The sequence below is a fragment of the Medicago sativa genome, chromosome 8, assembly GCF_051527215.1.
Source record: "Medicago sativa cultivar Bolivia chromosome 8, Bolivia_mono, whole genome shotgun sequence".
NCBI lineage: Eukaryota > Viridiplantae > Streptophyta > Magnoliopsida > Fabales > Fabaceae > Medicago > Medicago sativa.
In genome coordinates this window covers 56,485,007-56,629,185 of record NC_140756.1, presented here as the reverse complement: position 1 = coordinate 56,629,185, position 144,179 = coordinate 56,485,007, and the positions used below count along the sequence as shown (strand labels likewise).

At 33.6% G+C, this 144,179-nt stretch overlaps 5 protein-coding genes and 5 pseudogenes across 7 annotated transcripts; 5 read left to right on the top strand and 5 right to left on the bottom strand.

Annotated features, from left to right (window-relative positions):
• The first annotated feature begins 487 nt into the window (after window positions 1-487).
• On the top strand, window positions 488-2,033 carry LOC146899763 (uncharacterized; annotated as a pseudogene).
• Window positions 2,034-2,558: 525 nt separating this feature from the next.
• On the top strand, window positions 2,559-5,997 carry LOC146899762 (uncharacterized; annotated as a pseudogene).
• Window positions 5,998-12,909: 6,912 nt separating this feature from the next.
• LOC146899761 (cytochrome P450 714C2-like) lies at window positions 12,910-15,092 on the top strand. The gene is made up of 3 exons (XM_085736848.1): window positions 12,910-13,060; window positions 14,223-14,449; window positions 14,841-15,092. Exons 1-3 carry the CDS (start codon window positions 12,910-12,912, stop codon window positions 15,090-15,092), a joined length of 630 nt encoding a protein of 209 aa, XP_085592974.1.
• On the top strand, window positions 14,855-16,548 carry LOC146899760 (cytochrome P450 714C2-like). The gene is made up of 3 exons (XM_085734843.1): window positions 14,855-15,082; window positions 15,286-15,658; window positions 15,904-16,548. Exons 2-3 carry the CDS (start codon window positions 15,500-15,502, stop codon window positions 16,327-16,329), a joined length of 585 nt encoding a protein of 194 aa, XP_085590969.1. The 5' UTR covers window positions 14,855-15,082; window positions 15,286-15,499; the 3' UTR covers window positions 16,330-16,548.
• A 24,763-nt stretch (window positions 16,549-41,311) lies between these two features.
• On the bottom strand, window positions 41,312-42,115 carry LOC146899759 (uncharacterized; annotated as a pseudogene).
• A 6,087-nt stretch (window positions 42,116-48,202) lies between these two features.
• On the bottom strand, window positions 48,203-50,153 carry LOC146899758 (cinnamoyl-CoA reductase CAD2-like). Its single transcript, XM_085732624.1, has 6 exons — window positions 49,999-50,153; window positions 49,727-49,896; window positions 49,457-49,648; window positions 49,206-49,371; window positions 48,922-49,105; window positions 48,203-48,401 (listed from the first exon to the last, which is right to left on the bottom strand). Exons 1-6 carry the CDS (start codon window positions 50,114-50,116, stop codon window positions 48,263-48,265), a joined length of 969 nt encoding a protein of 322 aa, XP_085588750.1. The 5' UTR covers window positions 50,117-50,153; the 3' UTR covers window positions 48,203-48,262.
• A 12,552-nt stretch (window positions 50,154-62,705) lies between these two features.
• LOC146899757 (protein FAR1-RELATED SEQUENCE 5-like) lies at window positions 62,706-64,856 on the top strand (annotated as a pseudogene).
• Window positions 64,857-67,168: 2,312 nt separating this feature from the next.
• LOC146899756 (uncharacterized) lies at window positions 67,169-75,323 on the bottom strand (annotated as a pseudogene). Its single transcript, XR_015021476.1, has 6 exons — window positions 74,613-75,323; window positions 74,096-74,188; window positions 71,932-72,961; window positions 70,734-71,063; window positions 68,282-69,860; window positions 67,169-67,879 (listed from the first exon to the last, which is right to left on the bottom strand). The product of XR_015021476.1 is annotated as an uncharacterized LOC146899756 (transcript).
• Window positions 75,324-77,130: 1,807 nt separating this feature from the next.
• On the bottom strand, window positions 77,131-104,530 carry LOC146899755 (phospholipid-transporting ATPase 3-like). 2 transcript variants are annotated; one of them, XM_085732622.1, is made up of 27 exons: window positions 104,214-104,530; window positions 101,691-101,756; window positions 101,477-101,538; window positions 100,064-100,145; window positions 99,538-99,648; window positions 97,766-97,843; window positions 97,560-97,656; window positions 95,084-95,190; window positions 94,780-94,845; window positions 93,412-93,533; window positions 92,758-92,848; window positions 92,592-92,669; window positions 92,385-92,501; window positions 88,602-88,748; window positions 88,416-88,520; window positions 86,608-86,753; window positions 83,811-83,912; window positions 83,665-83,728; window positions 83,362-83,574; window positions 80,442-80,607; window positions 80,246-80,325; window positions 79,919-80,158; window positions 79,478-79,699; window positions 79,217-79,384; window positions 78,741-79,103; window positions 78,542-78,648; window positions 77,131-77,712 (listed from the first exon to the last, which is right to left on the bottom strand). In XM_085732622.1, the coding sequence occupies exons 1-27, from the start codon at window positions 104,391-104,393 to the stop codon at window positions 77,406-77,408; spliced, it is 3,687 nt and encodes a 1,228-aa protein (XP_085588748.1). In that variant the 5' UTR covers window positions 104,394-104,530; the 3' UTR covers window positions 77,131-77,405. The 2 variants fall into 2 exon arrangements, with proteins under 2 accessions (XP_085588748.1, XP_085588749.1); XM_085732623.1 differs by having other exon boundaries at window positions 101,477-101,533.
• A 3,915-nt stretch (window positions 104,531-108,445) lies between these two features.
• On the bottom strand, window positions 108,446-111,865 carry LOC146899754 (transcription factor BHLH089-like). The gene is made up of 6 exons (XM_085732621.1): window positions 111,356-111,865; window positions 110,431-110,631; window positions 110,042-110,107; window positions 109,740-109,808; window positions 109,560-109,631; window positions 108,446-109,005 (listed from the first exon to the last, which is right to left on the bottom strand). Exons 1-6 carry the CDS (start codon window positions 111,674-111,676, stop codon window positions 108,877-108,879), a joined length of 858 nt encoding a protein of 285 aa, XP_085588747.1. The 5' UTR covers window positions 111,677-111,865; the 3' UTR covers window positions 108,446-108,876.
• Between the last annotated feature and the right edge of the window lie 32,314 nt (window positions 111,866-144,179).

Sequence of the window (144,179 nt, the reverse complement as noted above, 5' to 3'; positions counted from 1 at the left end):
TGTTACGTGAGGGGTGAGAAAAATAAAAGTCCTACTCCCGGACTTGAGTGAAACATAAGATAGGATGGAGTACGATCATAGTGCCATACCAAGAGCGGTCCTGCCTATGTGTGCATGTGATATAACTCCACTCAACGTGGGTTCAAGAGTAAATATACATCACCATGAGCAGTCGTGATTGGCGATATTATTTTTGAAACCCATCAAGCGATGAAAACCTTTAGATTACCTTTAACCCATCTTGGCCTTTCTAGGACGTAGTGCGGTGGCTAAACCAAGAGCGGTCTTGACTTTAGTCGTCATGCGATACTACACTCAAACTAGACTTCCTTATGAATACTGTTGGTCTAGGAGCAGTCCTACACACCGATAAGTCCATGAGGGTAGTTGTAATTTGGGAACTTGGTAGAACCTTTGTTACATGTGCAAGTTAAAAAACCATAGTCCTTACCAAATGGCGTTACCTTTCACCCAACATTTTGAATCTAACCCCTCATGTATTCAATGTTCTTAGCATCATGCATTCATGCATTCATCCATAAATATTTTTTTCCATTCATAAAACTATCGAACGATTTAGACAAGTTTTTTTGTAAACATTGTAGATGAATCCCGAAACAAGGAGCATTAAGAAGTATAGTTTCAAGAGACCGGATTTGACAAGACTAAAGGAGCTAGGGAATCAAGTTGCTAATCCTAATAAGTTCCAGGATCGGTATGGGAGGTTACTTGATCTCATCAGGGTGAGGGTGGATGACGGCATTTTGGAAACTTTGGTGCAATTCTATGATCCGGTTTATCATTGCTTTACTTTCCCAGATTATTAGTTGGTCCCCACACTGGAGGAGTATTCCTATTGGGTTGGCTTACCGGTGTCAAAAGAAGTACCCTTCAATGGTCTTGAGCCCGCACCTAAAGAGACAACTATTGCAAAAGAACTCCATCTAAAGCCTTCCGACCTAGTTCAACCCCACTTTACCATCAAAAACAATTTCCTCGGCCTAACCGCTAAATTCCTCTACCGAAAAGCCTCTGACTTTCTCAAAGCCAAAAAAACCAATGCATTTGAATCCGTTCTCGCCTTACTTATATACGGCCTCTTCTTGTTTCCCAACATGGACAACTTTGTTGACATCAATGCCATCAAAATCTTCCTCGCTAATAACGCAGTCCCTACCCTCCTTGCAGATACTTACCACTCCATCCAGCATAGACAGCGCCAAGAGGGGGGAACCATTGTTTGTTGCGCACCACTATTGTACAAATGGTTTGCTTCACACTTGCCCAAAGCCGTCCTCTCCAAGACTGACATCGGGACAACTTCTTGGTCTGAAAGGCTTATGCCCCTCACCCCGGCTGACATTGTTTGGGCTCACCCTGCTGCTAACACTGAAGGGATCATCGGTGCCTGTGGAGAATTTGAGAATGTGCCCCTCATTGGTACATGTGGAGGAATCATTTATAATCCGACCCTTGCTATGCGCCAGTATGGATATCCTATGAGAGGGAAGCCTGACAGTATTTCTTTATCCGGTGAGTTCTATCTCAATGGTGAGGTTCACACAGATTTAAGGATGCGGTTTGTCCAAGCTTGGTATACCGTTCGTAAGTTTGATGGGATCCAGCTAGGGAAAAAACAAGACATCGCACACGAATCTTACACTCAGTGGGTGATCGAGAGGGCTGTGGCTTTCGGTATGCCCTACACCATACCAAGGCACATGTCTGCAACTGATCCAGAAATACCATGGCCTTTACCCCCAGAGACCAAGAAAGAGTACCAAGAGCGTTTGCATGCGTCCAACTGCGAGAAAGCCGCTTTGGAGAGAATGCTCTGCAAGAAAGAACGGGATTATGAGATAGTAATGGGTATGTTAGAGACAAAGACTTGGGAAAGTGAACAGAGAAGACTTGAGATTGCCCGATTAGAAGCCATCATCAAAGAAAAAGATGTTGCACTTGACAGGGTCCCGGGACAAAAGAAGAAACGGAGTGCTTTCTTTACCAGCACATGTTCTTATCCATCTCCCTAGAGTGTCCGAAGCTTCTTCCAGAGTTGTTTACTGTCTTATGTTTTATATTTAAGTCTATCATTTGGCTTGGTTGTTAGAAAGGGAATTATATTGTAGTTTTCTTTATGTTTGTAAGTTTACCCCTTGGCTTGGTTGTTAGAAAGGGAATTACCTTGTAGTATTTTATATTTGGAGTCTACCCCTTGGCTCAGTCTGTTAGAAAGGGATTTATCTTCTAGTGTTTTATATTTGTAAGTTTATCCCTTGGCTTGGTTGTTAGAAAGGGAATTACCTTGTAGTACTCTCTTATCATTAATGTAATGTTTAAAGTTGTTATGTTTACAAAAATACTTTTATAAGTCCTTCGATAAAAATGAAAATTGCACATTTTTGCATTTAGCATATCATGCATCATATCGCATTCATAAGCTGTCAAAATCAAGTCTCACACTTCACTCCTCTCTGCCGCAGTAATTGAAAGTGGCCCGACGAATTCAATACAAGCCTACTCGTATTCACCACACTAGAGCATATATCAAGAAGAAGATGGCAACTGCGGAACAAGAAAACGTTCAGCTCAGGGCGGATGTTAGTAATCTCAATGCAGAGTTAGAGAAGATGACACTTATGATGGAGACTTTGATGGTCGAGAGAGAGCAAGCAGTGGTCTCTGAGCCAATTCCTATTGTGGTCGTTTCTGCTGCACCTAATGGTATTCCACAGCCAATACCTACTGCCGTGACATCTGTCGGGCCTACGCAGCCTCTCGTGGTGGGTTTCTCAGCCGGTGATGTGTATAATTAGAGTTTCCGTCCACCTGGTCCCCCGGGATTTACTCCTCAGTATGATATGCCGAAAGGTTACCCATGGGGTATGCCAAACATGACTAATGAGGGTTTTCGTCCTGGAGCTAATGAGGTACCATTTCCTTATGGACAGTCGACACCGTTCTTTCAAACTGGCCAGCCGATTCCTCAGGCTGCTGTAACTCAGGCAGGGCCTACTGTTCATGCAACCCAGCAGGAGGAAGAACAAATTTATCACTCTGGTAGTGTAGTGGGAGATGATCAAGTGGGAAACTTGGAAGAGAAATTTGATGTGGTGCCGAAGGAATTGAGGAACATTCGTGGCAAGGAGGTGTTCAATCAGAATGTGCATGATCTTTGTTTGGTTCCAGATGTGGAAATACCGCCTAAGTTTAAAACGTCAGTTTTTGAGAAGTATACAGGGGAAACTTTCCCTCAAATGCACTTGGTCATGTATGTGATAAAGATGACAGCTTACAAGAAAAATAAACCTCTGCTTATCCACTGTTTCCAAGATAGCTTGGCTGGTCCCGCACACACCTGGTACATGAATTTGAAGGGTATTACTACTTTTGAGGAACTGGCTGATGCTTTTCTCCAACAGTACAGGTACAACTCCTATCTGGCGCTTAATCGGAAAGAACTACAATCTATGACTCAGGGGGATAAGGAATCTTTCAAGGAATATGCTCAGCGCTTTATCCAGAAGTCCTCTCAGATCCGCCCGCCTTTGGATGAGAAGAAATATCTGATTTGTTTTATGAGACTCTGAGCCCTTTTTATTCAGAGAAGATGCTTGGTTGTGCTTCACAAAAGTTTATTGATATGGTAGATATGGGAGTACGTATTGAAGATTGGGTCCAAAAGGGACATGTGTCTAAGGAAAGTGGTTCGTCAGGTGGTTTGTCGGGTGGCTCATCAGGTAGTTCATCCAATGGCAATAAGAAGTTTGGAAATGGATATCCAAGAAAGAATACTCAAGAGGTCGGCATGGTGGCCCATGGTGGATCTCAACCATTGTACCCGAATTGCCCTTATGTGGCTAACATTGCACCACAAATGCCCCCTCCACAGAATCCAAACTATCAAAGGCCTCAGGCACCTCCACCATATTACCCGCCACTATACCAACCAAATTATCAACCATACAATCCTCAACCGTTCTACCAACACCCATACTATCCTCCACCACCTCAACCACAACAACATCGTCCTCAAGCCCAACAACAGCCCCGCCCTCCTAGAAACCAATTTCCTCCCATACCAATGCCATATAAAATCTTGCTACCTTCTCTCCTTCAAGAAATCTGGTACAAACTAGGCCTCAGCCCCGCATGCAAAACCCTTTACCCGCATGGTACCGTGCTGACCGCACCTGTGAGTTCCATCAAGGAGCACTGGGGCATGACGTTGAACATTGTCTCACCCTTAAAGAAGAGGTCCTAAAGCTAATCCAAAATAAAGAGCTAACCTTTACAGACCATGACCCGGTTGTCCCAAACAACCCTCTGCCACCTCATGGGCCTGCTATTAATATGATCCAAGAAGATAGCTTTGTTCTTTATGCATGTGAGATCAGAACTCCTTTGGTTCTAATACATATGAAGATGTGTGAAGCAACTCTCTTTAGCCACGATCATGAGGCTTGTGGTATATGTTCGGTGGATCCTCGTGGTTGCGAGCAAGTCCAGAATGATGTTCAAGGGTTGCTAGACAGGAAAGAATTTGTTGTCACTAGAAAAGAGAAAGATAGGAATGTGTGTGTTGTTACTCCGGTATTCAAAATGCGGGAAGCACTCGTGATAATGGTCAATCGTGTTAAACCAGCCGGCACTCCTCTGTTGATCTGCCCGCCAGAACAATTACCTTATTCTTCTCAAAAAGTCGTGCCATATAATTATGAGTATACAATTCTGGAAGATGGGAAAAAGGTACCTCTTGACTCACCAGTCCCTGTGGACAATATTGCGGAAAGTGGCAAGTTTTTGAGAAGTGGACGGGTGCTCCCTGTTGTTGTCGAGAAAGAAGTTAGTGCTCCAGCCGAAAAACCGGTGAAAGAGCGAAATCCGGATAAGGGTAAAGCTATCAGACAACCCAACGAGATTGTCTACGAGGATAGTGATGAGATCCTGAAGTTAATCAAGAGGAGCGAGTACAAAGTAGTGGATCAGTTGCTACAAACGCCCGCCAAAATCTCTATAATGTCTCTTTTATCCAGCTCTGATGCCCATAGAGATGCTTTGACGAAGGTGCTAGATCAAGCCTATGTGGAATATGATGTGACTCTGGGACAATTCGAAAGTATTGTGGGGAATGTAACTGCTTGTAACAATTTGAGTTTCAGCGATAAAGATCTCCCGGTGGAAGGAAAGAATCACAACCTAGCATTGCTTATTTCGGTCCTCTGCAAATCAGACTCTCTTTCTAATGTCTTGATAGATACTGGGTCATCTCTAAATGTGATGCCGAAGTCCACTCTAGATCAGCTTTCATATTCAAAGGCTCTCTTGTAGTCCAGCGATGTGACAGTGAGAGCATTTGATGGAACCAGAAGGTCAGTATGTGGAGAAATAGAGTTACCCATCTCAGTTGGCCCACACGAATTCAAGGTTAAATTCCAAGTTATGAAGATTCAGGCCTCTTTCAGCTGCCTCCTTGGCCGGACTTGGATCCACGATGCTGGGGCAGTGACATCCACTCTCCATCAGAAGCTGAAGTTCATAAGCCAGGGGAAACTGATAACCGTAAGTGGTGAGTCGGCCCTGTTGGTCAGTAATTTGTCTGCTTTCTCTTACATTGGTGGTAATAGCTCGGATGGGTCGTCATTCCAAAGTCTCTCTGCTGAAGGAAGTGCGAGGAAAGTCGAGACTAGTATGGCTTCTTTGAAGGACGCTCGGAGGGTGATTCATGAAGGCAAGACTGAAGGTTGGGGTCAGTTAGTGGAGCTACCCGAGAACAAGCGCAAAGAGGGAATTGGTTTTCCGAATAGCAAGCCTGGGGCATTCAACCCTACTGGAGGTACTTTTTACAGTGCTGGTTTTATCTATGGTCCACCAGAGACTAATGCAATCATTGAGGATCAATCTGAGGAAGTGGCACCCATCTTCGTGACACTTGGAGGAGCCTGCTGCAACTGGATCGTTGTGGATATTCCTTTTGTGATACCTCGCTCTAAGTAATATGTTTGTCTTTGTTTTTGTTTTTTCTTTAAGAAAACTCCTTTTGTCCTGCACCAGACGAAAGTGAAACTTTGTAGGGCTTTGTCTTTGTTTCAAGTACTTTTGTTCAGAAAGTTCCTTAATGAAAGAATGACATCTATTAGTTAAGAAGTTTGAGTCATATAAGAGACTATCCATTTTATTCTCAAGATCTTCTTAACATCATTTTTTGATTTCTTCTTCACTGGTTTGTCTCCTTGAAGTACAACTTCATGGGCTAGTTAAGAAGTTTCAGTTCTAGTGTTGTTGTTGGTGTTTAGAAACTTCTTTCTGATCTGATTTCTTCTTAACATCATTTTTTGAATTCTTTTAGAGACTAGTGCGAGTTCATCTTCAGCTTCTTCTTCATGAACTTCTTCTAACTCTTGTGGTTCTTGCACATCATCATCAGCTACTGATGAAGTTTGCTGAGATGCTTTCAAGGCAAGTGATTTTACCTTCTTCACTGGTTTGTCTCCTTGAAGTACAACTTCATGGGCTCTCAGTGAACCAATGAGATCTTCCAGGTTCATAGTTTTTAAATCCTTGGCCTGAGCGATTGCTGTGACCATAGGTCTCCACACACTTGGAAGACATCTTAATATTTTTCTGATTCTATCAAGAGTAGAATATGCCTTTCCAAGAGATCTCATTTCATTTACTACTGTAGTAAATCTAGCATACATCTCATCAATGGTTTCATTTTCACTCATTTCAAAGACTTCAAACTTTATGACACCAATGTCAATTCCAGTTTCTTTGACATGAGATGTACCTTCATGTTGTATTCTCAAAGTATCCCATACTTCTTTAACATTCTTACATTCATCAACTCTTTCACTTTCTTCCATGGTTAATGCACATGATAAAAAGAGTCTAGCTTTAGAGTTTAACAATACCTGAGCTTTTTCATCTGTTGACCATGCACTCTTTTCTTTGACAGCTCCTTCTTTGGTTTTTGGGACAAAGTCTCCATCTGTGATGACTGTCCACATATCATTGTCTTGAGATCTGAGAAAGAGTTCCATCTTGCCTTTCTAGAAGTAGTAGTTTGAACCATCAAAGAGTGGTGGTCTGTTTGATGATCCTCCTTCAGCTATGTATTTGACTTTAGACATACTTCCTGAATCTTTTCTCTCTAACACTTGTTTAAGTGTTCAAACCCTTAGACCCGGGCTCTGATGCCAATTGAAGTAGATAAAATAGTCATAAGGAAGGGGGTTTGAATTGTGACCCTTTAAAAATTATCCTAAAACTTAAAAGTGATTCTCAAGTTGAAACTTGGAATGGTTAAGTTAATAACAGACTTCAGAACGTTCTGATGTCTGAGTGCAGAAACAGTTTAACAAGTAAATGTGTTTGTGTGTGTTTGTGTTTACAGTAAGTAAAGAGTAAAGGGAAGAGAGAATCAACACACAGAAATTATAGTGGTTCCCCCAATGTGGGTTAGTCCCCTCCTCACAATCTTGTGAGAGTTTCCACTATGATGCTTGAGATAACCTCTCAAATCCTGCACCTTACAATCTTTATTCACTTGAACAATTACACAATCTGTATTCTCTAAGCCTCAGCAAGGGTTGTAAAAGTGCTGCACAAAGTCTAAGTGGTTAGAGAATACAGATTGTATTCTCTAACCACTTCAAAAGTTGCTGGATGAAGTGGGATAAAGTTACCAAATCTGTCTTGGACTTTGTGCATGAGAGAGGATAGTGGATCTGCATCTTCAGGCCCATGCTTCAAGGAAATATGCTTGATTACAGTTCAGAGGACAGGTTAACTCTGATGCAAGATCTCCTTTTTCTTTGCTTGCTAACTTTTCACCAACTACACTGTTCATGGTTGGAAGCATGTGCAGAAATGAACATTCTGACCATCAGAATGTTCCATTTGTTCTTACTTTAGGATGATTTGTAAGACTAGCTTTTAATGTAATCAATGTTAATAGTAAGGACATAAATGAAGTGCAGTGAATGCAACATCTAGGACTATATTCTTATTGGAATATTCCTAGTACTTTAATGTTCATAGTCTTAGATGAACATTAAATATCCTTTTGACATAAATCATTGTTCATGCCTTTATTTGTTGATAGATCCATGCAGATGTACTTTTCTGGACCTTTTATTCGTGTCAAGTGTACTTGCATGTTCTTCACGTTCTTGATGAATCTGGGTTTGCTTATGAACATCCTTCTGAGCTTCCATCAGAAAGTTCTAATCAACTCACTGATCAACATTCTGAACTAACTTTCTGAACATTAAAATTAGTTCATTTATTCAATGTCCTTTGATTTCATGTTTCTTGGTATGAATTAAACTTTGTTCCTGTCTTAGTAAAACACTCAAGAGCACAAGTTAAATACCAATGAATTAATCAAAGTCCATATAATCCTTAATTATTAAAGTTTATTATCTTTAAAATTAATTAGGGATTTTGCCTCAACAGGAACTCGTAAAGTCCATCACGACCTACATTGCCATAGAGAAGGACTTCAATGTTTGCCTAAGATTTGACAAGGCAAAAGTTAGGATGGAACTTAAAGAAAACATGATTATCCCTAGCAAACTTACTAACACTAATTAAGTTTTTGGTGATAGAAGGAACATGAAGAAGATTGTAGCACTAGAGAAGAATTAGGGTTAGTAGGTGAGCAAAATTGAGAAGAACCAGAGGATAAAATTTTCAAACCTTGGCCATTCCCTATGAAGATCTGGTCAGGACCTTCAAAGGGAACCTGTTGTTGAATGTTCTGAGAACTATTGGTCACGTGAAGGAAGGCTCCAGAGTCTGGAAACCAAGCATTGTTGAATGAGGGAAAGGAATTAGCAAGCATAACGTTGGGTTGCAGATTGGCTTGAGGGCGAATAGGTGAGGGAAATTGGGGACGAATCAGAGGATTGGTATAACCATAAAGAGGAGCTCCACCTTGAGAAGATATACCATAGGGACCCCGTGCATAACCCTGAAAATCATGGGGAATTGGTACTTGATATTGTTGATCAAACCTATGATAACACATGGAAGCAAGATGTCAAAACCTGAAGCATACTTGGCATTGAACGTTACCAAGGCGTCCTCGCTCACGTCCACGACCATTTCGACCGCCGCGTCCACGAAAACCACTACCATAGCTAGGGAAATGGGAACGGGAGGTTGAATCAATGGAATCAGTGTGAACAACAAGATTAGCTTGAGAAGACAAACCGGGAGGCGAAGGTGAAGGAATGGACCTAAGGATAGATTTCGCTTGAGTAAGATTAATTGAAGCAGAATCAAACTTAATTAGTTTATCAAACTTGGACATACGCATCTCATGTGCGATGAGAAGAGCTTCCACCTCTTCCAACTGAATATCCTCAAACTTACTCTCAATAACAGAGATAACATGACCATAATCACACGGAAACCCTTCAAGAATAACATCAATGTGTTGTTGCGAGGGAATTGAATCTCCAACAGAGGCTAATAAATCAACCAGATGCTTGATACGTTGAAGATAATCATCAACAGACGGATCATCAAGCGTCGTTGCACGTAGTTCAAATCGTAACTGACGAACTCTCGCACGCGTGAGCTTCTGAAAGTGATCTTGAATTCGTTGCCACAATTGTGAAGCATGTGTGCATCCAAGAATACGTGTCATAACAGAACTTGAGATCGTAGACTGAAGCCACGATAACAGCCACTGATCTTGCTGAATCCATGTGCGATATGCAGGATTTTCAGAAAAAGAGTTCGTGATAGAATCCTTGATGAATTCATCAGGAATCTCAGCATAGTACAAAAAACTTTGAAGATTGTGAGCGTTTACCACTGGTTCGATTTGTTGACGCCACACGAGAAAATTTTTCTCATCTAATTTCTTGGAAATCTTCAATTGAAAAGTAATAAGAGGTGGTGGCACCGTACTAAGAGGAACAAAGTTGTGAACCAAGGGTGCAAACGGTGGAGGAGGTGGTGGTGGTGGTGGAGGAGAATTTTCCAATGAATCCCCCATAACCGAAACCTAGCTCTGTGATACCATATTGAAAACAGAAAAGGAAAATTGAAAGAGAAGAAATATTGTTTCTGATGTTGTATTAAATATTCTTCACTTGGTTACAATAGAGAGGCTCTTGCTTATATATAGGCAAGAGGCTTATAGCAGAGCAGTTGATGTATAACAATTAAGAACTGTGAAAAGCTAACCAAGAGCTGTAACATACAACTGTGAAAAGCTAACAAAGGGTTGTAACATAACAGCTGTGAAAAGGTAATTAAGAGCTGGAAAATTAACTATTGTTACTAAAACTCTAATACTCTCTTACTCACTTTCCAAGAAAATTCCATTTTCAAAGCAAAACAAGTTAAAACTCAATGAAACCAATTACAACCATTTTTAGAAATCACATAATCAGTATACAACCTTAACCCTACTCCATTTCCTTGAGAAAAACAAGTTTCGGAAAAATCGGTGATCTTGGACATTTTCCAAAAGTCAAGTTCAATTCACAAAATCAAGTCAAACGATGTTCCAATAGGTTTAAGTGTATAATCAGTAGTTAAACAAGTTGAAAGAAGTGTTTTACAAAGCTCAGATTGGTCCTCGAAAGCCCGGAACGAAAATCAAAAGGGTGCTGAAACTGGGCTTGTTCGCTTAAACGACCACCCGTTCGCTTAAGTGACCAAGTTCCAGAAACTTATTGGGGTTGTTCGCTTGCATCTCACTTAGAGCTCGCTTGAGTGAACAAGCTCCAGTAACTTTCTGTAGCTGTTCACTTATCGTTCGCTTAGCGTTCGCTTAAGCGAACAGTCATCAGTTCTGCAGAAAAACTCTCGGGTTCCAACCCTTTTTCACCCAAAATCCCCAATTTCGATCTCCCAACACCCAAATACGTTTCCAAAGATTGTTTACAGGTTCATAAACTCAAAAGGACTTTCAAAATCACATGAAACATGAAAACAAATACCATTTTAACATAATTCACCAAATCAAACCATTTCCTCAAAACAACCACAACTTCTTAAATCTCCTCACCAATCCATGATTATGAACACCCAAGTCATGAATCATCAACAATAATATCTCATAACAACAACAACAACAACATCATATAAAGATGAATTCCACCACAAATCAACAACAACATAACATAATTTCAACAATTAGAGCACAATTCACAACATACCCATTTTCACATATTATGAACATGCAATTTCATCAACAATAATTCAATTATCATCAATTTCATATACTAAAACACATCATCATAACAAGAGCACGAATTTCAACAACTAAGTCCACAATAATCACTTATCCAAAATAACCACTTATGCAAAGAATTAGGGAAGAAATTAAACTAAGAGATTATGATTGAAATCTAACCCCCCTTACCTTAATTCTTCACAAACCCAAGCTAAGGCTTCACTTTAGCTCCAAATCCTTGAGATTCTACTATCTTCTTGCTTCCCAAAGTCTTCTCTCTTCAAACCCTCTCTCAAGCTCCTTCTCTCTCTACCTCTCCAAATGTTTTTATGAAATGAGCAAAATGACACTATGTGACCTAATTCCTCAAAGGCTAAAGGTTAAATAGTTCTCTTCTAATTGGGCTCAACCTATAATGCCTTAATGGGCTTAACCCATTTACTAAACCAATTCAAAATGTTTCAACTCACTTAACGGCAAAATAATAATAACGGTCACCTACCGATTATAAAATAAATTACTACAACCCCCTATTAACTTAGTAAAATAATAATAGTTCTCACTAAGCACTAAAAATAATCCTCATCAAAATTATTAAATTACTCCTAATCACAAAATCACCAAAATACCCCTGAGTCCAAAATGACTAAAATACCCTTCTAACACCGAATTCTAATAATCCCAACCAAAAATACACACAGAGGCAGTTAATCACATATAAACACACATTAAACCAATTAAATTAAATCTAGCGAAAATCGGGCTGCTACAGAAGCCGCCATATATCACCCGCTCTAGGGGACCCTCTCCAACTCCCCAATGAATTTTTTCTACTAGAATATTCAAGCTTCAGAGGTGATTTATAAGCAGCCTACTTATTTTATTGTGGCAATTTAGAAGGAAATTGTTGTGCTGAAAAGTTGGTTGCAATGGGACATGCAGCTCACAACACAGTTTGGTTAATTGTTGTACCCCAACTTTGAGTACAAAATTTTTTAGGGACAGAGTTGGTCTGCCTGATTACAGATTCCCTTAGTCTGCTGTTTTTAATTTTTTGTGATTTCATTGTTTTTCTTTCTTGTTTTGAGGGTCTTGGCCTAGTTCCCCCTCATGTACATATTTTTCCCCTTTTTCTAATAATATTTTGAGTTTGGCGACATAAGATAGAGGTTCTCCGGGGTGCCAACCTAGTTGGGATGTCGGTGCTTCCTCTTGATGTTTGTCCCCTCTCCTGGCTTATCCAATTTTTTTTAATAAAAATCAAATTTCATAGAAAATATTATTCATAATTTACACGTATTAATGTGATAAAAAAAAGCAGAAAGACAGACACGTAAGTGCCCGTTTTTTTATAATAATAATAATAATAATAATAATAATAATAATAATAATAATAATAATAATAATAATAATAATAATAAAACAATAGTTTTATGGAATACAATTTTGTTATTGGAAATGATTAAATCAAATTCATAGAATGAGTCAAAAAGTTGACTTCCAATTAATATTAGAAGGTCAACGAAGAAAGTGTTGGAAAACAAAACTGAGTATTTACTATTATATTAAAAGTCATTTAATATTGGGTTTTTTTTAATAATTAAAATTATAAGACTTTTCATTATTGTTAGAGTTTGAAACGTTTTCTGATACAAAACAAAGAAAAACCCAAGGTAACAAGAGGTAGTGGAAGAAGCAAGAGTTGGAGAATGAATATAAATGTTGAAGTTGTGATGGCTCTCGGAGCAGTTTTGGTTGCATTGATCCATTTTTTGCATGTTTTAGTTTTGAGACCAAAATCACTAAGAGGAAAGCTTCATACGCAGGGTATTCGTGGCCCGTCTCCTGACATTTACTTTGGTAATATCAAAGAAATGAATACCCTTTTGCTCCAACAACAAAACAAATTATGTGTCAGACACAAAGAAGAACAAGATGAAGACGTTTGTGTTTCTATATCTCATAACTGGACTTCAACTTTGTTCCCTCATATTCAGAAGTGGAGAAGTCAATATGGTCATCTACTCTCTCCTTTCTTACCACCACTTTTTATTTTATTTTTATTTTTTTATGTTTAGTTATGGTTAAGGTTAAAGAAGCTAAAAACACTTCATGCCCTTTAAATCACTTTGATAAGAATTTTATTAAAAATGAAAAGGCTTAATCTTGACTTGGACATTTTGGTTAATTTTGTAAGTTGTAAATTTGTAGAAAATGTTCAGTAATTTAAAACTTCATTAAGTTATACTTTTAAGTTATACTAAAATCTGAAATTGTTAGATTAAAATTGTTATGAATGCATTGTTTGTCATGAATTAGGATTAGACCTACTAATTATACCACACATTATTGTGTCTTGTCAACCTGATCTGAATGGAAGGTTGTGATCAGTTAACCAGGTGAAACTTACTTTTCAATTTGAACCGCCTGATCTCAAATCATGTCAGAGATCGCTTACAACATCAAACTACGTGTTGTAATAACACAAGCAAATCTTGATCCGTTTTCCTTAACATGATTTTGGTTCTGTAAGTTAACCAGTGATTCTTTCAATTTCAATCAAGTTCACAATTCTCAAAAAAAAAATGAAAAGATTTTTCCGAACTAACATTATTTTTTGGATTGGATGGAATCGTGTGTTCTAGTGAAAAGTATATTATTTTTTGTTCTAACCCTGTACTTTCCAAAGGACACTAATAATATGGGTTTTAATTAGTAGATAAGTAAAATCTTACTAATCATTGTTCCAACCAGGATTCAAACTCGAGTTCTCCCCCAATGGTTTTTAACTAGATCTTATAAACCACTTGTGGTCAAACATTTGGTTAAACAACAAATTTACAATTTCAATAATAAAGTATATATGAAAGAAATACTAAGGAACCAAAAGAAAACGCAAGAAAAACTAATATGTTGTAGAAATAGTTATTCTTGGTTAGTTTCTTAGAATTAAATGTTAAAAGGTTATTGTGTTTTTAATTATAACATATTGAAGTTCATAAATTTCATTTTACTCATGCAGGACCGGTATACTTGTTTTCAACTGGGACAGAACAGTCTTTAATGGTGACAAATATAGTGATGGTGAAGGAAATCCTCCTAAACACCTCTTTGAATCTTGCAAAGCCTTCTTATCTTTCCAAAGATATGGGTCCACTTTTGGGTCAAGGTATAATATCATCAAGTGGGTCAATTTGGGCTCATCAGAGGAAGATAATCACCCCTGAATTGTACCAAGACAAGGTAAAGGTAAGTCTACCATACCCCCCACAATACTATTCTCAATAGAATTTGAATATTGCATAGAAGGTAAACAAATATGATTCAGAAGGAGCTATGGATAAGCATGTTTGCAAGAGTAATGGCATTCAGTGTTGTCAAATAGATGATATAACAATACTATAACGCAGAGGAATTCGAAAAACTTATCATTTTATTTTTGTGATTCCGTATTCAGTACAAAGTATTGTCAAGTAGTGGCTATAACATTGTATCATATTGGAATTTGCACGAAATATTATTTTATGCTACCGAAAATTGACAATACTGGTGGCTTTTCTGTCATATACAACTAACTGCTTTTAAATATTGATGAAAATAACATTGTAATATTTTTATTTTTTTGTAAATAACGTTGAAGGCAATGGTTGGGAAAATAGTTGACTCCACGAATATAATGCTAAGATCTTGGGAGGCTATGACAGAAAGATATGGGGTAATTTCAGAGATTAAAGTAAATGAAGATTTGCGAAGCTTGTCAGCTGACATAATTGCTAGAGTGTGTTTTGGGAGCAATTATGTCAAAGGAAAAGAAATATTCACAAAGCTTAGAGATCTTATAAAACTCCTCTCCAAAATATATGTTGGAGTTCCTGGCTTTAGGTATGCATGATCATTGAAAGATTTTTGTGCTCATGGATTGTGAGCGATATATAGTCTTGTTTTTCCATTTTAATCTTTTCTTTTTGGTTTTATCTTTGTGATGTATTTATAAATTACATTGTTGATCTTTTTTTGTTTTATAATTTTCTTGTTCATGCTAGTGATGATACTAATGTAGGAAATGGTAACATAATCTGTTTTAGATACTTTCCAAACAAAAGCAATAGACAGATATGGAGATTAGAGAAAGAGATAAACTCAAATATATCAAATCTTGTAAACCAATGCCAAGAGGAATGTCGTAAACAAGATCTATTGCAAATGATACTCGAGGGTGCAAAAAATTACGAGGGAAGTAATGGCCTCTTATCAAGTTCACTCTCACAAGAAAGGTTCATTATAGATAACTGAAAATCTATGTTCTTTGCTGGACATGATACTACTGCAATTACAGCATCTTGGTGCCTAATGTTGTTAGCTAAATACCAAAATTGGCAAGACCATGCTCGTGCAGAGGTGCTCGAAGTTTGCGGAAATGGTAATCTAGATGCAGATATACTTAGAACAATGAAAACGGTATGTTTTCATTAAAACTACATTTTTCCATACAATATTTTCAATCCATTGCCTTTCATGTGTAAGCTAAAAACATGCGTGTAATCAAAGAAATTTCAATACAATATTTTTCCACGTCAATTATAAATATTTTCAATATTCGTGAGTCTCAGTTATTATTATAATTGTACTACATCTTTTCAAAGATTCATTAACATTCTTATGCATCCAGTAAACATCCATAAAAATGGTTTGATATTTTGCAGTTAACCATGGTGATTCAAGAGACTTTGAGGCTTTATCCACCAGTATTGTTTGTCAACAGAACATCCTTTCAAGATATTAAGTTAAAAGATATCAAAGTTCCAAAAGGAATGAATATCCAGATTCCAATCCCGATACTACAGCAAGACATTGATATCTGGGGGCCCGATGCACACGAGTTCAAACCTGAAAGATTTGCAAATGGTGTGCTTGGAGCCTGCAAGTTCCCACAAGCTTATATGCCATTTGGAATCGGTTCCCATCTTTGTCCCGGACAACATTTAGCAATGATGGAATTGAAGGTGATTTTGTCTCTCGTTTTGTCAAAGTTTCACTTATCCCTTTCATCAAGTTACTATCATTCACCGGCCTTTCGTATACTTATAGAACCTGGTCATGGAGTTGTTCTCAAAGTGAAAAAAGTTTAATTAAGCAACTATTTATCTAAAATGCTTATTCCATTGTTCATTAGTGTTCCTTTTTCATTGTTTTGTTGAAGGTTTTGTAATAAGTCTAGTTTTCTTTCAAATGAATAATGAGAACATGTGTAATGGTATTTCTACCAATGACTTGTGAACCATTTGAACTCTCGTTTGATTTCTCACTTTTATAAGTGTTCTCATCATATTAATTATGCTTGTAACTCATTCAAAACATTCGCTGCATATTATCTTTCTTGTGGGCTTAATAATATCAATGGTGTAGCTTTGTATACACAAAAATCCAAGTGCGCTTTGTGGTTATTATCAAACATGGTGGTACTAATGGTAAATTTACAATTGTCTCTTACGAAATTTGATACCTCGTATGCTTTCTTAAATTACCGAATTGTAAAATGGGAGACGAAGGAGAAATATGATTCTTAAGATCTCGCTATATACATATCAATAGTTATTGTCGACCAATATTCTTTATATAATAATAATAATAATAATAATAATAATAATAATAATAATAATAATAATAATAATAATAATAATAATAATAATAATAACAATGTCCCCGTGCACTTAGCTCAATTGGTAGGGACAATGCATAATATATGCAGGGGCCGGGGTTTGAACCTTGGATACCCCACTTCTCCACATTTAAAATGTGTGAGCTCCAGCCACTAGGCTATTTGCAAAAAAAAAAAAAAAAATAATAATAATAATAATAATAATACTAATAATAATAATAATAATAATTCCTTAAAATTTATTATAAATTTAATAATTATGACTCGTATTGAATGACTCGTATAATTAAAAATGGTGAGCTAAAATGAAAATGAAATATTTAGTTTTAAATATAATTAAAAGGATGCTCTAAAAACATATAATTAGTAAAAAGGATAATTTGTTCATTACACCTTGAAAATAAATTTTGATTCAAACTATCCAAACAACATCAATTCATAAGAATCACTTTTAATTGAGTGTATCCAAACATAAATCATTTCACATGCTTTTAACTAAAATCAATTCTCTCAAACTCAATTTTTTTTTTTATAAGCAAAGAGAGAGGACATGAATCAAGAGGCAACATCGACATCCCAACTAGGTTGGCATCCCGAGAAACCTCCATCCTATGCCGCTAAACTCTAGAAATTTTATTAAAAAAAGGGGAAAAGAAATTACAAAGGAAGGGGTGTAACACCCCGTTTTCCCAACGTAAAAAAATTTCATAATTAAAAATCAGAGTATTTCACTTTAAACGGAATGCTACACTTCTTAAAAATTCATAAACTGAATGAATAACAATTTATTCTTCAAAATCATTTAACATAAGTAATTCAAAACTTCGCAGCGGAAATTAGTTCAACAATAAAAATAATCTTTGGCACGCATGCCTCAACATAAAAATCTCATAAGTCTTGTTCAACATTTATTCATAAAAATCCATAAGTAATACGTAAGGAATAGAAATAGAAGACATAATCTCATCTCGTTACGTATCAGAGCACCTAAGACACACTTGTGAGGAGTTTACTCATAACCGCAACTAATCCTGGTTACCTGCAAGTTACCCATACGAAGAGCAACATTTCCAAGCAGAGGGGTGAGATTTCTCAAACAATAATATTTAGCATATAAATCATATAAACTACATTCAACTTAAACATCTTATAATTCATTAATCATATCTAACAACTTAAACTTCCTTAACTAGTGTCATTATCTTCTTATATTGGTCGTAAAACTATCTTAATACTAATCATAAACATCTTCATATATTATCAATTACTAATCTTAACATCATCATATAACATCAAATAATAGTCTCCAACGATCATCACATAGCATCAAAATTAATCACAAATGTCACCACATTTCATCAAACATTATTTATAAGCATCAACACCTAATATCAAATATAATCATAAGAATCATCGTGTAATTTCACATAAGTATTATTATCAAAACATAGCATTACCGAAAACAACTTCATAATCAAATTTGTAATCAACTTCATATATCAACATAATTATAACTCACGTAACATCTTATCATGAATTATTCGTCTTCATTCATCATAGCACTTCATTAATAACTTATCAAGTTGACATCTTAACAACTTGACATCTCAACATCTTAACAACTTCGACTCGACTATGCAACTTTTACTTCTCAAATCATCTTAAATAATCTTAGACATCTTCATTATGCATGTGGTACCACCAGGGCATTAAGCCCTCTTCTCTAAGGTCATAAAATACCTGTCGGGCATTAAGCCCCCATCTCTAAGGTCATAAAGGACCTGTCGGGCATTGAGCCCCCATCTCTGACTATGCAACGACACAACTCTAATGCAACGACATAACTTTCGTACAACTTAGACAACTTCGTGAACATCTATGACATCCTAACATCTTCACATCTTGACAACATAACGTCTTAACAACTTGATGACTTCATAACGACTCGACGACTTATCAACTCTTATCATCTTAACGTCTTAACATCTTGACAACATATGGATCACATAAATAATTCATGTCATATCATAATATAACAATATCAAATGATAATAAACAACATCTTAAAACATCATATTCATCAATCATAAACAACTTCATATAACATCGTATTTAAACATCGACAATAATTCACTATGTATCTTTGTAAAAACATAATAGATTATCCACAACATATTTTCATGTCAAACCAAAGCTACTGGAAATATATCACAAATATCAACAACTTTCATGTTTACAACAAAGATCAATTCAAAACATAAACATATGAACAAAACGCAAAAACATGAAACAGAGAATGTTGTCACCGTACAATTTTGCTAAGACCTCCCTGTAGTGTTTTCGTCAAAACTCAAAGACCAAACATCATTTTCACGTCAAACAAAAATCACTAGAAAGCTAAAAAAAATTATCTAAAACTTTCATGTTTACGCCTAAGACCAATTCCGTACCAATCAATACCAGTTTTCATTTTAAATTCGGAAAAGTTGTGCTGAAAGTCCATAAAAATTCAATGTGACCTACGTGCAATAATTTGACCATAACTCAAGTTCTATAAATGTTTTTGACGTGAGACCAACGGCATTAGAAATCTAACATCCATACCTACAACTTTCGTGTTTACACCTAAGACCAATTCCGCACCGATCGATACCAGTTTTAATATCAAAATTCGGGCAGAATGCAGATTTTCTTCAAGTTTCACCTAATCTCATGGTGCTAACCTCAAAACTACTTCCAATAATCATCCTATGGATTATCTAAGGTCTGTACACAATTTCTACATCAATTCAACAAGTTTTCATCATCTAATCATCAAATCTCTCTCAAAACCCTAATTCTCAAATTCTCACAAACTCTCCCCAACTTGTTAGATGTAATCTAATGATTTAACAACTTAATATTAATGCAAGATAGTCTCACCCTCACTTTAGATTAATTCCTGAATCAACAGCAGCGTTCTTCTTTCCTAAGGTATTCTCCTCTTCTCTTGACTTTTCTCTTCTCTTCTCTTCTTTCTTGTTCTTCTCTTTTCTAAAAAGCGGTTTAAGGTAAACTCTTTCCAACCTAAGCTTCTCTATTTATAATACTAAAATATTCTTCCCAAATCTATTTAGGCCCGACAACTTATTCTTCTTTCTATTCTAACCCCCAAATCCACTCACACTAATAATCCTCATATTCTAATAAATAATATTTCTCTACTAAATATATAATAATACACCAAATAACAAATATATATCTATAACAATTAACAAATATATTATGTCAGTAAATACCAACATATAACATAACAAATTATCGCTCAACAAAATATATTAACTAAATTATAAAAAGACATCTAATCTCAACAAATCATATATCCCTCATATACATCATATAAATATATAAATATATTCTAAAACTAATTAAAATAATTAAATAAAAAGGAGGGCGTTACAACTCTCCCCAACTTAAAAGAATTTCGTCCTCGAAATTCAAGCACAATAGAAAATAAATTTAGTCATTACTTCTTCAAACAAAACACAAAAATCACATCAAGTTAGTCAGTTAAACATGATCACATAAAAACATAACTACTAACTAGAAAACATGACGACACGACACAACGACTCATCTACTTGGCCTGACGGACCGACCTGCTCTGATACCAATTGTAACACCCCGTTTTCCCAACGTAAAAAAAATTCATAATTAAAAATCAGAGTATTTCACTTTAAACGGAATGCTACACTTCTTAAAAATTCATAAACTGAATGAATAACAATTTATTCTTCAAAATCATTTAACATAAGTAATTCAAAACTTCGCAGCGGAAATTAGTTCAACAATAAAAATAATCTTTGGCACGAAGGCCTCAACATAAAAATCTCATAAGTCTTGTTCAACATTTATTCATAAAAATCCATAAGTAATACGTAATGAATAGAAATAGAAGACATAATCCCATCCCGTTACGTATCAGAGCACCTAAGACACACTTGTGAGGAGTCCACTCACAACCGCAACTAATTCTGGTTACCTGCATGTTACTCATACGAAGAGCAACATTTCCAAGCAGAGGGGTGAGATTTCTCAAACAATAATATTAAGCATATAAATCATATAAAGTACATTCAACAACTTAAACATCTTATAATTCATTAATCATATCTAACAACTTAAACTTCCTTAACTAGTGTCATTATCTTCTTATATTGGTCATAAAACTATCTTAATACTAATCATAAACATCTTCATATATTATCAATTACTAATCTTAACATCATCATATAACATCAAATAATAGTCTCCAACGATCATCACATATCATCAAAATTAATCACAAACGTCACCACATTTCATCAAACATTATTTATAAGCATCAACACCTAATATCAAATATAATCATAAGAATCATCATGTAATTTCACATAAGTATTATTATCAAAACATAGCATTATCGAAAACAACTTCATAATCAAATTCGTAATCAACTTCATATATCAACATAGTTATAACTCACGTAACATCTTATCATAAATCATTCGTCTTCATTCATCATAGCACTTCATTAATAACTTATCAAGTTGATATCTTAACAACTTGACATCTCAACATCTTAACAACTTCGACTCGACTATGCAACTTTTACTTCTCAAATCATCTTAAATCATCTTAGACATCTTCATTATGCATGTGGTACCACCAGGGCATTAAGCCCTCTTCTCTAAGGTCATAAAGGACCTGTCGGGCATTAAGCCCCCATCTCTGACTATGCAACGACACAACTCTAATGCAACGACATAACATTCGTACAACTTAGACAACTTCATGAACATCTATGACATCCTAACATCTTGACATCTTGACAACATAACATCTTAACAACTTGATGACTTCATAACGACTCGACGACTTAACAACTTTTATCATCTTAACGTCTTAACATCTGAACATCTTAGCATCTTGACAACATATGGATCACATAATAATTCATGTCATATCATAATATAACAATATCAACTGATAATAAACAACATCTTAAAACATCATATTCATCAATCCTAAACAACTTCATATAACATCGTATTTAAACATCGATCATAAACAAGTTCTATAAATCTTTTTGACGTGAGACCAACGGCATTAGAAAGCTAACATCCATACCTACAACTTTCGTGTTTACACCTAAGACCAATTCTGCACCGATCGATACCAGTTTTAATATCAAAATTCGGGCAGAATGCAGATTTTCTTCAAGTTTCACCTAATCTCATGGTGCTAACCTCAAAACTACTTCCAATAATCATCCTATGGATTATCTAAGGTATGTACACAATTTCTACATCAATTCAACAAGTTTTCATCATCTAATCATCAAATATCTCTCAAAACCCTAATTCTCAAATTCTCACAAACTCTTCCCAACTTGTTAGATGTAATCTAATGATTTAACAACTTAATATTAATGCAAGATAGTCTCACCCTCACCTTAGATTAATTCCTGAATCAGCAGCAGCGTTCTTCTTTCCTAAGGTATTCTCCTCTTCTCTTGACTTTTCTCTTCTCTTCTCTTCTTTCTTGATCTCCTCTTTTCCAAAAAGCGGTTTATGGTAAACTCTTTCCAACCTAAGCTTCTCTATTTATAATACTAAAATATTCTTCCCAAATCTATTTAGGCCCAACAACTTATTCTTCTTTCTATTCTAACCCCCAAATCCACTCACACTAATAATCCTCATATTCTAATAAATAATATTTCTCTACTAAATATATAATAATACACCAAATAACAAATATATATCTATAACAATTAACAAATATATTATGCTAGTAAATACCAACATATAACATAACAAAATATCACTCAACAAAATATATTAACTAAATTATAAAAAGACATCTAATCTCAACAAATCATATATCCCTCATATACATCATATAAATATATAAATATATTCTAAAACTAATTAAAATAATTAAATAAAAAGGAGGGCGTTACAACTCTCCCCAACTTAAAAGAATTTCGTCCTCGAAATTCAAGCACAATAGAAAATAAATTTAGTCATTACTTCTTCAAACAAAACACAAAAATCACATCAAGTTAGTCAGTTAAACATGATCACATAAAAACATAACTACTAACTAGAAAACATGACGACACGACACAACGACTCATCTACTTGGCCTGACGGACCGACCTGCTCTGATACCAATTGTAACACCCCGTTTTCCCAACGTAAAAAAAATTCATAATTAAAAATCAGAGTATTTCACTTTAAACGGAATGCTACACTTCTTAAAAATTCATAAACTGAATGAATAACAATTTATTCTTCAAAATCATTTAACATAAGTAATTCAAAAATTCGCAGCGGAAATTAGTTCAACAATAAAAATAATCTTTGGCACGAAGGCCTCAACATAAAAATCTCATAAGTCTTGTTCAACATTTATTCATAAAAATCCATAAGTAATACGTAATGAATAGAAATAGAAGACATAATCCCATCCCGTTACGTATCAGAGCACCTAAGACACACTTGTGAGGAGTCCACTCACAACCGCAACTAATTCTGGTTACCTGCATGTTACTCATACGAAGAGCAACATTTCCAAGCAGAGGGGTGAGATTTCTCAAACAATAATATTAAGCATATAAATCATATAAAGTACATTCAACAACTTAAACATCTTATAATTCATTAATCATATCTAACAACTTAAACTTCCTTAACTAGTGTCATTATCTTCTTATATTGGTCATAAAACTATCTTAATACTAATCATAAACATCTTCATATATTATCAATTACTAATCTTAACATCATCATATAACATCAAATAATAGTCTCCAACGATCATCACATATCATCAAAATTAATCACAAACGTCACCACATTTCATCAAACATTATTTATAAGCATCAACACCTAATATCAAATATAATCATAAGAATCATCATGTAATTTCACATAAGTATTATTATCAAAACATAGCATTATCGAAAACAACTTCATAATCAAATTCGTAATCAACTTCATATATCAACATAGTTATAACTCACGTAACATCTTATCATAAATCATTCGTCTTCATTCATCATAGCACTTCATTAATAACTTATCAAGTTGATATCTTAACAACTTGACATCTCAACATCTTAACAACTTCGACTCGACTATGCAACTTTTACTTCTCAAATCATCTTAAATCATCTTAGACATCTTCATTATGCATGTGGTACCACCAGGGCATTAAGCCCTCTTCTCTAAGGTCATAAAGGACCTGTCGGGCATTAAGCCCCTATCTCTGACTATGCAACGACACAACTCTAATGCAACGACATAACATTCGTACAACTTAGACAACTTCATGAACATCTATGACATCCTAACATCTTGACATCTTGACAACATAACATCTTAACAACTTGATGACTTCATAACGACTCGACGACTTAACAACTTTTATCATCTTAACGTCTTAACATCTGAACATCTTAGCATCTTGACAACATATGGATCACATAATAATTCATGTCATATCATAATATAACAATATCAACTGATAATAAACAACATCTTAAAACATCATATTCATCAATCCTAAACAACTTCATATAACATCGTATTTAAACATCGATCATAAACAAGTTCTATAAATCTTTTTGACGTGAGACCAACGGCATTAGAAAGCTAACATCCATACCTACAACTTTCGTGTTTACATCTAAGACCAATTCTGCACCGATCGATACCAGTTTTAATATCAAAATTCGGGCAGAATGCAGATTTTCTTCAAGTTTCACCTAATCTCATGGTGCTAACCTCAAAACTACTTCCAATAATCATCCTATGGATTATCTAAGGTATGTACACAATTTCTACATCAATTCAACAAGTTTTCATCATCTAATCATCAAATATCTCTCAAAACCCTAATTCTCAAATTCTCACAAACTCTTCCCAACTTGTTAGATGTAATCTAATGATTTAACAACTTAATATTAATGCAAGATAGTCTCACCCTCACCTTAGATTAATTCCTGAATCAGCAGCAGCGTTCTTCTTTCCTAAGGTATTCTCCTCTTCTCTTGACTTTTCTCTTCTCTTCTCTTCTTTCTTGATCTCCTCTTTTCCAAAAAGCGGTTTATGGTAAACTCTTTCCAACCTAAGCTTCTCTATTTATAATACTAAAATATTCTTCCCAAATCTATTTAGGCCCAACAACTTATTCTTCTTTCTATTCTAACCCCCAAATCCACTCACACTAATAATCCTCATATTCTAATAAATAATATTTCTCTACTAAATATATAATAATACACCAAATAACAAATATATATCTATAACAATTAACAAATATATTATGCTAGTAAATACCAACATATAACATAACAAAATATCACTCAACAAAATATATTAACTAAATTATAAAAAGACATCTAATCTCAACAAATCATATATCCCTCATATACATCATATAAATATATAAATATATTCTAAAACTAATTAAAATAATTAAATAAAAAGGAGGGCGTTACAACTCTCCCCAACTTAAAAGAATTTCGTCCTCGAAATTCAAGCACAATAGAAAATAAATTTAGTCATTACTTCTTCAAACAAAACACAAAAATCACATCAAGTTAGTCAGTTAAACATGATCACATAAAAACATAACTACTAACTAGAAAACATGACGACACGACACAACGACTCATCTACTTGGCCTGACGGACCGACCTGCTCTGATACCAATTGTAACACCCCGTTTTCCCAACGTAAAAAAAATTCATAATTAAAAATCAGAGTATTTCACTTTAAACGGAATGCTACACTTCTTAAAAATTCATAAACTGAATGAATAACAATTTATTCTTCAAAATCATTTAAAATAAGTAATTCAAAACTTCGCAGCGGAAATTAGTTCAACAATAAAAATAATCTTTGGCACGAAGGCCTCAACATAAAAATCTCATAAGTCTTGTTCAACATTTATTCATAAAAATCCATAAGTAATACGTAATGAATAGAAATAGAAGACATAATCTCATCCGGTTACGTATCAGAGCACCTAAGACACACTTGTGAGGAGTCCACTCACGACCGCAACTAATTCTGGTTACCTGCACGTTACTCATACGAAGAGCAACATTTCCAAACAGAGGGGTGAGATTTCTCAAACAATAATATTAAGCATATAAATCATATAAAGTACATTCAACAACTTAAACATCTTATAATTCATTAATCATATCTAACAACTTAAACTTCCTTAACTAGTGTCATTATCTTCTTATATTGGTCATAAAACTATCTTAATACTAATCATAAACATCTTCATATATTATCAATTACTAATCTTAACATCATCATATAACATCAAATAATAGTCTCCAACGATCATCACATATCATCAAAATTAATCACAAACGTCACCACATTTCATCAAACATTATTTATAAGCATCAACACCTAATATCAAATATAATCATAAGAATCATCATGTAATTTCACATAAGTATTATTATCAAAACATAGCATTATCGAAAACAACTTCATAATCAAATTCGTAATCAACTTCATATATCAACATAGTTATAACTCACGTAACATCTTATCATAAATCATTCGTCTTCATTCATCATAACACTTCATTAATAACTTATCAAGTTGATATCTTAACAACTTGACATCTCAACATCTTAACAACTTCGACTCGACTATGCAACTTTTACTTCTCAAATCATCTTAAATCATCTTAGACATCTTCATTATGCATGTGGTACCACCAGGGCATTAAGCCCTCTTCTCTAAGGTCATAAAGGACCTGTCGGGCATTAAGCCCCCATCTCTGACTATGCAACGACACAACTCTAATGCAACGACATAACATTCGTACAACTTAGACAACTTCATGAACATCTATGACATCCTAACATCTTGACATCTTGACAACATAACATCTTAACAACATAACATCTTAACAACTTGATGACTTCATAACGACTCGACGACTTAACAACTTTTATCATCTTAACGTCTTAACATCTGAACATCTTAGCATCTTGACAACATATGGATCACATAATAATTCATGTCATATCATAATATAACAATATCAACTGATAATAAACAACATCTTAAAACATCATATTCATCAATCCTAAACAACTTCATATAACATCGTATTTAAACATCGATCATAAACAAGTTCTATAAATCTTTTTGACGTGAGACCAACGGCATTAGAAAGCTAACATCCATACCTACAACTTTCGTGTTTACATCTAAGACCAATTCTGCACCGATCGATACCAGTTTTAATATCAAAATTCGGGCAGAATGCAGATTTTCTTCAAGTTTCACCTAATCTCATGGTGCTAACCTCAAAACTACTTCCAATAATCATCCTATGGATTATCTAAGGTATGTACACAATTTCTACATCAATTCAACAAGTTTTCATCATCTAATCATCAAATATCTCTCAAAACCCTAATTCTCAAATTCTCACAAACTCTTCCCAACTTGTTAGATGTAATCTAATGATTTAACAACTTAATATTAATGCAAGATAGTCTCACCCTCACCTTAGATTAATTCCTGAATCAGCAGCAGCGTTCTTCTTTCCTAAGGTATTCTCCTCTTCTCTTGACTTTTCTCTTCTCTTCTCTTCTTTCTTGATCTCCTCTTTTCCAAAAAGCGGTTTATGGTAAACTCTTTCCAACCTAAGCTTCTCTATTTATAATACTAAAATATTCTTCCCAAATCTATTTAGGCCCAACAACTTATTCTTCTTTCTATTCTAACCCCCAAATCCACTCACACTAATAATCCTCATATTCTAATAAATAATATTTCTCTACTAAATATATAATAATACACCAAATAACAAATATATATCTATAACAATTAACAAATATATTATGCTAGTAAATACCAACATATAACATAACAAAATATCACTCAACAAAATATATTAACTAAATTATAAAAAGACATCTAATCTCAACAAATCATATATCCCTCATATACATCATATAAATATATAAATATATTCTAAAACTAATTAAAATAATTAAATAAAAAGGAGGGCGTTACAACTCTCCCCAACTTAAAAGAATTTCGTCCTCGAAATTCAAGCACAATAGAAAATAAATTTAGTCATTACTTCTTCAAACAAAACACAAAAATCACATCAAGTTAGTCAGTTAAACATGATCACATAAAAACATAACTACTAACTAGAAAACATGACGACACGACACAACGACTCATCTACTTGGCCTGACGGACCGACCTGCTCTGATACCAATTGTAACACCCCGTTTTCCCAACGTAAAAAAAATTCATAATTAAAAATCAGAGTATTTCACTTTAAACGGAATGCTACACTTCTTAAAAATTCATAAACTGAATGAATAACAATTTATTCTTCAAAATCATTTAAAATAAGTAATTCAAAACTTCGCAGCGGAAATTAGTTCAACAATAAAAATAATCTTTGGCACGAAGGCCTCAACATAAAAATCTCATAAGTCTTGTTCAACATTTATTCATAAAAATCCATAAGTAATACGTAATGAATAGAAATAGAAGACATAATCTCATCCGGTTACGTATCAGAGCACCTAAGACACACTTGTGAGGAGTCCACTCACGACCGCAACTAATTCTGGTTACCTGCACGTTACTCATACGAAGAGCAACATTTCCAAACAGAGGGGTGAGATTTCTCAAACAATAATATTAAGCATATAAATCATATAAAGTACATTCAACAACTTAAACATCTTATAATTCATTAATCATATCTAACAACTTAAACTTCCTTAACTAGTGTCATTATCTTCTTATATTGGTCATAAAACTATCTTAATACTAATCATAAACATCTTCATATATTATCAATTACTAATCTTAACATCATCATATAACATCAAATAATAGTCTCCAACGATCATCACATATCATCAAAATTAATCACAAACGTCACCACATTTCATCAAACATTATTTATAAGCATCAACACCTAATATCAAATATAATCATAAGAATCATCATGTAATTTCACATAAGTATTATTATCAAAACATAGCATTATCGAAAACAACTTCATAATCAAATTCGTAATCAACTTCATATATCAACATAGTTATAACTCACGTAACATCTTATCATAAATCATTCGTCTTCATTCATCATAACACTTCATTAATAACTTATCAAGTTGATATCTTAACAACTTGACATCTCAACATCTTAACAACTTCGACTCGACTATGCAACTTTTACTTCTCAAATCATCTTAAATCATCTTAGACATCTTCATTATGCATGTGGTACCACCAGGGCATTAAGCCCTCTTCTCTAAGGTCATAAAGGACCTGTCGGGCATTAAGCCCCCATCTCTGACTATGCAACGACACAACTCTAATGCAACGACATAACATTCGTACAACTTAGACAACTTTATGAACATCTATGACATCCTAACATCTTGACATCTTGACAACATAACATCTTAACAACTTGATGACTTCATAACGACTCGACGACTTAACAACTTTTATCATCTTAACGTCTTAACATCTGAACATCTTAGCATCTTGACAACATATGGATCACATAATAATTCATGTCATATCATAATATAACAATATCAACTGATAATAAACAACATCTTAAAACATCATATTCATCAATCCTAAACAACTTCATATAACATCGTATTTAAACATCGATCATAAACAAGTTCTATAAATCTTTTTGACGTGAGACCAACGGCATTAGAAAGCTAACATCCATACCTACAACTTTCGTGTTTACACCTAAGACCAATTCTGCACCGATCGATACCAGTTTTAATATCAAAATTCGGGCAGAATGCAGATTTTCTTCAAGTTTCACCTAATCTCATGGTGCTAACCTCAAAACTACTTCCAATAATCATCCTATGGATTATCTAAGGTATGTACACAATTTCTACATCAATTCAACAAGTTTTCATCATCTAATCATCAAATATCTCTCAAAACCCTAATTCTCAAATTCTCACAAACTCTTCCCAACTTGTTAGATGTAATCTAATGATTTAACAACTTAATATTAATGCAAGATAGTCTCACCCTCACCTTAGATTAATTCCTGAATCAGCAGCAGCGTTCTTCTTTCCTAAGGTATTCTCCTCTTCTCTTGACTTTTCTCTTCTCTTCTCTTCTTTCTTGATCTCCTCTTTTCCAAAAAGCGGTTTATGGTAAACTCTTTCCAACCTAAGCTTCTCTATTTATAATACTAAAATATTCTTCCCAAATCTATTTAGGCCCAACAACTTATTCTTCTTTCTATTCTAACCCCCAAATCCACTCACACTAATAATCCTCATATTCTAATAAATAATATTTCTCTACTAAATATATAATAATACACCAAATAACAAATATATATCTATAACAATTAACAAATATATTATGCTAGTAAATACCAACATATAACATAACAAAATATCACTCAACAAAATATATTAACTAAATTATAAAAAGACATCTAATCTCAACAAATCATATATCCCTCATATACATCATATAAATATATAAATATATTCTAAAACTAATTAAAATAATTAAATAAAAAGGAGGGCGTTACAACTCTCCCCAACTTAAAAGAATTTCGTCCTCGAAATTCAAGCACAATAGAAAATAAATTTAGTCATTACTTCTTCAAACAAAACACAAAAATCACATCAAGTTAGTCAGTTAAACATGATCACATAAAAACATAACTACTAACTAGAAAACATGACGACACGACACAACGACTCATCTACTTGGCCTGACGGACCGACCTGCTCTGATACCAATTGTAACACCCCGTTTTCCCAACGTAAAAAAAATTCATAATTAAAAATCAGAGTATTTCACTTTAAACGGAATGCTACACTTCTTAAAAATTCATAAACTGAATGAATAACAATTTATTCTTCAAAATCATTTAAAATAAGTAATTCAAAACTTCGCAGCGGAAATTAGTTCAACAATAAAAATAATCTTTGGCACGAAGGCCTCAACATAAAAATCTCATAAGTCTTGTTCAACATTTATTCATAAAAATCCATAAGTAATACGTAATGAATAGAAATAGAAGACATAATCCCATCCGGTTACGTATCAGAGCACCTAAGACACACTTGTGGGGAGTCCACTCACGACCGCAACTAATTCTGGTTACCTGCACGTTACTCATACGAAGAGCAACATTTCCAAACAGAGGGGTGAGATTTCTCAAACAATAATATTAAGCATATAAATCATATAAAGTACATTCAACAACTTAAACATCTTATAATTCATTAATCATATCTAACAACTTAAACTTCCTTAACTAGTGTCATTATCTTCTTATATTGGTCATAAAACTATCTTAATACTAATCATAAACATCTTCATATATTATCAATTACTAATCTTAACATCATCATATAACATCAAATAATAGTCTCCAACGATCATCACATATCATCAAAATTAATCACAAACGTCACCACATTTCATCAAACATTATTTATAAGCATCAACACCTAATATCAAATATAATCATAAGAATCATCATGTAATTTCACATAAGTATTATTATCAAAACATAGCATTATCGAAAACAACTTCATAATCATATTCGTAATCAACTTCATATATCAACATAGTTATAACTCACGTAACATCTTATCATAAATCATTCGTCTTCATTCATCATAGCACTTCGTTAATAACTTATCAACTTGACATCTCAATATCTTAACAACTTCGACTCGACTATGCAACTTTTACTTCTCAAATCATCTTAAATCATCTTAGACATCTTCATTATGCATGTGGTACCACCAGGGCATTAAGCCCTCTTCTCTAAGGTCATAAAGGACCTGTTGGGCATTAAGCCCCCATCTCTAAGGTCATAAAAGATCTGTTGGGCGTTGAGCCCCCATCTCTGACTATGCAACGACACAACTCTAATGCAACGACATAACATTCGTACAACTCAGACAACTTCATGAACATCTATGACATCCTAACCTCTTGACATCTTGACAACATAACTTCTTAACAACTTGATGACTTCATAATGACTCGACGACTTAACAACTCTTATCATCTTAACGTCTTAACATCTTAGCATCTTGACAACATATGGATCACATAAATAATTCATGTCATATCATAATATAACAATATCAACTGATAATAAACAACATCTTAAAACATCATATTCATCAATCATAAACAACTTCATATAACATCGTATTTAAACATCGATCATAAACAAGTTCTATAAATCTTTTTGACGTGAGACCAACGGCATTAGAAAGCTAACAGCCATACCTACAACTTTCGTGTTTACACCTAAGACCAATTCCGCACCAATCGATACCAGTTTTAATATCAAAATTCGGGCAGAATGCAGATTTTCTTCAAGTTTCACCTAATCTCATGGTGCTAACCTCAAAACTACTTCCAATAATCATCCTATGGATTATCTAAGGTATGTACACAATTTCTACATCAATTCAACAAGTTTTCATCATCTAATCATCAAATATCTCTCAAAACCCTAATTCTCAAATTCTCACAAACTCTTCCCAACTTGTTAGATGTAATCTAATGATTTAACAACTTAATATTAATGCAAGATAGTCTCACCCTCACCTTAGATTAATTCCTGAATCAGCAGCAGCGTTCTTCTTTCCTAAGGTATTCTCCTCTTCTCTTGACTTTTCTCTTCTCTTCTCTTCTTTCTTGATCTCCTCTTTTCCAAAAAGCGGTTTATGGTAAACTCTTTCCAACCTAAGCTTCTCTATTTATAATACTAAAATATTCTTCCCAAATCTATTTAGGCCCAACAACTTATTCTTCTTTCTATTCTAACCCCCAAATCCACTCACACTAATAATCCTCATATTCTAATAAATAATATTTCTCTACTAAATATATAATAATACACCAAATAACAAATATATATCTATAACAATTAACAAATATATTATGCTAGTAAATACCAACATATAACATAACAAAATATCACTCAACAAAATATATTAACTAAATTATAAAAAGACATCTAATCTCAACAAATCATATATCCCTCATATACATCATATAAATATATAAATATATTCTAAAACTAATTAAAATAATTAAATAAAAAGGAGGGCGTTACAACTCTCCCCAACTTAAAAGAATTTCGTCCTCGAAATTCAAGCACAATAGAAAATAAATTTAGTCATTACTTCTTCAAACAAAACACAAAAATCACATCAAGTTAGTCAGTTAAACATGATCACATAAAAACATAACTACTAACTAGAAAACATGACGACACGACACAACGACTCATCTACTTGGCCTGACGGACCGACCTGCTCTGATACCAATTGTAACACCCCGTTTTCCCAACGTAAAAAAAATTCATAATTAAAAATCAGAGTATTTCACTTTAAACGGAATGCTACACTTCTTAAAAATTCATAAACTGAATGAATAACAATTTATTCTTCAAAATCATTTAAAATAAGTAATTCAAAACTTCGCAGCGGAAATTAGTTCAACAATAAAAATAATCTTTGGCACGAAGGCCTCAACATAAAAATCTCATAAGTCTTGTTCAACATTTATTCATAAAAATCCATAAGTAATACGTAATGAATAGAAATAGAAGACATAATCCCATCCGGTTACGTATCAGAGCACCTAAGACACACTTGTGGGGAGTCCACTCACGACCGCAACTAATTCTGGTTACCTGCACGTTACTCATACGAAGAGCAACATTTCCAAACAGAGGGGTGAGATTTCTCAAACAATAATATTAAGCATATAAATCATATAAAGTACATTCAACAACTTAAACATCTTATAATTCATTAATCATATCTAACAACTTAAACTTCCTTAACTAGTGTCATTATCTTCTTATATTGGTCATAAAACTATCTTAATACTAATCATAAACATCTTCATATATTATCAATTACTAATCTTAACATCATCATATAACATCAAATAATAGTCTCCAACGATCATCACATATCATCAAAATTAATCACAAACGTCACCACATTTCATCAAACATTATTTATAAGCATCAACACCTAATATCAAATATAATCATAAGAATCATCATGTAATTTCACATAAGTATTATTATCAAAACATAGCATTATCGAAAACAACTTCATAATCATATTCGTAATCAACTTCATATATCAACATAGTTATAACTCACGTAACATCTTATCATAAATCATTCGTCTTCATTCATCATAGCACTTCGTTAATAACTTATCAACTTGACATCTCAATATCTTAACAACTTCGACTCGACTATGCAACTTTTACTTCTCAAATCATCTTAAATCATCTTAGACATCTTCATTATGCATGTGGTACCACCAGGGCATTAAGCCCTCTTCTCTAAGGTCATAAAGGACCTGTTGGGCATTAAGCCCCCATCTCTAAGGTCATAAAAGATCTGTTGGGCGTTGAGCCCCCATCTCTGACTATGCAACGACACAACTCTAATGCAACGACATAACATTCGTACAACTCAGACAACTTCATGAACATCTATGACATCCTAACCTCTTGACATCTTGACAACATAACTTCTTAACAACTTGATGACTTCATAATGACTCGACGACTTAACAACTCTTATCATCTTAACGTCTTAACATCTTAGCATCTTGACAACATATGGATCACATAAATAATTCATGTCATATCATAATATAACAATATCAACTGATAATAAACAACATCTTAAAACATCATATTCATCAATCATAAACAACTTCATATAACATCGTATTTAAACATCGATCATAAACAAGTTCTATAAATCTTTTTGACGTGAGACCAACGGCATTAGAAAGCTAACAGCCATACCTACAACTTTCGTGTTTACACCTAAGACCAATTCCGCACCAATCGATACCAGTTTTAATATCAAAATTCGGGCAGAATGCAGATTTTCTTCAAGTTTCACCTAATCTCATGGTGCTAACCTCAAAACTACTTCCAATAATCATCCTATGGAATATCTAAGGTATGTACACAATTTCTACATCAATTCAACAAGTTTTCATCATCTAATCATCAAATCTCTCTCAAAACCCTAATTCTCAAATTCTCACAAACTCTTCCCAACTTGTTAGATGTAATCTAATGATTTAACAACTTAATATTAATGCAAGATAGTCTCACCCTCACCTTAGATTAATTCCTGAATCAACAGCAGCGTTCTTCTTTCCTAAGGTATTCTCCTCTTCTCTTGACTTTTCTCTTCTCTTCTCTTCTTTCTTGTTCTCCTCTTTTCCAAGAAGCGGTTTATGGTAAACTCTTTCCAACCTAAGCTTCTCTATTTATAATACTAAAATATTCTTCCCAAATCTATTTAGGCCCAACAACTTATTCTTCTTTCTATTCTAACCCCCAAATCCACTCACACGAATAATCCTCATATTCTAATAAATAATATTTCTCTACTAAATATATAATAATACACCAAATAACAAATATATATCTATAACAATTAACAAATATATTATGCTAGTAAATACCAACATATAACATAACAAAATATCACTCAACAAAATATATTAACTAAATTATAAAAAGACATCTAATCTCAACAAATCATATATCCCTCATATACATCATATAAATATATAAATATATTCTAAAACTAATTAAAATAATTAAATAAAAAGGAGGGCGTTACAACTCTCCCCAACTTAAAAGAATTTCGTCCTCGAAATTCAAGCACAATAGAAAATAAATTTAGTCATTACTTCTTCAAACAAAACACAAAAATCACATCAAGTTAGTCAGTTAAACATGATCACATAAAAACATAACTACTAACTAGAAAACATGACGACACGACACAACGACTCATCTACTTGGCCTGACGGACCGACCTGCTCTGATACCAATTGTAACACCCCGTTTTCCCAACGTAAAAAAAATTCATAATTAAAAATCAGAGTATTTCACTTTAAACGGAATGCTACACTTCTTAAAAATTCATAAACTGAATGAATAACAATTTATTCTTCAAAATCATTTAACATAAGTAATTCAAAACTTCGCAGCGGAAATTAGTTCAACAATAAAAATAATCTTTGGCACGAAGGCCTCAACATAAAAATCTCATAAGTCTTGTTCAACATTTATTCATAAAAATCCATAAGTAATATGTAATGAATAGAAATAGAAGACATAATCTCATCCCGTTACGTATCAGAGCACCTAAGACACACTTGTGAGGAGTCCACTCACGACCGCAACTAATTCTGGTTACCTGCACGTTACTCATACGAAGAGCAACATTTCCAAACAGAGGGGTGAGATTTCTCAAACAATAATATTAAGCATATAAATCATATAAAGTACATTCAACAACTTAAACATCTTATAATTCATTAATCATATCTAACAACTTAAACTTTCTTAACTAGTGTCATTATCTTCTTATATTGGTCATAAAACTATCTTAACACTAATCATAAACATCTTCATATATTATCAATTACTAATCTTAACATCATCATATAACATCAAATAATAGTCTCCAACGATCATCCCATATCATCAAAATTAATCACAAACGTCACCACATTTCTTCAAACATTATTTATAAGCATCAACACCTAATATCAAATATAATCATAAGAATCATCATGTAATTTCACATAAGTATTATTATCAAAACATAGCATTATCGAAAACAACTTCATAATCAAATTCGTAATCAACTTCATATATCAACATAGTTATAACTCACGTAACATCTTATCATAAATCATTCGTCTTCATTCATCATAACACTTCATTAATAACTTATCAAGTTGATATCTTAACAACTTGACATCTCAACATCTTAACAACTTCGACTCGACTATGCAACTTTTACTTCTCAAATCATCTTAAATCATCTTAGACATCTTCATTATGCTTGTGGTACCACCAGGGCATTAAGCCCTCTTCTCTAAGGTCATAAAGGACCTGTCGGGCATTAAGCCCCCATCTCTGACTATGCAACGACACAACTCTAATGCAACGACATAACATTCGTACAACTTAGACAACTTCATGAACATCTATGACATCCTAACATCTTGACATCTTGACAACATAACATCTTAACAACTTGATGACTTCATAACGACTCGACGACTTAACAACTTTTATCATCTTAACGTCTTAACATCTTAACATCTTAGCATCTTGACAACATATGGATCACATAATAATTCATGTCATATCATAATATAACAATATCAACTGATAATAAACAACATCTTAAAACATCATATTCATCAATCCTAAACAACTTCATATAACATCGTATTTAAACATCGATCATAAACAAGTTCTATAAATCTTTTTGACGTGAGACCAACGGCATTAGAAAGCTAACATCCATACCTACAACTTTCGTGTTTACACCTAAGACCAATTCTGCACCGATCGATACCAGTTTTAATATCAAAATTCGGGCAGAATGCAGATTTTCTTCAAGTTTCACCTAATCTCATGGTGCTAACCTCAAAACTACTTCCAATAATCATCCTATGGATTATCTAAGGTATGTACACAATTTCTACATCAATTCAACAAGTTTTCATCATCTAATCATCAAATCTCTCTCAAAACCCTAATTCTCAAATTCTCACAAACTCTTCCCAACTTGTTAGATGTAATCTAATGATTTAACAACTTAATATTAATGCAAGATAGTCTCACCCTCACCTTAGATTAATTCCTGAATCAGCAGCAGCGTTCTTCTTTCCTAAGGTATTCTCCTCTTCTCTTGACTTTTCTCTTCTCTTCTCTTCTTTCTTGATCTCCTCTTTTCCAAAAAGCGGTTTATGGTAAACTCTTTCCAACCTAAGCTTCTCTATTTATAATACTAAAATATTCTTCCCAAATCTATTTAGGCCCAACAACTTATTCTTCTTTCTATTCTAACCCCCAAATCCACTCACACTAATAATCCTCATATTCTAATAAATAATATTTCTCTACTAAATATATAATAATACACCAAATAACAAATATATATCTATAACAATTAACAAATATATTATGCTAGTAAATACCAACATATAACATAACAAAATATCACTCAACAAAATATATTAACTAAATTATAAAAAGACATATAATCTCAACAAATCATATATCCCTCATATACATCATATAAATATATAAATATATTCTAAAACTAATTAAAATAATTAAATAAAAAGGAGGGCGTTACAACTCTCCCCAACTTAAAAGAATTTCGTCCTCGAAATTCAAGCACAATAGAAAATAAATTTAGTCATTACTTCTTCAAACAAAACACAAAAATCACATCAAGTTAGTCAGTTAAACATGATCACATAAAAACATAACTACTAACTAGAAAACATGACGACACGACACAACGACTCATCTACTTGGCCTGACGGACCGACCTGCTCTGATACCAATTGTAACACCCCGTTTTCCCAACGTAAAAAAAATTCATAATTAAAAATCAGAGTATTTCACTTTAAACGGAATGCTACACTTCTTAAAAATTCATAAACTGAATGAATAACAATTTATTCTTCAAAATCATTTAAAATAAGTAATTCAAAACTTCGCAGCGGAAATTAGTTCAACAATAAAAATAATCTTTGGCACGAAGGCCTCAACATAAAAATCTCATAAGTCTTGTTCAACATTTATTCATAAAAATCCATAAGTAATACGTAATGAATAGAAATAGAAGACATAATCCCATCCGGTTACGTATCAGAGCACCTAAGACACACTTGTGAGGAGTCCACTCACGACCGCAACTAATTCTGGTTACCTGCACGTTACTCATACGAAGAGCAACATTTCCAAACAGAGGGGTGAGATTTCTCAAACAATAATATTAAGCATATAAATCATATAAAGTACATTCAACAACTTAAACATCTTATAATTCATTAATCATATCTAACAACTTAAACTTCCTTAACTAGTGTCATTATCTTCTTATATTGGTCATAAAACTATCTTAATACTAATCATAAACATCTTCATATATTATCAATTACTAATCTTAACATCATCATATAACATCAAATAATAGTCTCCAACGATCATCACATATCATCAAAATTAATCACAAACGTCACCACATTTCATCAAACATTATTTATAAGCATCAACACCTAATATCAAATATAATCATAAGAATCATCATGTAATTTCACATAAGTATTATTATCAAAACATAGCATTATCGAAAACAACTTCATAATCATATTCGTAATCAACTTCATATATCAACATAGTTATAACTCACGTAACATCTTATCATAAATCATTCGTCTTCATTCATCATAGCACTTCGTTAATAACTTATCAACTTGACATCTCAATATCTTAACAACTTCGACTCGACTATGCAACTTTTACTTCTCAAATCATCTTAAATCATCTTAGACATCTTCATTATGCATGTGGTACCACCAGGGCATTATGCCCTCTTCTCTAAGGTCATAAAGGACCTGTCGGGCATTAAGCCCCCATCTCTAAGGTCATAAAAGACCTGTTGGGCGTTGAGCCCCCATATCTGACTATGCAACGACACAACTCTAATGCAACGACATAACATTCGTACAAGTTAGACAACTTCATGAACATCTATGACATCCTAACATCTTGACATCTTGACAACATAACATCTTAACAACTTGATGACTTCATAACGACTCGACGACTTAACAACTCTTATCATCTTAACGTCTTAACATCTTAACATCTTAGCATCTTGACAACATATGGATCACATAATAATTCATGTCATATCATAATATAACAATATCAAATGATAATAAACAACATCTTAAAACATCATATTCATCAATCGTAAACAACTTCATATAACATCGTATTTAAACATCGACAATAATTCACTATGTATCTTTGTAAAAACATAATAAATTATCCACAACATATTTTCATGTCAAACCAAAGCTACTGGAAAGATATCACAAATATCAACAACTTTCATGTTTACAACAAAGATCAATTCAAAACAGAAACATATGAACAAAACGCAAAAACATGAAACAGAGAATGCTGTCACCGTACAATTTTGCTATGACCTCCCTGTAGTATTTTCATCATAACTCAAAGACCAAACATCATTTTCACGTCAAACCAAAGCCACTAGAAAGGTAACAAAATGATCTAAAACTTTAATGTTTACGCCTAAGATAAATTCTATACCGATCAATACCAGTTTTCATTTTAAATTTGGAAAAGTTGTGCTGAAAGTCCATAAAAATTCACTGTGACATACGTGCAGTAGTTTGACCATAACTCAAGTTCTATAACTCGTTTTGACATGAGACCAACGGCATTAAAAAGCTAACATCCATACCTACAACTTTCGTGTTTACACCTAAGGCCAATTCCGCACCGATCGATACCAGTTTTAATATCAATATTCGGGCAGAATGCAGATTTTCTTCAAGTTTCACCTAATCTCATGGTGCTAACCTCAAAACTACTTCCAATAATCATCCTATGGATTGTCTAAGGTCTGTACACAATTTCTACATCTATTCAACATGTTTTCATCATCTAATCATCAAATCTCTCTCAAAACCCTAATTCTCAAATTCTCACAAACTCTCCCCAACTTGTTAGATGTAATCTAATGATTTAACAACTTAATATTAATGCAAGATAGTCTCACCCTCACCTTAGATTAATTCCTGAATCAGCAGCAGCATTCTTCTTTCCTAAGGTATTCTCCTCTTCTCTTGACTTTTCTCTTCTCTTCTCTTCTTTCCTGTTCTCCTCTTTTCCAAAAAGCGGTTTAAGGTAAACTCTTTCCAACCTAAGCTTCTCTATTTATAATACTAAAATATTCTTCCCAAATCTATTTAGGCCCAACAACTTATTCTTCTTTCTATTTTAACCCCAAAATCCACTCACACTAATAATCCTCATATTCTAATAAATAATATTTCTCTACTAAATATATAATAATACACCAAATAACAAATATATATCTATAACAATTAACAAATATATTATGCTAGTAAATACCAACATATAACATAACAAAATATCCCTCAACAAAATATATTAACTAAATTATAAAAAGACATCTAATCTCAACAAATCATATATCCCTCATATACATCATATAAATATATAAATATATTCTAAAACTAATTAAAATAATTAAATAAAAAGGAGGGCGTTACAAGGGGGACTAGACCAAAACCCTCAAAAGAAAATAGAAAGGAAAAATAAGCAGAAATAAAAAAAAAACCAAAGAACAGATTACGTAAATTTGTAGTTAGGTAAACCACATCTGATCCCAAAGAAATCAATCTTCAATTCATCCGGAAGAGATGGAAGCCAAACTGTAATCATCGGTTCCGCAATAAAAATAAGCATAAGATTATGAGAATTCTTTAAAGCAATCCGAGTATCAGAATTACCGATACCTCTAACATTCCAATAGAGAAAATTCATTGATCAGTCGAATGAGGATCTCCCCGAGCACGGGTTTTAGTAGGCTGCTTCGGCAAGACTTGTTGTAATTTATGTTTCTGTCTCTGCTTCCTAGTTAGGACCGGCGTGAAATCTTCAGCAGCTAATCTTTTGTCATATTCACGAACTCTTTCCCAAAAGTCTAAACCGTGCTGAATATTCTTGCTGGGATGAACTTCTTGTTGTTGTAAGCCGGCAACCACTTGCTCCTCTTGAATTGTCGTGGGCATGCTAACATTTTCAGCAAGGGGCTGCTCAATAACCACAGGTGAAACCAGAGAATTGCGTGAACCCGAATGCACGTCAACGTGCTCAACAACTGTATTCATCTGAACCTGAACCGATTCTATAAACACCTCATGCACCTCAATGTGCTCAACAGGGGATGAATGTGATACACGCTCGGGAACCCTTGGGACTCTCCACCAGCTCCCGCGGGATCAAATGATTGTGTTCCACATCATCAGAAAGCATAACAGCAACATCGTCCACTGTGGGGGTTCTCCAACTCCTCCTGCGATGTCTGATGCAACTGCTCCTCTCTCTCAGAATGCACGTCATCGTGCACAACATGGGAAACAACCTCTAACACTGGCGTAACATGTGGCAGCTCCTCAGTAGAAATTCTGTCAAACACATTGTGTAATGGAAAGCTGAAAGAGTTTGACGACAAAGACGACATGGACACATCTGTCTGAGAAGTAGCCAGTGATGATGTAACAATAAAAATCGGGCCTAACTGTGAATTAGCATTCTAGGCAGGGGAAGGAGCCGGAATGTCCAGTGTAGTCAAAGCCAATGATGTAGGAGTAGTAGATACTGGTACCCTCTGGGTTGTAGCAACTGTTGAAGCAACTACAACCGGAACCCACGTCCAAGTCCTTCCATTGGCCAAAGTGGAATCTCCCACATCATTGTTATGCCGAGATGGTTTAGGGGGAGTTGTATCAGCAATAATAATTTGTTTCCCTTGATCATTCTTATCCTTTGGTGGTTGCGGATGTAACCAACGACTAGTGGAGACATTGTGCCCAATAGAGTAATAGTGATGGCAAAATAACGGTCTCCTCTCATATTGGACCTCCACTTTGAAAGAAAAGCCTTCTCTCTCACCAAGAATTTCATCATATGCTCTCTTTGAAAGATCGATATCAACTAATATTCTTGCATAGTGCCCAAAAGTAGGGTTTCGTGTCGGTCCATCAATGTCAATCGGGGTGCCAACTGTAACATCCCAGACTGCTTTCAGGATTGCCAACTGACCCCACAAACCAACACGAGTCTTTTCAGCGTATTTTATCCTCACTTGCACGCTTACAGGGAAACTTCCCGGTAGGTCACCCATCCCAAAATTGCTCCAAGTCAAGCACGCTTAACTGTGGAGTTCTTATGGAATGACTCAAAGTGAAAGTCATAGTAACCTTTGCTAAGAGACACCATTTTTCAGGCCGCCGATGTTTTCCAATGCTTTACTATTTTGGTACTTAAATCACGTGTAGAATACGGCTTATCCCCATTGTTAAGAGTCAAGCGAACCCTTAACGCATTCTTACATTCTTCTACTCGCCTATGGTACTCGTCCTGGCAAATTCTGATGCTCAAAGTATCCCCTTTAATGCATGGAGTAGGAAGAGGTCTGTCATCAATCACATTTTGACCCGCTAAGGCTGCTGCAAATGACTTAGCTGATACTGAAATTGCCTGCAAAGTTGTTGAAGGCACTGATTGCGCAACTGCTGAAGGTACGGTGTCGAACACACACGGCCAAGGGCACTTGTATGCCATCAGTTGTATGACTGCAATTCACCAGACCGTTTCTAGGTATGATTAACGCGAGAATAGAGAAACAATGTGAAGCAGGATGGTGCAACAGGCTGTTCTCAATGATGCTGGAGGTGAAATCAGAAACGCTTGCACACAGGATCTGGCACCAATTCACGTAACAGTTAACATAGGCACGTGAATGAATTGCCAATCCAAGTGACAAATATGGTAATTTACGTGAATGAATTAATGCTACGAGTTGTAAAAGGTGTATTGGAATGAAATTGATATATCACAATCACATACAACAATGATCACGAAAAGCCAATTGCAAAAGCAGCGCTGATGTAAATGTTTGCAAACCCTAGCAGAGCCATCACATGATTTGGTCAAATAATCATGCATTCAAACTCAATTCTTATAAGCCGCCAAACCAAATTAAACCAAACACTTACTTAAAAGAGTTATACTTTTGTCCCTTATATTTACTAAGGACAACGTAGATGACTTATAATTTCGTGAATTGTCATTCTTACTTGATGGAGTATAGTATTCTTTTACTTCTGCTTCCGGAATAATAACTTCACTTTGATCTCATTTTATCAACAGTACATTTGTGCTTTCATTGCACCAATAGACCAATAGCTTTTTAATTATAGTCATATATCTCATTCAACGTCATAGTTTATTATTTTGTGCAAGTTAACTTTTGTCCATAAGTTGTGCAGGTGAAGTGGGGATGGAAGAAATTGAGAAGTTATTTTGAAAGCTTGCAAGACGAAATGGTGTTTAGTGTGAGGACTCTTTGTTGGGGTCACTAGTAGTGGTAACTCAAAGTTGGAGTTCTCGACCGATGAATAATTATTACTTTCAAAAACCGAAGTTGGGTTGTATTTGTAGGCTTGGCATTGGTGCAAATTTACATTTTGAACAGGGCAAGGATGCAAACCTATGTATGTAATGTGATGATTTTGTATTTTGTTCATTAGTGTAAATGAAAAATACATCTGGTCCTCTAATATGCTTTAATAGTCATATTTTGAAGTCACGATAAAACTACAAAGATCATAACTTTGACTTTTATGATTTCAATTTCTTCCTTTTTGCATGAGGTACGTGAATGAAGCATACATAATGAACGAAACTTATGATTTCCTTTCTTTCTTTTTGCATGAGGCAAATGAATGAAGTGTAGTGAACGAAACACCTTCAAATGCTTCACACTCGATGTTCTTCTTCTTCGCCTAGTACCTTTTCTTGCCAAACGAAAACTGCAAGAAAAATAAAATAGAAGAGGACAAAAATAGGAATAGAAGATAACCATAGTAATAGAAAAATGGGAGGTTGTGGGTCCAAAATGGAAGGAAACATTGCAAGAGATGATACCAAAAGTAAAATCATAAGAAATGTGGCCAAAGCTCTATTATCATTGAATCGACTATATTTCTTCCTCATTGCAAATACATTTTACAAGCTTGGTTTTGTTGGTCTGAACCACTTGAAGCTTGGAGATGATCCTGATTGATCAAAATGTATTTGTTTAGATTGAAAATGATGTTGATTGAATTGATTAAAGGTAGCTTGGTTTCATTAATTTTTTTGTATTGGGCATGGTTATGTTTGGTTGACAATATTTTTCTCATGGTTGGGTGCCAAGATCCATGCGACTATTAGGAAACAACTGTTGTATTGTATGTTTTCAAGAAGAAGCTGGTTAAAGGGGAGGTCTATAGGAAGTCATTCTTCTCTGTTGCCCCAAAGGTTTGGTGCATATCATACCACACCTCATCCCTACAAGTTAATATTTCAAATGAAGACAAAGGTTGAGGGTTTCCTTATCCCACAGTATGGTTTGTCTTTGACCAAGATCGGTGATGTATGTTCTCACATTGCTGAATGTGATTATTTAGTCGATGAGTTTCCTTTTTTCGTTGTTGAAGTATATTTTATTTGTTTTTTTTTTGTCATCCTTCTGTTGTGAACTTCTTATTTTATGTAGAAATAATTGGGTTGATAACTGGGATATCTGTTGAGCAAGAGTACGTTAGGGATGGTAAGGTGACAAAAATGATCGTGTTCGAGTTAACAGACGATAGGTTTTTTTTATAATCTATTTTGCAGTTGGATGTGTTTTGCTTTGCTGTTAATCATAATTTTGTTGAAGGGGTGTTTAGGTCAAATTGGTTTTCTTTTGGTTTATGTTTTGTTGTTGTGTGTGCAGTGGTAACGTTGAGTGTGCTTTGTTTGGTAGTTACATTGATTCTCTCCCGAAGATGATGGGAAAATATGTGGATGGTTTGCATGTTGTAGTGGTCCAGTTTGCAAAGATCAAGATGTTTCGAGGTTTTGGTTATTGAAGATTATTCATGTTAGCATTTGTTTTAGTGTGTATTTTCCATACTCAGTTAGTTTGCATTGATATTTTTTCTTCAAAAAAGGTGTCTATTCAAAATGTGATGAATACCACAAAGTTTTGGCTTAACCCTACTAAGGAAGAGGTTGTGAAATTTAAAGAAGGGTGAGCTCAGGGACGGACTCATAAGTCTTAAGTAGTGAGGGCAACGCACGCACCCACCCATCCATTCACATACACGCACATTCGTGCGCCCGCGCACATTCGCACTACTTTATTTTGAAAATATAAATATACATCATAATTCTTTTTAAAAAAATTATACTTCATAATAGTTCTCTTGGAGTTACGTTCAATTCTTAATAATATTCATTTTGGAGAAAACTCTTTCAACAATTATAGTTGTCACATATATATAGAGAAAACTCTAAAAACAAATATATCAATGACTACAAAACATATTTTCTTTTCTCCACCAACGTTATAGAAAGATTGTTATGAATATATAAAATAAGAAAATACTAACAGACGTCTTTAAGATATTTTTTAAGCAATCAAAAGTGGTAACTTTTGCAGAAAAAATCGTGCAATTATTACTAAGTATTTTCAAGACAAAATTTATTTTTATGAAATCCTTTTTTTGACACCCTTAAAACACTTGTTTACGTGACCATATATAATATTAATCACAATATCTATATTATTATTATTATTATTATTATTATTATTATTATTATTATTATTATTATTATTATTATTATGTATATATCATATTACAAATATCATTATTTTAGTTAAAAATAATACAATACTATTCAATTTTTTCCACTAAAGATAGTGAGGGCCAAGGCCCCCGTTCTTTATAACTTGGGCCGTCCCTGACAAATATAATAAAATCTTAGTGACCTTAGTATTTTTGCAGTAGTCTTTGTCAGACCAACAAGACTCAGCAATCACTTTATCTTTCGGTAAATTAGGGTTGATAACAACAACAGCAGCAGATGATACAAAGACGATACGTTCCACATTAGCTTTGAGACATGCTTAAAGTACATTAGCAGTTCCCTTCACTGCAGGCTCAATCACTTCGACCTGCGAATTAAGCTTCAAGTATTCAGAATTTTTCATTGATGTCGTGTTTACTAACTTGAAGGAAAAACTAGAACCACGCGGTGACATATCAAATTAGTCTGCATATAAGAGAACATTAGAAATGTTACCTCAGGATTAGGTACAACTGTTGAAGGTACAGGGCTAGGAACATGGAAAACTGCACTGCATCCAGCAATTGCAGAGTAAACCGATTCATAATCCAAGATATCTGCTTTGAAGAGTGTAAAGTTCTCAGAAGCTTTCTCTAGTTTTAACAAGTGTTCATATTTCGGACTACCTGCAGTTTTCAGACATACACTTCAAATGAATCGCAACACTCGTACCTCGAAAGAATGAGAGAAAAGATGCATAACAACATCCTCTTCAACAATTCTATTTAAAATAGTATACTAAGTAATTTGAAATTTTAACTGTTGAGCAGATATTTCAAAGGTCATATATAGGTCACGGCAGGGCCGTCCCTAAGAATTCGGAGGCTCGGTTCTGGGAATGAAAAGAGGCCAGTGATAAAATCAAAACGTATTTTTTTTTAAAAGAGCAATGTTCTATTTATATTTTTTAAAAGATAAATATAATGTGTCGTATATATGCGGTACACCCAAAGGTGAAAATAACTACTGTATACATGAGGAACCCCACCTAACACCAAAAGCAAGAGGACCTAATTCTAATAGGTCTAAAAGGATAAAACAAAAGGACATAAAATAGCTGGGGGTATTAAAAAAAATTGGAGGGCAGTAGTACTAGTGGATATTAAAAAATAAATTGAGGCCCATGGCTGAGGGAGGCCCAGCTCTGTTGAGCTGTTTGCACCCCCTCAGGACCGGGCCTGGGTCACGGAGTTGGTTGAAAACAAAGCATAAAGGGTTCTCACTTCTCATATGATATATGAAGCATAGACACCTTGGGATTTCGCGTCTCTGTGTTGACATTCTGACACTCGTACGAAAAGTGTCCCAAAACAAAACTTTTTATTCTTTGTATCGACACACGTTTGACACTTCTTGGACACATCTCAAATATATACATACAGGGATTAAATATATTTTGTCAAATTTATCAATGATTTGTTCAATTTAAATCTAAGTATTTGACCACTTTGTTCTTTGTTTTGCGTTGCAATCCATGGTGTTGAGCCTTCTTTTACTGTCCCTGCAATTGCTCCACGTGTAAGACCATCCTTTCAAGATGATTTCTTGCAATTGCACCCAAAGAAAACTATATTTGAGCTGAATGATGCTGAAGATGTTTTGTACTTTTTATATCAAATGTTATTATTTGATCATATTGAAAAGATTAAGCTACATGATTTAGCATCTTAATCATATGTAACAATGGTGGCAAGGTTGGATTTTGAAATTAATGAGTTGTGTTCAACTAAATCATATCTAAGAATAGTTACTACTAGGAATAAAAACCCAAAAATTCTCATTGCTAATTGATTGAAGACAATATCACTTCCAGATCAGTAGGTCTAATAAATAATTATCGGATCAAAATTTCTTCTGTTTTATTTTTTTTTTCTAAAAATTACTTATAAAAAATTACTTATATTTATGTTAACGTCTGTATTACTTGAGGAATATGTATCACGACAGATTAAAAGTTGACAATCCCTTTCTCCTTGAAGCTTTCCACAGTCTCCTTGAGGCTAACTTCCAAAGGAGTGAACTCGGTTCCTAAGCTCATAGCCTTTTCCTTAGAAATCTCTGACAAATATGGCCCATCGCCATCACACCTGATAAAGTTGTAGAGAGTGTCTATGTTAGGTAAAAGATAAAAAAGAAAAATAATTAACCAATTAAATCGAGAGCACAAAAGCATTTATTATAAATCTTCTTAGGGTTAGAGTAACCCAAAGAGAAGCATCACTGAGAGCAAAATCAAAACTTAAAGGATGATGTAAGTTAAAAATGGATAGTCCCAAGAGTTTAGAACTACTTTTTAAGCGCAAGGCAGTGAATAAAAGATGAAACTAAACATTAATAGTTTAGGGAATATTAATTCATATACACCATAATAATTATTTTGCACAATCAATCAATTATAATAATCAGAGCATTACCATTATTTGAATTACTCACAACTACCTTTAAAGTCACAAATATAGTTGGTTGTGATTTGTTGACATTGCATCAAAATTAAACTTAGCTTTTAAAAAGTTTGTTTAAGTCTTAACTATGCTCTACCTAGTTTGTTTCAAGGGCTTGGAGAGGTGTGTTAAATTGCATTCTTGGAGGTATAGAAATTGAACTTACTTGTCTGATATTTTTAAAGATGGGTACATATCATGCAAAATACTAGCGAGTTCTGAATAGTGCGCCACTCTCTCTGCCAACAAATATCTTCCACTAGCTGAAGCATTCTCATATGCATTTATATGAGCTTCAGCAACATCTTTCACATTGCACCATCCAACAGCTTTATTTGGAAAAGGTTGACCTGCATCACACAATTCCAAGACTTAATCTATTATGCAACACTATTGGCACTCAGTTAGGCATGACAACAAGTGTAATTATTTTCAAGTAAGAAAACTTACCATTTATAATATTCAAAACTAGCTGAACACTTCCATTAACTTGGTCTGGATGTAAGAGAGGTCCTAACACCGTACCTGGGTGAATGGCAACCATGTCAATGTTGTTTTCTCTTACAAATTCCCAGGCAGCAGCCTCAGCCAAAGTCTTTGAAAGTGCGTACCATAGCTGAAAACACAAATAAAAATAGGTAAGAATGTTGCTGTTAGTGTTAATTTATAAGAAATATCTCACTTAGGAAAAAATTACTAACCTTTGATTCCTTACAGAAATCAGGATTTGAGAACCATGTCTCATCAAGTATTGTTCCGGGAGCTTTTGGTGTTGTATCAAATGCAAGTGCAACAATAGAAGAAGTAAATACAACTCTTTTGACAGAAGGTGATTTTGCACATGATTTAAGAACGTTAAGAGTTCCCTTCACTGCTGGATCAATCATCTCAGCCTAAAATCAAGAAATCATAAGTTATTAGTGCATATATACACACATTCAACTATTTATAAATAGTAAAATGGAATGAACCTGTGGATCGTTTATGACAAAACGAACAGGTGAGGCAGTGTGGAAAACACCGTCACAACCCTCAACAATAGAGTCAAAGGAACCTTCTTCCAAGAGATCTGCCTTAAAGAGTTGCAACCTCTCCTTTGCACCATCAAGTTTAAGCAAGTGGTCAACCTTATTAGGATTACCTGCTTGCACACCAATCATTCATAAGTGAAACCAAATAGCTGAAACATAAAGGACAAGAGTGTTGTGCTGATGAATTTATATAAGGAGAAAGAAGCACATACTTGGGTCACGGACCGTGGCTCGGACAGTGTAACCACGTTGGAGGAGAAACTTAACAATCCATGAAGCAATAAAACCATTAGCACCTGTCACACACACCACCTTTCCTTCTCCACTCATTATCTTCTTTCTCCTATTCCTTCACAAGTTTTGGATTGTCCTTGACTCTCTTGTATTAAGAAATTAATACTCACAATTTATATTAAATAATAACTAGTATATGCTGCCTCTTAAAAAAAAGGCTAGTCTATGGATATGTCTCAAGTACATATATGGTTAAATTTTGATTATTTGGTTAATAAAATAATTTTTTACCTAAAGTATAGATTCAAAATAAATATATATAAATTAAATTTATTTGGTTAATAAAATAATAGAAAAATTGTGATTTTAGAAATATTGCAAAATATATAAATTAAATTTATTTGGTTAATAAAATATTTTTTTTACCTAAAGTATAGATTCAAAATAAAGATATAACCAAAAAAAGATTCAAAATAAAGAATCATACTTGTAACAAAGACATTCTTTGTTATTTAAGCACGACATCCTTTCAACAAAAAAACAACGACCATTTTCACTTTTTGAAAATATAGATATGATAATTTATGTGTGAGTTTTCAATGACTATCAACATTTCATTTATCTAAAAAACAAACTAAAAATCAAGATGAAAATTAGTTAAGACAATTTCCTCCTAACAAAAAAAATCAAAAAAATAATGAACAATATATATATATATATATATATATAAAAAAACTCTACAGCTACATAACGAGGATAAATGAAACTTATCTAAGCAAATTTTTTTTTTTAAGGAATCTAAGCAATCTTCTTGATCAGCCTCTTTTTACACATGAGTCAAACATAAATGACTTGATTGCTCGATAAAATCTTAAATTCTCATAACATGAGGAGGATAAATATATGAGATGAAGCACAACCATTCTAAAATCACATAAAAATAACCCATAATTCAGCTTTCGCAAAATCAATAACTCAGGTCAGATGGTGATGTAAAGTGGTTATTGACGATGTAAACACATACAAGCTAAATTGCTTAGAGTGCGTGTGATATTGCAAGATTGCAAAACACTTCTCATGAGCCACAACAATTACAAAGTTGTGTCCATTAGGTGTTAAGCAAATGGTAGCGCCCATGTTATTGCATAGGAAACTTTATCATACGCTTTTTGCAAGGTCTTTGATGTAATTCCAAGTTGAATTGCTACTATTATTACTAATGAAATGCCTTCAGTTTGCTTGGGTCGCCAAAAATCACAATTTCCCTTGTCATTCGTCGAAAAATATTAACCCATTTCGATTAAATACAAAGTTTATACACGTTATTTTACGATAATAATTTCTTCTCAACAAGGAATAATAATCAAAAAGTGAAAATGATTGAAGTTGTCAACATTTTTATTCACAACAATAATCTAAAATGGGTTCACTTCCACATATTCATGAGTCAAATGACATTAATATATTGTCACAAAGTTATTGATTAAGTAGATGATAACACGTAAAATACACTACTATTTTAGCTTGACTTATACATGTTTTGATCTCGATTTTTTATAGATTTTTGCAATGTTATGCTGGTATTGTGTGTCTATTTCAGGTATTTATCGGTTAAAGGTCGTCGTGCGTCAAAATGATGAAATACTGTGAAAAAAAGGAAAAAAAAGGGTAAAAAAGGAAAAAGAGGTTAAAAAGTCAGAAGTCATGTGGGAAGTAAAAGCCAGACCAATTCTTTCCCCACGTTTCAGAAGCAGTCTGCCGACTTCCTGCATTTTCTCCACTACCTTAGACATGATCAGAAGCACTCCTTGATGAACATTTGGCTATAAATAGACCTGAAGAACTCAGTTGTAGGCACCAAGCATTTTTAGAGAGAAATTTAGTGATTAAGTTTTCATTCGTGTTTTCTGCTATCGTATTGTAGAACTTCTATATTATTATTATTATTGAGTCAATTGCGATTCATATTTTTCCCTTTGTTTGCTGTTGTTAGGTGTTATTCAATTTCCAATTCCCAATCCATTTAAATTCCATCGTTACTTTTACTTTTGCAATTCCCTTGACACAATGGCACTGCTACGGAAACCAATTAGTGTGTAGTTTATATTCCCTTATTTTATATTGATGCACCTTCTTCTTTAAATTCCAATTCTGAATCAAATACCGTTGCTGCTGGTTCCGTGAGTGCTGCGTGGCTAGTTAATGTATTTCATCACAATTGCTGATTGTTGCTGCTATTCCCCAGTGTTCACTTGCTGCGGCTGTTCTGTTTCAATTACATTGGCATAGTTTTCAATTGTGGCAGTGGAAATTGTACTCAATTAAAGATTCCAACTATTGCCAGGTTCTTATTTACTTAGTTTCAATTCATTTATTTTGTTCTTTTGCTTCTCTATTTCAATTATAATGATTAGCGTGCATAATTGTTTATTTATTATATATACCATGTCTGAGTAGATTTCTATAGAGTCCGGAATACGATGAACGTCGCATCAATGATGCTCTGTTAATTTGTATGATTATAGATTGTAACAGGAATTGTTTTTAAGTCTGAAAATTCTGATTTTTAAGGATAAATATTCACAGCGAAAGCTGAAATAAAGTGATATTGGTTTCATATCGAAAGAGTGAAACCTGTATCTGACTGTAGAATATTCAGAAATTGGTTTTGAAATACAGCGAAAGCGTTTTCTTTAATTAATTTTGAAATACTAATTTTCAAAAATGCTATTTTAAACTTGTACCCGTACATGTGAAAGCTGGCGTCTATGAGTTTAAAATACGGTTCCGGATGTGCGAAAGCCAACGGAACCTTTAAATTACATTTCTACTAAAAATAACTTTTCAAGCAAAAATTGATTATTTTTCAAATGGTGTTTTGACGTTGTAAGGCGTACACGCGAAAGCGGTCTAATAGATTACAAAGTCAAAATTTGGGTCGTACACGCGAAAGCTGACGACCCCTTTAATTTAATTCTTTTTACGCGCGAAAATATTGTCCTGTTACAATACTAAAATACAATTTAGAAAGCATCAACGGTCGACACGAATTATATTCTGGTCTCTTGTCTTTAAAAGTAATTAAAAACAAGTTATTTTCCCAATTTTGCAACCAAATTAATTAGCATCGCCTTAGATAAACAACGTGACAATAGATAACGGTACTTGACATTGGTCTCTGTAGGATTCGACATCTTTTATACTAAAACCGATATTTCCGTGCACTTGCGGACCTATCAGTAGGACATTGGGGCGGATTAAAAGTCGATAATCTTTTTCTCTCTGAAGCTTTCCACAGTCTCCTTGAGGCTGATTTCCAAAGAAGTAAACTCAATTCCCAAGCTCTTGGCCTTTTCCTTGGAAAACTGATATGTCGGCACGCATATACGGTCCATCATCCTCACACCTTATAAAATTGTATTTGTAGAGTACAATGTTAGTAAAAAAATCCAACAGTCACCAAGTCACTCAGTTCGATCGAGATAGGTATACCTTCTCCGTCCGTGAAACTATCGACCATAGAGAAGGATTGCCGATGGGAGAATACAAGGTCGACCTGCAAAGTAAATGGTGTGACTGTGGAAAATTCAGGGCGTTACACCTACCTTGCTCACATGTAATTGCCGCATGTTCTAGTTTTAGCTACGACTATTCAACATTTGTCGATAAAAAAGTTTACGAATGAGTGTGTATACTCTGTATACAATATCCCTTTCGACGTGGTTCACCACCAACAGTATTGGCCAACTTATGTAGGCTCAAAGGTGGTTCCCGATTCAACCATGCGTAGAGCAAAGAAAGTTCGTCCCGAAATTACTCGCATTAGGACTGAGATGGATGTTGTGGAAAATGAGGGGAGAAAATGCGGCATTTGAAGGAAGAGACCGGTCATTCCCAAAAAATTGCATTAATACTGAATATCAGTAGTAATCTAGGCATTTTTTTATTGCATTTGGTTTGTATTTTATTAAATATTAAATATTTATTCTTCGTTTAAATGTATTGTACCTTTAAATGTGTCATCTTAAATAATAAATATTTATTTCAATTATTTTTAAAATTTAAAAACTAATTTTCTTAAAATATTTAAATTAAAAACGAAAAAATAAAATAAATATGTCACAAGTCCAACTTGTGACATATAATAAAGACAAAAAAAATGCAAACTTTGAGAGAGGAGGTATGTCGTAAGTTGGACTTGAGACATAGGGGGTAGAGAAAGTCTTCCTTGGTTACAGCTACAACACATCAATTTTGGGCACAACAAATCAAACTCTGACACGTTTCATTTTAATTAAAAATATATAAAAATTGAATTAAGCCCCTTTCTCTTTCTCTCCTTCAGCCGCACAGTAACGTCATCTTCACAGTTTTCCTTCAACATCAATTCATGACCAGCACCACCCTCTTCCATTACCACCACCACCAAGCATCTGAATCCACTCTCTCCCCCCCTTGCTGACACCGAACTCTATGTTCTCCCCCTCCGACTACTCTGCGCTCTCCTCCTCCCTCTCTGGTAATTCCCACGACAAATCCAATCAGCTCTGTCATTGGCTCACCTCCACTGTCGTTCTCGTTTCTCTCTTTCATTTCGTTCTCTTCTCTCTCTTTCATCTTTCATTGAGGCACTGTTTTCTCAACCGACGCCACAATCTCCGCCGCCTCCGACGGCGCTGCAACAGTTGGACAACTGCGTGTCCTTGAGGACAACTGCATGATGTTCTGTTGTGGAGCGAGTTTTGCGGAGGATGAAGCAGTGAGTTGGGGGCAGCGATGCAGCTGAGGGAGAAGGTTGCAGGAAGTCAGTTGGTGTTGAAATGGAAGGTTGGGTTGCAGACTCTGCAGAGTAACAAAGAAGACAAACGAGGGGGAGAGAGAGAAGAACAATTTTCCTTTTTATTTTTTTTAAGATTTTACAATTTAACTTTGATGATGTGTAACAAGTTAATTGGATGTGCCCAAAACTGATGTGTTGTAGCTGTAACCAAGGAAGACTTTCTCTAGGGGGTATGCCTCAAGTTGGACTTCAGACATAGTGGTCAACTTTTCAAAAGTAGGGTAGTTTTGGAATTTTTGTTTCAAGTAAGGTAGTTTTTGATTTTTGGTTTCATTTTAGGGCATAAATTTTTTTTTCCCAAGGATGTACCTTGAAGCCCAGGTATGATCATCAGCTTCAGTACCAACATTAACACTAAATTGAAGTAGTCGACACAATTTTCAGAAGCCATAGACCTAACCCTATTTTCGATGATTACATAATATAAAAGTGAATCCATTTTAGTCAGAAAAATTGTCTAGAATTGCAACTCATTGCTTTTGGCAGAAATATATCACTCTAACTACATAGATCAAAGAAACTTCGCATTGCTTCAGGCATCCCAACAACAATGCGATTTCGCAGCACACTAATGAAATTTTTGGAGAAATCGACATAAATTTTAACAAGCATACAAGTGATTGGGCATACATCTAATTTCAATCTGGAAAACCAAAGCAATAAATATATATAGAAATACATGATGAAAGAACAACATTGACACACCACTTTCTAATGCTGCGATTTTCCTCGAACGATATTTTACAACAATCCATAAAGTAACCAGTAAGCATAAAATACATATTAGAAAAGAAACCTCGTGATAAACCTCATGCACATGTGGCATAACTTAACATCTACCTTACTACATGAAATCTACTTTCAAGAACAGAACATGGTGACATCAAGAATAGTGTCATGCTTAAATTGAAATCTAACCAATTTTCAGGTAAGGAATCCGAAGATTGCAATGCCCATTTAACACACTTTCTGGATGCCTGCAGCAGAATCAATCCAGCTGGGGTGTCGGAATCTAAAAAGTAACTTAGGTTGTTTGAATATTCTCTAACCGGACGGGCAAATGATTGGCTGGACACGTTACCAAGTGGTACAATCACAACTTGTGATCAGCTCAAGAGAGAATTCTTGGACAGGTATTTCTCCACTGCAAAATACTGGGTGCGGAAGAAGGAGATTTTCAGCTTCAAGCAACAAGATGGTGAAATATTTTATGATGCATGAGAAAGGTTCAAGCTACTATTGAAGAGGTATCCAGGTCACAAGTTTTCAGAAATGAATATCATGCAAGCCTTCACCATGGGACTAAAGTCAGACACTCGGATGTTACCGGATACTTCTATTGGAAGAACCACAAAAATCAAACAATTGATGAGGTAAAAGAGCTAATTGACAACATGTCTTTGAATGAATATCGAACACAAACTAAGATTTATGGTGAATCATGTGTGTTCACCATAAATTGGCTTTTTGAGAGATAATACGAGACAAAGAGATTTGGTTGAAAAACTTACAATCATGTTATTATTATGTACGAACACGAAACACACGATGAATATATTTATAATTGAGAAAGGCTAAAGCTGGGTTTTCATAGAATACATGAATTATAGTTAGTGTTATTCTTGATTTTCATCGCTTCTAGCTTCGTTACAAATATTAATATCTAAAAACTTGTTGAAATTGACTCTGTAATATATGCGAAGTCCGAAGAATGACCTTGTAAAATAAAAATCACATATTCTAATCTTATAATTTGAAATTCTTATTATTTTTTACCCTTTAATGTACGCGAAGTCCAAAAAAGAGTTGTAGATGTTAAAAAATTTCATGATTTTTTCAGACATATTTAGGATTTTAAAATATGGCTTTATACAAAAAATTAAAATTCCTCTTAAAAAAATACAAAAAACTAGAATTTTTCGACTATGGACGAATTAATTATGAATTTTTAAGTTAAAAAACTCATAAAATAAAACAACGGAAATCTCAACCTAGAAATCGAATTTTGAACGGATTGTTTGCAGAGACATCTAAACAAATACATAAAAAGGGTATGAAAAATTTCATAGCATTTTGAAGACATTTTGCTTTATTTTCAATTTTCAACCAAATCGTGCAAAATGTAATTTTGTTCAGAGTAAGCGTATACTCACGAGTGAAATTTCGTTCCTTAGTTTTGTAGGCATGTTTAGAACATCATAAAAACTTTCACCATGAAATTTTGGAGTTTTAAAACGAGAGACGAATTAATTATGAATTGATTAAGAAATTCATGATTATGTGGCATAAAAAAAAAAAAAACTTCATCTTCCAGGGTTTAAAAAACTTTGACTAAGTAATCAATCTTCGCCACCGATTCGTCACTTACAAAAACAGAACAAGAAATGTGCACAAATTGATAAAAAAAAAAAAAGTATCGTTAACCAATACAGACAAACTGGTTCGAGGTTTTCATGGGGAATAGCGAATTCTGTAACTATGTCATAAATTATAAGAAACAGAAATATTTATTAATCCAATTTCAGAAACTAGTATATTAACATTAATCCTCACCAAATCCACTAAATAAAAATCATTTAGTTGCCCATTTCATTTGAATTGTTGAGGCCGGGTAAAGATCCTCTCCATTTGGTATAATAAATGGAGTATGCAATTTGGAGAGAGATAGACACATAAAATAAATAGTGGGTTTTACTATCAAGTGGGTCCTATCATCATTAATTACTTTTTAGTTTTTCGAAATTTTTTTGTGTATACATCTCTCCAAATGGATGAAATGGAGAGAATAATAAATGGAGAGGGTCTTATCTCATTGAAGCCAAACTTAAGATCAAAATTACCAATCTTAAATTCTTCACACGTGTCAGTTTTATGTCATAAATCATAAAGAAACAATCAAAGTTTTGTTCTTTTATCTAAGGAGACATGCAGGAACTTCAGCACTATTTAGTACTTACTACTTAGGTTGTGTTATTAGACTAGGTAGGTTCCTTAGCATGACATGACATGGACTCCAACATATAAATGAAACTTTTTTATTTCATTGTTGAAATGATCAGTATTAAATAAATGTACCAAACATGCCAATAATGTAAATAACTTTGCTTCAAAATGAATGTTCACAAGTACCTAAAGTCTCTAATTCCATATGCCACAATATTAATACAGAATAAGGGGAAATCACCTAGAAATCTAAAATGAATATGTAAATAACTTTGCTTCTATTTCCAATCAATGATAGATACCAAGCTAACAATATGCACTAACACTGTATAGAACTAAATGCCCATGTCAAATCTCATATTCAACTGTGTCAAAAACAAAACAAAAAATCTCATATTCAATTTTCTAATAATCTAATATTTCATCTAGTTTCTTTCTAGTGTTCTAAATTAGTATTTGCTTGATCACTCTAAAATTTCATTAGCTTGATTGACACATCAATCAAATATCTATAACAGACACAATTAATTGACTTGGGACGTACTAAAAAATAAGTACTAATACACAAAGCAAATATATATGGAGCATGCATATATATCTCACAAGCAGAATATACTCCCTCCGTTTCAAAATGAGTGTCGTTTTAGGTGTTTACACACATATTAAGAAATGCAATGATTAAAAGAAAGAGAATGGTTATTTTACCAAATTATCCTTATTAACTATTGGTTAGTTTTAAAAGTAATACTTGGAAGTAGTGTGCAGAGTATTAATTGGAGGATACAATTGAAAAGAAAAAGTTAGGGTAGTGTTAACTTGTGCCCTTAGGCACATGTTAAGAAACTCAAAAGAAGAAATGTTTTCTAAAATTTTGTGTAATCAATTCATTAAAAAGTTAAATATTAAATATAATTCACACATTTCAATAAAAAATTTCTATATTTGAATCATTAACTTGTGCCATAAGGGCACAAGTTAACATTTCCCAAAAAGTTATTATTGCATTGGAAACTGAAAGCGACATTCATTTTGAAACAATTTTTTTTTGGCTAAAGCGACACTCATTTTGAAACGGAGGGAGTATTAAAGTTGAAACTTTTACTTTTTTCATTAAAAGTTCAAACATACATTATATGGAAGATCTCATCCAAACACCTTGGTAGTTAAATTAAATCAAACCAAGCAGGTTTAGCATTTACTTCCCTCATGACTACTGGACCCCCATGCTCTATCAAGTTGTTTAACAAAGTCATTAAACCATTTGAAATGAATGAGAGGTGACTAATATTATAACAGAGGGGTTAATTAATTAGACCTTTTCCATCATCACTTACTCGCAACTTTCACATAGATCATATAACATTACACAACCACTCAAACCACAATTGATTCATCCAATCATATATAACCCTTTCCTAACCTACCAATTTAAACTCAAAGCCAACAAAAATTCCCCTCTTATTCAATAAATTAAACCTTTCCTAACCTAAATGTAACCTCTCAGCTCAAGTAACTGCTAATAATACGTAAAAAGTGATCATATGCCTAAGTGTTAAAGTCATGATGAGTGATACAAAACTAGGTTAATATAGTAACTTTTCTCTCATGTATAGGTACATATAAATGGTGTCATTTACCAGAGTTGATATTACGTTTGACATCACAAAGTTTTGTAGTAGTAAACTCTAAGCAAGTGAATTCAAAAGGCCAGTATTTAGAGCTGAAAATAAGGTTTTCTAATGAGATTCTTCTAACAAAGAAAAAAAAAACAAACTAACCGAAATGCAAAATATCTTTTTAATGTTCTTTATGTGAGTCTATGTAACATAGGCATGCATGTAGTTAACGACATCAATTAAGCGTCCAGGTCAGAGAAATAGAGCAAATCTTCTCGGTTCACAACCACTGAGCCGAGAAGATTTGCTCTATATCTAAGGCCATGGAGGTTTAATTGTTACACACATGACATGAGGTTGTGTGTCAAGATGTTTGAGGAGTTTGAAAATGTGAGAAAAGAAACAATTAGTTTGATTGCTTTTAAAGGGAAGCTGGCTGGTGATAAGTTCAAAGAGTAATAATATGTTCCGTTCAAGTTTCTTTTCCTTTTCCTTTTCCTTTTCTTTTTTCTTTTTCTTTTTCTTTTTCTTTTTCTTTTTCTTTTTCTTTTTTGAAAGTAAAGAGATGGCAAGGTATTATTTTCAAGTGTTTTCACTTATATTCTCCCACACACTTACTCCATTTATATTCAATTTCACTCATATTTTTTATCACATTGTCCATCACAAATTTATTTACCTACTTTCTCGACAATACACTTGTCTAAAAAAAGTGAAAGTTGTATATGTCCTATTCTTTACACTTTGTTTTCATGTTACTTTTTTTTCCTTTTAGGTTTTTGTTTTTGCATTTTGTGCTAACCTATAGAATTGTGATGCTTTTTACGTAATGTGATGATTTTTACAAAGAAAAAGCTGATGGAATTGTAATGTGAGAAACAATGAATATATAGGAGAAAATTGAATTACGATGCAAAATGTCATTTTCTTAGTATATTAAGGCAACTCTTAATTGTTGAATCACTTACTATACTACTTCCATAGCTTATAGGCCTCACTCCAGATGCAAGTTACTCGTAGAATTGATATTAATAAAAAATAAGTAAAGGTAAATTGATTTATTTTTTTTGAGGTAAGGTAAATTGATTTATGTTAATATGTTTAGGTAAAATTGATTTTTATCAATTCATGATGGAGCCCATTTGTTACCTTTTTAATAATTAAAAAATCATATGGGCTTTAAAAATATTTATTCTTAAGAGTAATGCAGTTGTTTGTTATAACTGTTTTAAAAAGTCAAAATCTAAAACAAAACAAAAAGCAACTTCAAATGATAAGTTGATATGAGTAGTCTCTTTAAAAATATTTTTTTTTATAGAAGATAGAAAATAAGTATTAAAAGACGAATAATTTTTTCGGACAAAAATATCCTTACATCAATTTCAATATGTCAAAACTATATCCATGTCTTGCCCTGCCACCGCATAAGACTAGTGAGAACCCTCATTTGATTCTTTTTTTTTTTTGAAGGAACCCTCATTTGATTCTTGTTGCACTTTGTTCCATTAAACTATGAAGCTATGAGACTCGAATATTATGATAATTATTAGTTTATTTTGTTTTTTATTTTAAGTTTTTGATTGGACGTACATTATTTAAATGTTTATGATTTTGTAATATATTTATGGAGTTTTTTTTACCATTATTTATTGTTTAATTAATTTTTGTTTTATAAAATTTAAAATTATTATATTTTTTTAATATTTAATTTGTTATTTAATTTTATTTCTTTTATTGTAGAAAAAAAAAGAAGGGAATAAGCATGGAAATTTCCCCTAGTAATACCGGTATGTGCCAATAATGTAGAGATTTCAAATGTTGCCCATGCATATTACACTCCATTGTCCATATTAATTTTAGGTTTTAACAAACAAGTAACATTTTTTTTTTTAATAATGAAATTGTGAGCTTATTCAAGTCAAAGCGGATCTCAATGCTCAAAAAGAATTTATAAAGGTATTTATATACTCCCTCAAATGGTTCTTATACTTTTAAGAAGAATTGAACTCATGTTCTTGTAGATATGAGTCAACTTTTTACTGATTAAATGAACCTCCATTGACATTGAGTAGCAAATTAGAAAGATTAATTCAATTGGGACCATTTCTCATTTAAAGATTAGGATGAGATCATTTGTCCTGTACATGATGAAATGAGAGAACCACTTCTCTTGACTGATAATAGACGAAAAGCATGAAGAGTAAGTAATAATTTTAAGGCTTAATTGCATGTTTGATCCCTTATGTTTATTTTAGTTTTTAAGTTGGTCCCTTACGTTTTAAAAGTTTCAAGTTGGTCCAAAACGTTACTCACGTTGGAATAAGTTAGTCCCTCCAGTCACTTAACGTTTAAAGATTCGGGTTGACAATATGGGTGATGGAACTTAACTTATTTAGATAATCAGTTTTAAAACTTTTTTTTTAATTTTTTTGTTTTATTAAACTCAATATCATGTTGCGGAAGGGACTAACTTATTCCAACGTGAGTAACGTTTTGGACCAACTTGAAACTTTTAAAACGTAAGGGACAAACTTGAAACTTTTAAAACATAAGGGACCAACTTGAAAACTAAAATAAACATAAGGGATCAAACATGCAATTAAGCCTAATTTTAACATTTGACACACTTAACAGTTAATATAGAAAATATATATTTCGATCTATATAATTTCAACATTTGACACTCTTAACCGTTAATATTGAAAATATATGTTTCGATCTATCCTTATATTATTGGTTGGTGATGTATTAAACAATTTTATAAAAGTTCTGTCAAAAATATAAGTCCTTTTAAGAGTTCTCTTAGTACATATTACAATTTTCATGCATCTAGATAGTGGTGTGGGAGAGGGGGCTAATAACTAAGGCAGCTGGATTATTAATTAATTAATTAATGGGCTTAATTAAACACTCACTACAAACAATAACGCACTTATTCACATGTTTAAAGTTGACTTTAAAAAGAGAAAGAAAAAAGAGATTTTCATGTTTAAAGTTGACTTTAAAAAGGCGTATGATTCAGTCGATTGAAAATATCTCAATTATGTGCCGGAGAAAATGAGGTTCCATGTGAAATGGATAGGGTGGATATTAGAATGCTTGCATATTGCATCTATGTCAATATTAGTCAATGGGAGTCCAACAAAATAGTTTAATGCAGGAAGGGGTCTTACACAAGGAGATCCTCTATCACCAATCCTTTTCTTGGTGGTGGTGGCTGAAGGACTACACTTGTTAGCAAAAGCGGTTAAACATAATCATTTTGATGGATATCAACTAGGCAATGATGGCTTTGGTAGTATCACACCTTCAATACACTGATGATACTATCATCATGGGTAAGAAAAGTTGGAAAAATATTTGGGCGATTAAGGCATCTTTGTAACTATTTGAGATGGTGTCCGGCTTAAAAGTAAACATTATCAAAAGTCTTTTGGTTGGGATTGATATAAATCAATCTTGGTTCGAAGAGGTGGCATCGGTGCTAAATTGTAAAGTTGGTACCTTACCATTTAAATATTTGGGGTTACCAATTGGAGGAGATCCTCGTATAGAAGCAATGTGGAAACCGGTGGTTGACGCAGTCCGAAGTAGATTGTCCGGGTGGAACAATAGATATATTTCGATTGGTGGCCGGAATTTTATTAAAATATGTCTTGTATGCATTACTAGTCTATTTTTTTTTTCTTTTTTTAAAGCTCTGTTAGGTATCATCTCCAAACTTGAATCTATATTTAAAAACTTTTTGTGGGGGTTGGGGAGAGGAATCTAGGAAAATTAATTGGGTTCAATGGGACAAAGTATGTCGAGCCAAGATGACGAGGGCTTAAGGCTTTCAATTTAGCGTTGCTACGAAAATGGTGTTGACGCCAGATACAACTTGATTTGTGCCCCCTTTGTTGGTGTAAATCATCACTGGCAAAATGTCATGTTCGGTTGTGCCTTGTTATTTGATGAAAGTGAAGTTTCTTTTGCTTGGTTGTTCAAAGCATTTTTGGAGAGTATGGGAAACCAACAACCAAAAACAATCTTTACAGCTCATCATCCAGTCATGGCTAAAGCTATTGGAGAGGTAATGCCAAATGCATGTCATCGTTTATGTTTATGGCACATAGCTAAGAATGCTCCTTCACATTTGGGTTCTCTCATTTCTGATCAAAAATTTCAAAACTTATTTAGTAAATGCATGGAAGGTTGTGATTCAGAAGAAGAATTTCAAAGAACTTGGGATGAGATGATGAATGTGTATAAGCTTCAAGATCATCAATGGTTGATCAATATGTATGAAATTCGCCATAAGTGGAGCACTGCTTATAGCAAGAATGTATATACAATACAAACAATGTGTTGGATGAGATTAGAGAGAAAACAACAACTCTCACACAATTTTTAGTGGCATTTGAGAAGATGTTGAAAAAGTGGCGCCGCATAGAGGTTGAGGAGGAATTCAAAAACAGCCAAAGTACACCTCCTCTTGTTATAAATATTAGTGAAACATTACGGCATGCATCTACGGTATATACTCACAAAGTCTTCAATATTTTTTCTAAATGAGTATCTTGAAGGAACAGGTGGAAGCACTTCTATAGAGATTAGTCAATCTAATAATCTGTCAAATCATGAAGTCATGTTGAACCATAAGCCTAATAAAAAATATGTGGTGACATTTGACTCTTCCAATATGAAGATTAATTGTAGTTGCCGCAAGTTTGATTCAATGGGCATTCTTTGTAGTCATGCTTTGCGGATTTATAACATTAAAGGTATTTTAAGAATACCTGACCAATACTTCTTAAAAAGATGGTCAAAAAATGCAAGGTCCATGATTTATGAGCACGTGCCTAGGGGCATGGGAGAAGATTCTACCTCCAATTCAGTGATCAATGATGCTGATGCCGGTATTCTTTATCGCAATGCTATTATGAAGTCATTCTACCATCTAGTTTTCAAAAGTCAAGACAGCAAAGAAGCTCAAAATATTATGTGGAAATTACTTGATATTGGGGCTGAGAGGGTGCGAAAAGGTGTTGGCAAGGCCAATTTAAATTCAGATGTAGAAACAATGGAGACAAATGTCAATGAAAATGAGGAAACATGCTTCAGACCAATGGTCTGAATTGATATATTTTTGCAACAGAGGAGGCAGTTAATTCGTCTATGGGTGAGATAACCAATGTTCTCAATTGCATGAACAAACCTCCTAAGTTGTTTATGCTTATTTTGAATGTGCTTCCGCATGTTGATATATTGTAAGTTTTATTGGTTTAATATTGCTCTACAATTATATTATGCTTGATAGTACTTTTTTTATCCTTTGATAGGAATATCATCCTTAATTACTCCACCATTGCTATTCTATTCAATAACATGTTGCAAGAAATGAACTCATGTCATTATTTAAGTCGCTATATAGATAATGGATAAACAATATATGAAATTTAACATTTCCACTGATTTCTTTTGTAGCAGAGATCTTAAAATTACTGTTGGTTATCTGAAAGTAGCAATTCCCGTAAAGGGCAATGCCAATGTGTTCATAGGATGGAAGTTTGAAATTATATGATGGCAATGACAATATTTTGTTCTATATTTGTTGCTTAAGCGAGTTTGAGTTTAGAGTTTTGTGTTATATACAGTTACAGTATAAGCTTAGAATCTGTTAAACCTTCACAAGGCCAATAGATGTTCAGAGTTTTGTGTAGAAATGCTGTTTATGTTTTATCATGTCAGAACCCATTGTGTCAATGACAGATTTTTAATTTGCTTCTTTTAACAAGAAAAGCTCAAATGGCATTTGGACCTTGGAATTATCATTTTTCATTTAGAATTGCAAACTTTAGCATGTCTTTGCATATGGACCTCGAAGTTATCATTACATACTGTTAGATGAGTTGTTTTGCCCAAAACACCATTGCTGAGAAGAGGGCTATAGGATATATTGCTCCAGAGGTGTTCCGCAGAAATTTTGGTTGGCTGTTTCATAATGGCATAATCTTTTTGGAAATATTTGGCTCAAGAGAGTATTGATCATGACTTATTGTTATATTTTTTATTTTTTGTCAAGTAACTCAGTGGTTTGAAATTCACCTTTTTAGGGGAATAAGTGAGGTGTATGAGGTTCGAACGTCGGCCTCTGCATATAATATGCAATGTGAGTTAAGCTCACGGCGGACGACTTTTTGTTATGTTACAAAATATAATTTTTTTTTTCAAAATAATTACTATATCATTTAATGTGAAATTTTGACCTTGGCATTTTAATTTTAGTATGGTAGTTTGTCAGAAATTCATAAAACTACTAGCCAAAGAATATTAAGTCGGAATGGGATCATTATACATTCATCATCTAAGGTAGTTGTTGGACAAATTTGAATTGAAAATAATTAAATCCACTAAGCTGATCTTAGGAAGCAATTGTTGCAGCAGCATGCATAACTGGTTCCTCTTGCCCATTAGTTTATTAGGTGCTGCTTCTGCTTTGCCCTTTCTCAATTATTGGAATTTTCTTCCAAGTTAGATGAACCATAATTTTTCTTCAAATTTCAAATCGTGTTTTGGTGAGAAAATCATATGATTTAACTGTGAAAATTGTTGAAGAGAATTCAGGTTTGATCCATGTTGATCCATGTAATTTATCTTTGGCTAAAATGCAAATGCCGTCTCCTGCATCAGTTATACCTAGGTTGATGCTTAACAAAGGGTTTGTGCCATCTGTGCAATTTTTGACCTTGATTGTTTTTCATATTGTGAAGACAGTAATTGGAACATGTCTTGTATCTAATTATTTGTCTCGAGTTTGTGATTTTAATAGTAGTTTGAGGGATAAAAAGGCGCAACATGCAATTGTGTTGACGCCAGATACTTTGATATTTAACCTTTTTCTTGATGCTTGTGTGAGGCTTAAGTTGTGTTTGAAAGTACTGTGTCTGATTGAGTTAATGCTGCTGATGGGGACAGTAGCTGATGCACACTGGATTGTGATAATTTTGCAGATTTCGGATATGAATGGTTTGAGAGATGAAATGATGGAATTGAAACGTCATATTGATGGAGTTTCAACTGCTTATGTTAAGCATTATCGTTAATTTAATGATAGTTTGTTGAGCTTGCACTTTTAATTTAATGACATTGATGATGCCGCTAAGCTTGTTTTGTATATGAATCATAGGAATCATTTATAAAAAACTTTGCTTTATTGTTGTTGGATCGCCAAACCTTACTTTAATAAAGATGGTAGAATTAGTGAACTTTCAAAACTCTTAGCATTCAAGGGGAACCATACTCAGCAACAGGATCTGGTTGTGTTCTGATGTGATCAGTGCTTGCATTTAGATGGGATGGCTCTATTCTGCTCGTGACAGTTTGGACAACCTAAGTCTTGCCCTTATAGCTTGTGTTCTAACGTGAACATTTTGTAGGATATTTAGTTTTCGTCCTATGTAAATTTTCTATAGAAACTAAATCGATGATAACGAATAGTAGTACTTGTGTTGATCAGCAAGATTTACACTATCTAATGTTAAATTTACTAGACTCCTTTTCATTTGGTTTATAAATGTCACCAAAATAATTTAAACTCCTACCACAAAGCTAATACCTCATAGACAAGGTCTCTCACGTTCATTCCTACAAGAATAACCTTACAAATCAATGTCTTCTGTTACACACCATAGATCATCAATGGATCATCTTTTGACATAACTAATTTCTCTTTTTGCTGGAAAAGCAATCATTATCTCAATGAATGTATCAATCTTTTCATTCAGAACTTGACATACACCTCAACCAAAACCAACTAAACAACACAAATAATAGACTAAACAGGAAGAGAATAATGTAATTGTCTTTAACACCAAGTGATCTGGTTCCAGGATCTCCATTTTCGTGTTCCAATTCATGTTGAAACTCATCTTCACTCTCAGTGGCATAGGTAGAATCAACATCTTCATTACAAGTGTTAAAAAACCTGGCCAACCTTTCTGAAACAGATTGTAAGCCTTTGTCCAACGATTCTTCATCTCCATCATAATCATCATCCCCTTCAAAGATTAAATGAACTCCGCATTTCTTCAACTTCAATCCTTTATCAAAAGGAGGACTTCTCGTGGTCACACAAAATGTATCAGCATCTTTTAAAAAGGCTACTAATTGATGGTAATTCTGGAACCTACACAAGTGTATGTGATTTGCATTTGTCCTTGGCACCCCACGTATGTTTAACGCAGTACTAAACGTTTGTTTCCCAAGTTTGAAGACTTTTGCTTCAACATCAATGATTCCAGGCATTTCTTCTCTCTTTATAGGTATATGAATATTGTGATTAATTGAAACAATAACACCTACAACTACACTTGTTAGCTCGAGATTTTTGCAATTGGAAAAGCTTACCGTTTCTCCTGAAAACCATTCAGGTAACTTGGTTCCTGGCATGCTCAAGTTCTCAAAATTTCTCAGTGCAACCTGTAATACAAATCATTCATTAGTTACAAGTAATAACCAACAAGAAGCAACTTCGGTCTGTTTACCTTTTAAAAACATTTTCAATTTTCACTACATGTGTTGGTTGCTGAAATGACATTTTGTTATAGATTTTATCTTTTTAATTGTGAAATATAGAAGTTGGAAGCAAACCAGAGAAAATGCATTTCCCGAAATATTGAAAACAATGTTGACATTTTTCAAAATTTTCATAAATATTCAATCTATTTTAAAAATCTTCCATAATGCTTTCTCCAAGTCCAGTGTTTATTTGTGGAAATGAAAATAGAAAAACCATGAAGTAAACAACCCTTAGTTCTCATTTTTCTTAATTTAATTATTCATTGAATCGAGATTTACGAGCAAAGAGAATGAGAGAACAACCTTTGAAAGTCTGTTGCATACTTTGGAGGAGCATGCATTGCAACCGCTCAGGTACAATCTTTTCAAGGACTTCAAGCATTCAAGACCTGGAATATCAGCCACTTTCTCGCAGTTTGTTAGTTCCAACTCCTCCAAACTCTCTAAACTTGACATGTCATGAATAGTTTCCAATGCATAGCAATTACTAGCATTTAGCTTGATCAAGCTTGAAGGAAGTAAGGGGAGAGAAATCAGCTCCGTGCAATTTGGCAGTGAGAATTCCTTGAGAATGGAAAGGCCTTTCAAGCTAGAAGGAAGGCTGTGAAAATTGTTTTGGTCCAACTTTAAAGTCTCTAATAGTGATAGCTTCTCGAAATCGTCCGGAATTTTTCCTGATAATCTCCAGGCACGGGCATCCAACTCATGTAGCAAGGTCAGATTACAGAAAGAAGGCGGTAACACAAAAGAGCCAGTGTTCTCCACTGATATTGGAACTAAATGAGGCCTCTTTGCCATTCTGAGTGTTCTCAAGCTTGAGAGCATACCGAAACTTTCAGGCAAGTCTACCATAGCTGTTTCCTCCATCTTTAAATGACACAGAGACTTCAGGTTTCCTATAGAAGCTGGAAGCTGTTTAAGCATTCTACATCTGCTCAATGTTAAGTTAACAAGATTTTCCAATAATCCAATCGACACTGGCAATTCTCTGATATTTCCATTGATTATGTTAAGTGTATTAAGAGATGTTAGGTGGCCAATGGATTCCGGTAATGATTCAAGATTGCTACAATTCCCAATCTCAAGTTTCCTAAGTTGTTTCAACTCTCCAATCTGATCTGGCAGATATATGATATAAGTTCCATCTAAGTCAACTTCAATAGTTGAGGCCAGAGTTTTAAACGAGTCGGGCAATTTACTGAGTTTACACTTTCTAACTAATAAAGTCCTCAGATAGGATAAAGAACCAAATGGTGGAAGGGAGTTCTTTAATCCCACTGTTGGAAGCCAAAAGTTCTGTCAATGATTTGAGATTTCCTATAGAATCAGGCATTAGAGTGAGACCTTCACACCCCATCAAACTTAATTTCTCAAGGTTTTTCAAGAAACCGACAGTGTTGGGTAATTCTTGTAAACCTGTTTCATAAAGAGACAATTCTTGCAAAGCACATAGTTTTCCAATGCAGTTTGGTAGTCTTCTCAAATGTGAGCAACGATCTAAAACAAGTCGTTCAAGTTTGGTTAAGCGAAAAATGGACTCGGGCAATTTTACTATGGCAGTTTTATCAGCAGCAAGTGTTTTCAGTGATTTAAGCATGCCTATGTTTTCTGGTAATGCTTTTAACTTGGAGCATTCAGAAAGAATGAGGCTCTCCAGATGTTTCAGTCCAGATACATCACTAGGAAGTTCAATGAAGTTTTCACAACGTGTCAAATTCAAATTACGCAAAGTAGTTAAACTGCCAATGGATTCATGAATCCTTGTTAGATTAATGCAGTTCGCCAAATTAATTTTTTCTAGGCTGAGACACCAAGATAAATCAGGGATTGCAGCAAGTTGGTAGCAGTTGGAGAGATTCATGACCATTAGGTTCTCTGGTACCTGCTAAACAATGTGATGTTATCTTATAAGATATTATAGATGCTGAAAATGATATTTATTTGATAAGAAATGATATATTTGTTGTATGCAAAAGACCACTAATATCTATATTTTATTCTAGTACTAGACTCTATTAAATAAGGAAATCATGAGCATGGTAACAAAAAAAAAAAAAAAACAGAAAGGATATCATAGAATTCAAAGTAATATGAAAATAAATCCTGATATATAATTCGCTATACTCTCCATTACTATATATTACATTCAAAATATTGTTTTGACGTTTTCATATATTCCTTAATCCTGACAATTATGTATTAAATTTATTAACCATGTCTTTATCAATATTATATCTCCTTTGGCAAATAAACATGTTTGGGCTAGCTACATATACATTATTATTAGAGTGGCTAAATATAAAATATATACTTATTAAACTAAATTCTTTTTTGAGTAGCCAAAGCTACCTCATTCATGTGAAAGGCTACACCCATGCTAGTGAACGAGTTGAGATCCTCTCATTTCTGAAAGGAAATGGCGGACTTCAATTATGAGAAAATATATACAAATGAGATGATGGTAGAACCCATTTTTAATAATATTTTTAAAATTAAGTTCCACCAATTCCTCGTGTGTGTCTACTCTCATAAATGCTTCATTTCTTGTGAGAAATGGAGAGAATCTTGACCGCCTTGTTAAGCATTTTTAACAACTGTGATGTCAGAAAATTATTTTGAAGGGAACTTTGAAATTTCAAAAATTGGTTTAACATATGTCCTGGTTCACTAAAGAAAATAATAGTGAATAAGGTTGCAATCACCAAAGTTTGTGCAATCATGATTAAATTATGCATAATATAGCTGAAGCATATACCTTGTGACTTTTCAATCCCCACAAGCTTTTAATTTTCTGGCCATTTGAGAGATCGAGGACGGCCAATTCACGTGGCAAAGTGTCCAAAGATATGCATTCTAAAGGACATCCTCGCCATTGTAGCCACTTCAGTTCATCTGGAAGAAACTTGCCTTCCAAACTCAGATTATTGATCTGAAGCAACCTCAAGCTAACCATCGGTTCAAACGATTTTGTATCAAGCATAACTTGGTTATATTTCTCTGCTTGAGGTTGAGGAGGATAACTTTTACTCCACTGGTTTCATCTTTCCTTAAAGTCTAGTACAATTCCTTGTATGCATCTTGTTCCCTACATTAAAAACCAGAGGCGTGTTGAATATCACAGAGGATTATTCTCATGAATTTCACGAAATACTAACATATATGTATATTTATTTATGAATTATCATACAGTTATTTAATGTATTCACGCGTCAGGACATCGGTGGTCGTTAGGTTGAGATCGGACAGTCCAAAAAGCGACCAGATTTTTTTTAACTCTAAAATACTGAACTTTAAATTTCAATTATGATATCTTGATCCAATAGCCACCAATGTGCTGGCTGCATCAATGCGTGTAATTTGTAACCACAAGTAACCCAAGTTCAGTTACTTCCTTCTTATGACAACAACCATATATGGAAAGAAAAAATTGTAATTAACCAATCATATGTGTTGGTTGACTCTTATGACAACAACCATTTTCCAAAAAAAAAAAAACAGAAAAAACAGATCGAAGTTTTTGTATGCTTATGAAAATTGACATATTTGAATTGTTTTAATCTATAAAACAATAGCATGCAGTTTTTTATATTATCCAAAAGAGGCCCGTTAGCAAAATACTAAACCCAACAAAGTTAGTAATATAATTAATTATTTTTTTCAATAGCATGCAGTTTTTTTGTATGTTTGTCTTATTTTATTGTCTTGCCCATTCTCCACTACCTACTGTTGGCTGCACAAGAGCACCAGCAAAAATGAAATACATTTTTGAATAAAATATTAATGAATGATTTTGTACACTTTTTGTTTAATTATATCTAAGGCTTTGCAGCTTAAAGTGTCTTATATGGCTGCTGAAGCACTTTGTGTAGGATTTGTTCTCTTTTTCTTTATATAAAATCAAACTATTGTATCTTAATCCATGCATGCATTTTGCAATGTTTCTGAATCTTTACCTTCTTACTCTTCAAAACAGACATGATTTCAGCAAGATCCCACAATCTGCTACGCATCCCAGGATCAACATGGTTTTCATCAAGAACAATCTGTCTTCCCATATCCCTAATTTGATCATGCATCCACAAGGTATTGTCCTGTCTTACTTTGATTAAGCATTTTTCTACAAGGACCGTCATGGCTATCTCTCCTCTAAAACCACAACCTCTCAATACATCAATCACATCGTCGCGCTTCATGCCCATCTGAACAAAGAAACATGCAATATCAAGGAATATACACTTTTCTTGTTCGTCCAACCCATCATAACTTATCTTCAACACATCATGAAGATTCCCGGGGCGAATTGTTTTCAGCTTCTCAACAACATCCTCCCATTCTTCCACCCTTCTCTTCCCAAACAGAAAGCAACCGAACACTTCCAAAGCCAATGGCATTCTTCCCGTAAGAGACACAATTTGCTCTGAACAACTCCGAAAGTCTGGTGGAGGATCCTTTTTCCTCAATGCATGGTAACTGAATAACTCTAAGGCTTCTTTAGGATACAATTCTGTAACTTCAAACAGCTTATTGACATGTTTTTCAGGCAAAACAGTTGTATCTCTTGTTGTAATTATTATACAGCTTCCTTCATGAAACCATTCCCTTTTACCAATCAAAGCATCAAGCTGATTTACATGATCAACATCATCCAACACTAGCAGAACTCGATTTTCACGAACTATTCTTCTGATAGAAGAAATACCAGCATTGACATCACTGATAAAACTTTGAGTTCCTTCTTGAGAAGTAAGATCTTTAATTATATTGCTTTCAATAGAAACCAGACCATCTTCTTTAGATGCAAATTGTCTCACATTTGATATGAAGCATCTGCGCTCGAAACGACCAACAAGACTATTGAAGAGAGCCTTAGCAAGGGTTGTCTTGCCAACACCACCCATCCCATACAACCCCAAAACCTTGACACTATTAGATTGAAGTTGTAACAAATCCATCACCTTCTCAACACGTTCATTGATCCCCACACAGTGGCGGAGCCAGACCAAAACTTTTGGGGTGGCCGCCATCATCGGCCTTCCTCTTAAAACGGTGCTGTCACAGAACCGAACCTGCAAAAAAAAAAAAAAAACAATCAAAACACTCCACAAGGCATGACAACAGCCCCCCTGAAAAACCTGCTGCTACTCCACAAAAAACCGGCACCTATCTTTGGACACATTCACAAGGATTCCAACACCACTCGTAATAAAGGTTAGTCGAAATATTGAGTCTATTCAAGCACCACTTCCACGACAAAACCTTAATTTCAACCACTAATTCATCCTCCTCCTTCCTATTATTTCTAATAACAATACATTGTTTCAATGTTAAATCAATTCTAATAACATTCAAATTTCATAACAAAAGCCAGTTTCAATTTCATTGAAATAACATACATGATTTCAAAATGGACCAATTTATATCTCACTTTTGTCCCATTCAATTTCAGCCTGTTTCCAAAATCAAATAACATTATAACAGTAACTCAGTAACTAACACTCTGTACAATATAGCTTAGTAGACGGTCTATTTCCCATAGTTCTCTACCATTGTCCATTGTTCAATTTCGATTTCCTATTCTCCTTCAACAATCAACACAGTTTCAAAATCAATTTTTGTAATTCAGTTTTGATTTCTCATTTTCCCTTTTGTTTTTATTAGGGTTATGGGAAATTGAAGGTGAAACCAAATAAAAAACCAAATTCAACACCAAACAACACAGTAGGATTCGAAAATCAAAGTGAAAAGTTGAAATCTAAGAAGTAGGATTTTCACTTACAATTATTAGTTAAGGTTTAAGGTTTTTGCCTTTGTAGAGAGATGGGGAAGGACGAAATTGATTCAGAGAGAAGAATCTGAGTGAACTGTGAGAGTGAGCATGGACCGAAGGATCAGAAATGGAGGGTGCCGCCGTCTCCACATGAATGGCGGTCATCCATGAAGGAAGTCGCAATCGTCGTCGCCAGAGAGAAGAAGAAATACGTGCTAATTCAGAGAAAAATGACAGTGACCATAATGTAATTTTCAATATCTCTAAAGGGTATATTTGTAATTTCATATATAGGATGGGGTGGCGGTGGCTCCCCCTTGCCACCCCCCAGTTCCGCCACTGTCCCCACAGCAAACTCAGACACAACCATTGGAGTATTACTCAACTCCTTCAAAACCCTTTTCACCAAACGACGTATCAGATTCTCATGCTCGCCATCATCACTGAGCAACTAAAAGTAAAATGAGTTAAACAAACAAAAAAAGAAAGTGTAGCAGAATCAAAAGAACAATCCTTGAGAATATAGACAGTAAGCACGGCTGATCAAAACTTATTATTCAAGTAATTTCAACAATAATTTTAATTAAAGTTAAACGTGCTTCAACGAGCATAATACCAAAAAGAGTGATGCAGCACCGGCACTTCACATTGAGGGAGAACACATGTTGATATATAATTCTATGTAGTCACCAAAGTTCCGCATTCACACAGTCAGTGACCATTGGATCAAGATCAGACAATGCAGATTTCAAGATAAAGCATATACTTGAAATCTGTAGTGTCTGATCTTGAGTTATTAGTAGTATCGGTGTGTGGTGTCCGTGTAAGTGACACTACTTCAACTACCATTACAAAGTATAGATATACCTAGAATTGAAAACAAAGCCAGCAAGACCACCTATTTTAAGCATAGAGTCTCTCCCCTTCAAAATTTTATCTTTCCCAGACCTGTTTTGAAGATCCTTAAACCCTTTTTTAAAAGGACCCTTTTGTTTTCTGACATGAGATGGATCAACCTTATAGAAAACAGGAATAATAAGCCTTTGAAGATCACAAATCCTATTGAGTTCATCAAGACACCAATGAGAATCAGCATATTTAGGTGAAATGATAACAATGGAAGCAGCAGAGTCATCAATGGCTTCAAGAAGAGTGGTAGCTATGTGGTCCCCACGGTCCAAACCCTCATCATCCATGAAAGCACGAATACCTTGTTTGTGTAATGATTCACACGGTTTTTTGGTGAAACATTCGCGAGTATCTTCTCCTCGGAAACTCAAAAACACATCCCAACGTAGCCTGAATGCTCCTCCACCACCACCACCACCACCTGAAGAAGATGATGACGTCATCATGGTTGGTTTCTGCTAATGATTCTTTGTGATTATGATTTTGGTTTTTTTTCTTGAGAAAAGTATTTGATGGTAATACATGTGAAAATAGCGTTTACTTTACTTTACTACTTTGATACTATTGTTAAATTGTTGGTTGACTCAAAGTATATAACTCTGTTTCTTGTAAGTTGTAACTATGACCGACAAAGACAGCAGTGCGTCTTGTCTGTGGCATGTGGGAGTGGAAACTCGAAGGAAGACCTTGACTTCGTGCTTCTTTCCTTTGAATCCCTGTATTTAATTATATGAGAAAATATTTGTCTTTAAATATAAACTCTTACTCCCTCCGTTTTAAAATGAGTGTCGTTTTAGCCAATTGCACACAGATTAAGGAATGGAATAAAGTAATCAAAATGTCATAACAATTTTACCAAATTATCCTAATCAACTATTGGTTTGTTTTTCATTAAAGAAAAAATAATACTTTGGAAGTAGTGTAACATAGTATTAATTGAATGGTACAATTGAAAAGAAAAAGTTATTATTGCATTGAAAACCGAAAGTGACATTCATTTTGAAACAAATTTTTTTGGCTAAAGCGACACTCATTTTGAAACGGAGGGAGTATAAAATTTACATTTATTCTTTTTAAACACATTACAAACAAAAGACTAGTAAACCACCAATTTGGTCCTTGTACCAAATTCTCAAATTGATCCTTCACTTTATTAATAACTTAAAATGGTCCCTGTCTTTGTCAAACGTTTCTCAGATTGGTCCCTGACTCTATTAGTTGTTTTGTATTTTGAGTGTTAATAGTTCAATGTCTTTTGGATATTATTTAGTGGTTGATGACATAATACATTTTGGATCTTATTTAGTACGTTAATGACTTAAAATACAAAACAAATAATAGAAATTTGAGAATTTGAGAATTTGAGAAAACTATTTTGAGTTATTAATAGAGTCAGAGACCAATTTGAGAATTTGGTACAAAGACAAGGACCAAATTGGTGATTTACTCAACAAGAGGCAATTTAGTGTAATATTTATACATAAAATAGATTTTGTACTAACAACTTGTTCCTTAAACTAGACTATGCAGGTGCACTGAAAAAATTGGATCTCGTCTCTTCCATCCTTCTAGATGCAGAGGGTCATTGTATATTGATCCAAATGTGGCCAAATTTTAGGTATTTAGAGACTGAAATTAGAACATGGTTGTTGAGATATTGGAGTACCTTATGTTTAGGTGGCTGTATAATTTACTGCCTACATAGTCTAGTTTAAGGAACAAGTTGATGAAAAGGTCGTGGCTGTTCAAGTTAGAGGAGGGTCAGAAAATGATGTGTGTACTCATGCTTGTAATGTAGATTTCAAACACTTTAGGTACCATTGGTGTATATTTGGAATTTTAAGAACTTGATTGATTTGAAGGAAAAAAAACTTCTTGTTTTCAATTTCAAATAGGTGCCTCGAGTTCACAATTTGGGTGCCGTTCAATGTTGTAACATCATTTAGATAAAATAGTTTTTATTTTATTGAAGCCTTTAACAGTTAAAGGATGTGGACAAGGAGAGAACGTGAATTATAATCGACATTTCTTTCAAGCATTCGACATCCATGGGGATCACTTTCCTATGATCTATGAATAATTCAGTTGCTAAGATATTTGCCAAGTCGTTTGATATTTGCAGAAACCGTTCATATTTAAGCCTAAAAATAATATGTTGCTAATAATTTTCAATGGCATAACTACAGGTTATGTATATCGACTATGATATACCTAGTAATAATATGATAAATGATCATTCACCCCTTTCAATTATACAGGTTTATAATGTTGATGTCATAGATCACGATGCAAAAGATATAAAGTTACTGTTGCTTTCTGGGCTGAACCGCAACAAAATGTACTCAGAAAATTGAACACTTGACATAAATTTCAACACTCCCAATTTGCCAACATCGCAGGTATTGCAAATAATTCTCTCAAAAAAAAAAAAAAGGTATTGCAAATAATAAATAGTAAATCCAATACAAATAGGAAGTACTGAACTCCTCGGATCAACTTTAAAATAAATTCTCAAAAGTTTTACACTATATTTCCCAAAAATGACTATGAATTACTAAATGACGTGAGATGTACATCTGAGAATCCTGGAAACCTGCTCTAATTCCCTCAAAAAGATAAAAACAAAACACAATTATGTTACATGAAAATGACCAAATATTTAATATGTTACATTCTAATTTTACAGAATTCCTATGGCTGGCTCTCAATGGAAAACCAAAACTATGTAATGTACAATCATCTCACTACAAATTACATTTGCTGCTCAGTCTTGGGCCGTGATTTCATGCTAGCTCGTCTAGCAACATCCCATGCCTTTGGTGGAGCATATGCACCAAGCTGTGCAGCGAAAAAGGACTCGTAACCAGGTGAATCGAAAGCAAATCCGGTGTGCTTTGATAACTCTCGTGGGAGTTGAGATATGGCATAGCTCCTTGCCTCAGTTGGCGTAAGGTGGTTCCCTATCTCCAGCAGCTGTGCCCTACCAGTGCTATCAATCTCATGTCTATGTATTTCTTGAACAATCTGATAATCATAGGGGAAGAACCATCTTTGAACCCTGTAACCAGATGAAGCAAAATGAGTATAAAAGTCAGTGTGCTCCTATAAACAGGTGGTGAGAATCTAAACAGATATCACAGTCTAAATGTTTATAGTGGACAACAGCAACAACATTTACACCTTTCACTAGGTAAGAAAAGCTACATCAATTAATTGATGCCGTGATACTGTCATATATCAAGTCTAAAGATAAATCAGTTGGCTAATAATCTCGTTTAATAGTTTGTTCCATGGTCTTTATCTTTCTCTACCACCAACTAACTATTAGACTATAATCTATCTAGTCACCCTCCTAATTGGCAGTTCAATGTTGAACCAACAATTATAGTTGAGCGATAAAAAAAATTCTTCAGGTTTGAATGGTATATACGAGGCATCCCGTCAGTATAAACCATAACATGAACCCTATCTGTTACAACCACACATTAAAATAACACAAGATTGTCACTAAAATTAAGTATACACCTGTCCATTAAGAGTTTTACCTTGGTGCAAAACGTGCTAAGCACTGTGAGAGATAAAATTGCAGCAAATACTTTTATCAAATACAGTAAAAGATAAATAAAAAAAATTAAAAAAAAATTGTATCTTGAAACTGAAGAACCTTTTCTTGACAGCTTGACATCCAGAACAAGAGCCAACTGTGATATTTAAATAAAAACTGGCATCGTTTGAATGTGAATATAAAATTGTCAAAGCATAAGTTTTTTATCTGAATATATTGAATTTTAGGTTCTGTAACTAAACTCACGCAGCACCATCAGCATACCGCCAACATCAATATCCCACAGACAAAAATATAAGAATCCTCCAAATCTGAACCTTACCCTTGATAAACAAAGTCGCAGAAAAGCGCAGCAACGGGAACAAGTAGTAGTGTTATGTAGAAATATACGGTACTCATCAAGACATATATGACAAAATAAACATTCTCCTGCAGACAATTGAAAAACAACTTGTGAGAAAGTGCCGAGGATTATTTTTCAACACACCTCACATGCATAAAAAGATAAGGTGGGAATTCACCTGTCGATCATAAGGAGTGGTGATCCCTGAATATATAAAAATAAAAATGAACCAAGCTAATATGCTTCCACCAACACTAATGTAGTGCCATCTTGTGATTGAATTACAAATCATAAGTAATCTCAAGTTGACGGTTACTACAACGCAAGTGAATGCCATTGTACTGACATCCCAGAGTCCAAATGTCTTGCCATCTGAGTTTTTTGCACTTAAATTTGTAGTACTCACAAAATAGAAGAATATTAGCGACTGGTATACAGAAAAAAAGGCCCATATAGCCACGACTTTCCATTTGAAGAAAACATTTCTTATTCCTTCCATGTATAATTCAGGATACTTCTTGGATAGAGATGCACTAACATCCTGGTAAAGGCACAAGTAACGAATCAAAAGATATTATCCATGAAGAAAGTGTATAGTAAAAAGTGAAGCACAATGCAATCTGAAATCAGAAATTGTTGGAGAGAATATGCTACCTTGTCAAATAATCCAACCATGATCACAGGCAATGCCGTGAAAATAACATTATATAAAGACTGAAACCAATCATCATAGAACCTTTGACCAGAAAACCCAGTTTGAAAAGTAAACCAAAACTGAGTAAGAGTAAATGTGAGATTCTTGTAAAAGAAGTATATCACCACCTGCAATAAGTGAACAACATCTTTTCAAGTGTATAATAAATAAAATGCTATGCAAGTCCACACAATCTTAACTAGTTTATAAAAACATGTCACCTTGCATATTCGCAAATATGACCAGCGGCCGTGAACAAGAAGCAAATCTTCAAGGTAACGGAATTGTGCAATGGCAAAATCACTAGCCATCACAGCTTGCATTCCCTCCATTCCACTTATGCCAACACCAACATGAGCAGCTTGAATCATGCTTACATCATTGGCTCCATCACCAATACTAAGGGTTATTTTCTTGGCACCTTTCTTCACCATACTTGTGACCTGTAAGCAGAAATAATAAATGGATATTGGCCAAAATCTCATAAGACAAATAGAACCAAATCCTACAAGGCAGTTACTTCCAACACTCCTACCTTGACCACAAATTGAATCAAAGTTAGATATCTTGAAAATTGGAACATCAAATATACCAATAAACAAGAAAAACTGTAAAAGGCAACAAATCGATAACAAGTTATTGACATAATGCATGAGTTTTACCTGTGCTTTTTGTAAGGGAGAAACCCGGCAGCAAACAACCGCATGACAATTCAAACTAAGATTGAGCAACATCACCCTTAAAGTTGGATCCAATGCATACATTAGACACTTTCCATCAATTACTAGTGCTAATTTTGGTCCAGATACAGTGTGAAAATAGCTTTGTGCTTCCTCGAGGCATTTCTTCAGCTGTCTTTTCACTTCTTCTTTAATAAATCGTGCAATTTCCACTTGGTCACCCTAAATATTTACAGAACAGTATAACTTTCATATTAAAATACACTAAAAAAATGAGCAAAACATTGAATAAAAAAAAATACAGCTTACCCTGTCTTCAACTTCTCTAATTGCATCAGTTTCTGAACTGATAACGAATTGCTTCATTTCATTGTTTATCAAATTGCATGCTGCAGAAAGAGGTGGTGGAAAAATTATTTAAAATGAAAGCTCAACTTTTGGGGAAAAAAAGATGTCATCATAATTAAAGAATTAAAAAAGCAGCCCAAAATTCAAATTGACTCACCATAGGCTATGTTTATTGCTGTTTCAATCTTGTCCCCTGTCAGAACCCAAATTTTAATACCAGCTCTTTGAAGAGTCTCTATGCATGCTGGTACTCCCTCTTGAAGCTTGTCTTCTATTGCAGTGCTACCAATTAAAATGAGATCATTTTCTATGAGTTCTGCCACCTGTATTATTTCTAAAGGCATCAGTAAATGCAAAATTATTTATATTAGTATTTTTACAAAGAAGCTTGAACGTTAAGCACTCAAGTTTGTTTCTGATAACTTGAGATATATACACATTTGTTAATTTATCACATAAAAAATATTCTAGTTTCATACAAAGTATGATTGGAAATGTGTGTTGGAAGATATGATACTGTCTAGCTTCATCGGAAGGAAATAATCAAATCACAATCCAAGCATGCAAATTCTGTCGAAAACGATAATAACAGATGACCGTGTCCAAACTTATGACACAATGATAGTGAATGGAGCCTCTACCACCAGAACGGCCACCACTACTACAATTGCCGCGGCTACTTCTACCAGAAAACATAAGGTAAATTAAAAGGAGCGGACCAAGAGGACCTAGATCTAGCTGGTGGTGCCACATTAGACTGAGGTGAGTTGGATGAAGCTTGATTTGAGGAAAGTAATGGTCAAATTAACAGGGACACTTGTGAAACATTTCAAAGCGAACTCCATGTTCCAAAATAAGGCTTCAATCGTTTTAAGGTTGTCAAACTCGAGTTAAATCTTAAACTCTTACAAGTTTACGATTCTAAATCACAAAGACGAGTTAAATCACATGCAAACTCTCTTTTTGATAAACTCTTTTGAGTTTAAGTAAACTCTGATAAAATCGGCTAACTCTCAATTTTACTAGAAGTTTATGATTTTACAATTCTACATTTTTTTTTGAAAGCTTATATTGAAACCACCAAAATTATACAAGATGTACAAGATGGGGCAAGGAGGAAAAAGAAAATACAAAGGGCCTGACTAGCAGTAACCCCATATCAGGAACCAAAAAACAGCCAAGCAGCCAACACAAACGGCCCTGCTGCAAAAACAGAAGCAGCAGCTACTGCTGTTATCAAAAAACAAAAAAGTCCCAACTAACCTCTAAAACTGCCCCAGCTATCTTAACAAACACTCTTTGGGGTTCCAGCTCCACTCGTAAAAGAGGCAAGGAGGACTTTTTAATCTAGATAAAGCCCTCAGCCAAGAGACTACCTTTATAGCCTCTACAATTTCCTCCGGTATTTTGGTAAGATTATTAAAAATCCTGTCATTACACGCTTTCCAAATCACCCATACCGACGCATGCCACGCCAACCAATAACCTTTACGAAGTCTCTTCTTCCCAATCTCTCCACTCCAACATTCAAAGTGTTGGAACAAGGTTTGTGGTGTAATGAAATTGATCTCTAACCAACCACCCACCATTGACCACACTTTGAAAGTGAAATTGCAATGGAGGAAGAGATGTGAAGATGTTTCTCCCTCTTCATCACAAAACACACCTTTCCGATACTTCCTGGGGTAGAATTCTCCGTCTAGCAAGATTTACCTGTGTTGGAATACGGTCGAGGAGTAGTTGATAATAAATGTAAAATTTTGCTCAATATTATTTGATATTTGGTTTAGTTATTTATGTCTGGTACTATATATTGTTTTTAAAATGTAAACTTACGATTCTAGTGTTGTTGTGAGGGATAACTATCATCAATATAAGTTGTTTGTATTTCTACAATTTCATTTATGTATTTTACAATTTCTTTTTGGTCTAATAAAATAAACCTATTTAATGGTAGTATATTATCTATATATGGAATATATAGGTTATTTTAATATTCGGTAAACTTTGACGAGTTTTCAAGCCAAATTTATTTAGGCTCCACGAGTTTACCTAACTCTTGAGTTTGACAACCTAATATTCAAACTACAGAGGTTAACGGTTGATACAAGAGTGACAACATATTCATGTTCTTCAGGTAATCCTTCAAGAATTACATCAAGTTGTGCCTGTAGAAAAAGTGGATCACCACGAACATCAAAATGAGCATCAACAATGAACTCTGCCACTGTGCAGTATTTTCAGAGAGGTGTTACGAAGCTCTGTTTGCAGTTGCCAAGCTTTGGCTCAAGTTTGAGAAAGGAAATAATTGTGTATCTTCAGCCAAAGTTCCCATGAATTTGTGCAACCAATCTCATGATCTGTGAAGCAGACACGTCTAGGAATAAAGAATGAAGACAATTCTAGATTACGCACAGATTTTGAAATCGCCAAGACTGTAATTCTACTTGATATTTTATACCAATAAGGTGAAGAAAGTTACTATCGTTTTCAGATATAGTACTTCGAAGAAACTGAAGACATAGTAAGATGTATTTTTAACTTCTATCATGATTATCTAATTCTTAATTTTTAATATTATAATTTAATGTTTTGTAATTATCCAAGTTGCAATTGCAAGGTATGTTGATTTGATTGTTACTAAAAAAGCTCTAAATTTACTGAGCAAGCATAGAGCTAAATTCCTTTTATTAGTATCAAAAGTTACACCTGTAGGTGGTAAAAATTGTCGAATCATGTATTAATCCCAGTTTGAGAGTTTTGCTATTGAATTTGAGTTTGAATTGTAAAGCTGTTCTACAGGAACTGGGTTCCAAAGGTAAGTGTAAAGTTCAAATTCATCAGAACAGCACAGCTGCTGCTTTTCTAATCTTGGCTTTCAGAATCCAATGAAGTAAGAATTGGACGGAAAAAAGTAAACAAGCCACCTAAATGGACAAACTACTACAGAAAAACTATCGTCAAAAGAATAATTTCTAGTGGAAATTAACTACTTTTCAACACAAATAATTCCAAAAATATAAACAAATTGATGCTGATTATGCACAGAAAAACTTCCATGTTATGATAAATTGTACCTCGTCTAACTTCTTTTCACGATCATGTAGAGTAGACTTGGCCTGGATAAACTTCTCATTCCAGCTTTCGTAAACATTTGGATGCAATTCTCTGTAAGCCAGGCATAATGTACGTAGTCCAGATGATCCAAATTGCTCCAAGTACTCCCTGGTGATTTTCTTCATATCGTTGTTAGAATCAGCCAGTCTCTCATAGATTACAGTATCAGCACCCTGTGAAAAGAAAGTTCTTCAGAAAATGTCATCCTAGCCAAACCCAATGGCAACTTGTAATTGTGTGGTTAAACCTCAAGAAACTATTACCTTACAGTATAGTACAAGCCTTCCATCTGGATAACGACATACAACTGACTGGCGCTTCCTTGTACTATAAACGGAGCAAAGATACAAGTATTGTCAGAAGAAAAAGTTAAGACCCTAAAACAATGTCCCGGTTGGAGGGATCATACCTATTGAATTCAAGCACATTGAGAATCTCATAGGGTATATCTTGAACTTTTCCCATCTTCTCAACATGAGATTCTCGAACATATATCATTGTAGGTGTGCGCCTGAAAAAATCTTTCAGATTAGCATCAACTCAAAGAAGAAATATCAAAATCTAGCAGCTCTATTGCTGAAGAACTATTAAATGAAAAGATTAAACCTCATTCTTGATAAAAAAATTGTTATAACAAAATGAAGGCCTACAAGGTCAAACTAAAATCAGGAATCTGATATCCTCTCAAGGAGCGTCATAAACAGGCTGCCTGTGCTCCTGAACCAGTACTTGCTCTAACTATTACCCTCCGTGGATGATACTCCTTGTGGCCAACACAAGCTCAGGAATAAGCTCCTCCTTGCACCCACTGCCTTTGTGAACTGATAAACGTGGAAAATGGTTGTGTGCAAGCTTTATCCGGAAACTTGAGTTAAAAAGCAATTGAACATGCTAGCGGGTACGGTTAGTATTGTCAATCCCGGATAGCAGAATGTATACAACCGACCCCAAAATGTTGACTTTGTGAGGATCAGTCATCTGTGCAAGAGGCACTTATGGATGAAAACTGGGTTCAACCTATGGATGAGGAGATAAAAATGCATAAAAGAAATGGAACTTAGAAGTTTGTTGAGAGGCCAAGAGAAAAGAAACTAGTTGGTTGCAGGTGGATCAATACGCCCATGCATAAATCAAACGGCACTCTTGATCAATACAAGACAAGACTAATGGACTGAAATATAACCAAACAATATGATAAACTGAAATGGAATTAATGACAAACTCAGAGGATGAATACTCTATACAAAAGATGAATAAATCAGTAAAGTAATGAACAATGTGGAGATGAATTGACCTTTAATTGGAAATTCAATGTTTAAACTTGGTTGAGGATTTGGATTCATAAGCACTAGTCCCAGTTGGTATTGAAGTTCTATTGGGAGTCTCACATTGCTCAGGCTCTTGGGCTGTTGGAGATGTATGAATGTGTGCGGTAACCCACATCCTTTAAGCTAGCTTTTGAGATCCAAGCCCATTTGAGATGGTATCAGAGCCTATCCTAGGTCTGTTGTTGGACTTCCCGCGTCGTCCACACTTCAGGCTCACTGGGACTCGAATGTGAGACTTCCCACATCGTCCACACTTCAGGCTCACTGGGGCTCGAGCGTGAGGGGGTGGGTGTGTTGAAAATTCCGCCTTCAGTTGCGGTCCACCCCTAGCCGCCTAATTGTGACATTTTGGTAGCCTTCATTGCAGCATCCAACACCTTCGTTGTGTTGGGTGTGAAGGGGTGGATTCAGTCACACATTGCCAAGAGATATGACCTATGTATTCTAGTGTTTTTTATAAAGGTAACGCAACCCTCACCTTACAAGCCGGTTGAGGTTGAATTGCCCAACCCAACAATTCTAAGAAAAATATAAACGACACTCTCAGTGAGAAGAAGAGAGAGCCCCCAACTGAGATGAGGATCAGCTCCCATATCTTATATCGTTTTTTGGGATTAATTTCCATATATCTTTCTTATTATTATCTGTTTCCTGATTTCTCAATTTATTTAGGATTGAATATATATATTAAAATTTAAACAGGGATAAGTGCTTAGTCTTTTGTATCAAGTCAATATCAAACTACTATTAAGATAGTATCAATAATATTCAAAGATATCATCAATGTCAAGTCATTATTCCTCTAAGTGGTCATGCTACTTCTCTACTTGATGATGTAGTCATTCAGTGACAAAAGTTTACTTGGCTGCTAAAAGAGAAACCTGGAATAAACAAGATTTTGATATACGGTACCCAACAAATTATGTTGGGTTTCCTGATCTAACAATTTTCATTCAGTACTAAGAAACCAAAAGCCAGAAAGACCTAGAGGTTCAGTTTTTCTCTATGATTCTCTTCCTATTGGTTCTCTTATAACTTGGGTTGGCCTAGCTCAACCCTACAAAACCGGCTTGTGGAATGAGGAGTGTCCACCACATATGCACACATTTTCAGGCCATATTTCATCCAAAGTGGGACTTCTCAACATCACCCTCAAGCCCATAACTGAACAGTTGGAATGCAATCCGAGTGGCCCAGTAGCGGATGGCCCAAAAGATCTTTGATAGACTCTGATACCATCTTAGAATTTGGGTTGTGCGGTTAGGCCTAACTCAACCCTACAAAACCTGCTTGTAAGGTGAGGAATTTCCACCACTCATGAGCACAATTTCAGGCCATATCTCATCCAACGTGGGACTCTAAACATGCTCAATTCACAATAAAGCGTGAACAGAACCTTGAGTTCTAGTTAAGAAAGTCAGTCAGTCAGTAAATGGGTATAACCAGATTGCATTTCATGCAATGTCTCATCTGACACACAAGAACTTGATGTCACAAATCACTAAACTTTGCTGACAGTTCTACGCAACCACCACTCTAGGATAAAAATGCAGATATCTACAGTCCAATGGTAATTTATAATTATAAATGTATAAAAGACACAAGACAGGATTACAAAGAACATATATAATTTATATAACAGATTGAGACTGAACATTTGGACAAAGGATCTCCATCCTCTTAAAAGGAGGAAACCGCCAATGAGTTTGCAGGTGTAGCTAAATTGGCACCAGCCCAAGTTCTCAATAATTGGTTGTAATGTTAATGTTGGAGGTTCAATCCTTAATCATCCACACTTTCTCCCCTCTCCACTACTTAGGTGCTCGCATTGTTTACCAGGAAAATTAGAAACATAATCAAGAAGTTTGAACTTTGAACCTGTAGAAGAAGAAACCAAAGTGCTTTGCAGCAATAACCAAAGCAGCCTCATCAGGTGATGCAGCTTGATATTTGATCTTTTCAGGGGACTTCTCATCACCTTCTGGAAGTACAGTATGGCATATAGCAAGGCATCTGAAGAATTCCTACACATATATATAAAAAAAAGGGATATTACTATATTGTATAAAATATTTATTAACATAATAAAACCACGGCACCAAATTGCACCTTTTAAATTAATGGTATCGGCATAACATAATGAAAGCAGCTTATGCGCTTAACCACATATAATACTTACCAAAAGAGCAACACGATTAAACAATGTGAATAAACATTTTCTGAATTGTGCTAAATGTTTTGAAAATTAGGCACAAAAGTAAAGGACCTAATTATTACCTAGGAGCATAGTTTTAAAACTCGGCTCGGTCATCGACTCGGCAGGGGTACTGGGTCCATGGGTTAATGGTCGAACCACTGAGTCATTGGTTGAACCGCATGACTGAACCGGATTAAACCGAATAACTCGGTTAGATGACTCGGTCTTAGATTAATTTTTTTATAAGTATTTAACTAGATTAAATCGGATTGAACCGATGACTCGGCCACTTAAAAACTAAAAAACTGACATGTAATATGTGTATTAGTATTTGTATAGCTACATTTTTTTAAAGAGTATAGTTATAATTGTTGACATGAAATAAATTTTGCTTTGCATAATAGGTAGATTTTCTATATAAAAAAAACAGAAGATGTATTATTATTAGAATATGTTTTTGAAGGAATATTATTATTATTATTATTATTATTATTATTATTATTATTATTATTATTATTATATTATATGTTAGTGGCACGTGAATTACAAAGAAAAAGAAGATGCATGTGCGCTAGATTAATAAAAGCAAATGGGCTTTTGCTGACCCGAAAACAACATGAGAAGATTAGGTCTTGCAGTGCTGCCGCCGTTCCTCTCTTCTTTCCATCTCCATCTCACATACTTATTACTCATTTTTTAAATTTCTAACCCATCTCACCACCTCTTTAATATTTTGGATTGAGTTTCTTCCATTAAATATCTGATGTTATCAAACAAATTCACATAACTGCTTCAGATCTACAGTTGCACTGCATACCGTCTTCATTGGTTCACTTTCTTCTATTTTTCAGTTTTTTTTTTTTTTTAAATCAAGACTGATGCATTGACCCGGTCCGGTTTACCAAACCGGCCGAGTCACCGATTTTGGCCGGTTTTGGCCGAGTCACACCGGTTCTTACCAGTTTAAATGCATGTCCGATCCATCATGTAGCTCGAACCGGCCACACCACCGGTTCACGGTCGGACCGGTTCGACCGGCCGGTCCGGTCCGAGTTTTAAAACTATGCCTAGGAGGCACATATACAACACAGACATACATAGAAAATGATACAGATACAAGGATTTAAATTATAGAACATATAGCACAACACAAATTGAATAAAATCATATACATTTATAAGAAAATTACAGACTTTATATGGAACTCGTGACAGATGGTTTGAGTTGAGTTTGAGTTGAGAAATCTTGTATAATTTCTAGGATAAATGTGAACCAATAACTTAAGTATGACATGCAACCAGCAAGCACAGATTTAAGCCGGTTGATTTTCCATTAAAACTTAGAAAATATATATCAAGAAAAGTAGATGGATGTATATAAAAACCTTTTTACTCAACAAGAATCAAACTTACAAACCAAAAACTCAAGACCAGGTTGAAAGATAAATCAAACTGCTACTACTAATTCAAAGTAAAGCAAAATTATTTACTTTGCATGCATCGGGATTGGGCTCATTCCTCCAAGCTCCTCTCATAAGCCTGGCATCTTCAAAATTGAAACCCCTCTCTTGCACAGCATTGGGCGATCTATTTTCCTGTAGAGCAATAATAAGACATAATTGTGCAATTTCAAAATTGGTCATCTACTTCCTTACAAACCACAACAAGAGTACTACCTCAATTTTCATGCCATTGCGCTCTGCTAGTCCCCTCTCGATTTCGGTCACACCATTTCCATAGACCTCTGCTCCAATCGAACATTTGAAGAACTCCATTAAGTTTCTTGTTAGAGTCCCAGTTTTGTCGGAGAAAATATACTCCACCTAATAAATCAGTAATATTGTATTAACAAGGAAATGTGAAAATAAAAATATACAGCAACTGCGAAACAATTTATATTTTCATTTTTCAATCATACATGGACCGAAAATGTATTTATCATCTTTCAGATACTACTTCATATTTTATCAATTTATAATTTCAAGCAATAAACGAAATGCGCGAGGAGAACAAAGGAAAATGCCTCTTAAAGTTTGTAGGATTTCAGATTAAGAGAGAGACAAGTAACAAAGACTTTGAATTAAAAAGTCACTTGAAAATATTCTGGCAAAACCAGTGACACGAGAATGCCAAAAAAAAAAAGGCAACACAGTAATGGAGAATGGAGACCGAAAGAAACCACTTTACAGGCAAGAGCATCTGAACACATCAGTGAGAGCTTTAAAATGCACCAGAAAGATAACAGGGCAAGGATGACATGGTGGATGACATCAGGAGATTTTGAACACAGAAGGGAATGATGACAGGGCAAAGAATAACTTCAGAACATACTAGAGGGGTGACATGGCTGATGAGAGCTTTAAAATGCACCAGAAAGATAATGCAGCAGAGGGTAACAGGGCAAGGATGACATGGTGGATGACATCAGGAGAGATTTTGAACACATAGGGGAAGGATGACAGGGCAAAGAATAACTTCAGAACATACTAGAGGGGTGACATGGCGGATGAGAGCTTTAAAATGCACCAGAAAGATAACGCAGCAGAGGGTAGATTTAGACCACACCAGAAAGATGACATAACAAAAGAGAACTTCAAAGCAAGCCGAAAAATGACATGACAATGAAAGCTACGGATCAGGTAAAAAGGATAACAGGGCAGACAAGAGAATGTCAACACATTGGAAGGGTGGCACAACAGAGGAGAGATTCTGAACAGGTTAGAAGGATGAACCATTCCTAACACCAACAAAGAGAAAACTTGGATGAGAGAAATTTGGAATGTGCGTAAGAACAGGATAACATAGTTTCAAATTTAATCGGTTCCATACTTTGGAGAACTAGATATAGCCAAAATCGCGACCAAATGTGTTACGCTCTAATACCATGTTAAAGTTCTAGGATTGTAGATACAGAGGGAAAAGAATAAAGACTTTGAATTATCATTATGTGTTGACATAACAGGTGATTTATTGATGCAAAAAAAAACTAAGCACTAGCCTTATTTATACTAATGCAAGACTCAAATTCCTAATTCTATAGGGAAAAAATCATAATAATAAGTTATATGGAACTAATCTTAAGAGATACTCTAAAATAAAATAAAAAACTATATTTTGAGATAATTTAAGATATTCTAACATAATATCAAAAATATCATAATGTACTTTCATATCTTCTAACAGCCTCGGTCCTTGGGACAGCAGAAGAATTACAAATTCACAATTATCTAACTGCCTAAGTTAGGAATTTAGTACAACTAATAGAAAAAGGATACTGCTTATTTTTTTTTTTTTGAAGAGGCTAAAATGAAAGGATACTGCTTATTAATAGAAATATATCAAAAGCTCCTTGCAACAATTTTGATCTAGAAAAAGATGTCCCATATCCAAAAGGTGAAAAGGAGAACTTTTAGATAGAAGCAAAAAAAAACCAGGGAAATAGTCTTCTTGATTACAAGACCAACCACTTTTTGATCAATTCGGTTTAAAGTTGGTTGGCCTGTTCATAAAAGATATTTGAGTAGGATATTCTCCAAAGTAGAGAAGGTAAATGGTGGAAAACAAACTTCAGAAACAAGCCACTAAGGTGAATTATGGGAGTGCAAAAGAAACAAGGGAAAACAATACTTCTTTAGCTATGAAAATAAACAAGTAATGAGATGGATTGGATGAAGGCATTTTGAAAGGATTATTTCACACAGTGGGAACCTGGCCGAGACGTACTCATTCACAGTACTAAACCACTTTTATTATAGGTTTCTTAAAAGGTCATTGTTATTATTTTAGAAACCTTTCTTTATATTGATTTCTTTTATTTCTTTTATGTTTGCCTTTAAATCTCCACCAAGAATAATTAATTATTGGCTTTAATATGTGTTTAGTCCCTGCAAATAGGGGTCGTTTAAAAATTGGTCCTTGTATTCGTTAATCCTGGCATTTTGCCCTCCCAAAATTTAATCATTTAAAATTTCGTCCCTCATCCCAATTAATCACTGCCACGTCACTGATTAGCAAAAGATGATGTGAACTGACAAAAATACCCCTAAGACTTCTGCCAAAAGTGAAATGACCAAAATGCCCCCAAACTCTTTCTTCAATCCACAAACACAATCCAACAATTCATCTTCATTCATCTCCAATCTGAAATTCAATTCATCTACCAATCATCAAACACTGTAACAGCACCGCCACCATATAACCACACACTCAAATTCATTTCTTTTCATTTCGTACATTTTTATTTATATCATCACACTTTTCCTTTTTCCTCTCTTTCTTATATATATAAATACCATTGCTACATTTCTCATGTCACTATTTGATACATGAAATTCTCATTGTTTTCTTTCCTTCCACATGCTCGATCACATTCCTCCTCTTTGTTATTGCCGTCACGTTCTCTGGTTCTGTTTCAGCAGTTTCTCTTTTCGGATTTAATGATTTTGGAAGAGTTGGGTTAAGGGTTTTCTTGCTAGTGCTATTTATGGGTTTCATTATGTTTTGGAAGAGTTGAGGTTTTGATTATGAATTTTTCTTGTACTAAAATCTCAAGGTGTCAATGGCTCATCCTTTAGAATTGTAAAAAGGATTCGGAGGGGTTTTGATTATGAATTTTGGAACAATTAATAGCTTCTTGAGTTTGTTCCAGGAAGATGCTTTGGATTTCAGATTGAAGCTTTAGATTTCAGAAGCTTTCACGGTGGTATGTGTTTGACAAAGATTTGAGATTATTGAAGATTTTTGGTTTTAGATGCTTTGTCTCAGGAAAGGAAGGGTGCCTTGCTTCTATGGAGGATGTTTTTGAAAACGTGTGTGTATGCCTTCCTCCAGCGAAATCCATCGTCAAGGCCGGCAAAGGAGCTTAACTGTGTTTTCCAAATCGGAGACGGAATTCGCACCACCGTTACAAGCTCCGTTCAAGATGTTTTCCGATGCCTGCATCCAGATCCGTCTGGTTTGGGTTCGAATTCCAAAATCGGGGTTTCCCTCGAGATCATTGCTATGGATAGATCTGGTTCTCATGCGAGCATTGTTGTTGTTTCCACCGTGTATGGTCGAGTTTCAAGAGCTTAACTGTGTTTTCCACCGTGAAGGGAGAAGAGTATGAAGAAGGAAGAAGAAGGTAATGGTGAGGAGCCGTAGAAGAGAAGAGAAGAGGAAAAGAAAATGATAGCAGGGGTATTTTTGTCATTTCGCACAACTCTTATAGAAGAGGGGTATTTTCGTCACTTCATGCCATATTTTGCTGAGTTAATGATCCACGTCAGCTAATCAGTGATGTGGCAGTGATTAACTAGGATGAGGGATGAAATTTTAAATGATTAAATTTTGGGAGGGCAAAATGCTAGGATTAACGAATACAGGGACCAATTTTTAAACGACCCCTATTTGCAGGGACTAAACACATAAAAGCCTTAATTATTTTATGCCAACAACCAAAACATGTGGTAGTTACTTACCTGTCCAAGTTCTTCATTCAGATTTGAGGTTCTGGCCAATGCCGGTGTATTGCTTTCTTTGTGGTACATGCCCAAATCCTTGTTGATAAATTGAGTTGATTGAATAAATTTTATCATCTGATACAATAACCCAAATAAATAACGTTTTCTTATTACAAAAACATGGAACTTTTGGAGTATATAAATTCAAATGACTGAGATACAAACCTCTATAGACACATAAAGTGAGATTGGGATGATTGTTGAATACAGTGTGATAAGGGTAAACATAGTTAGAATAAAAACCTGACAACAGAAGACTTTAGCGATTAAGTTAAGAGGAAAAGAATGAAAGGAGGTGGCTATTTATCTTGACAGAGCAAGTACACGTTACCAGAAATCTGTTTCCTGGATTGAACTGTGCCGAGCCCTCCTCTGATGAGTCAAGATGCAAGTAAAAGTATTTTTTGTTCACGAAAATAGCACTGAAATTCACGATTCCAACAATATCATTCAAAATTATATACCACTATATAAGGGACTACCTCATTTGGTCAAAATATCAACTTTTTCAAATAAACCATCATCGATAACTAGATTAAAATATAAAAAACACACATTCCCCAGCTTCCCAGTCTGTAATTACAATTTTTTGGACTAAAATTTAGTTCTAATAACAGACTCGTTGTTGTTGTTGTTGTTGTTGTTGTTGTTGTTGTTGTTGTTATTATTATTATTATTATTATTATTATTATTATTTTTTATAAAACTTTCAACACTGCAATTACTACTTTTATGAATTTAATACTTATTATAGATGAATAATCATTAACTATAATTAAATCTCAACAAAAAATAGAGTTTCACGTTGTGGACATGCCATGTAGGGTCCATCAAAATAATGGTGTTGATATTACAGTAATAAAAACAATAAATCTAATTCAGATTTCAGACAACAAATTCCAGCCCTTCCTAATACTGCCTAAACATATATAGCATCCATGAACATTATTAGAAGTGGTCCAGAAACTCTATTTAACTCACATACCTGCCTATGGCTCCAATAAAGCACATCATAAAGAGTGTTGCAAAAAGAGCAAGTATGAGCTTGTCAAGTTTCCTCTCCAATGTACTTCTTTTGGAAGGAACATTCATTGAATTCATCATCACCTGCAATGTCATTCAGAACGCATGTAATACACTTGAACAATTACAGAAGGAAAACGTGCAGCTACAACAAAGTGAAATATCAAAAGACATATCCTAAAAATGCAAAAACAGACCAAGTTATTTCGCCTATCACATTCAACACCAACCAATTATTAAGAAACATAAGTTTAGTAAAATACACTATAACTAGTGGTGATATCATAGGTAGGGTGTATTTGGTTTATTTTCTGTGAAATGATGAAAGATCCGTTAACATTTAAAGAACAAAAAACTGCCGCAACAGGATGAAAATATAAAATACCTAGAGAGAGTAAAATATAAACCAAGCTAATCTAGATTTGCAAAAGAATAGAGACGATCAATAATGCAATCAACGTATTCAACAACAAAAGTTTAATGGAGAACAAATTTTGAAAATAAAACTTGTGAGCAATGATGCCCTTTTTAAGGAGGGTGCCACCTTGTTTCATTTTGTTCCTTTTATCATTATTTTGTGAAGGGAACGAATGGGAAAAAAAGGCAAATTCATCGTTTCCTAAACAACTTTGAATACAGGAAATTCAACAAAAATTGTTTTTTACATTTATCGGGGAAAATTATATCAACTCAAAAAAAATAAGAGTAATCAAATACGCCCTTTGTTTCTATTTACATAGACAAAGAAATGAATGCATATCCATCAAAGTTCAACAAACAGAACTGACTTTCCCTTGTTTTCTTTTTTCATCATCCCTGCACCTGACGGGGGTCCATATATGCTTGATAACAAAACAAAATCACATGATATACCAATGATGATTATAATTTACACTTCCTCCGGAAGGATTTATAAGCCAAAAATAGCTATATATCTTTGAATGAAATGAAAGCAAAAGTTAACACTTTTTAGCCTGTTTAATGATATTATCTCTAAAATGACCTTCACTTAATTTAACTTTAGTTTCCAGTGAACCAATTTAATCTTGAAAGGAAATTTAGGTTATGCAAACAATTGTTTAATTGATCTAGAGTGATTCATTAGTATAATTATCATTCTTAAAATGTGTGATTAAGCCAATTTTTGCTTATAAATCATTCCAGATGAAGTAATAGCATAACAAGTCCAAAACAACAGAACTATGTCACAAGTAACATTTCAACAACAATACATTACTAGTATTATTAATAACTATTTTTTACTAGATGCAGACCAAGGGCTAGAAAATTGCGGAAGTAGTAATATTAGACGTCATTTACAACAACATACCTTTGTTTCTTGTCCTGTAAAAATAACAACACCAACAATATACTCTGTATTTCTGAGACTGCATCCCTGAAAACCAGAGATTCAATAAATTAATGTCTGCTCAATTCATAAATTAAGTAAACAAAACATAAGCATCTATCGATGGTAGTACCACCATATACAAAGTTAAAAACAAACTCGACAAAGAAAAAACACTCACTCACTCTGTCAAATGCAGCAATTATGGCTAGCTTATACAATACAACAACAACAACAAAACACAAACAGCATTGAGAAAGGAAAAAAAAAAAAAAACACAGCATACTCGCAAAAGAATTTGGTTTGGACTGAGGGGAAGTGTTTGCTTTTGAATCAAAAGATTTCCAGTAAATGTATACAGGGAATTGTTTGGTTGCTCACACTGAATTTCACCTGAAAATAGCAAGAAGACAGCTTGTCAGAACTTATAATAGATAGATTATCATTGGAATTGACTATCATCAACCTGATAATAAATGAGTAGGCTTAATACATGCTTTGGTCCCTTAACTTATTTTCGGATTTCATTTTGGTCCCTTAACTTTAAACTGTCTCAATTTGGTCCCTTAAATCTTACACCGTTTACTATTATGGTCCTCTCCGTTAGTTTTTTTGTAAAAACTGTTGACCTTTGCCACATGTCAGTTTTGATTGGTGATCAATGGTTGTATTTGAAAAGCACACACTAGTCTACAATACACTTGCAACATATGATAAATTGAACAACCTTTCTTCTTTCATCTTCTTCTTCTCTCATCTTCATCAATTTTCAATTAACCCAGGGAAGAAAAAAACTTGAAGAAATCTAGAAAACAAAAAACATAATTTTTTTTTCTCCTTAACATTGCTACCAGACACAGAATGATCATCATTTCCGTATCATTCATTCTTCAATCATCAAGACTCATTGTTCCTCAACAACAACAACAATAACAACCTAGAATCATCATCTTAATTCTCATTCTTATTCATTCATTATACAATCATCAATTCTCATTCTTATTCATTCAACAACAACAACAACACGGAGGAACAGATTCAACCCTGTTTTGCAGAACAATACCTTTTTTTTTCGGAACAGATTCACAACAATACCAAACAAAATATTCAAGAATAAAACTGAAAGAATCGAATAAATCTGATTGCATTCTGAAGTAACGCTTCCTTTGCAGAAAAAAAAAAACAATTTTTTAATCAACAATAACACTGAAAGAATTGAATAAATAACTTCTAGATTACAATAAAAAATTATCCCAGTATCAATTCACATTAACACCCACAACAAGAATTCCAGAATTTTTTTGCCAAGAATAACAAACACCCACGGAACAAACAAGAATTAGAAAGAGTAGAAACACCTTAGATCTAAAATTTCTTGTGGGTTTATGTGGTAAAAACTCCAAATCAGTGATCTAATTCGCAGTTCAAATGGGCAAAGGATGGGGAAAAGAGGCAAACTGCAGCATGAACATGAGAGGGACGAAGCATCTTTTGAAGATTGGGTTTGGAGATGTTTCTTTGTTTCCTAGATTTGGTTGAATACAAGCATAATGATGATGAAGAGAAGATAAAATTGTTTTTGATTTTGGGTTTGAGACGTGAAAAACATGAAGGTAGGGAGATTGAGTTGAGTTAAGAAGATAGTTGTGTTTTATTAGTTGTGATGAACATGTTTTAATTAGTTGATTTTGGGTTTGAGACGTGAAAAAATGATGAACATTCGTTGGTGTGAAGAAGAAGATGAAGAGGGAGTTATCATATGTTGCGAGTCCACAGCATGCCATGTGTGCTTTTCAAATCCAACCATTGATCACCAATCAAAACTGACATGTGGCAAAGGTTAACAGTTTTTACAAAAAAACTAACGGAGAGGACCATAATGGTAAACGGTGTAAGATTTAAGGGACCAAATTGAGACAGTTTAAAGTTAAGGGACCAAAATGAAATTCGAAAATAAGTTAAGGGACCAAAACATGTATTAAGCCTAAATGAGTATTACATAAAATTCAGAGTAATGTGTCGTAAAGAAAATTAAAAAGGCAATCATTTTGAAGAGCCGTACAAACTTTCAATTACAGCAAACCGCAATTTAGAAATTTCCATACAAAAATACTAGAAATTTAAGAACAATTAATGAGACAAGTAAATCATTTAATATTTTATGAGCAAAAAATTACTAGTAGTTTAGTCGTAGTGAATCCCAAAAGTGAACATTATGTCCAATCGGAGGATCTATATATCTAATGATAAATGACAACCAATTACACATTTACACAATTTTATATTACTTTTACCCAACCTGAATTAACAGCTGATCCGACGCTTAACAATGGTGAATGTAAACACAGTATGTGTCTCCACAAGTAATTATAACATATGTACAAGATACTAATACTACTATACTATTTTACCAGCTAAATTCCCATACAATGAGGAAGCCATATGAAAGATACTATACATTTCTGTAATCACATTGTTTTTAAGTTGGAATCAGAATTGTATCTCGAAGAAATAAGGCACGTAGCCAATCCATAGAAACTAACATACACAGAAGAATGATTAAATTAATTTCCTGTACTCATTTCTCAGACAGATAAGCCAAAACTATGATCATGTCACAAAAAATCCTTTTACTAAAAATGTTTAAAACAAAAATGCATTAAATGATAAAAGGTTTGAAGGTGTATGTATCCTAGGACTTGGACAGAAAATAAATAATCGTAATAAGGGGTATCATAAATATTAATCATTAAAATACAAACCTTTAAACTCGGATGCCTTCTCCGGAGTCAGGTAATCCCAGGTTTTTTCCAATGCTTTCCTAATCTTCAAATTGGTCTCCCCGTCCAAATTAGCAGTCTGTCACCCAAACCCAACAATAATGAATCGCAAATACTGATAAAGAACATCAAGAAACACTCGTACTAGATTGAAACATATTAACAAACAAATACATAAATAAATAAACCTCAGTGTAGCAGACACCATCTACATTTGTACTAGCCAAGAAAAGCAAATCTGCAGGAAAGAATCCATCCTGCTTAACCTACAACAAAATCACTTTTTTCACAATCCCAAAGATACGTATGTGCCTCTACAAGATAATATTTTATTTTTATCTTATTTAGTCCTGTTTTCTTAAGTCTGGAAAATCAGTGAAGAACGAAGCAGTATTATTTAGTCCTGTTTGCTTTTACACTGTGCTTGATTGGCGAGAAATAGAGGCATGAGAAGTATCGAAGAGAGAAAGAGGAAGGAGATGCCACACTTCTGATTAGGAGACGGAAGAAATAGGGGAGAGAGACCAATTTGGTGTGGGTCCCACGCTTTATCTCTTCTCCACAAAACTGCGAAGAAAGACAATAGAAACGGTGCTTTTCATTGTTTTCCCTTTTTTGCCCTCACTTTCTTGATCAACAAAAATGAGTGGCAAAAACCACCATTACAGTTGAGGAAGTGGAGGCCTATGTGGAGAAGTGGGTATCATTCATTTTATTTTGTATTTATTAATTATATATCTGGAGGTGGAGAAGGGGAATGGAGAACTAGGAGTTGAATTCTTTTAGCAGAATCTTTAATAAGAGAATAGAAAACACATGAATTAAAAAAAATATAAAATTGATGTGGAGGAATGAAAGAACAAATAGTGCATTGAATATGATGGTAAGTGAATCGCTGAAAGCTGTGATAAATGATAATTATGGTTTTTTTTTAAAGACGTGATAATTATGGGTTGAATACTTGAATTGCTTAGAAATAAAAATTAAAAAAAAAAATTAGGGGTTGAATTGGTCGTAAGCCTGATGGTGGAGTGAAACTGCATCAATGGATTTATTTTAAAAAAACAAGGGTATTTTGGTACTATAAAAAATAATTAACACTTCTTTCTTCTCTATTTCTTTCATCTTTCTCTTATACCAAACAATACATAAAATCTACTCTATTTCTCATTTTTTTTTCTCTCTTCTCATACTCTCTTAGCAACTTCTCTCTTCACAATCTCTCTTCCAAACCAAACACACCCTTAATCTCAAGACACTTGGTAGAATTAATTACAGGTATATTTAACAAGAGAGTTGCTATTTTTCGCGAACGTAAATTTCACGAAGGCATCACAAATTCATTGCAGCCGTTAGATGCTCCTTTCACGGAATACATGGGTGGTTGGATGTAAATTAGAGCCTTTGTTACAGTATATGTGATGTCATCATGGGAAAGTATTCACTACATGCAGCATTTCCCATTTAGAAAATAATTATAAATGTAACTAGTAACTTGAAATGAGGCTTATATTTAGGGACAAGTTTCATTTCGAAAGGGGCTTTCTATTTAGGGATAGAGTTAGTAAATGTAAATAAACAAATAAAATTATTTATATGTACAATATAGTATAAATTACTTAAATAAATTACTTCGTATAAATTATTTAAAGTGTAACGAAATTTAGGTCATCGCACTTTCTGCAATTCTGCTTTAGCGGATTTGGATTCAGCCACTGCACACCACTATCCGAGAATAACAACATAGGATGTAAGAGGACAATAACATATTATGAACATATGTTGTGAGGACTGCAGCCCGCAATGACATTATAACCAACCAACATCTTATGATAGTTAATATGCATAGGATCAATGACCATTATAATACTCTTCCACTGAGGTTGTAAGTTTTAGTTCGTAACATAGGCAAGACAAAATTAAATATAGCACAGAAACATATAGCATACTGCACACTCACCTTGATAATATCTCCGACCTGCAACTTTTTCCAAGGTATAGACACCCACTTTTGATCTTGTAAAACATCTATCGTATTATTGTTTATGGACATGTCATTTTGAAAACGCTTCTGTTGTAAGAAATTTAAAAGGGGAAAACATTAATAGGAGGGGCACAGTGAAATCCACGGGAATAAATCAATTTATAAGAAAGCGTCAATAATTTGAAATAACAAAGTCGTCAAGATATCTAAATAAACATTTATCCAGTCATGCATGCATGAATACATAAATGCATAAAATCATTCATTGCATATATGGAAGTCATAATCACATTATGAAACAAAATAAGCATAATCTTTCACAAATATGGAAGCATTTAGTGTGATAAAATGCTTCTTCTTATATACATATTAATTCAAAAGATGAAATTTCTTATAAAAATGTCTATCCAAAAGATGAAATCTGAATCCCCTACTCCTAAAAACTTAAGTAAAACATACCAAAAAGAAAGCAATGTGCAGAGAGAGTAAAGAAAATTCTTACCCAGTCCTCAAAAGCTTCCTTAATAAGAGAAACGAGAAGCACCAGAGATAGAGGAAGCACATTAGTTATTGGAGAGACAGGACTACAACATCAGAAAGTATATAATTAGACTCTAAAAGCTTTCAAGATGGTGAAAGGATTCAACATATGAAAAGTATATACTACTGATAATGATGTTTACACTGATTAATTAAAGCATGGAAAAAGTATGATGCCAGATCCAAGAAAAACATGGTAAATGATACTGTGGCAGTTTGATTAGAAGTTGATTGCAATAATAATGATATTCAAGTAATTACATCGAGAATGAACTAGTTTGAATTGTTGAAGTCGGGGGGTTAAATAAGAAAAAAAAAAACAAAGACAAAGAATGAAGAATGAAGACTTTGAATTCTAACAATGGTTTGATTAAAACTAAGCACTAAAGCTAAATTATACTAATATATCACAGTCAAAAAGACCTAATCTTAATGAAAAGAGGAAACCAATCATGATATATATAACGAAAATGAAAAACTGATCCTAAGAAACAATCGAAGATATTATGAAATATGAATTACTCTAAGATACAACCCAAATATTGAGATATTTCTCAGATATTACAATCAGAATTCTATTGAGTAGGCCTCTATTAAGGCAAGGCAGTCAAGTCAGTTAAACTGAATTTAGTTGGTTAACCAATTTTGAGGTGACGCTATCCTCAGCTCCTGTAGCGGCCAGGGATCGCTCCACAGGCGTGCTTTTTTATGCCACAGTAGCTCCCTATTTTTTTACATTGGACCAAACAGAGTTTTATATTGAGAGTATTTCAATAAAATACAACTTCAACTCTTACTACTATATTAACCAGCATTCTAGAGGAGACATGCAGTGAACGTCAAAATATTGAAAAGAAAAAACTCTATCGGTCTCTAGCATAATGTTAAACCAAATACAGTCTTGTACTAAACTTTTACTAAACTTATAGAATCAGACCTCAAACAAGTCTTATGTCACCATGCCTTATCTTATCATGCACAGCAAGTAGGCCCCTAATTTCATAGAATCAAAAGTACTGTTTTCAGCTTCATAATAGCCAGTATTAGCTACCAATTAACCCTTAAACCCACCCTGTGATCCCATGGGTTCTAAATCACCCTAACTATCAGATAACCTAATATAAATATCCAATTCAAGCATGCATCTGTAGTACATCTTATCCATACAAATAATAAGTATTAAAATCAAAATGTGTCTAATTACACGATATATATTATCATCCAACCTAATAGAAGAAAGCAGTAAGCCTAAGCAAAAAAATTGGTGAAAAAATAAGACGGTGTTGTGTGCCCTCAGTGGGTCTCATGAATCACAATTAAGCTAGTATATTGCAAAATAATCCTTGAAATAAAATACTTTCTAGCATTTACATACCTAATTGGGGTGGTTGACAAAATTGAGATTGTAAGAAAGTAGAGATTAGCCACCCGTCTGAACTGCAGGACAAACAGGAATTTATATCATCGGAAAAAACATAAAAAACACTGATAATGTGGCAAGGATAGACCCCATCATTTGAAAAAGAGCATGATTTATCGTAAATAAACAGTACAAATGTAGACAAAATCAAAAGCTTAGAGTATCTTACCTGTTCAAATAATCCTTTTGGCAGAAAGGTGAAAAAGTTGTATTTTGTAGTCGATATTGAATTTCCCTGAAATAATGGATATTAACTAATCAAATTCAATATAATTACAAGATATAGGCATGTGAAATACATAATATAATCCCAGACATAAAAAAATTCACTACTTCTGGAAGCCAGAACTATCAACTTGTGAAACAAGGTTGCCAAAGGGATTCGGAAGGTATCCAAAGAGAAACTAGGAAAATCAAGACGCTTTTGACCAGGAGGTAAAAAGAATATTGATGGTGGGAAGAAACCATAAAACATAAGGTTAAATAAGATAGTAGTGTAGTAAATAAGCTTAAAATCAGGAAAATATAAGGTACTAAGCAAAACACTAGGAAGCACTGAGAAATGTGAGAGTTAGAATAATGATGGGTTATACCAATTTAATGACCAAAGCTGGGAAATGTAGTATCTACAGGTTCACTGAAGGTAGAGAGAGAAAGATAAGAAACTTGAGCTAAGTGAAATGTGTTACGGATTAAGAAGGAAAAGTTTGTTCATAAGACAGGATATCAAAAAAATGTGAAAGTTGTTATCATGAGCAGGTAATTAATAAAGGACGTGAGTTTTAACTGATCGAATATTAGCCCGAGAGTAAGAAATAAAGAGAGAACAAGGAAAAACTATGGAGCCAAACCATTAATTTTGATTTATTTGGTTGGTCTTTAGACATGATTAATGACCAACCAAATAAATCCAATTTATTCTTAGTGGTTTGACCCCATAGTTTTTTCTTGTTTTCTCTTTATTTCTTACTCTTGGACTAATATTCGATCTATTAAAAGAGACTCAAGTTACTGAAAAACCACTCGGTTAATGCATGGGAGGACAACAATGGAAGCAACATACTTACTACGACGTGTGATGGAGCGGTATCAACTGGATCAAAAGGACTTGCACTTGGTTTTAATTGATTTGGAGAAGGCATATGATAGAGTGTCTAAAAAAATTGTGAAAGCCCTAGACAAGTGTTAGGGTTGCCAATATTTGAGCTATCAAGGATATATATGAGGGAGTCTAGACAAGTGTGGGGGCACAAGGTGGAGACACCGAAGATTTTCCCATAACAAAAGGATTGCACCAAGGTTTAACACTAATCCCTTATCTTTTCACCAAGGATTGCACCAAGATTTTCTCATACTTACGGAACACATCCAAGAGCAAGCACCAAGATGCATGCTTTTTTAAATGATATCGTCCTACTTGGAGATTGAAGACTTGGAGACAAGCCTTAGAAACACATGGCTTTCACGTGAGTAGAAGCAAGAGAAGCAAGACAGAGTATATAGAATGTAATTTTAGCAAGAGGCGAAGCATTTCTAGCTTAGAGGTGAAAGTTGGATCATCATCATATCATACCACAAGTTACACGGTTTAAATATATTGGATCTATAGTAATAGTACAAAAAGACGAATAAATAGAAGGAGATGTAAACCATCGAATCCAAAATGGGTAGTTGAAATGGAAGTGCCTCAAGTGTTTTATATGATGCGAAAGTACCGCTCAAGTTAAAGGGAAGATTTTACCAAAAGGACCGGCGATGTTGTACAGGAAAAAGTGTTGAGTGGTAAAGAATCAGCATGAACATAAGTTAAGCGTATCAGAGATGAGGATGTGTGGTAATACAAGACGGGATAGAATTAGAAACGACAACATTAGAGAGTTGGGGTAGCACCTATAGTAGAAAAGATGGTAGAAACTAGACTTGCGTGAGATTTTGGCATGTGAGAGAAGACATGTGAATTTTGAAGTAAGGAGACTAGATCATATGTAGGAAAGTCAAATCAGTAGAGGTAGAGGAAGACCTAGAAAAACTAAAAGAGAAACTATTAAGAAGGATTTAGAATGCAACTTCAATATTTTGGGGTAGCATTTCTCTTATATTTTTTCTAGATCTACCCCTACCTCTAGTGATCTGAATCTCTTCCATCTGATCTACTCTCCTTACTACAAAATTCACAGGTCCAATAGAAAGAACAGATTAGATTATTTAGAGTTTACATTCCAAGTTCAAAATATCTACACGCAGTTGGCATTTTGAAGATCAATCATAACACTTAATCCACAGACATATCAACTAACTATCTTTAATCTTCAGTATGACTAAATATCAATTTAATCAATAAACTAATCACTAAATCTGCTTTTAAGAATCGATAAACTTACTAAAACACTAAAATATCTTCAACCTTAGTTCAAATTCAAAATATCAACACAGAGAAGATCAATCACAACACCACGCAACTTGCTTAATTCACACACATATCAACTCAACCTGAATCTTTAATCTATTAATTAATCAATAATATATAAAATATTTAACTTAAAAACCAATCTAATCAATAAACTAACAACTAAACCTTTTTTTGGTAGTGTTAACAACTAAACCTTTACTAACTAAAACACTAAAATCACCTCAACGGAACAACATGAATTAACAGCGAAATGAAAATTAAGAAGCAATGAGTGAAACGAACCTTGAATCGAACAGGAAAATTAGCTTCACGATCGTTACAGAAAATAGTGCGATAAGAAGGAGCCTGAGGTTGAACACGTCCGAGTCGAACCGATTGAGAAGGAACTCGATGGCTGATCGTGGAACTCGTTCGAGTAGAAGAACGAGACGATGATTGAATCCCATCCCATCCCTTCATCATTTCTTCAATTTCAATTTTTCATGCGATCGATCGATCGATGAGATCAATTCGTTTTTTTTCGATGAGATCAATTCGTTCAACAAAAATCTCAGGCTTTGATTGGTGTTCTTCGTTTCAACGTTGAACGTGAAAAAACTGAGATTTTCAACTTCAACCCCCTAATTTCTTATTTCCCATTTTTGTCCTTGTCTTTCTATTTTCGTGTTTTCAATTTTTTTTTCCTTTTTCGAAAACCGCGTTCGTGTTATTAGTAATTAATTAACAACGCTAAATTCCCTCCGTCTACGTGTTATGGTAAGATTATAGATTCGGTCGTTAGTGCGCCGTTGATAGGTCCTCCACCCACTTCAATAAAAAACTAAAAATTAAATTGTATACAAAATGAATTTATCCTCCGATATTATGAGTTTTTATTACTAGGAGTAAAATTGTATTTTCACGTTATGGCTGTGTTTGGTAACAAAAAAGCTAGCTTATAGCTTGTTGGACTAGCTTATAAGCTTGTTGGATGAAAACGTGATGTGTTTGGTAACGAGCTTTTCTCACGAGCTTATACCTTTTTTTGAGAAGCTATTTCAAGTAGCTTTTTAGCTTATAGCTGATAGCTTTTCACATTTTCTTCCATTTATACCCTTTAATATTATTTTTCATTGAAAAAAACTACCCACGATAAAGAAAAAACTTTACACGTTGTGTTAATGTTTTTTTACGGTTACCTTATAAATTGCTTTCTATTTGAATTTTTATTTATTGTTTGGTTGGAAATATGGTTCTTAGGTTATTTTTTATTTTATTTTTTATACGGTCTCATGTTGCTTTCTATTTGAATTTTTTATTTATTTTTTCAGATGGTTCAAAATATCGTTCTTTGGGCAACCAGCCCCTTGCACTATCCATATGTACCACTCATGTAGTAGTTTTTTTTTTATATATATTTTCTTTGTTCACTTTTTTTTTCTACGTTGCTTTTAATTCATATAATATAATGTATAATTTTAAACAAAATCTACAATAAATAGTGAAGTCATTTTAGTTAAATACAAAATATTAATTGAATTCATAAAACACATTTATCATTTTAGAGATGAAATTAATTTGAAATGAATTTAAATATTTAAAAAAGAATTGAAGAAGTAAAAAAATTATGTATAAAATTTATTAAAAAAATAAATAAACAAACATGTCCTTTTATGTCATTTTATATTAATCAGTCACTTCAACATACCAAACACATTATTTTTAATAAGCGAGCTTTTCAGCTATCAGCTAGCTTTTCAGCTATCAACTATCAGCTAGCTTATAGCTGATTTTTACCAAACAAAGTCTATATTGGAGGTTTGAGACTGGAAAGAGGTTAAGTTAAGTTCGTTTTTGATTTGGTATACCGTTGTGTGGTTTATTTGAAGATATTTCAATGACTTCATCTTTTATAATGCGACAATTTTTAATTAATGATTAGTGGATATGATCAAATTCACCTCATCAAAATAGTTTTTAGGCAACCACAATAGTCGTTCATGTTCTTTCTAAGGGTTTATTAGGTTTAGAGGTTTTAGAGGGGATTGAATATTTTGAATAAAGTTGGTGTTGTTTAACTTTTTTAGGAGGGGGAAGGAGTATATAACAATATTTTGTTTCCCCAAATTAGGGGGACTTGGAGAGTAGGGGATGTATGCTGAAATATAAATTATTGTATTAACAAACTTACCTTCAATTTTCTTGTTAAGATCGTAAATTATTCTCGTTGTTGTATTTGGTGCTTACCACTTCATTTTCTTTTTTAATGTGACACATTCCCTTCAAAAACATGAAGAATTCTAAGAACAATGCATCAAACCATCAACTACTAATCATCATGAGAAAGAACAAAATATCAAATGTGACTTCTACGACCTTATGCTTCATGTGATGACTGATGATGCCTCTATACAACGCCCTCTTTCACCATCTCATTTTTTTGGTGCTTCCCCACTCATCGCAGATGCAATGAGATTTTTTAAAAATGAATTTAGTAGATCTAACTATGAGCAAATATCCAATAAAAAAGGAAGGAAAGGGAAGAAAAAAAGGGATAGTAAAATACGTCGGTGGCCAGACTTAGTGTGTGTGTGAGTGAGAGAGAGAGAGAGATTCGAAGGTGAAAGAGACAAAAGGAAAGAGAACATATAAAAAAAAATAAAAAATAAAAAATAAAAGCAGTACTCCTTCAAAAACAAAAAAAAAAAGCAGTATACAATTGTTGTATGTGATTTGTCTAAAATTCTGCGTTTTTTTTTATATCATTTCTCTAATAAAACAATTGTATGTGATTTGTCTAAAATTCTGCATTTTTTATATATCATTTCTCTAATAAAACAACTAGTTCTAAATAACATGTACAACAAATTCAATTAAAGTATCAAAATTTATTTTTAAATGTGAGGCTCAGGACGCCAACCAAATTCCATACTTTCACAAAAGACAACTTGTACAATAATATTTTCCCTAAAAAAATACTTAATTAAAAAATGTTTTGTGATCAAAGTAACCATGATGTGTTAAACATGCATTCTTAAACATAGAAACATTCACAAAACTAAGAGGCAGTTGGATTTGATCTTCAAAATTCACACTTTCTAGTACTCACAACCAATAATTTTAGATAATAATTCAGTTTAGGACTTCGTAAATACAACAAACAATTTCCCACCTGGTATCATATCCATTAGAGCTTGGATTACTAACCAACAATATGAAACAAATGTGTTTTCACCAATGCGCACACACAAACAAAGGAGGGTGGCTAGTCGAAAATCATGAAAGTAAAACCATAAGTCATTTTTTAAAGAAAACTTTCAAAAAAAAAAAAAACTTCAAATGATAAATTGATTTAAATAACCTCTCTTTTATTTTTTTTAGCATTAAATAGCTTCTCTTAAAAAGCCATTTTAAGTATTTTATCATTTTAGTATATAACTTTGTTTAGATAATAATTTTTAAGTAGTTTCTCATAAAAATCATTTTCAAAAGATGTTTTTTTAAACAAATATGTATTCTTTATCATGTTAAATCTCTAACAAATGAATATCAAAACTACTCTTTTAATTTATCACAAATGAGGTCGAAATAGGTTCTACAATTTTTGAGTAAATTCTGATAAAAAATAAAGTAAAATATAAAGTAAAAATCATTTTTTTTAATCTATGGCAAACTGACCCTAAGAGAGGAGATCCAAAGTGATTTAACCAACCTCCTTCTATTTACTAACAATTTTGATAATCATCGATGAATACTTCTTCTCAATTGTTTTCTCTCATCTTCCTCTCACAACCAACTTGATGTGCTGCATTTTGCACTTGAAAGTTTCCATGTAGTATCAACTATCAAGTAACTATCAGATACGTTTTTTTTTTTTTTTTTTTTAATAAGAATTGTGATGAGTAGCTAAAACTCATCAGAAGACTACGAATACAGACCCTGAATTTTGTTACTTGAGAACAATAAATGTTTCCAATAGTAACAAATGAAAGTGCTCCTTGAATTGATTTCGCAGAGCAACTTTTTTTTTTTTTTTTTGCAGAGCAACTTAAACACTGTGTGTCTTGTCCAATATTTTGTTTAATATATGTGTTTGATTGAAGCATCTCTTGTTGTACTATTGTTAATGCAATTAGATTTTATTTTAAAAAATATGTCTTGTCCAATTTAAAGAGCCGATTTTAGAATAATCTTTACATAAGAGTAATTTTGAATGCAAAAATGAGACAATCGGATTCCTTAAAAAGATAGCAAGTCTTTTATAAATCTTTAAATACACTTTCAATGTATGTGATTAATTAATTTTTCCTAACTTTCCAAAGAAACCTCTGATATCTATGTTTTATGTGATTGAGTTCCCTGGTTACTGAATGAATGAGAGTGGATTGAATAACTTAGGACAGAGTAGACTAAAAATTGTCTCCATTGACATTTTTGCAATATGGTAGAATTTAATGTCGATGTTAATTATAAAATAGATGCAATAATGCTAAAAATTTCTTAAGCAATAATAGTGACTAAAAGCCAGAAATTAATTTTGATAAACTGCATTAGCTTTATTTATTGAACCTTGCTACACAAACAAACACGAATATTGAGACTACTACACAAAATGTAAGCATTATGTATTCAAGACAAGCAGCATTCTTATACAAGAATGATAACTTAAGAGTCACGTTAAATACCAACCAAAAAAAAAAAAAAAGGAGCCTGAAAGTCCACTATAGTACACAATATTGAGTAAATGAATTCATTTTCAAAGCTTAACCACAAACTGAAGCAGCCTGTTGAAAACAGTAACAACTCCATACCTTTGTGTAGAAAAAGGGAATGAAGAAAGTGTCCATTGGACTTTAACACCTTAAGTATATCATTTTTGTTTTATAATATAGGAGCATTTGAAGGATGAAATGGAATACTGCTCGTTTATGCATTTTATTATTACACGATGAGGCGATCTCGTACACTACGTCGTTCTTTCGAAACCACCACCTACCTGCATATGTAACCATTCTGGTGAAGAACCTCTGCTTGGCTCTCTTGTAGCTTGTGAAACAAATGGCATGCCGGCAAGATCAAACGTTTGTTGACCATACTGGAAAGAGAAAAAAAACTAGGTCTTGTAAGTCCAATGTTTTTGAAACAATGATGAATAATAAAAAACTAAATCAATCATTTAGAATCATTTAAATCCAAATTTTTAATCTGTGTCCTCTCAATCAAGTATATTTATCCTCTACAGCTAAAGATTGAACATTGGATTAATCTAAGGGCTGAGAGTTCAACACTCTCGCCCATTATGCAGAGACCAGAGGTTGCAAGCTTCTTAAATTAATCAGTTCTGAAAAGCACCTAGTGAGAAGCTATCATTCATTTGAAGCAAAGTACTCAACAACAACAAAAATTGCAGAGTACTCAACAACAAAATTTGCAAATGAAACAAAAATGTTGTGCGTGAAGAATGTCTGCAAAAGATGGTTCAACCTTGTTATACATACTTGCAACATAGCAATCACCAGAACTACTATACTCATGAGTTATGTGAGCCATGTCTTGTCAGAAGGAAAATTTTCAAATAAAGAGGGTAGAAACAAGCTTTCAACTTGATTAGAGTTTCAATATAAAAATCAAGGGATGTTTAACACTTACATCTTTTGGAGGAAAGGCTTCAATGCCGGTATTGAGTCTTGAATTAACTGCTTCAAGTTTCATCGATAAAAACTGTGACATCAATTAACATTACAATAGTCAAAAATCAATTTCAAAACATAATAAATTTTGAAAGGATTATAATTCAGTAAATACCAAAATCAGAAATAGAATAGATACCTCCACTTGGCGCTGAAGTGATTGAATATAATTAATTATCTCATCAAGCACCAATGCTTTCCCAATAACCTAAATTGAAGAAAGACTCAACTTATTATTTCATATAAAATATGAGATTATAACTGACCAACAATTAGGAAGATCATAACTGTTATTTTCTTTTCATGGGCCCAAGTAGCACGTTTTTCCTACTTTTAGTAATTTCCTTTCATTTGGTTTATTATTATTATTACTATTTTCATTTCATTTCCGTTTATGTGAATATGAGAGCAGAAAAAATTAACAGGTAGTAAAAACATTACCTTATTACAACCAGGAACTAAATCCTGTAGAATTTTCATCCTTTCACTAATCTTTTCCCTTCTAGCCTGTTTATTGTCCACCAACATGCCAATTAGAAACAGAGGCATAGACTCTAATCGCAACAAAACCATAAATTTACATTTTCCATAAACAAGATTTAACATCATAGCAATGATTGTGTCCTAACTCTTGATATTGAGAAGTGCGGTTAAATACGTCTGATAATCTGATTATCAAAACCTATGATGTCACAGCCAAAACGGCGCTTCTCAACTCAATTGCTGTTATCTTGCTTAAGAAATTGATCTTAACAATTAGACAGAGAAAAAGAACCTAAAAACGATAACATAAGAGTTTTAAAAAGAGTTGTAAGTAAAGGGTAAATTACGCGTTCTGCAAGACTATGGCTATCAGTAGCTTGACCCCTTCTAGCTCGAACATGGATGTAATCTTGCTTAGGAGGGTCAGAAGGAGGTGGCTTACTGCTTTGCTCCGCATGCTTTCCTGAACTGACTTCTCCTTCAACTTTACCATCACCACCCTCATTCTTGTTCCCTGATGCTTTAGTCCGTTTTCCATCACTATCATTCTGCACAATCCAAATAATAATAATTCCATTAAATCACACCGACTAATTCCAAATACATCAAATACACATATAGATAACTAAATTATTACAATAAAGGAATTTTTCTCCAGAATAATTAGGACAACCATTTAGACATCCAAGTTCGAAACAAAATTTTGAATTGCAATCATTGTCACAAAACGGTAGATAATTAGGTTTAAATATGAGCGAAGTAGCCAAAATTTTGGTCCTTATGCTGTAGCAAAGACATCAAAATCCTTGAAATCGAGACCAAACTTGAATAAGTTTGCATACCAGTTTTAAAATCAAAAGTGAAATAGTAAAGTGTTTGAGATTACACTTCCATAGGCAAAATAGTTTGTGAAATTGCTAAAAACATCATTAGAACACTATTTTATTCCTTTTAAGTACCCAAAAAAATGAAGCAAAATCTTGAGCGGGAAAATTGCAAAAAAATTCCAATAATAAAATAAAAAACACATTTTCAGTAGATATACAAAATCCAAAAATACAAGTTGAACACTGATTAACAACATAATTAGATCCGTTTTAAGTATATTCATTAAAACAACAACTCATCTTTCTTAATCAACCAATTAATCACTCCCCAAAATACATATATTTAATATTTAATTTATACTTTATTTAATCAAACAGTTACTGCAATGAATTCCTTCCAAATATAACACAAAAAAACTAAAAAAAGAAAGAAAATAATGAATACCACGGCATTGGCACCGCCATTACTGATGGAAACACACTTAGCAGAATCATCTTCAGAGTCACGTCTCTTCTTACCACCACCAACACCACCATGGTTCAAAACAACTCTTGACTCCGGTCCATTACCATCCCGGTTTAAACCGGGTCCAAACTCACCAAACTGTCCTAAACCGTTCCCAAACTGCGGCCTTCTTAGTCCCAATCCACCTCCGCCGCCATTAATCGCCGCTGGAAACTGCCAGATCTCCGCTAAACTAAACGGCGTCGTATTTCCATTCCCATTCGGAAATGAACCCTCGTTCATCATCGCTCCTGGATCCATTTCGGTTCACTAACTTCAAACCCGAACCGAACCGTTTTCAACTCAACATTAATCAATCAATTGAAAACACAATGAAGCAAAAGAAGAATACACACTTCAACTTCAACTTCAACTTGAAGCACCGAAAGAAAAAAAAACTAGAGAGAGAGAGAGAAAGAGTGTTAGGTTCGGTGCGTGATCTCCTTGGACAGTGGAGAATGGTGCGCGCTGTAGTGTTTATATCTCTCTTTCTCTTTCTTCACTAACACTGTTCTTTCTACAGACACAATCCTCGGTTGTAGCGTACAATGTCGCTTCTTCTCAGGTTTTTACGGTTCTTTTTATCCACCGTAGGATTTAATTACACTTGAGGTTCTTAAAATTATCTAAGCCGTTGATTTCTTTTGACTAATTAAGTGGTGACACGTGGTGAGGGTTTTATTGCGCTTGGGATCTGAGATTCATAGCGAGAGTGCGTGCAATCACGTACCTTGGATTACGAAAAGGTTTTGGATTTGGATTAATATAATCATTGTTTTTGTCATTTGGATTATGAGATAATGAGTGTGAGAGAGAGGTCAATTTGTGGTAAAGTTTTTAATAACGATGGTTATGTTTATGGAATTTTTATTACAGAATCGTAATCATATGCTTTTTTGTTGTGATGGGGTCAAAGGATAGATAATAACATATGAGAAAACTGGAGGGCATATTAGAAGGCCCACAAGCTTAACTGTATGAGCATGGAACTTGGTTTGATGTTGACTCCTAAACTTGTCTACTTACACTCATCTCTTTCATTTTATTTTTATTTTTATGTGCTGTAAACATGTATATCCATCCATTTTTCCAACATAATTCAAGGTCCCATTTCATTTTATTTATTTTAAAGTTATATAAATGATGCTTTGTGATTGATTGATAGTGTAAAAGAGTTTTACACTTATTCTCTAACTATTAAGAAAATTAATTTGTGCCGGACCTCTAGTCATTTTGGTATGCAAAATGTCTAACAAGTTGGAGGAGGAAATCACTTAAATATCATTAGATCATCCCAATACAATAAAGTTAATCAACAATAATTAATAGTTGAGTCATATCTTATCTTGGTGCATAGAATAAAAACACTTCACTCCAATGTTAAAAAATTAAGAATAAATTTCACACAAAAGGTGGCACTTAAGAGAGTTGCAAGATTACAAGCAATAATATTAAGAACACTACAAGAATGTGTTCTAACGTGGAAACCCTTCATGCATAAAAATTAGGAAAATTCTATGAAGAAGTCAGGCAAATGACTTCTTCGGTGAAGTCAACCCTACAGCTAATAAGAACGTGCCACGTGTGTTAGTTATGCCATGTCATACTGGCGGATGCATGGTATGTACCGTGTACCTTCAGTCAAATTTAATTGTATTTTAGCCCTTAGATTTTTTGAACCATCAGATTAAGCACCTCACTATTGTTATTGTGTTGCCTTTCAGACTATATTTATTTCTTTTCTCCTTTTTGAATTTTTCTTCATTCTATTTCAAAAAAAAATTAAATAAACCTTTTTATGATAACCTTTTTTATAAAAAAATATTTCATTATTAAAAATAAATAAACCCAGGAAGATTATGAACATCATCACCATCTTCATACCTTCATCATCTTCTTTATTGAACAAAAAATAAAATAGCTACTCAAATACACCTCCAAAAATTAAAATGTCCTGATTTGTGTTATTAAAGTTTCCAGATCTATGTCGTAAAATTCAGCAACATAGGCACAAAGATAGGATGAACGCGACGATGGCAGCAGTAATCCGGTGATGGTTTAAGGGTTGTTTGAACAACACACAACATTTTTTTCAAACACCTGATTTTGTGATTTAAATAAATAGGAAGGAAGATGAGAATTAGAAGAATATTGAAAACGAATTATAATCATCATTTTCGATGTTCAAAATAAGTATAAATCATCGGGTTCAATTTCAGGTGCCAATGGTCTAATTCGGGTTTAAACGACCCGGTTGGAGGTTGAAGACGACTTCCTCTTTTTTTTAATCGGACTTTTTATTACAAATTGAAAAGAGCGAAAAAAAAAGTTCAAATAGATTGTATGCATTGCAGTGGTTTAGCGAATTTTAAAACATTAATGCTAGTTGTCCCGAATTAGAATTTCACGAGTTATCCCGAAAAAGTTATCTACAAAGCCATTTTTGTTGACTTTCATAATTGCATGCCATGCTTCCCATGTTTTCCGGAAATAACTAAATTCAATTGGCTAATTGCTTATCGGGTTGATCTCGGGATGATCTTTTTTGGGAAGAATAGCACTGCTCATTTTAAAAAGGTTTGTGGTCAGGAGTTCTCGATCCCTGCTCTCTATATTTTTGTTTTGCAATTGACATGTTTTCCAATTCCTTTCAAATTAATACGACTCCTTTCCAATTAATACGGTAGCAATTTTTTTTGAAGGAAAGCTAAGAAAAAATCATGATAAAAAATTAACGTGTGGGATTCTTTCATTATGGACATAATTAAGCATTTATTAGATTTATTATGCGCCTATTAATAAATACCGAAGCTGTTGACTTTTGATTTTTATAGAAGAAAAAAAAAATCAGAATTTGAAAAAATTGAAGGATCAGATAGGATCAAGGTATCGAAATCAGATAGGATCAAGGTATCGAACTGTGTACATATAAAAGCAAATCCTTGAAAACCTTGAAAAACTAACCACCATATCAAGTACTTATTTTTGTAATGAAGTGAAATATATTATATTTATACTACTACTTATTGAAAATTTGTAAATTCGAAAACAAATATAAAAATAAATTTATTGAAACAAATAATGCTAAAATTGAAGTAGCCGTTAATTCATTAAACCAAAAATTATTTAACAAATGGAGTGAAATATTTAATGGATAGGATTGAAAGTATTATATATAGGTTGTTGAGATATTTACTCTACATAAAATATTAGAAATTCAATAAAAAGATTAAATAAAATATTTTGTTTATAAGATCAATAGTTTGTTGAGATATTTATTTGAAATAAAATATCGATTTTAAAAAATAAAAATAATAAAAATATTGACAAGTAAATTTTGTGCTCCTATATCTTTATAGAAAAAAGTTAATCTAATTAAATGGTCTGGTTAATTATATTTGTTTCCATTTGTGACCTAGACCCTTTTCAGTCATCGGACAAGAGTACTTCTCAATTGACTAAGTTTCTGAAGGGATAGTTTGTCAGATCGACTTACCAGTCAGATTCCAATATGAAAAATTCCAGTTCATACTTCCTTCTTACTCTATTAAGGTCATATTCAACGGTCTGATTGATTATATACGATAGCGTCAGTCGGTTGGGTCCGTTTTGATCGTCGGAGCAATGTCCTTCCGTGTTGATTAGGTTTCTAATTTTGAAAACTCATGACTTTTTCAAAATATCGACATTAATAAGTGTTCTTATTAAATGTTTTTTTATTAAATCGGATGACTCGGTTATATAACTCAGTCTCTATAAAAAAAAAAATATTTGTGTTAAATTGGACTAAATCGGGTGAGTCGACATTTTTTTAAGAAAATTACACTTATAAAATGTCACAGATTATTGAACTAAAAAAATGGTAGATAAATAAGAAACACCTAACATTTTTAAATGAATATAAAATATCTTACATTCAACACTATTTTTATGAAACACCCAACATTATTATTTTTTTCCTTCAAAAAAAAATATATGTTACTATTCTGTTATAATAAATAGGAAAGAGCGGAAAAAATCATAATTGACTGTCGCGTCGCATTGGTTTAGTGAATTATGAAATGGTTTTAGGTCGCGAGTTCGATTCCTGATGTTTTTATTTTTGTTTTACTTTAAGAAAAAATGTTAATAAATGCACCCATTAATACTAGTTAATTCTGCAATAAAAGCGCAATTCCCTTGGAGTGGAAAAAAAAAGCAGAATTTGAAAAAATTGAAAGATCAAGGTTTCGAAAGTTTGGTGTGTTTGATGAAATTTTGAAGAAAATGATGAAGATGAGGACGAAAGAAGATGAATAAATGTTAAAAAAATGGATGTTGGAGATGCACCGTTAGATACAATAGACTCTTAATGTAACATCCCGCTCGTCAGCTAATAGAAACTTTATCTGTTAAATGTAACAGAGGACTAAGATTTATGTAAAATGCTTATGGTGAAGAATGTTAAGTACGACGGACGATGTTATTATTAAATATCAGTCGAGTATGAACTTATGTATCAGTGTCAGGTAAACACGACTAAGACAAAGGGCATTTAAGTATTTATGCACAAGGGAGTATATAAGCATTTTTGGGGTGGAAATCTTCATAATTTCCTTCACTTTCTCTCTCTAGGTTTTGGGAAGAAAGTTCTCTCCTCCTTCTCTCTAGGAACCGCCCTCCCTCTCCTCTCTTAATCATTTAAACTTCATCTAAAACATGGATTTTGGTAGCTTGGTAAGCAAGATACACATGGAGGAAAAGATTAAAGCAAGGTTTGGTTGAAAAGCTTTGGATCAAGAATGATGGGGAAGCTAGGGTTTGATGCTTGAAGCTTGAAGATATGCAAGAAACATGATTAGGTGAGTTCCATAGATAGTTTACCTTCCTTGGGTTGTGTAAATTCCATGTTTAAAGTATAGATTTATGTTTATGAGAGGTTTAGAACCCTAAAGGACTTTTGATAAATTCTTGTTGATTACTTGTTAGTTTGCCATGAAATATGTTTATAAATGTATGTATATGTTGCTGGATGATTATGGTGCATTGCAGGATCAAACTGAACAAGTTTTGGGTCAAAACTAGAAATTTTGTACCTCAGACCCGAAGAACCACGCTATTAGCGAAATCTACGCTAATAGCGAAATTCTTCAGGATGAGCCACGCCCCAGCTGAGCTATAAGCGCAGCCCTCTGGACTTGGCCAACTTGCTTTGGCCTGTTGGCCCAGTTCAGGGTCCGTGGTGCATTCCGAAGCTTTTCTTTCAACGTTTTACAACTTTATAACTTCAAAACAACATCTAGGCAATGCACATAACATCAAACGATCCTTGAAATGAAAATTATGGCAAACTTAATAAGAATGGCAAGAGTGAATCAAGAGAGTTTAAGCCGATATTACTCGGGTAGTTATGAATTAAGCAAGGGCATGAATGTAGAGCCTCGACATAGTGTTGAGAACTAGAAGATAACATGAATGATAAGTATGGCAAGTATAGGATATGAATCCCTAGAATGATAAGACGCGAAGTGTATTCTCTTCGCATATGATTAAGTATGATTTAGCAAGTATGTATTTGAATAAGTATAAGTTACCGCTAATCGGTTCGATTAAGGTTCCGAGGTAGCAAGCAAGTATGATTAAGTTTAACCTATACGATGATAAGACTAAGATTATAACCGCATGGCGGTGCTCGTGTCTCTTGTTATCCACGTCAGGGGGATACGGGAGGTTCTCGACCTAAGGGGAACGGTTCAAGCCGCAAGGGTCCCGCACGACACCGACGGAGTCCGATGTACGTACATCGGTCATGTATGGGAGTGTTCCCGGGGTTACTCCACCCGCGACTCTCCGTAAAATGAAGCAAGATAATGATTGTTTGTTCAACGCTAACATAATAAAGAATGAACTTATGTACGACTATGTTTCTCATGATTATGATTATGTTATGATATGTAGAATGATTCCATGCACGGTTATGGTTTAGAACAAGGGCATTAGATGCTATAAGACAAGTGCAAGTTATGGAATAGAACAAGTAAAGTATGTTATGTCGATGACGATATTAGGTTTTCCCTAATCGTCCGGTTTAGAATCGTGCCATGATATGTTATGTTTAGGCCTTGATGCGTAGAGCGTACTCTTGGCAAAGCGGTCCTAGGTTCCCCTCGACCGCCATGACACGTATAGGAAGTGAAGCCTATAACAAGTTAAGATAAGATTATGACGGCTCTAGTATGCACTACCGTCTAAGTATGCAAGTCCCCACACACGTATAATCAACCGTCAGGTTGTAATGTAGACACGTGGTGGCCGTAGGTTTTCCCTTGAGGTTGCCTATAGCCTAGGATTTAGGGGAACTCACTGAGACATTATGTCTCATCCCAATCCTTATTTATTTCAGATAAGCAGGTAGTTCATGCATGCTCGTAGCCGGATGGATATTACTTCAAGGGTTCGTTCGTACCACTGCAGGACGTGATGGACATCAAGGATATATCTTTATGTATGGATGAGATGTATTGTATTATTTATATACGAACGGGACTTGATGTAAATATTATTCATTCGAAATTTTTATTGTTGTATATTTTAATGTCCAGTACTAATAATAACGTTCGTGCCAGACTTTCTAGATACGTCTGGTATGGGTGTTACACTTAAGGTCATATTCAACGGTCTGATTGATTATATTTGTTTCCGTTTGTGACCTAGTATCTTTTCAGTCGTCGGACAAGCGTACTTCCAAGTTGACTAGGTTTCTGAAGGGATAGTTTGTCAGATCGACTTACCAATCAAATTCCGATTTGAAAAATTCCAGTTCCTACTTCCTTCTTACTCATATTAAGGTCATATTCAAAACACCGTTAAATATTTGCACCGCACTCTTGAATTTGATGTGATTAGATCTGCATAAGCAAATTATGATGTATCGATGTGAAAATGTTGATATGATAAAATTTTGAAAGCTCGTGACTATTTTTAAAATATCAACTATATTTTAGTGATTCTGGTAAATAATTTTTTTATGCAAAACATCGTTAACTATTTGCACCGCGTCCGTTGCGAATTTTATTTACATATATTTGAGGATGAAGTTTTTTACATAATGGCATCTGAAAATTAATATGATAAGGACATATTCAACGGTCCGATTGATTATATTTGATAGCGTTAGTCGGTTGGGTCCGTTTTGATCGTCGGGGTTATGTCCTTCCATGTTGACTAAATTTCTAATGTGATAGTTTGTTAGATTGACTTACATCGAAGATTCCTATTTCCAAAATTTCAGTTCCTGCTTCGTTCTTATTCTAATATGGTCATATTGAACGGTCCAATTGATTATATCTGATTCCGTAAGTCGGTTGGGTCTGTTTTGATCGTCGGAGCAATGTCCTTTTTTGTTGACTAGGTTTCTAATGTGATAGTTCGTCAGATCGACTTACATTGAAGATTCTGATTTCCAAAATTCCAGCTCCTGCTTCGTTCCTATTCAAATAAGGTCATATTCAACGGTCTGATTGATTATATCTGATAGCGTTAGTCGGTTGGGTCCGTTTTGATCGTCGGAGCAATGTCCTTCCATGTTGACTATGTTTCTGATGCGATAGTTCGTCAGATCGACTTACATCAAAGATTCTGATTTCCAAAATTTCAGTTCATGCTTCGTTCTTATTCGAGTAAGAACATATTCAATGGTCCGATTGATTATATTTGATAGCGTTAGTTGATTGGGTCCGTTTTGGTCGTTGGAGCAATGTCTTTCCATGTTGACTATGTTTCTAATGGGATAATTCGTCAGATCAACTTACATCAAAGATTCCGATTTCCAAAATTTCAGTTCATGCTTCGTTCCTATTCCAGTAAGAACATATTCAATGGTCCGATTGATTATATTTGGTAGCGTTACTCGGTTGGGTTCGTTTTGATCGTCGGAGCAATGTCCTTCCATGTTGACTATGTTTGTAATGGGATGGTTCGTCAGATCGACTTACATCGAATATTCTGATTTCCAAAATTCCAGTTTATGCTTCGTTCTTATTCGAATAAGGTCATATTCAACGATCCGATTGATTATATTATGTTGACATTTATTTTATTAAAATTGTAGTAGATACCTAATTATAATTTTATTAAAAATTCTTTCAAAAACAATTATTAAAAATAAAATTAAAATAGCTAATATTAATAAAACTAATATCTACTGATTTAGAGTTTTACATTTCCAAAGACATTTTTTTAGGGATATTTCACAAACTTTTTTTTTATTTGGGAGAAATTCCAAAGACTCTTGTAAAATTTGGAAAACGCATGACTATTTTCAAAATATTAAAAATAATTTAATGTTTCTATTAGATATTTATATTTTATATATAAAATATTGTTAAGTGTTTGCATTACAATCCTTGAAGATTTTATGTGCTTAATCTCAAAAATAAATTTTTATATATACCGCTATGAGAAAGTTGATATTAAATGTTGGAAACTAATGACTATTTTAAAAATATCAACATTAATGTAGTGTTTCTATTGATATTGCATATTCAAATTAGTGAGATTAAGAGATTAAAAAGAGATTACAATAAACTATTTTCATATGCTTATGACATAAAATAGTAGAATAAACTTTTTCCCTATGTTTATGTCATAGTACTTTGCTTTTGAAGATCATGAGTCTAAAAAAGAATAATTAAAAAAAATATCTCGAGTACGATTTTATTATATTTTAGATGAAGAAAGAGAAAACAAATTGGTTTTATATTTTGCAAAATTACCATTACACTCATGAAATTAAGAAGATCATGCGTTTAAAAATAAAATATATTATTATTAAGACAAATCCATTTAAATATTTTTATGTAATACATATTTTATTAGATATAATAGTCTTATAAAATATGTGTCTTTTTTATAAGTATCTTTTTTTTTTTTTTAAGGATTATAAGTATAGATTTGTAATCCAAAGAATTTTTTTTTCATTTTTTTTAAGGATTTTTGCCTGTCACTTTTGCCATATGTCCACGTTTTTTTCAATCAAGCTTGGGAATTGAATAGTAATAATGAGACTTGGGAGTTGAAACTAGTCAAGTAATTCAAATTACTCCGTAAATACTGTATTCAATACTCTTTCAAAAGCACATCTATTCCCCATATACATATACATGCGCCTCCTTTCCTTTTCTTTCAATTTGTTGATTTTTTTCCGTGATTTTTTTTTCCAAAGTTAAATCCAATTTTTTTTCAGAGGCAAAAGTTGTAAATTTGTGTAAATTTGAAAGAAACCGTATCTTTCTCATTTAATAACAATAATTTTGTAAATTTGTGTCAAATTATAACACCTTTAATTTTAAAATATGCCAAAATTTAATACTCCCTCCGTTTCAAAATATAAGCAAAATTCACTTTTTAGGTCATGAATGAACCTAAAAATTGAATTTTGCTTATATTTTGAAACGGAGGGAGTAAATTATATCAAACATTATGAGTTTGATTTTTTTTTTTTGTTTTGTGTTTTTTAAGTCCTATTAATGAATCAATTGACTAACTTTTTCATAAAAGCCGTATTTTTCTCTCTCTCATATCCATTGACTAATTTTTTTTATTCAAAAAAAACACATCATTTTTAAATGTAATATTTACACAATAATAATAATATACATATCATCTTCCCCCCTAAAAAAAATAATGTATCATTTTTTTTAGAAAATATAGAAACTAATAAAGGAAAAAAAATGTTTTTCTTGGTTTTTTGTTTTTTATTTTCTAATGGGATATTTTGTCAGATCGACTTACACCAAAGATTCCGAATTCCTGAATTCAAGTTCCTGCTTCGTTCTTATTCCAATAAGTTTTAAAGTCGATATTGTAAAATTTTATAAACTCATGATTATTGTAAAATTTTATAAACTCGTGGTTACGTATAAGATTACCATCAGAAATGAAGGGGCAATTCAATATGGATTTGTATGAGTCAATTATTTGCAATAAAGTTTAAAGTAAAGAGATTAAAGTTGTCAAAAAAAAAAGTAGAGATCTAAAAATTCTTTTAAAAAATGAGTAGAAAAATAACGATATGTTCCCCAAATTTTTATTTAAAATTTAGTAATTTATCAAATAAAAAATATTTAACGGTAGAGGAATTTTGACTTAATCTCATCATTTTCTCTAATATGTCATTGGGAAATCTCTCAGTCTCACTAATTTACATCTAAAATAAAAAAATTAGAAATAATTGATTAATGTTGATATTTTGAAATTTTAAAATTTGATCATATCGGTAGAGAATAATTTGTTTATGCAAATATAAACATACAAAATCTATAATGAGTGCGGTGCAAATATTTAACAGTATTAATATTTTTTTTTTACAAAAATAACATTTTTTTTATTTCAAGCGATGTTTTGCAACTTTAAGCACTCAAATTGAAATAAATAAATTTAACGATAAAAAAATTGGAATGAATTTCACTGAGGTCATATTCAACGGTCTGATTGATTTAGAAATTAACATTTTTTTGAAATTAACAATAAAAAGATTAACATTTTTTCGAATTTAGAAATTCTAGTTCCTGCTTCGTTCTTATTCCACTAAGATCATATTCAACGGTATGATTGATTATATTTGACATTGTTTGTCGACTGGGTTCGTTTTGATCGTCCAAGTAATGTCTTTCCATGTTGACTAAGTTTCTAATGGGATATTTTTTCAGATTGACTTACACCAAAGATTCTGAATTTCTGAATTCAAGTTCCTCCTTCGTTCTTATTCCAATAAGGTCATATTCAACGGTCCGATTGATTATATTTGATATTGTTAGTCGGTTGAATCCGTTTTGATCGTCTTACACGAAAAATTCCAATTTTTGAAATTTTAGCTTCTGCTTCGTTCTTATTTCAATAAAGTCATATTCAACGGTCCGAATAATTATATTTGATACCGTTAGTCCGTTTTGTTCGTCGGAATAATGTCATTCCATTATTCACTTTATAAAACAATAGACAATTAATTTAAATTTAAACAATTGTACAATCAAATTCTTAAAAATACGTATATATTAATTGATCCCATTATTGCTTGTTTAACTTGTTAATATCTTAAAAGCAGCCCATCATAAAATTAATGATTTTTTTTGACAAATCACAAAATTAATGATAATTATATAATAATTTATTACTTTTTAAACTTTGCACAGCGGTTAAGTAAAATTATAATGCTAAGATTTCGTGAATGAATTTGATGTTGCGTTGGTTATACAGTTGTGTTGGTTATGCTTGATTTTATATGTCGGTTGAGGTCGTGAGTTTGATTCCTGTGTTTTGCCAATTTTTTTTTTTTTTTTTGAAACTTCATCTTCTACCTCCAGACGGGTCGTTATGACCCGGTTGAACCCATGCGACCCTAAAAATAAAAACCTTACCTTTTAACTCATTTTATCACCGAAAACTCAATTTGGACACATAATCATGAACACAATAACATTTCCTTTTAATTTCAAATAATTTTCTGCAAATTTAAACACTCAAAATAAAAATAAATAATTTTAATTCAACAAAAGATACTCAAAATTGGAGAAAACGAATTTGCAAAGGAGAGGTTAACAAATCACCGATATCAAGGAATAAGAAGATTTTGTGTGTGTTTAGATGAAATTGGAAGTGTTTTTATGGAAATGTATTTAATTATAATGTTTTTTTTATTATGTAATTTCATTTTTCTTAATTTTCTGAGTTTTTTTTCTCTCATGAAGATGATGAATAAGTTGATGAAGATATGATGAAGGAAAGATGAAGATGTTGATTTAATAAAAATCTGGAAGAGAGAGAGAATATGGATAAATAAAGAAAGGGAAATAAAGAAGAGAGAGAATTGGTACTAGAAGAAAAATCATGTGTAGATGGTGTACCACAATAACATAGAGACCAAATAAATCTAACCGTTAAGATCATGAAATAAAGTTGTCCATGGTGGAACATATGAAACAAGTGGTCCATATTAAAATTTGTCCTACATCTGACGTGTCATCACTTGAAATCTGATTGGCCCATTCAAACGACTGCACCGAAGAAGTCAATTGCCCGACTTCTTCGTAGAAGCTCCCTAAAAATTATTACTATTTTACAACCATGATAAAAACATTTCTTACAGGATAGTAGCTTCAGTTGGCAACAATAGATACTCCTTATGTAAAGTATCAAAGGGATTTATTAAAGAAAGTGAAATATTTATTAAGTGGCGATTTTTCTAGGGCATGATTGTATTTATAAAGTACAAGGAGTTGAAATAATGAGGTGGGTACCTTGTTAAAGGCGTGATTAGATTTAGAAAATACAAGGAGTCGAATTAATTGATTTTAAGGGTATACTTTTTGGAATATAATTTTTCGTGAAATGTACATTTACTTTTTTTTTTGACAAGAAATGTACATTTACTTTGTTTCAAACTCCTTTATTTTGGGTAGCAAGCAGTGAAATAATATGCGCTTTGGATTGAGGTTGTGGAGTGGAGGAAAAACCCAAACAGACAATGAGAAATTGATGAAGAGTGTTTTATAATTACTCCTAAAATGGATTACTTAATGAGTAAGGTCTTAATTACCTCATCTCCTAAACTAGACCAATATGATGTCTGATTGCACTTAATTTTGGTAGAGGAACCCATAAAAGGAAGTGGCATCAATATTAGTTGTATTGGGGAGAGAAAAGGTGGTCGGGTTTTGAAGATTGGTGATAGTGTACTTAACTTTTGTTTGCGAGTTTGGAAGAGAAAAATGTGAGAACTATGAAAGGAAGAAAAAAAAGAGGAAAGAATAATTAGATCAAATGGAAGATTTTGAGAGATGAGGGCTGAGACTTTATTTGTCTTCATATTACAAAATTCTTTTAATTTGGGGGAACTCGAAAATTTTATTGAAGGAGAATTTATATGAATTCTTCAAATTCAATCTATGTTGTTATAATATTATTTTCTTACAAGAGAAAACTTAATGCATGTTATTTAAAATAAGAGTAGAGATGCAAGATGGAATTCAAATGAAAATACATAAATCGGCATGACATGGAGCTACCATAGCTAAACTATGAGCAACTCCATTGACTTGTCTCTTAAAACCTACCATCTGAGGTTGTTAAATTAGAAGAAAATAGACGCTAACAATCTTTAATAATTGACACAAAATCTGAGACGACAAGTGTACGACCATAGATATTGTCTACCACCACCTTTGAGTCTATCTCAAAATCCACATTAACATCAATCAATGTTGTTATAATATTCTTCAAATTAAAAATATACTAATCTTATATTTCTCTAAAAAAAAATACATTTTCAAAAAATGTGAAATATTTCTCAATTTTTCCTGTATTTCTCACCCTGGAAGCCCCACATTCTCTCCTCACCAAACTTCCAAACAAAATGGCAGGGTCCATTTAGATTCCATCAAATGGACTCATAAGTATTTGGGAGGATCCAAACTTGGTGCACTTGGGTTCAAGAATTGTCATCTCTTCACTAATGAAAATATTGATTTCAAATAGATCCGAGAACAGGTTAGACAATTGGTGGGGTCTCTAGCCTATTCTACCTCAAGCTAAGATTAAGACATACTTGATTTATGAATGCATCACCTCTTTGTGTTAAACACAAGCTTGATTTCAATTTTATTGTTGAGCCTTGGATGAGTGATGATAAGTTGTCTAGGAGACATCTGATGAAACTTAATCTCAATATTTTTGTTGTTAATCTTAGAGACTACATTGGGTTTTGGACTCGACCCTAGTTAACCTAGTAGCTCATAAAGTACTTCACTCTTTTATAATTTGTGTTTGGGGGTTGTGGATTTCGGTATGAACTTGACACATATCTCTATTATTACCTAAACCCAATAGGAGATCTAAACAACCCATTATATGAGCCATGTACCCTCATAACTTGGGATTAAGGAAAAACCAACCCTCATTGGGGTTTAAGGATCAAGCAAGATAAATTCTAAGAGCAAATTGGTAAAGTATTAGGAATTCATTACTCAGTCGCCACCCAAAAAACCCTCACACATCTTTTATATATATGGTCATTACTTAACCTTAAATCCATCATTTTCCACCGCTAAAATACATCACACATAAGGCATAAGGTTTGACACTGTTGAGAAGGTATGGCCCTAAGTTCTTAGCAAGAACTGGGACAATCAAGTAGCGAGTCTTTGGTGTTTGTAAATGATGGTCGAATTTAGGCAAGTGTACCAAATCATTTACCAAGTAATAAAGTGATAAGTAGAGTATCATATCAAGAGGGATTGTCATTCCAACTAGGAAATTCGCGTTACTTATTTGGGAATAATAAACAATAAAATAAAATAAAAGAGAACAGGGGTGGGGGTGGGGGAGCGGTGTTTGTAATTTAGTTTGTTTGCAGCGTAGCAAGAGTTAGGAGTTTACCTGTTTTGATTGCAGAATGTTAGCAATGGTTAAGATTTTTTGAATCCCCTCTATTCATTTGTTAGAATTAATTAATGGTCAAACATTATTCCGATATTGATTTTACATCTTCTATTTAAGTGATGAGTTTATGGAGTTTTATTTCCTACCATCTGTCGAGTTGTACCTACTGATCACACGGGTTTGTACGTGTGGGGCCTTACTCTCTCAAAAATATAGGTTTATTCCCCTCCAGATGTCAAGTTGAAACCTTACACCATAATTTCTACGCGGGTTAATGCTTGGGTTCATCAATCATGTAGGGAGATGTACCTTCGTGCATAGAGGTACATGTGGGCTCTTACTCTCTCAGAGGCATTTGAATCAATGACTTAAATTATGGTTCCTAAATTCTCAATGGTCTTAAAGGTTCCGTCGTCTATTAAATCTTAGAAGGACATCAACATATTCTCCTTGTCGGTAGTTCTACAAATGAGCATCCCTATCTCGTTTGCCTTACTAAGGATGAAAGAAGAATAAAGTTACGATGCTGATTCAATTCACTGAAGTTACTATGTTTCCCTAATTACCATATTCCGTTATATTAGTTACTTCCTGATTCGAGTAGGTTTTTACCAAAATTAGGGATGCCACCTTCCTAAGTACCGTTATCTCAGGGTTGTTTCGCTTCAGAAGAAACAAATCTTACGCTATAATAAAATTTAATAGTATTCATAAAATAAATGAATTAGGAACTTAAATTAAATAATCCAACAAATAAAATAGAGGTTCATCTTAGAACCTACCCTAATAGGGTTTAGTTACTCATGCTAACTAAAGACAAATTACAAAAGAAATAAAACATACCCTAGAGACTTAGAGTGATGAGAGACTCCTCCCTTGAAGCTTCTAGTGTTTGCCTTCCTCTTGAACCGATTCGTTCTGAATGCGAAATTATAAATGAGATGAGTTGGATTTATATACAAAGTTTCCACCTAGGTTTGGGCTGAAAAACTGGGCTTTTTCCCCTTTAAATGTGGAAAAAGCAGTTCTAACCCACTACCAGCATGCCTAAGGCACATGGTGGATGGCCAGGGCCCATGGACCATGTCTGGGATGGATCAGTGCTAATTTCCTGCACGTGAATGCATGTTCCTTCGTATTTTGGGTGTTTCCTTCCATATAAGATGTATTGGGACTTGGTAACAGAATTCAAACCTTTATAATGTCTTTCGAGACCTCTTGAATCTTCATTCATGGTCTTCCCAAGATCTTCACAAGTCTTCAAGATGTTTTGCTTGCCTATTTGCATGCTTTCTTCTTGAATTACATCAAAACATCCTAGAATTGCTATGTTTCAGGAAAAACTATAATTACATGACTCAATTAGAAAACATTACAAAATGTCCCTAAAACCATAGATGATTGTTCTAATACTCCTCTGGTTTGTATTAAAACTAAATAAAAAGGACTGAAAAAATGTTAAGAATTACGTAAGATGAGTCATCAGTAAGTCCCACATTAGTTTTTGATTATCACTACATCTAATCAACATGTCTCCTTTGTTGTGAATGAGAATGGTCATATAGTTTTTAATTTTTTTCTTATTTTTGGCTCTAGATATTGAAGGAAATCATGATCAAAATAGGCAGCAAAATTTTAAATTTTGTTCTCCTTTTCTTGGATCTTTACGAATTTTACATGACTCATTAAAAGTATTGTTACCTCTTTACGTGTAGAAACGATTTCGATCACAAGCAAAGCAACAGAGCAATGTCTATACTCATCCACACGATCATATCCCCTCTGGTTTCCGCTGCTAGCCCAGCGATCCGAGGTTTCAAGCGAACTAGGGTTTGCAGTTTAGGGTTTTGTAAAGTGGTATGTGAATTCTGAACAAGTGAATTCTATTTATAAATTCATTTGTGCGCACCATAGCATATGATGTACTGCGTTCCCCCTAAAACACATTGTACCTTACGATGTACTGCATTTTTTATTTAAGTAGTAAATTCTATTATTAGCTTAATTACGAATAAGTCCTTACACATTCATTTATAAATAAGTCTTACTTATTTGTTTATTTTCCCGTATCTATAGGTCCGATGTGTGTGACCCTATAGGTTTCAGTCATGTTGGTAATAATATTAATCGTATATTAATATTATAATATATGTTCCTATTTGAGTTGGTTTGGGGCCTTGAAGTGTGCTCCTCCTTAAGGTCTCCTCGATGCCAATTTGGGTGGGTTAGTTTAACTTCTTAAAAAAATACATTATAAACAATGATAAGTATCTAGCAATACGTCATTGCCACCCAGGTGACAAGAATGTCATGTGAGCTGACGAAACATTTTTCTTGATAACGATCATGTGTATAGTTACCCATTTGCCCTTGTATCTATATTGAACATAATACATAGATTGTGTCATCCATGTATATCCCAATGTTTATATTTCTTGATCCCGAAATATACTGAGTAGCATATAAGTCCAATATCCCATATTAACTTAATTTAGCATGGTCATGCAATTTTACAGTCATACTCCATCAATCGACTTACAAATATTTCTCCTATTATGCAGAAGGGGAAAAATCTCATCTAGAACACTTATGTCTCTCAACATGATTTATCAACTGCATATTAACTAACTTTATATATCATGTTAAAGATAACGTTTGAATGGAAATAAAACACTTGAGTCCACATATAGGGATCATAGTAGTTTTTAGGTCTATGAGTGGTATGCATCATTAACAATATGAGAATATCTTCTGACACTTCATAACATACTATGTAGTATTCTCATGGTGGGTCAATCAAGTATAAATATTATTCCTAATATTTACACATATGTATAGACTGAATATCTCATATCTATGACCCGCGAGATGTGTTCATCAGTCTACATGGATAATGTAACGACCCAAATATTCATGACGTTAATTAGCAAAATTCTTACTGAAAAGATGAATAATATTTTTTTTTATAAAAAATAATATCATTAACGTGAAACTCATCAACTCTAAAATAAAACAATAAATAACTTTCTCTTTGAATTTCCAAATTAGCAAATTTTACATCAAAAATATAATATTCCTTATAACAAGACACTTGGACTTTTTCCTACCAAAGACAAAACCTAACTGACCATAGTTGTGGATGCTTGTGAAAAGTTTTCTCAACAAGACTAATACAACTGTTTGAATGTAGCAAGCCTCCAAATGAGCACCACTGTTTTACTTGTGTCTTCTTCTACTAGATCACTTTGCCTCTCTGACGTCACCGCCAAGTAGGAAAGACAGATTGACGGTTATCTGTTCAAAAGTAAGGGTCGTCTCCAACTAACAAACATGGTACAAATAGGTATGTAGAAATAATGTTTATAACGATAAAAATACTAAAACGTACATGTCACGTTACTCTAATTTCATAATCACCATGCCTAACCCCAAGTTACAATCTAACTAAAATGCGTTAATCCCTATTAGTTAATCTATATGCCAATGCTCATGATCCAGATTTCACCTCTATGCGGAGCCAAATGTCCCTCCAATGGACAATATACCCCACCATTGGGCAATACCTTATTGTTGGTTAATAACTCCTAAAAATTAAATGTTTAGTACCCCGCCATTGGGAATTATTCTGAATCACCTAATGCATATGAATCGTCAATACCCCACCTTTGGGCATTCATATGAGTCATCTAATGCATGATTGTCTCCGTACATACCCCACCATCAGGTAATCTCCTCAATTCTAAAGTCTAGTATCCCACCTTTGGGTATAGTTTTGAATCACCATTTTAGTTCCTTAAGGTTATTCACCCATAAACAAGTAGTATTTATGTTAAAACAACACCAAACAAATAATAACACTTAATATATTCATACCAAAACAAAACCACCACGATAATTATCACAACACAAATATATAACACCTAGCATTCATTTCAAAACAACACCACTATAATAATTATCACTAAACAAAAATACATACACACATATTCACGTACGGATGCATGTGGAGTGATGCTTTACACACGCAAATGCAGCTATTAAGATTTCTATCAGCGATCTTTACTCCACTACTCCTATAGCTTCACAATTAAATATTTACTAATTAAATTAGTTTCAATTTTCTTATAGTATTGGTTCTTACTCATGGGTTGGGTTTGGTTAAGGTATGAGTCGTATTTAACTCCTACTTAAATATTTAGTTAAAAAAAAAGTAGAACCTTTTAATTAGTAAATAAATATAATCACCCGGTGAAAATTTAGTTACTACACTATAGACTAATTGTGGAAATTAAATTTTAGAATCAATTTCACAACAATTTTTAAAATAATTTGAATAAAATGCTTAAATCCTCATACTTGTATCACTAAATATTTGATTCAAAATGGTTTAAACTTAAAAGCATTGATAATCAAGCTACTTGAAATAAAATACTAGCTTTATGAATAACGTATCATTTCAATTTCAATTTCAATTTCAATTCAATCCAATCGGCACTATTACTTGAAATACATACAAATTTCATTCATAGCCATCTAAGGACTAATATGGAAAAAATGATAAATAAATCGAAAATAGTTTTATGACTCCCAGTTGTGGTTTGACCAAATATTTACGCAACATCATAACCACATAAAATTTTATTGATACGGTTACCTTATTTACCACAAACACAAATCCCATATTTTTTACCCTTGCAATTTTGACTCACTATTTCAACAAAACAATTTTCACTTAATCAAGTTTACTACCACAATAGACAAATCCTGCTCATTTATTAATTTACATAGGTATAGGAACCATACGTAATAAAACTTTATTTGAGACTTTGGGTGTGATTTTAGAACAAGCAAATCGAAATCTGGAGTACGGCATAGTAGACTACTCTCCATTGTTTGATAATTTTCATTTTAAACAATAGATTAATAATATAATAAAGGGTCTTGTTAACCGGTGTCTCCGGGGCACTGGTTAAGGAATCCAAAAAAGGAAAATTTGAATTAAAAGTAACACTTTTTTGACTTTTGAGAAATTGATTACACAACTTTCAATACAAAAGTTGCTATATTTGCTCCCTTAACCAGTGCCCCGGGGGCATTGGTTAACATTTTCCTATAATAAATTAGGGCCGGTCCAAGGGTGATGCCACTAAAGCAAGGCTTTAAGCCCCCGAATTTTTTACGGCCCGTTTAAGGCCTCATATTTTTGTCTTTGAAAATATTTTCGTATGTCAAATTTTGCAAACATGTTCCCTCGAAGCTCAATTGGTATGTAAAGGAGGAGGAGACATAATTTATGTTGCAAGTTTGATTTCAATGCCAGCTATTTTATTAGTTATTTGAACCATACTTAAATTCTTTTTGCCTTCAAATTTGTATCAATTTAATTCGATGTCGGTTGTTCTAAATATATTAAGACCGGTAGTTTTATGACTCCCAGTTGTGGTTTGACCCAAAATTTACTCAACATAATAACCAGATAAAATTTTATTGATACGGTTACCTTATTTACCACAAACACAAATCCCATATTTTTGACCCTTGCAATTTTGATTCACTATTTCAACAAAACAATTTTCACTTAATCAAGTTTACTACCACAATAGACAAATCCTGCTCATTTATTAATTTACATAGGTATATGAACCATACGTAATAAAACTTTATATGAGACTTTGGGTGTGATTTTAGAACAAGAAAATCGAAATCTGGAGTACGGCATAGTAGACTACTCTCCGTTGTTTAATAATTTTCATTTTAAACAATAGATTAATAATATAATAAATTAGGGTCGGTCCAAGGGGGATGCCACTAAAGCAAGGGCTTTAAGCCCCCGATTTTTTTACGCCCTAAAGCCTCATATTTTTATCTTTGAAAATATTTTCGTACGTCAAATTTGTAAACATGTTCACTCGAAGCTCAATTGATATGTAAAGGAGGAGGAACCATAATTTATGTTGCAAGTTTGATTTCAATGCCAGCTATTTTACTAGTTATTTGAACCATACTTAAATTCTTTTTGCCTTCAAATTTGTATCAATTTAATTCGATGTCGGTTGTTCTAAATATATTAAGACCGGTAGTGTGTAATCAAAGTTTGTAAAAGTAAAAAATTTATTTATATTTGTATAATTTCAATATTATTTTGTTATTTTATGATCTCTAACAGTTGGTAAATAATGTATATATTAAATATCATTTTCAACACGCACGCACGCAAGCGCGCGCGCACACACACATATATATATTAAAAATGTTACACACTAATGAAGTTGTGCCAAAACAAAGTTTGATTTCTAGTTTAGAAAATACTCATATTTAATTAGTGTCGGACACACATCATATAAAATTACTTTCGATTGAAGGAACTTATGGATTTGTTTTATTAATTTTGTCTTATTCTCTTTAAACACACTAAAAATGCTACTATTAAAATTTCGCTTTAGGCCTAAAAACACATTGGGCCGGCCCTGTAATAAATGATAGCAAGAGTGAAAAATATTTTCACTTGAAGTCTAATAGCCGGACCTTAATGTTGATCTTTTGTTATCCTTTCTTTCTCCTTAAAGTCTCTATGTATGTTTCTCCCCATGTCTCTATTTTTGTTTTAGTGTGAAATCAGTAAATAAGGCATAATATGAGGGAGAGAAAATTGATGCTTACTAATAGGAAGTTATCATCCACTAACCTCATTTCCTAGTTGAGTGGAACCAACGATGGTGGGATAACATGTGCTGTTGTTATTATGTGAATATAAAAAGGGAGTTGCAATTTGTTCTCAAAATTTGTTTTCAAACACATGTACGTATATATAATTCCTCAAAAAACACATGTTTATATAAATCTAATAAAATTTGTCCCGATGCGCAAACTGCTTTTCCTCAAACTTTTGTTTTCTCAAACAATTCTAAGTCCTTGTACTCAAATTAATAAATCTGCATTTATTTTGTTTTCTCAAACTTGCAAGTCTTAGTCAAAAGCTTTGTGATGTTACAAATACACATGAACAAATCAAATAAAAATTTATAGCACATTTTGCTATTGAAATTAATTCTCAGAACGTTACATCATGAAACTGAAGATTAATTTTTTCTTAAGTCATGAAACACAGTGGATTAAGGACATACTACTAGTATCCATCAACAAATTAAAGGAAACTTTCTACATAATGCAGTTGAAAATAAATCCTTGTGATATTCCAAAAACTAAATACATATAAATCTTGTGATAATTCCTTAAGTATTGTGATTGCAATTTGTTTTCAAAATTTGTTTTCAACACATGTTTATATAAATCAATCCCGCAACTTTTTCTTTAACTTCCTCTTTCTTAGATTTTTCCCACTAACCCTTCAATTTAAGATCAATAGTAAAACACCTATGCCTAGAAAATAAACGTGATTTTATATGCTTGGTATATCTTTTTTTTTTGTAGTTGGGTATATACTATCATTACCGGTGACACGACTTACCTCTTCACTCTAGCTTACATAATAATTCAGTTCAATGAAATACCTTAAAAGAATAAAATAAGACATCAATTTATATACTTAGAAACATGATTCGAGCATATAATTGAAAAATTCTAAAATAACCCAATCACTCAATAAATCTTAAGGATAATATACTTTCATGTCTAAATTATGATGAAAATATAAAATAAAAGAAGGGCATAATACCCGGATCTTACATTCTACCAGCCTAAAATAGTTTCGTCCTCGAAACTGAAACTAGTGAAAATTGTTATGGATATTATATATAAAAAAATCTAATAAAATATTCAGATCTTAGATTCTACCCAGCTATTTTATTAGTTATTTGAACCATACTTAAATTCTTTTTGCCTTCAAATTTGTATCAATTTAATTCGATGTCGGTTGTTCTAAATATATTAAGACCGGTAGTGTGTAATCAAAGTTTGTAAAAGTAAAATTTTTAATTTATATTTGTATAATTTCAATATTATTTTGTTATTTTATGATCTCTAACAATTGGTAAATAATGTCTATATTAAATATCATTTTCAACACGCACGCACGTGCGCGCGCGCGCACGTACACACACACACACACACACACACACACACATATATATATATATATATATATATATATATATATATAATGTTACACACTAATGAAGTTGTGCCAAAACAAAGTTTGATTTCTAGTTTAGAAAATACTCATATTTAATTAGTGTCGGACACACATCATATAAAATTTCTTTCGATTGAAGGAACTTATGGATTTGTTTTATTAATTTTGTCTTATTCTCTCTAAACACACTTAAAATGCCACTTTTAAAATTTCGCTTTAGGCCTAAAAACACATTGGGCCGGCCCTGTAATAAATGATAGCAAGAGTGAAAAATATTTTCACTTGAAGTCTAATAGCCGGACCTTAATGTTGATCTTTTGTTCTCCTTTCTTTCTCCTTAAAGTCTATATATATATATATATATATATATATATATATATATATATATATATATATATATATATTTCTCCCCATCTCTCTATTTTTGTTTTAGTGTGAAATCAGTAAACAAGGCATAATATGAGGGAGAAAAAATTGATGCTTACTAATATGAAGTTATCATCCACTAACCTCATAATATGAGGGAAAAAAAACGTGTTGAAAACAAATCATAATTGAAGGGTTAGTGGGAAAAACATGTGTTCAACTGCATTATGTAGTAGAATTAACTATTATTTATGGTAAAACAGCTATGGTCTTAGAAAGAAACAATCTCACACAGATTTAGCATATGATTGTGTAAAAAAGGGATTGCACTTACCTCTTGTTTCACTTTGAACCTTCACCTTTCACCATGGCTTTCATTCTCACCAAACCAAAGAAATGACTTCGTGGTAGAAATAAATAGATTGTGTTTATTAAAATTAATTATTTTGTACCTTATAGAAATGCATATTTAATTTGTTTGAATAATATGAAAAGGAATAATGAATATAGAATAACGAATTTCATTTAACTTGTATAACTTGATCATAAGTGTACAATGTATAAGACTGCATTAAGTAATGAATTAAATAAGTTATTTTAAGGTAGTGCTGCAAAATTTTAAGTGTCTAGAGTCGTAGTGTTCCAAACTCCCTTGAACTTTATTCTTTAGTTTTGTTTTTATAGCGAAAGGCATGATTAAGTAGCTTGTTTTTAATGGAAATCATGGCATAAAATTTTTTGTTGTCTTCTCTTAAAAAGGTTGTTTCTTGTACATGAAAGTAATTTCTTGTGTTTTTAGTGTTCTTGCTATACCCACATCATGTTTTATTGTGAAAAATTCTCAAATGAGAAAAGCACCCAATTGCAATCTTTGAGTAAGTGTATGAGTAGGTATTTTAAGGAGCACGTTCTATCTTTAATGGTAACTTAGACCCTTAAAAGTCTTTAGAGTAAAAGTAGTATAAGTTTATGTGGGAAAATAATTAAATGTGCTTTATTGTTTTATTCTTTATAATTGTTAAAGTTAAATGGGGCGGGAGAATGGCACCAACATGTGGGGGAAAGGACAATCCCTAACTTCCTAATTGTGGTGGTGACTCCCTAATTGAACTTAAGTTCCAAATCCCTCCAATGAGGAAATAAATTCATCAATGCTAACACCCCCTCCAAAAAGACTTCCTACGCGGAGATGAATAAAAATTTTGCAGCACTACTTAGGGTGATCTTGTAGTTGGGTATGTACTATCATTACCGGTGACACGACTTACCTCTTCACTCTATCTTACATAATAATTCAATTCAATGAAATACCTTAATACTTATAATACTCATAATTCAAATATTTTATTATACAATGTATAATACTCATAATTCAAATATTTTATTATACAATGCTAAAAGAATAAAACAAGACATCAATTTATATACTTAGAAATATGATTCGAGCATATAATTGAAAAATTCTAAAATAACCCAACCACTCAATAAATCTTAAGGATAATATGCTTTCATGTCTAAGTTACGATGAAAATATAAAAAAGAAGAAGGGCAAAACCCGGATCTTACACATAATATTTTCTACGCTTTAGTATTATCCCAATTTATATTTGAGTTTGACTACAAATACTTCTAAGAATAATGTTCTTTAATTTTTTTTTTTTGAACAAACCAATAGTGTTCTTTATATTAGCGTATTCTCTCAATTAAGTCTCACTTAATGTTCTATTATTTGTATTATCTATTTTAGAGACATTATTAATCTTATAGAAAATATAATAAAAAATGTCTCATTTTATTTAATAATAAAAGTCATGATACATGACATAAGTTTATCATAAAACTATTGGCCTTTAGGGCTTACACCAACACATATTACATAAGTAGAAGATGTATTTGGATCAATTTAGAGGCTAGGTTGTACAATAGTTCTCTACCTCAAATGAATGTTGGAGATTTTAATTTTGTTGTTGATGTTGATGAGTATAGAAGGTACCATACTCTGGCTAGAATTTCAGCTAAATGTGATGGCTAAGTTTGGTTTGTGTGATGTTTTTTGCACTTGGATTGAAAACATTCCAAATTCAGCCAAACTTTCTATTTTTGTAAATGGAAAAATGTTGTTATTTGCTTATAAGAGAGAGGGGTGATATAAATTGATCATCTCCACCTATTCTTTTATACATGCTAAAGGTTTTTTATGTGTGGGGCTTACTAATTTGATGATCAAGGTCAACTCTCTTTAAATAATGGTCTTAGAGGTAGTCTGGTTCCTTCTCACATTCTTTATCATAATGAAGTTATGATATTTTGTAAGGGTACTCCAATCAATATTCTTAAGAGATATGTCATTATTTCTATTCAACACATCATCCCAACAAATGCACCTTTAATGTTGTTGTCATATATGTTAGTAGGCTTAATTATATTACTAAGACTCTTCACTTTTCTTTTGATACTTTACCTTTGATCGCGTATGTGTCCATATCTTTATAGGAAACACTAGCACCATTTATCTACATCATATAACTGATAAGATCAAGTCTAAGCTTTCAATTTATAAGGCATCCCTTCTCTCTATTGCAGGTAGAGTTCAATTTGATCAAGAGTGTTATTCATAATATAGTAATATACAATTTAAGGTTTTGGTGTCTCCCAAAACACATGAAGTATTTTAAGATTGAAAGACTAAGTGCAAGTATACACTGTCCAAGTTATAGTATAAAAAGACATCGATCTCACACGGACTGTGGAGCTATAGCTTTAAATAACTTTTTAGAAGGAAACTTATTTGGAGGAAAATAAAATAAAACATTTGTCAAAACAGTAAAAGTAAAAAGTTAAGTTTGGGAAAGCAGGTAAAGTCTTAAGAAAATCTCAAAATGGAAGGTGTTGTTTAGAACAAGGTTCAGTCATGATAACACATTTACTGCGATTTACAGAGCTATATTTGATTGTGTCGCTCAGAGCTATAGTCGGTTCAAAGTATCTTTAGTCTCTGAGATACAAAACGCTATACCCTGATATAGCCTAGCTTCTCACAACTCTGTAATCCATAGAGCTATATCTCTCATAATCGACTTTATGGCGAACCAAATGGTCTGGTGGGAGCTGGTAACCCACTGCCATCATGTTAAGCTACGGGAAGTCACCTCATTCATGGGCTGACCATCACCCCTTTACCCTTGTCACGAGATAAAGGAGCTGTCTTCAATAGGTGCTCAGTCACGGTACTTAACACGCACAATTGGTTTGGTTTGGGATCCTGTCATTTCAATAAAGTGCGGCTACGCAAATCCTCTTTGACATAAGACAAGAATACTACAACGAATGTACTACTGAGCTACAACGTGGTATGACTCTGGTGACTCTAAGCACTATGGCCGTTTATTAACCTCTTAAACTAACTGAGATTCACAGAGCTATAACTTCCTATAGCGTCAGTTTTACATTCAGGTTTCAAGTCCATTTCACTCAATAGTGCTTAAGGGCAAAATCATATCGAATAAACATTTTCCACTCCTTACTTTGTCAAGGTAAGCGAGCTATGTTATTAGAAGTAAAACTTATCAAGAATCACTTCTAATTGTTTTGAATTAAAAATAATTTATCTGAGTAAAACACGACGCGACAACTTTATATATCACAAGTAATTAGTAAATCATAACCTCACCATGTCTAAACCACTCGAAAGGGTTTAGCTCTGCTGAGCTAAACCATGGAAATGGAAATGAAGATGGAAATAAATGAAAACATGGAAAATTAAATTTATATAATAGCTAGAGTTGTCACAAGATTACAATCATTGAAGGAATATGGTGAGCCAAAGCATCACCAAGTAATGTACTCTAAGAACTCTATAAACTAGCCACCATGCTCATTTATGGTAGAAGATGAGATGAAATGAGATCTCTAAAGCTATTAACCCTAGCTGTAATCTGGCCTCTCCAATTCTGAGGTGAATTTTCTGACCCTTGACATTAACAAAGGAGTGTCCTTTTATAGTACAAGGCCAACCACTACAAGTTGTACCCTTTGATCATTTTACATGGGTTGTCCTTATCCATCCGTCCTTATCCAATCCTACCTACCTACTTACTAGCATATTCTTTTATTCTTCCTAGGATTCCAATCATTGGGGACATATCATATTCTTCCTCATTAAGAAATGGACAGACTTGACCCACGCATGCGTACTATGTTCCAGGATACATCTTCAGCGATACATCTTCAATCCACACTGCATCTTCCTACATCTTCAGAGTCATTCCTTAACCTACATCATCAAACATCATAAACAAGCATTACTAGTTCCAAAGTACTAAAAACACTTAAAACTACAAAAATTCTAAAATATACATTGATTAGATGTTAAAGGCAATGCAATTACTCAATTACTTGTTCGATATAGGGGCTAAGTGCAACGTGATAACCAACTTATTTGCCGGTTATCAGGTTTACTCATGAACTATTAGTCTCTTAAAATACATTGACATATGAATTATGAATTTTATATGGTTCGATGATGTTTATAAAAGGAATTTGATGTATGTTGTTCGGAACAAAGTTTGTAAACCTATTAAAAAGAACGATCTTGGTTTAAGACCACTTAAGGACATCAATGAAGCTGCCAACATCAACCTTTGTTGGGAATTTATAACATTGATTCCATGATTTGGGTTGACATCAAGTAATTCTATCCTATAATTGTAAACAATAGCAAATGACTTTTAGGAAGTGGGGATAATATTAATTTTTGGAGTGATATGTGGATGGATCAACCCCTTGTGGATCTTCTTGATTGTCCCCATTCTCCAAACTCTATTCTCTAGGCTAAGGTTGGCCATTTTATCTTGGATAGTCATTGGGAAATTCTTCGTTCTTTTTTGTAGTAATATCATTGTCTTACTCATGAGCTATAGAAATATAACATTCCTAAGATTTAAGTCTTGTATAAATTAATTCGGGAATCTCCTAGAAATGGTTTGCTCTCTTTGAAGGATGTGTATGCCTTTCAAAAAACTCATGGTCAATTTGTCTCATGGACCAAACTTGTTTGGAACTCCTCCATTCCTACATCCAATTCACTTTTTCTTTGCAGGTTCATGAACAATAAGCTTTTAACTAATGAAAATCCCACGATGGCTACTTGTAATTTGGTTTCAAAATGTAATTTGGTCCCAAATTATAAGCAAAAAAGACCAACTTTTATCATATTTAATTATATTGTTTCAAAAAATTATCTTTTCCAAATGAAAATTAAATGCAAAGTGCATTCAATTTGCTCTCTCTTTCATTTTCTCAATAACCAATGAAAATTGTTTTTACATTTTCCTATAAAACTTATTTCAAGGATAACACAATAACCTATGTTGCAAACTACTATGTTTTAGTTTTCTTAATAAGTGTGATTTTTTTTCTTCTTATAATATGGGACGGAGGGAGTAAAAAAACAAACGGTGTAACATTTCTTACATTTATCGTGAAGGTAATCATTTTGTTGACGAGCTTGTCTCTACCGGTCTCAACTTCTCTAGTCTTCATTGGTGGGATAATCAGCTTTCTTTTATTTTAGAGGACATTAATAGAAATATCTTAGGTCTGCCTTAATAAAGATTTTGCTAGATGGTATTGTTTCATTGTGTTTTGTGTATTTCTCTATAATCTTTTTTTTTCTTTTTTCTTTTCTTGGTTTTATACCATGGAATTTTCTATGCAATTTTTTTAACGGTTTAAACCCAAGCTTTGTTCTATCTTCTTTTATTAATAAATTTTAAGGTGTCATAAATAATAGATGAGACCTTTAAGGTGTCAATATAGTTGTGATGTCTTAGATCTTATGTGATGTTTTACACTATTTTTTTCCTTAACTAAAAAAAAAGAAGTAACTTAAACATAATCACTTATATGATAGACGTTTATGCTTTAATACCTTAATTGAGTTGTTTTTTTGGTTACAAAGGAAAAAAGAAAAAAAAAGAAAAAAAAAAAACTAAGGTCTCACAAACCGAGTACCATTAGCATCAGCAATTAAAAGGGGCCCTAAATCTGTAGGGGGGTTTCTACAAACTGTGAAGTCGACATTGTTTCTAGCACCCGTCTTCGCAAACCAGTCCGCACAAGAATTACCTTCGCGGTAGATGTGAGATATATGCACCTGCCAATTACGTTGCAGCAGCTTACGCAACAAAGCAACCTCATTACCATAAAGATGATATAATGTGTTTGCCTCATTAAGGAGTCTAATAGTTTCCAAGGAATCAGTAAAACATTGAACTTTTCGGTACCCCTCTTCCCAACACAACAACATACCTTTAAGCAAACCCATCAACTCCGCATACAAGATATTAGACCAACCAACAGATCCACTAAACCCAAGCATGAATCGACCTTCATGATTTCGGATGATGCCTCCAAACCCCGCTGCACCTGGGTTAGTGAGAGCGCTCCCATCAACATTCAAAGCAATCCATCCAGTGTCTGGTCTCTTCCAACAAATCTCACGCGCTACCCCACTTCCACGAGCATCTGTGCCCCTAATCCCAAATGCCTTGACAGTGTGCATGTAAAGAGCATTACACTCTACTACAATTATAAAGGAGGGTGTCTGTATGCCTTCAAATATGAACTTATTTCTGGCACACCAACACTTCCACATGATTAAAAGAGGGAAAATTCCATGAATTTTAAAGCAATTCTCCACCCAAGAACCTAAGGAACTGTCATCCGCGGGTGGAATAAGAGAAGTATTGAAGCACTTCTTCCAAACCTCTTTAGCTATTGTACAAGTCAAAAGACAATGGATCATAGTCTCTTCTGATGCATTACAAATAGGGCAAGTCGCTGACGGAGCTATATGACGAGATGCAAGAATTGACTTTGTTGGTAGAGAACTAAGGCAAATTTGCCACATAAAAAATTGAGTTGTTTATTCAAACATACCAAATTTTAATTTTTCACATATATATTTCTCTCTTCTTAGACTTTTTCTCCCTTCTTTTTATCTTCTTGTTTTCTTCTTGCAACCAATCAAAGCGTTACTTAAAGTTTACTTAATTTTATATATTCCTTGATAAAATCATCGAAGAAGGTTAGTTGTTTGCTTGTTAATGATCACTGAATTAATAAAAATAAGTGTAAACTACTAACTAAATTATTTTTTCTCAAAAGTAATTATTTTGTAAAAGTATAGCCCTTTGAATTAATATTTAAATTTTTTATCAATAGTTAATTGTGTTTATATAATTTGTTCTTGAAGAAAACTAATATGATGACAAGAAATCAATTTAATAATTTTGCATAACTATCTCAATTAATTTTTTTTTAGAGAAAATATATACTGACTTTTGTTATTCACCAACCAAAAGTATAATCAGATTTCAATTATAGTAAAGCCTTCAATGGTTTTACAAGCCTTTACAAACCTTTTCTTTATTTAAATTACAAAATGTATAAGTCGAATATAATTTATTACATACAGTTTCTCATGCACATTTATCACGTGCAAATAAATTCAACAACATGAGGGGGAAAAAAACAAAATATACGCAAATGGTAGCTGGCAGAAAAATAAATAAATTATCACTTACTCAAAAAAGAAACATAAATGGCTTTATGAAAAGAAGAAGAAATTACCTAGCTAGCTTTTACATCTATACCAACAATGAAAATGACTCAACACATTACTACTCATACTCGGTCAACATCTGGTTAAGTTCTCTATGGAATATTTTTCTTACATGGACAATTTACTAATTTTATATAGTAAAATAAACAATCTTATATTTACGTAATAAAATAATCAATCTTTTTTTTTGAAGAAATCAAAATGAGATATATTAACAACGGTAGTGAAACACTCCTAGTACAAGGTGTACTTAAGGAGCCACCCCGGAAACCAAATATTCATACAAAGAAACAGAATGTGGATCAGTCGATCCCCAAACAAAATAGAGGATCCGACCACCACCTGTGAGTACCATACACAAACACAGTATTTTGAGCTTTTAACCACCAAAGAGAATGGAATTTTGCCTTGTCTAATAGCTGATCCATAGATGACTCAATGTTATTAAATAACCTGTTATTACGTTCGTTCCACACGAGCCAGACACAAAGCAACCAAATCAATTGAAGAAACGATCGTCGCGCCTTTGAGTAACCGATATAATGAATAAACTGATAAAAGTGGTCGCTAATATTCTGAGGATCTACTCCTGATATGCCGATCCAAGATCTGATATGATGCCAAAGAGAGCTAAAAACGTCACAATGAAGAAACAAATGAGATGCCGTCTCCGCCATTCCGCAACCCGAAACACAAGTATTGGAAGTACCGTGTAAGGAACCACGCCTTAGCAAGTTAGTCTTAGTCGGTAACCTGTCCTTCAACAGCCGCCATGCAACAATAGACACCTTCAGGGGAACCTTCTTATGCCATACCAGTTCGTCCGTTGCAACAATATTTGGAGAAACCGGATTTGTCAGACACTTATAAGCGCCCTTCACTGTGTAACCATCATGGGTATCCGGATCCCACTGCCACCTGTCAAGCACATTAGACTGAACAGAAACATTAGCAAGTAAGAGCCTACACTCCTCTAACATCTCTTCCTCCCACGCCCACAATCTTCTACGCCAACACCACGACTCGCCACCTTCCCCCCAGCCGGCCCTAAACATATCAGACACAGTGCTTAATTTGTTCGTCGCTAACTCAAAAAGACGAGCAAACCGGGTACAAAAAGGGACATCACCTAACCACCTATCAAACCAAAACAAAGTATCCGAGCCACCCCCTAACAATTTGGACACCCTACCTGCGAACCATCCCCCATCTTCCTCCCCCACCCCATCTCTAATCTTCGCTACCTCCCTCCACCAAGAAGAAACACTCCGGCCCCCGACCTCCAACCTCCCTGCCTCCTCACCATATCTCGCCACCAACACCCTATACCAAAACCCACCTCTATCTACCAACAACCTCCAGCACCATTTACCTAACAAAGCCAAATTAAATTCCCTCAACTGCCTCACCCCTAACCCTCCATACTCCTTTTGAACACAAACAGAGCTCCAAGCAATCCAGGAAATTTTCCTATGATCCTCACTCCCTCCCCAAAAAAAGTTTTTAAAAATAGATTCAATGAGAGAAATTATACCTGACGGAGCTTTGAAGAAGGAAAGAGCATAGACAGGAATCGATGACAGGACAGACTTAAGAAGAATCAACCGACCCCCGAAGGAAAGGAAACGACTTTGCCACCCCTGCAATCTAGCTTTTATAGTAGACACCACCGGTTCCCAAAACACTAATTTTCGAGGATCACCGCCAATAGAAAGACCAAGATACAGGAACGGAATTCTACCCACTTTACAATTCAAAATAGAAGCTGCCTCTGTCAACCAATACTCACCAATATTCACTCCCACCAACAAACTCTTGTGAAAATTCACTTTTAAGCCAGACATGTCTGCAAACAAATTCAACACCGCCCTCAATGCTCTAACATTTGCCCAACTTTTTTCACCTAGCAACAACGTATCATCCGCAAACTGTAAATGAGACACCACCACTGGATGAGACCCTCCAACCTCATACCCCTTGAACACATTACTATCCACCGCCGTTTTCATCATTACATTCAGTCCTTCAGCTGCCAATAAAAAAAGAAAAGGAGATAGAGGATCCCCTTGACGCAGCCCCCTATGAATATTGAATTCCTCCGTAGGACTACCATTTACAAGGACTGAAGCCGTTGCCGTGCTTATGCATTCTTTGATCCATTTCCTCCATAGCACCGGGAACGCCATTTTTTGCATAACCGCGTCCAAGTACCCCCAGTCAACAGAATCATATGCTTTCTCGAAATCAACCTTAAAGAGCATCAATTC

What these genes read in the sequence shown, in the direction of transcription:
- LOC146899761 (XM_085736848.1), top strand. Translation starts at nt 12,910, where the DNA reads ATGAATATAAATGTTGAAGTTGTGATGGCTCTCGGAGCAGTTTTGGTT. An exon ending in GTCTCCTGACATTTACTTTG is followed by an intron (nt 13,061 to 14,222) that starts GTAATATCAAAG and finishes TTACTCATGCAG; the next exon opens with GACCGGTATACTTGTTTTCA. An exon ending in TGTACCAAGACAAGGTAAAG is followed by an intron (nt 14,450 to 14,840) that starts GTAAGTCTACCA and finishes ATAACGTTGAAG; the next exon opens with GCAATGGTTGGGAAAATAGT.
- LOC146899760 (XM_085734843.1), top strand. Translation starts at nt 15,500, where the DNA reads ATGTTCTTTGCTGGACATGATACTACTGCAATTACAGCATCTTGGTGC. An exon ending in TACTTAGAACAATGAAAACG is followed by an intron (nt 15,659 to 15,903) that starts GTATGTTTTCAT and finishes GATATTTTGCAG; the next exon opens with TTAACCATGGTGATTCAAGA.
- LOC146899758 (XM_085732624.1), bottom strand. Translation starts at nt 50,116, where the DNA reads ATGAGTGGAGAAGGAAAGGTGGTGTGTGTGACAGGTGCTAATGGTTTT. An exon ending in TTGTCATAAACGATCCACAG is followed by an intron (nt 49,649 to 49,726) that starts GTTCATTCCATT and finishes TCTTGATTTTAG; the next exon opens with GCTGAGATGATTGATCCAGC. An exon ending in ATTTCTGTAAGGAATCAAAG is followed by an intron (nt 49,372 to 49,456) that starts GTTAGTAATTTT and finishes TTGTGTTTTCAG; the next exon opens with CTATGGTACGCACTTTCAAA.
- LOC146899755 (XM_085732622.1), bottom strand. Translation starts at nt 104,393, where the DNA reads ATGATGAAGGGATGGGATGGGATTCAATCATCGTCTCGTTCTTCTACT. An exon ending in TTTATTGGAGCCATAGGCAG is followed by an intron (nt 92,849 to 93,411) that starts GTATGTGAGTTA and finishes CGTGAATTTCAG; the next exon opens with TGCTATTTTCGTGAACAAAA. An exon ending in AGCAATAAACATAGCCTATG is followed by an intron (nt 80,326 to 80,441) that starts GTGAGTCAATTT and finishes CTCTTTCTGCAG; the next exon opens with CATGCAATTTGATAAACAAT.
- LOC146899754 (XM_085732621.1), bottom strand. Translation starts at nt 111,676, where the DNA reads ATGGATCCAGGAGCGATGATGAACGAGGGTTCATTTCCGAATGGGAAT. An exon ending in ATGGCGGTGCCAATGCCGTG is followed by an intron (nt 110,632 to 111,355) that starts GTATTCATTATT and finishes TGGATTGTGCAG; the next exon opens with AATGATAGTGATGGAAAACG. An exon ending in AAGCCTTTCCTCCAAAAGAT is followed by an intron (nt 109,006 to 109,559) that starts GTAAGTGTTAAA and finishes TTCTCTTTCCAG; the next exon opens with TATGGTCAACAAACGTTTGA.